At 44.8% G+C, this 144,179-nt stretch overlaps 1 protein-coding gene across 2 annotated transcripts; it reads left to right on the top strand.

The window, feature by feature from the left end:
• Nucleotides 1–24,657: 24,657 nt before the first annotated feature.
• SUFU (SUFU negative regulator of hedgehog signaling) lies at nt 24,658–85,438 on the top strand. 2 transcript variants are annotated; one of them, XM_073555751.1, is made up of 12 exons: nt 24,658–25,016; nt 44,093–44,227; nt 48,525–48,661; nt 59,175–59,317; nt 59,685–59,770; nt 59,926–59,998; nt 73,992–74,145; nt 74,254–74,365; nt 75,722–75,856; nt 76,351–76,489; nt 79,226–79,294; nt 84,312–85,438. In XM_073555751.1, exons 1-12 carry the CDS (start codon nt 24,868–24,870, stop codon nt 84,399–84,401), a joined length of 1,422 nt encoding a protein of 473 aa, XP_073411852.1. In that variant the 5' UTR covers nt 24,658–24,867; the 3' UTR covers nt 84,402–85,438. The 2 variants fall into 2 exon arrangements, with proteins under 2 accessions (XP_073411852.1, XP_073411851.1); XM_073555750.1 differs by having other exon boundaries at nt 24,659–25,016; nt 73,989–74,145.
• Nucleotides 85,439–144,179: the final 58,741 nt, after the last annotated feature.

The raw sequence follows: 144,179 nt of genomic DNA on the forward strand, positions 1-144,179 counted from the left end.
AGACAAACGCATGTACAACAACTTCAAACTGCCCCAAAAGCTGCCAATACACTTCAAATTAGGGGGACATACCAGGAAAGTGGCCTCAATTCACCCAACAGTTCAAATTGTAGCATGGTACGGCAGCAATCAGCCATCCATCCACTGAGACTGCCCTGACCATAATTACTAACGACCTACTTACAGCCAAATCAAATGGACAATACTCCTTCTTCTAGACCTGTCCTCTGCATTCGACACAGTTGACCACTGCCTCCTACTACAGATCCTCTCCTTCGGAATCAAAGACCTCGCCCTATCCTGGATCTCCTCATACCTTTCCAACCGCACATTCAGCGTCTCCCACTCCCACACCACCTCCTCATCCCACCCTCTCTCTGTTGGAGTCCCCCCTGTTTTAGGACCCCTACTCTTCTCAATCTATACACTTGGTCTGGGGCAACTCATAAAGTCCCATGGATTCCAGTACCACCTTTATGCTGATGACACTCAGATCTACCTCTCTGGCCCAGACGTCACCTCTCTGCTGTCCAGAATCCCAGAGTGTCTTCTTCTCCTCTCGCTTCCTCAAGGTCAATGTGGACAAATCTGAGCTCATCATCTTTCCTCCATCTCACAGATCTTCCTTTCCCGACCTAGCTATTACAATTAATGACATCACGCATAATAATAATAATAATAATAATAATCTTTATTTATATAGCGCCAACATATTCCGCAGCGCTTTACAGTTTAACAGTTTCAAAACACAAGTCATAAGTAACAACATTAACAATACAATAATTAAAGTAAAATAAGACGACCCTGCTCGTGAGAGCTTACAATTTACAATACGCTTTCCCTATAACCTGTCTCCCCCATATGTCTCTGAACTAATCTCCCGATACCTTCCCTCATGTAATCTGCGGTCCTCCCAAGACCTCGTTCTCTCCTCCACACTTATTCGCTCCTCATCCAACCGCCTCCAAGACTTCTCCCGAATTGCCCCTGTCCTCTGGAATTCTTTGCCCCAACAAGTCCGACTATCAACCACATTTGGATCCTTGAGACGGAACCTGAAAACCCACCTCTTCAAGAAAGCCTACAGCCTGCAATGACCCCGCTACCTCCTTCTCTCTCACCACTACCGGAGATATCACCTCAACCAACACCGGAACTGCTACAACCCACGAACCTACTGTCTCCTTCGCCACCATCCTGTAGCATGTAAGCCCGAAATTGCAGGGTCCTCTCTCCCCTCTGTATCAGTTAGTCATTGTTAGTTTGTTTAATGTAAGTGAAATCTGTAATTTGTATGTAACCCCTTCTCGTGTACAGCACCATGGAATCAATGGTGCTATATAAATAAATAATAATAATAATGCATGCGGTATCGGAGTCTGGGCCAGCATTTATAGCTTTCAATTGAACGTGAAAGTAAGACGAGCTGGGTGAGGGATCGGTGTAGGCCTCCTGAGCTGGGAGCCCTGATTCCACATGCAACAGCTCAACCTACTTTCATGCTCTGGCACACTCTGGTGGCACAAATATCAGTTTTGTAGACTACTATTGTCAGAAAACTCTAAGGATAGTAACACGGGTAGTTGACTCAAAGGAAGTGGAGGCCTGACAGTCTCGGAGGCCTACTACTACAGGCAACATTAAAGGTACTGTCACACTTAGCGATGTACCAGCGATCCCGACCAGCGATATGACGCGGTCAGGATCGCTGGTACATCGCTAAGTGGTCGCTAGTGAGCTGCCACACAGGTAGATCTCACCAGCGACATCGCTGGGGACGGGGATCGCTACTTACCTGTCACACCAGGCGATCCTGCGTCCTCCCGCCCGGCTCCACGCGTCGCTCGTCCTCACAGCAGGAAGCGCCACAGGAAGCTGACGACGAGAAACAGTCCTGAACGTTCTCGCGCGATCAGCGATAACCAGCGGGGGAGCCGGTCGTAGGTAAGTATCACACACAGAGATATCGCTAGCAATATCGCTGCTACGTCACTAGTTATAGCGATATTGCTAGCGATATCTCTTAGTGTGACATACCCTTAAGGAGACCCAACCAGGACTCTACACATTTACCAAAGTTATTGGCAGACACCACCAAAGTGGCATCAACTTCACACATTATAAATAGTATAATAGGGACTGACAGGACTTCCACTGCACCCAACCCAGCAGATGGACACCAAACCAGGAGTGTTCACATTTCCAAAAATTATTGCCCGACACCACCAAAGTGGTTGAAGGTTGAAAGTCTAGAGCTGCGATGCACACTGTGAGCCTCACTGCTGTCTTGGGGAAAACCTCTCTTAAGTTTTTGTAAAAGCGTGTTTTGATACTCCAGCATTGCTCGCCCATCACTCTTTCCTCCTCCATTTGTTCTTCGGCTCTTGAACCTTCACTAACAGTTTGTCTGTTATCACCAGACCCTCTCCATTGCGGTAATCCACCCTCCCTTGGCACCTACCTGTGTGACGACAGTCTGGAACTTTGAGACAATATTATCCCTTCCGTATCCTCCTCTGATTCCTCCTCTTTCTCTGGGACCACCACCTCCTGCCGCAGGCTATTCAAAGTCTGCTCTAGCATATAGATGACCAGATGTTTTGGACAGACCTGGTTTGAAGCAGTGGTATTGTAACCACTAGGGGCAGCAGTGGAAGGTAGCATAGTCAGGGATATCCAGAAGTCAGTACACAGGAACAGAAATGTAGTTTGAAGGATAATAATAATAATCTTTATTTATATAGCGCCAACATATTCCGCAGCGCTTTACAGTTTAACAGTTTCAAAACACAAGTCATAAGTAACAACGCTAACAATACAATAATTAAAGCAAAATAAGACGACCCTGCTTGTGAGAGCGTACAATCTACAATGAGGTGAGGGAGATACAGAGTACAGGTGTGTATTTACAATGGTGTATTTACAATGAAGGTCCAGCCATCTTGCAGGAGTGAAGGATGGATGGAGATAGTGAATGGGCTACGCACGCACACTTACACAGAGAATGACTTTGATTAGTGAATGTGATAGGCCGCTCTGAACAGGTGTGTTTTGAGGGAGCGCCTAAAACTATGCAAATTGTGGATAGTCCTGATTTCTTGGGGTAGAGCATTCCAGAGGATAGGAGCAGCACGGGAGAAGTCTTGGAGTCGGGAGTGGGAGGTACGGATTAGTGCAGAGGTTAGTCGAAAGTCGTTTGCAGAGCGCAGCGATCGGCTAGGCCGATAAGGATAAGCAGGAATCGTATTCAGGGATAACCAGAAGTCGGTACACAGGATCAGGGCTGCCACTAGGAATTTCGGGGCCCCATACTAGAAAAATTTTCAGGGCCCCCTTGAGACTCCGCCCAGGCTCCACCCCTCAAACTGTCCACAGTCCCACTGCTCTCTCTTGGAAAAACTCCACTTCTCACCTATCACACAGTAACAATTTCAATCACCGGATCACACATATAGCCAGCGGCTTTTGTTTTGGCCAAAAGATTTTTTAAGCTGCCACCACGACAAGGTAGACTCTTTTGGCCGAGCTCTACTCTACTCTATTCTATTAATCATTTGTTAAAATATCCAATACAAATTAGGTATATTTTTATTTATTTTTCAATTTTTAAACTGACCAATAATATCACTTACATGGAACAAATACCACTGCACCATGACCAGACACCATATCTCCAGCACATAGTGACCTATAATACCACATACAAGGGACAAATACCGCCACACCATGACTAGGCCACATATTACCACCACATGGTGACCGAATAATAGCACATACAAGGGACAAATACCACCATACCATGACCAGACCACATATTACCACCACACAGTGACCGAATAATAGCACATGCAAGGAACAAATACCGCACACCATTGCTGGACAACATATTACCACCACATACTAATATCACCATAAGTGCCATTATACACAGGAGATCTGTACTTAGTATTCAGTGTCTGTGTACAGGTAATACAGTGATCACTGGTGACATTATACAAAGGAGCTCTGTATATAGTGTCAGTGAACATTTTAATTCAGTGATCACTGGTGACATTGTACAGTACAGTGTAAAATCTCTCTCGTTACCGCCGCTTTAATTTTTACAATAGTATCCATCGTAGGATATTTACACATAGGGTCTTTTTACAATTTATTATAATATGTTTTAATAGTTATATGGATTCCTTTTCCTTTGGCTATTCTGGATAAGCAACTGTAAAGAACCGCTGTTTTTCATTTCCTAAGCGCATGATTTTATGGACGTGGACAGAATAGCCCCCAGGATTCTAGGTAATATGAAGCATCCATAATATCTGCTCAAATTATACAAATGAATTGGTACCTTTAATGTGCAATTATTTGGTCTTATTTTTGCATAGAATTAATTTAATATTTTACTAATTACCAGTGTCTCTTATCTGCTCTGGAATTTTGACAAGATTCTTTACTGGAACTATTACCCTAAACCTTTAGCACATCTGCACCTTATGAGAACATCCACTATCATATTTTAAGGTAAATTCTAACTTATTTATGCTTGAAAATTGTCTCATTTTATAAAAGGCACTATAATCCTACTTTTTGCGGTTACATTAACCAGTCTATTTGGCGGTATGATTTAATACAGGGTTCCCCAACTCCAGTCCTCAAGGCCCACCAACAGGCCATGTTTTCAGGATTTCCCTTGTATTGTACAGGTGATGCAATTATCACCTGGGCAATACTAAGGAAATCCTGAAAACATGACCTGTTGGTGGGCCTTGAAGACTGGAGTTGGGGAACCCTGATTTAATATATGAAAATTATAATCCATTTTACTAGATACCTGCGAAAAAATCCCTATTCTATTTTTGATTCTTTATAAATTGGTCTTGTTGGTTTAGACCCTTATTTTTGCTGCGGTCTCTAGTGGGTATTAATGCGCCACTAACATTAAATACATTTTTTTATATTATACAGTGTATAGTGTCAGTGTACAGATAATGCACTGACTCACCAATGACATCTCTAGGTGAAGCCCTTCATCTTCGCTTTTCATCTAGCACAGACCGCCGTCACTTCTTCCAGCCAGGGCTCGTCTCCGCATGAAATAACACAGTTATCTAGAGCACAGCTTGCAGAACACAGTACTTAATTTTTTCACAAATTCTAAATTACACCAGATGAAGAAAAAAAGGCGACATGGTGTCGCTCTGCACAGTAACAGGACCGCTTCCCCCATTTAAAACAGTATCCTCAAAAAATAAAATAAATACATCACTGCAGTAATAATATCCCTTAATTAGCCCCTATGGTAATAATATCCTGGCCCCCGTGTGTCTCATTCCTGACTTCAGCCATATGTTCTCCCATCCTGTCCTCATGATTATCCATTCTGCCCCCCAGTGATGTCTCATCCTGCCTCATATGATCTCCCCATCCTGTCCCATGATTCTGCCCCATCTGTCTCCATCTTGCCCCATGATCCTGCACCATGTGTCTCCCATCCTGCCCCCGTGTCGCCCATTCTGCCCCTTGTCTTCAATCCTGCTCCCGTGTCCTCATTCTGCCCGCGTCTCCATTCTGCTCCTGTGTCTCCATTGCTGCCCCCGTGTCTCCATTCTGTCCCGTGTCTCTATTCTGCCCCTGTGTGTCTCCATTCTGCCCCCATGTCTCCATTCTGCCCTCATGTCTCCAATCCTGCCCCGTGTCTCCAATCTGCCCCTTGTCACCAATCCTGCCCTTATGTCTCCATTCTGCCTGGCTCCATTCTTTTCATTTCTCCATTCTGCCCCATGTCTCCATTCTGCTCCGTGTCTCCATTCTGCGTCGTGTCTCAATTCTGCCCCATGTCTCCATTCTGCCCCTGTGTCTCCAATCTGCCCCTGTGTGTCTCTATTCTGCCCTGTCTCCAATCTACCCCTGTGTGTCTCCATTCTGCCCCTGTGTGTCTCCATTCTGCCCCTGTGTCTCCATTCTGCCCGTGTGTCTCCAATCTGCCCGTGTGTCTCTAATCTGCCCCTATGTGTCTCCATTCTGCCCCTACGTGTCTCCATTCTGCCCCTGCGTGTCTCCAATCTGCCCCTGCGTGTCTCCAATCTGCCCCTGCATGTCTCCAATCTGCCCCTGCATGTCTCCAATCTGCCCCGTGTGTCTCCAATCTGCCCCGTGTGTCTCCATTCTGCTCCTGTGTGTCTCCATTCTGCCCCCGTGTGCTCCAATCTGCCCCCCGTGTGCTCCAATCTGCCCCCGTGTGTCTCCAATCTGCCCCCGTGTGTCTCCAATCTGCCCCGGGAAAACATATTGCTGCTTTCAATAATAAAATAAATAGAAAAGAAAAAAACTTTCTTCTTACCTGGTCACGCTCCTGCGGCGAAGTTGCAGCTGCTGCTGTGTGAGCTGAAGGACCTGTGGTGATGTCATCGGCATGTGATCAGGGGGCGGAGCTGATCAATGGTGAAGGCCTGTGATAATGATGATGTCACCACAGGTCCTTCAGCTCTTCCACTTCTGTAGCTCTCTGATGTCGGCCGCTGTGGTCTGATGAGTGCGTCGGAGGCTCGGCCACAGCGCACAGCACTTGGGGTCCACCCGATGATGCACAGCACTTGGGGCCCGATGACTAGAAGCACAGGAGCAGGCTCCCTGACCTGCGGGCCCCCTTCTGTAGTACTGTTCACCGGGACCCATACAGCAGTAAGGGCAGTAATGCCCTGATGGCGGCCTTGCACAGGAACAGCAAAGTAGTTTGAAGGATAAGCAGGAATCGTAGTCAGAGATAGCCAAAAGTCGGTACATAGGAACAACAATGTAGTATCTTGTGGATAAGTAGCAGATGAAAGGAAGCTTAACTAAGGGCTGATATCGCAATAATCTTGCAAGGAAGGGAGTGCTATGCAAGGTTTTAATAGGGTTTTCAATCAGGATGGAACGAATCAGAAACACAGGGTGGTGACCAACAGGAACTCAGGGTGGAGACCATCAGAAACAACATAGGTACAAGTATTTGGGTTATCATGGAACTGTCCAGAGAGCTGAATAGCTCAGAGGGTAGAGCTGCCATCTAGTGCAAAGGAGCTGATGGGTTTGAATCCTGACACCGGAATAGTGATGCTGATAACAGCGGTGGCAGCGCTAACCATCTTAGTAGCCATTTCGAAAGTGTGCAGAAGGGTGCAGAGGTCCTTATACTGTTCCCATTCTGTAAACGTGATATGCGCCACGTCCGTACTTCGTTGGACCAGGCTATACGACATGACATACTGCGTCAGGGCTCGTTGCTGCTTCCACAGTCGCTGTCGGCACATCACATATCAACCTAACTGGCATGGACAAAGACCTCTGTATCGATGAAAGTCAATGGCCTGAGGAGTGCGAATGGCGGAAGTGAGCACACAGCTATCATTTTTTCTGCATCAGCTCAACCAGGCCAGGATAGTGGCGGAGAAAATGCTGTACCACCAGGTTCAGATTGTGAGCCATGCAAGGCACATGTGTGAGCTTGCCTTAGTATAGGGCCGCCACCAGATTTGCACTGTTATCGGACACGGCCTTCCCTGGATGCAGGTTCAGCGGGGACAGCCATTGCTCAAACTCAGCTTGGAGAGCTGTCTACAACTCTTCAGCTGTATGACTGCAACCTCCAAGGCATATCAATTTTAACACTGCCTGATTGCTGTGAGCCCTGGCTGAGCAGTATGGAGGTGGTGGGGATTCCTCTGATGGGTCTCCATCCCCTCCACCTCCAGTTTCTGTGGATGGGCAGATGAAGTATGAGGTGGAACGAATTGTGGATTTGTGTAGGGACCGCAGTTCTCTGCAGTATTTGGTCCATGAGGGGTTACGGTCCTAAGAATCGATCCTGGGTCCTGGTGCGATCAGTTCATGCCGATCGATTAGTTTGAGTGTTTCATACGCGGTATCCTGGAAAACCTGGGGGTCCAGTGGTACTGTCATGATCTAGACTTGGTTTTGAGTCCTGTTTTCCCTTTTTCCCGGTTTGGTCATTTCAAGAGGTAACCTTTCCCAGCCTCAGTCTTAGTTCAAGTTGGCTATTTATCGCCGCTGCTTCCTGCAGGCGATGTCAGTTATAGTTTTTGCCTAGGGCTGCTGTAGCTGACTCTGATTGCTCTGATTTGTCCTGATGGTTTGCTGTCTAAACCTGTGTCTCAGTTTTCCCTATTCCTGTCTTGACTCAGTGTTTCCCTTTAGTGTGCTGACTCCCTGGTTTTGACTTGACTTGTATCCTGATAGAGAAAAACACAGTGAGCACTACTGTGGAGGTGCCATGGTAGGTTCCCAAACCATGTGATAGATACAAAGAACCTGGTACTCAACTTAATGCTGTGAAGAGTATAACTTTTTATTGTAGTGCCAAAAATGTTTCGGTCACCCAGACCTTCATCAGTTACTACAGAAAATGAAAACAATATATACAAACTAAATATACAGAAAGTTGAGTGCCAGGTTCTTTGTATCTATCACTTGGCTTGTATCCTGACCTGCTTCTGTCTTTAGACTTATCCGCCCATGACCGTTACTTATCCCCTGGCTTGTCTCTGACGGTAAGTTTGCTTATTTCTTTGGTACTGCGATATAGTCTAGGATTTGACCCGGCTTGCTTGACTATTCTGCTGCCACCTGTGGTAGCCTCACTGCTGCACTACAGGCCAGCTCTGTTTAGGTGCAGTCCTGCTTCCACTCTATTGCCATCTAGTGGAGCCTGAACCTACCTGCATTGTGTAACGGTTACGTGTGACTGGACACACCGCCTCCAGCAGGGCGAATTTATAGGACACACGAGACCCTGGATACACCGCCTCCAGCAGGGCGAATTTAAATAATAAGGGGAAACACCAGGGAAACAATTGCAATGGTGGGCCCTGCGATAGGGAATGGGGATGTGGAGACCTCCTGCACTCCCCTGAGTCAGTGTCACTACACTCCTTCCGATCTCTAGGCCGGTTCCGCACCGGGGGCCACTCAGGATACTTTTAAACCCTAGCTCGCCCTGCACCTACCCCTTTCTAGTGAAATGGCCGGTGCAGAGACTAATCCCACCACTGCACTGAAACACACATAAAGGAAAGGCACAAACAGGGAAACACCACTTAGCTTTACTCTGTTGCCCTTGCTCCTGGCAACAGAGTCCACCACCAGAATGTAGCTCTCCTGCTGAAACACTGCCACCAAGCTCTGTCAGAGCTGCAAGGAAATCTTCTCTGACTCCTTCCACACCAGGGCTCTTACCGTGCTGCAAGGAGCTCTCTCCAGCTCCTTCCTCCACCAAGGATGGTTGGAAATGAATACTATCACCAACGCTGATTGCAACACCTGTGAATCTTTTATAGCAGAGCCAGCAATCACACCTGCATTATAAACATGTGCACTTAACTAAAGAAACAGAGTGCAATGACGCTCACCACCACCGGGGGGCAAACTTAGCACAAAGGACACCACAGTGCAATAATCCCAATGACCACCGGGGGCAAAAATCACACATAAGCACACAGCTTAAAGAAAAAAAAGGTTACATGTGCTTTTAACTGTTATCATCCAACCTGGATCATGACACATTGCAGCAGCGTGATAGTTTGCTCATGCACCTCCCCAGTGAGGAAGAAGCAATACATACAAAATGCCCCACAGCCATTGGCTGGAGAGGAAATAGCAAGCGCACACACTGGCCCTTTATGAGGGCGGGAGTGCGCATGCATGCTTTAACCCCTTCACCCCCAAGGGTGGTTTGCACGTTCATGACCGGGCCAATTTTTACAATTCTGACCACTGTACCTTTATGAGGTCATAACTCTGGAACGCTTCTATGGATCCCGGTGATTCTGACATTGTTTTCTCGTGACATATTGTACTTCATGATAGTGGTAAAATTTCATTAAAATAACTTGCTTTTATTTGTGAAAAAAGCAGAAATTTGGCAAAAATTTTGAAAATTTCGCAATTTTCCAACTTTGAATTTTTATGCCCTTAAATCACAGAGATACGGCACACAAAAAACTTGATAACTAACATTTCCCACATGTTTACTTTACATCAGCACAATTTTGGAACCAAAATTTTTTTTTGTTAGGAAGTTATAAGTGTTAAAAGTTGACCAGCGATTTCTCATTTTTACAACACCATTTTATTTTTAGGACCACATCACATTCGAAGCCACTTTGAGGGGTCTATATGATAGAAAATACCCAAAAGTGACCCAAAAGTGACACCATTCTAAAAACTGCACCCCTTAAGGTGCTCAAAACCACATTCAAGAAGTTTATTAACCCTTTAGGTGCGTCACAGGAATTTTTTTGAATATTTAAAAAAAAAATGAACATCTAACTTTTTTTTCACAAAAAAAATACTTCAGGTTCAATTTTTTTTATTTTACCAAGGGTAACAGGAGAAATTGGACTGCAAAAGTTATTGTGCAATTTGCCCTGAGTACGCTGATACCTGATTTGTGGGGGGAACGACTGTTTCGGCGCATGGCAGAGCTCAGAAGGGAAGGAGCGCCGTTTGACTTTTTCAATGCAAAATTGGCTGGAATTCAGATCGGACGCCATGTCACGTTTGGATAGTCCCTGATGTACCTAAACAGTGGAAACCCCCTACAAGTTACCCCATTTTGGAAACTAGACCCCCCAAGGAACTTATCTAGATATGTGGTGAGAACTTTGAACCCACAAGGGCTTTACAGAAGTTTATAACGTACAGCGGTACAATTAAAAAATCATATTTTTTCCACAAAAATGATCTTTTCACCCCAATTTTTATTTTCCCAAGGGTAACAGGACCCTAAAAGTTATTGTGCAATTTGTCCTGAGTATGCTGATACCCCACATGTGGGGGTAAACCACTATTTGGGCGCATGGCAGAGCTCGGAAGGGAAGCAGCGCCATTTGACGTTTTTGGCTGGAATTGAGATCGGACACCATGTCGCGATTGGAAAACCCCTGATGTACCTAAACAGTGGAAACCCCCCACAAATGACACCATTTTGGAAACTAGACCCCCTAAGGAACTTATCTAGATGTGTGGTGAGAACTTTGAACCCCCAAGGGCTTCACAGAAGTTTATAACATAAAGCCGTACAATTAAAAAATCATATTTTTTCCACAAAAGTGATCTTTTCACCCTCAATTCTTATTTTTCCAAGGGTAACAGCACCCAAAAAGTTGTTGTCCAATTTGTCCTGAGTAAGCTGACACCCCATATGTGGGAGAAAACTACTGTATGGACACACGTCAGGGCTCGGAAGGGAAGTAGTGACGTTTTGGAATGCAGACATTGATGGAATGGTCTGTGGGTGTCATGTTGCCTTTGGAGAGCCCCTAATGTACCTAAACAGTGGAAACCCCCCACAAATGACCCCATTTTGAAAACTAGACCCCCTAAGGAACTTATCTAGATGTGAGGTGAGCACTTTGAACCCCCAAGGGCTTCACAGAAGTTTATAATGCCAGGGCATAAAAATAAAAAAATCGTATTTTTTCCACAAACATGATCAATTATTCCCCAATTTTTTTATTTTCCCAAGGGTAACAGGAGAAATTGAACCCCAAAAGTTGTTGTCCAATTTGTCCTGAGTACGCTGACACCCCATATGTGGGAGAAAACTACTGTATGGACACACGTCAGGGCTCGGAAGGGAAGTAGTGACGTTTTGGAATGCAGACTTTGATGGAATGGTCTGCGGGTGTCATGTTGCCTTTGGAGAGCCCCTAATGTACCTAAACAGTGGAAACACCCACAAATGACCCCATTTTGGAAACGAGAACCCCTAAGGAACTTATCTAGATGTGTGGTGAGCACTTTGAACCCCCAAGGGCTTCACAGAAGTTTATAATGCCCGGGCATGAAAATAAAAAAATCGTATTTTTTCCACAAACATGATCAATTAGTCCCCAATTTTTTCATTTTCCCAAGGGTAACAGGAGAAATTGGACCGCAAAAGTTGTTGTCCAATTTGTCATGAGTACGCTGACACCCCATATGTGGGAGAAAACTACTGTATGGACACACGTCGGGGCTCGGAAGGGAAGCAGTGCCATTTTGGAATGCAGACTTTGATGGAATGGTCTGCGGGTGTCATGTGCGTTTGGAGAGCCCCTGATGTACCTAAACTATTGAAACTCCCCACAAGTGACCCCATTTTGGACACTAGACCCCCCACGGAACTTATCTAGATGTGTGGTGAGCACTTTGAACCCCCAAGTGCTTCACAGAAGTTTATAACGCTCGGACGTGAAAATAAAAAAATCATTTTTTTCCACAAAAATGATATTTTTGCCCCCAATTTTTTATTTTCCTAAGGGTAACAGGAGAAATTGGACCCCAAAGATTGTTTTGCAATTTGTCCTGAGTAGGCTGATACCCTACATGTGGGGGTAAAACACTGTTTGGGCGCATGGCAGAGCTTGGAAGGGAAGGAGCACCATATGACTTTTTCCACTCAGAATTGGCTGGAATTGAGATCAGACGCAATGTTGCATTTGGAGAGCACCTGATGTGCCCAAACAGTGGAAGGCTGAGTGCAGACGGGGTTTTGAGCCCTGCGGATTTTTCCGTGCAGAATGGAAGAAAACCGCAGGTCAAATGACCTGCATTTTTCCTGCTGATTTCTTCCATTTTTCACGCGGTTTTCATGCGGTTTTTGTGCGGTTTTCCATTGCGGTCTTCCCCCTGCGGATTTGGTAACAGGGGAGATAGAAAACCGCACAAAAGAAGCAACATGCTGCGGATTTTGTACCGCAGGAAAACCGCGCGGAAAAATCCGCAGCGTCTGCACAGCGTTTTTTTTTTTTCATTCATTTTAAAGGTACTGTACATCACAATGCGGATATGCAACGTTTCTGCGCGGTAAAATCTGCTGCGGAAACGCTGCAAATCTGCATCGTGTGCACATGGCCTAAACCCCCAATTCTAACTCCAACCCGAACCCCAACACACCCCTAACCCTAATCTCAGCCCTAACCCTAGCCCTATCCCTAACCCTAACCCTAGCCCTAACCCTAACGGAAAAATGGAAATAAATACTTTTTTTAATTTTATTATTTTTCCCTAACTAAGGGGGTGATAACGGGGGGTTTGATTTACTATTTATGGCGGTTTTTATATTTGGCAGCTGTCGCACGCTAAAAGACGCTTTTTATTGTAAAAATAGTTTTTGCAGCACCACATATTGAGAGCTATAATTTTTCCGTATTTTGACCCACGGAGCCATGTGAGGTCTTATTTTTTGCGGGACGAGTTGACGTTTTTATTGGTACCATTTTCGGGCACGTGACATTTTTGATCGCTTTTTATTCCGATTTTTGGGACGCAGAATGAACAAAAACCAGCGTTTCATGAATTTTTTGGGGGGGAGTGCGTTTACACCGTTCCGCGTGCGGTAAAATTGATAAAGCGGTTTTATTCTTCGGGTCAGTACGGTTACAGCGATGCCTCATTTAGGTCGTTTTTTTATGTTTTGTCGGTTTTTTGCAATGAAAACTATTTTATATAAAAAATTATTATTTTTGCATCGCTTTATTCTGCGAGCTATAACTTTTTTATTTTTTCGCTGATGATGCTGTGTGGTGGCTCATTTTTTGTGGGACAAGATGATGTTTTCAGCGGTACCATGGATATTTATATGCGTCTTTTTGATCGCGCGTTATTACACTTTTTGTTTGGCGGTATGATAATAAATCATTATTTTTTGCTTTGTTTTTTTATTTTTATTTTTTAAGGGGTTCACTAAAGGGGTTAACTAATGGGACAGTTTTAAAGGGCGGGTCGTTACGGACGCGGCGATACCTAATATGTGTACTTTTATTGTTTTGGGGTTTTTTTATTTTCAAAAAATGAATTTATTGGGGAATATTTTTTTTTTTTTTTACTAATTTATTTGGCGATTTTTTTAAAATTATTTTTACACTTTTTTTTTATTTTTTTTTACTTTATTACATAGTCCCAGGTGGGACATCACTGTCCTGTGACAGATCGCTGATCTGTCACATCACAGATCACTGTGACAGATCAGCAATCTGTCACAGGCATTGAAGAAGACTTCCTCTTGCCTGCGCTTTGCAGGCACTGAGGAAGCCAGCTTCCTCCAGGCCCCCGAAGGCCCCCGTCGCTATCTTGGATTCGGGGGCCTGGAGGAAAGGAGCCCCCCGCAGCAGCGCTGCACATTGCGCTGCCGTGGGGGGCTCAGGGAAGCACGGAGGGAGCCCCCTCCCTGCCGATGCTTCCCTTTAACTCCCGGTACACCGCGATCATATTTGATCGCGGTGTGCAAGGGGTTAATGTGTCGGGGGCAGTCCGTGACCGCCCCTGACACATTGTGCCGGGTGTCAGCTGTGATAATCAGCTGACACCCGGCCGCGATCAGCGGCGCTCACCACGTGGGCGCCGCTGATCGCGGTAGACGTACTATCCCGTCCATGGGCATAGGGGCCCGGGTCCCATGGACGGGATAGTACGTCGGATGTCAGGAAGGGGTTAAGGACATGGCTGGGAGCCTGGCTGGAAGCTCTGCTGGATGCATGCAGAGCATGGGGAAGGAAGGAGCTGACTGCAGAGTGGGTGAGTGAAGTGATTCGCCGGAGACCCTGCCTGTCAGAGCAGGGTTCCGGCGTGCTGCTAACAATTACCTGGCAAAGATTAACAGCAGAATCTTATATAGTCCACCCGCCCGCCACAACGCACGTTTCAGAACAGCTTCTTCTTGAGAGGGAATAGCTAGTGTCACCTGGGTCAAGTTTAAAAGCAGTAAGAACCGGAAGAGGGTTTAGGCCGAAAGCCGGAAGTCGCGATGCGCTGCCATGGCTATCGTAACGCCCGCCGGCACACGCATCACACAGCAGGTAGAAACACATGGGGCCCCACGTGATCCGGCGCCAGGTGCATTGCGAGTACGGAAGCCAGCGGGGGCAGTGGGGACAGGGCAGCACATGCCGTGGGCGGAAGCTCCAATCTGTCATTTTGAATGCTGGCAACGTTAGAACTGAATGGGCGGAACATATACCAAGGATTTGGGGATCCTCTGCAAGGAAGAATGGCAGAGGATGCCCAAATGCAGGTGTGAAAAACTTGTTGCATCATTTCCAAGAAGACTCATGGCTATGCTAGCTCAAAAGGGTGCTTCTACTCAATACTGAGCAAAGGGTCTGAATACTTATGACCATGTGATTTTCTTTTTTAATAAATTTACAAAAATTCTATAACCCTCACGGATCTCATTCTCAGATACGGCAGCCGAGACCCTGGAGAAAATCCAACACTGGGGGACACTATTCACTTTCTCCACAGCGCCGTGAATTAGCGGCGCTGTGGTTTTAGTACCCTTAATTACCGCCGTTAAAAGGTGTATCGGCGGTCGCTAAGGGGTTAACAATATAAAGTAATAAGCAACACTGTGCCCCCCATTAACTATAATCTCTGACTCCCAATAATATAAATTAGTCAGTCTCCCACCCTCCCCAATTAACTGTAAGGCTATGTGCACACGGAATATATGCAAGGTTTAAGGGTATGTTCCCACGGTGAGTAAACGCAGCGGGTTGGACGCTGCGTACATTTGCAGTTTGCAACCCGCAGCGGCCAGATGTTACAGCACAGTTCATGGGATTTCATGAAATCCCATGTCCAATATGCGTGCACGGCCGCCTCCGGCTTCCCTGCGTAGACGCACATGCGACGCGTCTTTCCAGACCACAGTTTGTCTATTTATCTTGCGGAAACGTGAGTCTCCAAAAGATAAATATCACCAGTGCAATGTATATGATGCGTTCAAAAGCCGGCCGGTTACTGTCCATGGGAACATATCCTTAGGCTACTTTCACACATCAGTTTTTTGCCGTCAGGCAGGATCCGGCTATTTTTAGAAAAAACTGATCCGGCGTAAATTTTGGAGAACTGTAGAAACGGATCCGGTTTTCTGCCGGATCCGTCTAGCAGGTTATATCTGTTTCCTGGGTGCTGGCCAATTGGATCTGAGCATGCGCAGACTTAAAAAATGGATCCGGTGGCTGGATCCGTCTTTTTCTGGATCTGGCGCATTCCAGCGCCCATAGACTTTCATTGTGGCAAAAAGCTGGAAGCGTCGGATCCGGCGCTTCCAGCTTTTTCGCCGGAGATAAAAAAAAGTTACAGTAACCGTTTTTTCCAGACGCCGGAATGAGACAAATAGCTGGATCTGGCAAAAAACGGACGAACCGCAATGCCATCCGGCGCGATCCGGCACTAATACAAGTCAATGCGGAAAAACCGGATCCGGCATTGCATTTCGCCGGATCCGGTTTTACAAAAAAAAGCCGGATCTCGCCTGACGGCGCAAAACGGATGTGTGAAAGAGGCCTTAGAGTACAGGAAAAGTGAATGAGATCCCTGAAGTCTCCTGCACACTCTGCTTATTTTTTCCTTGCAGATTTGCAGCAGATTAAAATCTGCATAATGTCAATTCTTGCTGCGTATTTCACCGGTACTAATGGGGAAAAGTACGTAACAAAAGCATGGCAAAAATGTGGAAAAAAAAATATTTTACGCAACTTTCTTCCTGCGGACACATTAGGAAATGCAGCAGAATTTTCTCCTGCAAATCCTGAATGTGTGCACATAGCCTCAGTCCCTGACCTGTGTCCCCGTCAGTCACTATGAGTACTTGATATCATCATAATGATTTTTGGGGTAGTAGAAGACACTGTCAGGTACTGAGCATCCTCAGTCACCTCCCTGACAGAGTCTTCTCCCACCTTTCAGTTCATTATAAAGGGTCCTATGCACCTTATCGCCTCCTCTCCCACTCCAATAAATTTTAAGTCCTCAATAGCATCACAATGAATTGTGAGATGGGGAAGGATCCTATCAGGGGCTTAGCACCCTCCTCCACCATCCGATTCATTTTACATCCATATCAAACGTCCTCTTTCCCGTTTGTAAGTCCATTATAAGTCCCCCTTCCTCCCATCCCAATCCCCCCACATCCATCATTGCCCTCTCCACCACCTCCACCATTGCGCTCTCCATTATACAGTATATACAGCGCTCAGCATAAGTCAGTACACCCCTGTAGTATTAGTGCATTATATACAGCGCTCAGTGTAAGTACAACTCCTTGTGAGGGGGACTATATGTGAGGGTCAATGTGTTCCCCAGGAGGCAGACAGAGTCCTATTAAACCTGCTGGATTGCCTTGTGTTCACAGCAGAACGCCTGTGAGTCACAAGGCAAAATAAAAGAAAGTGGATTGGGTTCAAGTAGTGGCTCTATGGCCATGATTCCATGAAAATCTGTCAGTTTTGCCTTGGGAGGGTCATTGTTGGAGTGTTGGACTTTGCAAGCTGCAGAGCGGGTGGCTCTGTGCAACCCAGGACTGGGTGGAGCTAACAGAGCCTGGGAACTCAAGGCGGCTGACGCACCCAAAAGACACGGCGGTGTCATTGTCCACGGCAACAGGTTTTGAGTTCTGGACTGTGTTTATGGAAACCCGGCTGCGATCCGAAGATACCACACCTATGTGTGAGTTCTGAAAATAAAGACACAATTTTTGTTGAACTTTCTGTGGTCCCTGCCTGTCGCACTGCACCAACCCCGCTGCACTACACCCTGTATTATCAGTCCATTATATATAGTACTTAGCATAAGTGAGTACACCCCCATATTATCAGTACATCTTATATTTGATGCTGATCTTTCTGCACTATGGCACCATGTTTTTAAGACAGTGTGTGTGCAAATTCACAGACAGTGTCTTCAACAAAATGGTACTGGATATTGCGGAATGCGCATGCATTGTCTCAGCACCATTTTATTGAAAAATTTTGCTGCAACGTAAACATATCATTGCGCACATGCCGGCCATAGAGATAATGGTGATGGTCAGAGCGTGCGCACTGCTATGTTGAAGTTGTAGTACATTACTTCAATAAAAGAGCACTGGAGTCAGTGCGTGCGCATACAGCGATCTCCACCTATTTTATTAATTATAACACAAGTGTTATCACATTATCATTATGATGCAATTAAGGTATTTTTTGCATTATATGCACAATACATGTGAACTGGCACAGAATAAAAATGAATTATGTAAGACAGCGCTTACTGTGTGTGTTGGGGAACACTCTCTTGGCAGCGGATTAAGGTAGACAGGCACGGTTTTTCACACAAAACAGTCCATGTGGTTTATTTAAAACGTCATAAACCGCACTGTAAGCCAGGTTGCACATCACCGGCTTACACATAGTCCACTACTTCATCACGTATGGCTTTACAATGCATTCACTAGTCACGCCTGACTCTCTCCATTCACCAGGTGTCTGCACAGTTCAGTAACTGATCTTTGTCAATGCACATAGTTCTTTCCCCATGCCCGGGGTTACCTCTCAGGAGCTCCTGCTCCACAGGCTGACTCCTCGTCAGTCCAAGGTCCTCAACAGGACAGCATCTTCCTCAATGCAGGGCTGTCCCAGGCTTTGCACACACATGTGGGCTGTCCGGGTGCTATTCAGGATGTTCATCCAACACCCAGGCCACCAGGTCCGAGTTCTCACCGCGTGCTCTTCAGGAAGTCCATCCCCACCTGGGACCTTCCAACACAGCCCTTCCAAGACCTAGCATTCTGAACCATTCAGGTCCATACACTCTTACCAAGTGACCAGACCTCAGTCACATTATATGATTGGTACATGTGTGGTTAGTCAATTCCCGCCCAGCTCTCTGACTAACCCTATAAGCCCCCCTTATAAGTAAACACAAACACTTGTTGAACTATAAGTCCCAGCATAACCATATCATTTTGGGCTTACAGCTTACAGGACCTCTGCGACACATACCGGCCATTTACAATAATGCCAGTCCCTAATTCACCATCATAATTATGCCTCCAAGAGCATCCTGAAGTGCACACATAGCGCCCCCTAGCTGTAACAGAGGTCACTGCCTCATAATTATTATATCATAATGACACATGAGCAGATTGATATTACTGCACTGTATACATATGCACTATGCTTTGCTGATGTATATTGATCACTGATTATGGAGTGTAACCTATATATACCTTATTTGTGCACTATAAATGTTCCTGAGATAGACTCACAGTGTGAAGAGCGGAAATGTCCCAGATACATGGGTGAATAAAGAGCACAGTGTCACATCACCGCAGGGGTCGCAATGTGACCCTACTCACTAGCGTCATCCAGAGTCTTATGGGCCCCAGTGTAAAATTTTGACCTGAGTCCCCACAACCTGTCCCAACATCTTGGTATACAAGTCCTCCATCTGCTTCTGCATAGAAAATGTTTTTTTCCTCCAAGCCCTCTACCACCTTCTTCCAATCCCACGAGGAGCTGTGTTCTCGTCTGTCTGGTTACATCAGCATGCTAGCTATGATGATGCATGATGTCACTGCCATGCGACGTCAATGCCTGGCACATAGACTTCAGCTGCTGGCCTATGAGTGTATCGCAGTGCTGGAACCCAGTGAGTCTTTGTGCTGCAAAACACTTCAGCTAATTGTGCATCCTCAGACACACATCCAGCTGAAGTAGGTGCTGGCATCAGAAGACCCGCACCAGCACAGTCACTGTTGCAGAGAGTGCGCTGTGCCCCTGGGTAATGTAGTGGACATGTGTTAGCTCTATCTCCATTGGTGGTGTAAAGTATAGTGTTTGGGGCTGCATCTGCCATAGTTAATAGCACAGGATCACTGTTTTCAGTACTAATGCTGGAATGAATGATAGCGGTAAGTTCTGGGGCAGTTACTAATCGCCAATGATTGTGTATAAGGTGGGCAGAGAGCAGGCTGGACACGTAGACCAGGCAGTACTAGCTCTGGCTGTGAGTTTATGACACAAGAGCACAAGTGAGTTGTCTAGTCTGTAGAGCAGCATGCAAACAAACTGGTTGCAGGCAATGAAAAGAGATTCTGTACAAACGAAAGTTAAGAACAAAACAAATTTATAGAGGCCAGATGCAATTTCATTGTCGTTGCCAGATGGAGTAAGGTGGTTGTTGTTGTTGCCAGATGAAATGAGGTGGCCGTGGTAGTTGTTGCCAAATGGAATAAGGTGATCGTTGTAGTTGTTGCCGGATGGAATAAGGTGGTCGTGGTAGTTGTTGCCGGATGGAATAAGGTGGTCATTGAAGTTGTTGCCAGATGGAATAAGGTGGTCATTGTTGTTCTTCTTGTTGTTAGATGGAATTTTGTTTTTGTTGCTGTGGTTGCCAGATGGAATAAGGTGGCTGTGGGTGCCAGATCGAATTTTAGTTGTTGGTCTTGTTAGATGGAATTATAGTTGTTGCTGCCAGATGAATTTGTAGTTGTTGTTGCCAGATTGAATTTTAGTTGATGTTGCCAGATGGAATTTTAGTTGTTGCCAGAGGGAATTTTGATTTGTCAGATGGAATTTTGATGTTGCCAGATTAATTTTTGATGTCGTTGCCAGGTGGAAAAAAGGTGGTAGTTGTTGCCAGGTGGAAAAAAGGTGGTAGATCTTGCCAGGTGGAAAAAAGGTGGTAGTTGTTGCCAGGTGGAAAAAAGGTGGTAGTTGTTGCCAGATGGAAAAAAGGTGGTAGTTGGTGACAGGTGGAAAAAAGGTGGTAGTTGGTGACAGGTGGAAAAAAGGCAGTAGTTGCTGCCAGGTGGAAAATAAGTGGTAGTTGGTGCCAGGTGGAAAAAAGGTGGTGATTGGTGCCAGGTGGAAAAAGGTGGTAGTTGTTGCCAGGTGGAAAAAAAGTGGTGGCCGTTTAAAAAGATGGTAACCGAAGCCGAGTGGTCAAAGGTGGCTGCGGTAGTCCTTGCTAGACGGAATTTTCTTTGCTATATAGGGTGGAGATACAACAAATAATAATGTTAAACCGTATTCCAATCATAAGATATTTATGAGCCAGCATCAGGACATATCCCCAAAAAACAGCTGTTGTAAGCGGTTCTAGGACCTGATCGGCATTGTCTGATGATGACCGCTAAACAGTGACTGAGACTACATACTGGAACTCTATTCAATGCGTTTATATTCAGCCAGAGCTTATAATAGCAGATCAGGTGGGGGTGCCATGTATTGGACTTCCCACTAATTTGATGTGACAAAACAACCAGCAGTAAAAAAAAAATTAATGTGAACACACCCTAAAGCTAAACATTGGTTCCAAAATGAAGAGTATGTGCAAATAAAATTTTTTCTTTTTTTAAGCAAATCCACTCCAAAATGCACCGGCGGATATTTTTTTAGCTTTTTTGTTTTTCTATGAATAGGTTTAGACAACCACCTGGTGGAAAGAAATACATTGCATGCCATTTCTTTGAAGCGGATCCAAAAGGAAAAATGTCCAAACATGGCACTGACCAATTAGAAAGCAACAAAGAACGCTTCAGGAAAAAAACCTCTTCCAAAACCTTTTAAAATCAGGTGTATAAGATGCACAACTCGTAACCAATAAATGGCAGCTATCTGTGCAGTCAGATATATACAGTAGTAAGGAGTCATATATATCAGGGATCTCAAACTCGGCTTGGTATATTGGCCGCATATAGAAAAATTTGAATTGGGGGGGTCGCATTTTTTGAAGGACAAAGTCACATTTTTATTGATGCCATCTTTTTTCTATACACCTTTTGAACATTTTTGCCATGTTTTTTAAACTGTTTTTTAGAACTTTTGTCTTTATGGATGTGGGGATATCAAAAGTACACTCATATTGTAGTTATGTTGCCATATTGTACTTATGTCCCTGAAAGGAGGAAGACCGGGCTGCGGGTACCTGCATCATACCGGGTTCGGATTTGTCGAGGCTGCGTCCAGTGTTGCCAAGGGGAAAGAATAAATCAACATCTTTTTCAGTGATTTAGATGAAAGAATTGAGGGTAAACTGATTAAATTTGCTGATGACACAAAGCTAGGAGGGATAGCTAATACTAGAGCAGAGAGAGAGAAGATTCAAAAATATATAAATAAACTGGAGCAGTGGGCAGCAACTAACAGAATGGTTTTTAACAGGGAAAAATGCAAAGTACTACATCGGGGCAATAAAAATTAAAAAATCATATACAGAATGGGAGGAATAGGACTAAGCAACAGCACATGTGAAAAAGACTTGGGTATACTAATAGATCATAAACTGAACAGGAGTTAACAGTGTGAAGCAGCAGAAAAAAGCCAAATGCAATTCTGGGATGTATTAACAGAAGCATACCGTCTAGATCACATTATTGCCCTCTACTTCTTGCCCTCTACTCCTCTTTGGTCAGACCTCATCTGGAATACTGTGTCCAGTTCTGGGCACCACATTTTAAAAAGACATCAACAAACTGGAGCAAGTAGACAATTATATATGTAAAGTTAATGATGTCCCTGTGCCAAGCAGCGCGGAGGATCAGAATACACTGAGGAGACCAGAGCAGCGGGGTTTGGGGAAAATTATATGGGTCCATTATACTGTATGAAGTAGTATATGGTGCCCATTATGCTGTATGAAGTAATATATGGGGCCCATTATACTGTATGAAGTAATATATGGTGCCCATTATGCAGTATGAATATATAGGGCCCAATATACTGTATGAAGTAATATATGGGGCCCATTATACTGTATGGAGCATTACATGTGGCCCAAAATACTGTATGCAGTAATATATGGGGCACATAATACTGTATGGAGCATTATGTGGGGATAGGGGATGACTTTCTGTTTGTTGTGGATCTGACCGCTGGGACACCCATGATCCTGGGAAACGTAGCTTTGAAGAGCACCATGTAAATGGAGCTGTGGTCAATCATACGCACTGTGATGCCATTCACATGTGGCTCTTCAAATATCTCCTATAAGAGAGTGATGAGGGGATGACAAAGTATAGCAAAAATTCTCTGATTGGGGCTGATGAGTGTTATAGTTTGTGGGCTGGTGGGATTTGTGTGGCAGGGCTGCATTTTTGTCCCAGTCCGGCCCTGTGCCAGACCTACCATTGCCATTAATGACCCTTGTTCTGGATACTTCTGTGTTGTTCTTGTATGTGCGTGTGATGGCGCTGACATCCTTGTGTTTGGACACCTTTTTTTTCTATTTATCTAAATCAAAATGTCCACTATTGTACTCCGTTTGTGTGTGTGGGGGTCATTTTGCTGTTCGCCTCAGGCAGCAGAGAGGCTAGGTTCACCCCTGAGCGTATCCAGTTCAAATTACTAATACTGAACTACAAGGCCATCTACAACCTGTCTCCTCCATACATCTCTGAACTAATCTCCTGATACCTTCCCTCACGTAATCTCCGATCCTCCCAAGACCTCCTCTCCCCTCACCCAACCGCCTCCAAGACTTCTCCCGAATATCCCCCATCCTCTGGAATTCCCTGCCCCAACACGTATGGCTATCAACCACACTTGGATCCTTCAGACGGAAACTGAAGTCCCATCTCTTCAGGAAAGCCTACAGCCTGCAATGATCCCTGCTGCCTCCTCACCACTACTGGAGCTACCGCCTCACCATCACTGGAGCTGCTGCAACCCCCCAACCTACTGTCTCCTTCCCCACCATCCTGTAGAATGTAAGCCTGCAAGGGCCGGGTCCTCTCCCCTCTGTATCAGTCTGTGATTGTTAGTTTGTTTACTGTAGGTGATATCTGTAATTTGCATGTAACCCCCTTCTCATGTACAGCACCATGGAATCAATGGTGCTATACAAATAAATAATATGGATTGCTCTGTTTGGCGACTTGCTGGCTATTTGAGCCTTCATTTATCTGTTGGCATTATCTCTATGGCAGGTTGCTTTTGTCTCTGCACTATAGGGAGACCTCCCTCTGCTTTAAGGGCCTGTCACACTAAGAGATATCGCTAGCAATATCGCTATAACTTGTGACGTAGCAGCGATATTGCTAGCGATATCTCTGTGTGATACTTACCTACGACCCGCTCCCCCGCTGGTTATTGCTGATCGCGCGAGAACAGGCTGGACTGCGGCGCTTCCTGTGGAGAGACGAGCATGGAGCCGGGCGGGAGGACGCAGGATCGCCTAGTGTGACAGGTAAGTAGCGACCCCCGTCCCCAGCGATGTCGCTGGTGACATCTGCCTGTGTGGCAGCTCACTAGCGACCACTTAGCGATGCACCAGCGATCCTGACCGCGTCATATCGCTGGTGCATCGCTAAGTGTGACAGTACCTTTAGGGACATCTTTCCAAACATATTTTTTTCTTTCCCATCGCACTCGGTGGGTTTTCTGACGCTTTATACAGGGTTCCTTTCTCACAGCCCCTCTTTTTGTCCACTAATAAAATTTCAATATCTCTATACACAGATTTGTATGTATGTCTACTTTTGGGTGTGCGCCTGTATGTGCATAGATCTTTTCCTCTTTTTCATTGCATGCCCTTAGGCTTTGTGCACACGAGTCGAGTTTTTGCAAGAGAAACTGAGAGGAAGCCCCAGATCTCTAAACTCCCGAGTTTCTGCTTCAACAAGAGTTCAGCAAAAAAAAGACTCCTGTGCACTGACTGCACAAAGCTGAAGGCGGGAATCATTCCCTTCCCTCAGATCCCTGACACACTGCGCAGACGCAGACGCACCGCACTGGCCTCCTGGCTCATGTCCCCTCCCATGCCAGGGACAGAAACGTAGCACGTGATCTGCGTTACTATTGGCTACGACGCTAGCCAATGGAGCGTAAGAAAAGTGCCGGAGCCTGACGTAATAACGTTGGTGATTGGCAGACTCAGCAGCCAATGGTAGTGTTCGCTCAGTAGAGAGGACCACAGACTATTCTCTACAGCAACAAGCTGTGGACGCTGCTCCGGAGACTTCTCCGGAGACCGGGGACAGCGCGGGACGGGGCCGCCCACACCGCAGACTGACGTCACTTTAAGTCCGAGGAGTCCGTGTTTCTTCCCGCTGCTGAGTGTTTGGAGAGGATGGAGGAGATGCGGCCTAGCGGCGGCCCCGCGTCCCAGCCCTTCCCGACTCTTTTCCCTCCTGGACTGCATGCTATCTATGGAGAGTGCCGGCGGCTGTACCCGGAGCAGCTCAACCCCCTGCAGGTCACCGCCATCGTCAAGTACTGGTGAGTACCCTGTGCGGGGTCAGAGGCTGCTGGGACCTGTAGTGCGCACAGGGAGTCCAGGAGACTGGTCACGTGATGAACTTGTGTCATTGGTGCCGCTGACCATAGAGGTCTATGGAGATGTGGGAGTGTGCCAGCAGTGCAGGAGCCCCTGTGTGGAGGGGAGAGCGCCCCTTCTATAAGTTGTGCGGTCATATCCTTGTGGCTGATGGGATGGTGGCTGAGGCTCATCCACAAGGATATAAAGCGGGTCCAGCTCCATTATTTGGTTCCCCTCATGAGCAGGCTGCTAGGAGCCGATGGGCCGCCGCTCTCCCCGCTCAGAGCCCTATATCTGGGCGTTAATATGGGGGGTATTCTGTCTCCGCTCTCCACCAACTGATAATTTCCAATAAACCATTAGCCTCTCCAACCACCCATTAATTTAGAGTTGCAGGGGGGTGTCCTTATAATGTGGTGGTGGTGGGGGGTATAGAAAAGAAAATGGCGTCTTACATCCAGAGACGGTTGCACAGTCCAGCAAGACGCTGTTGTCTTGGAGAATCTCCATCCCAATCCATACAACTGCGGTCTCGGGTGAATCCGTCATTCTATTTCGCCATCACAAGCTGTCACGTTTCCTCGGTCCTACAGATCAACTACAGCTGGGCCAATCTCTGGCAACGTAAATCCGTTATGACGCAGTAGTGAAGACTGCAGCCAATCAGAGGCTGCTGACTGACTGCAGTGGTCACGAGATGTGAATGAAACCAGGTTAGGAAGAAAGTGTGTGTGTTTGGGGAGGTGGCGGTGGTAAACAACCCCTTTAAATTTGCGGGTTTGGATCCTTTTCCTCTATGTAGTTGAATTACTGTAAGAAATGAGTGCAGCGGATCTATAGGTCTCCTCACTGCATACTTTTACACCCCCTCACTGCATATACCAAACACACTAGTGAACATTTTGGTTCATTACTCATGACCTGTGACTTGTCCTCTCGGTATCTGAGACGCCTGGTGAGAATTTTGCCCCAGGATACCTCTCATTATTCAGAGCCCATCAGGTGAAATCTGAGCTTATCCCCATTGGTGTTATTGGGACAAACTGCCCCCAGCCACTTTATTTTGTGCTTAAAGGACCAATGAATACATCATACAGACTGGTTTCTGCTGCTATCATCTACAGATGTGTATAGAGATGTACCTAGCGGCTCCGTACACTGGAGATGTGCTGGGTAAAGTAATGATAATTGGGGCAGAGGGTCTTCATGACAAACACTGTAGTCAAAATCTACACCCTGTAATGGCTGATAACAGGGAACAACAGTTTACTCAGCAGTAAGAAAAATAAAATCTAAGCTATCGCCGTCCACTATAAAGATGTGTTCAGGGACTTGTCGTGATTGTCTCAGGTAATTATGTAGATAGGACCTTTGATGGCAGGAGTGGAGGAATGTGCTCTAAATCTACATTTCTGAAATTCTGTTTTTTGCCATACAAAGTGTACGGAAACCTTAGGTCACGTACCAGCTACTAATTAAAATCACATCAAAGACCCCCATTTGGCTATGACTGTATACTGCACAATAACATCACCACATGAGGACTGACTGTACTCCCTGGGGTGCAGGTACCACCTGTTGGGAGTTTTTAATTTCAAACACACTTATGCTATCTTCACATGGTGTTTTTTTTTTTTTAAATCTTTAATTTTTTTCCCGGTTGAGTTTGAGAACGCCATTGGTTTTTTTTCCTTTTTTTTTTTTTTTTTTTCTTGGTAATCAACGGCATTTGAAAGGGGAACCTGTAATGTAAAATAATGTTATTGACCTGCATCCAGAGGGTTAATCAGCGGTTTTAATAGCGTTCTGACACCGTGCGGCATCAGCGCTAAGAACACCGCTGTCTGGAGGAAATTTAACTTTATTTCTCGCCCCTCAGGTTGCAGTCTTAAGGCCTGTTTCACACATCTGTTTTTGGCATCCGCATGGATCCGCCAAAGTGTGAAAAAACGGATCCGTTTCCGTTTTGCCGCAAACAGATCCGTTTTTTTGACGGATCCGCGGTAGCCACTAGTGGAAATCTATGGGACAAAAAAACGGATCCGCCAAAGAAATGGCGGATCCGTTTTTCAACGGATTTTGACGGATTTTAACCCCTTCACGACCAATGACGCCACATAGGCGTCATGAAACCTGGTTCAAATCTGAACAGTGACGCCTATGTGGCCCCCCTGCGGGTCGGGTGACCGGGGTCACTGAAAGGTCACCCGACCCGCAGATACAGGGGGCTTTGTAATTCACCACAGGGGGCGTGGCTTTGCCCCCACGTGGCTACGATCGCTCTGATTGGCTGTTAAAAGTGAAACAGCCAATCAGAGCGATAGTAATATTTCATCAATGAAAATTGATGAAATATTACAATCCAGCCATGTCCGACGCTGCTGTAGCATCGGACATGGCTGGAGACACCAATTCCACCCCCCCCCCACCGGCAATCGCCCCCCCGCAACTGAATGACAGCGGCGATCTGCCGCCGCTGTCATCATCTGCGCCCCTCCCATTCCCTCTGCTCCCCGCCAGCCTCCGATCCCCCCCTCACCCCCCCCCCCCGGTACCTCCGGTGTCCCCCCGTCCCTCCCGGTGTCCCTCGGGTCCGGATGATGGGCGCCGCCATCTTTGAAAATGGCGGGCGCATGCGCAGTGCGCCCGCCCGAATCTGCCGACTGCAGATTCCATTCTTTCATTTTGATCACTCTCACAGTGATCAAAATGAAAGAAAAAGTAAATAAACCCCCCGATTATCACCCCCATAGGTAGGCAGAACTAATAAAATAAAGATAATATTTTTATTTTTTTTTTTCCATTAGGGTTAGGGTTAGGGTTATGAAAAGAGGGTTAGGGTTAGGGTTGAAAAGAGGGTTAGGGTTGGAAAGAGGGTTAGGGTTAGGGTTGGAAAGAGGGTTAGGGTTGGAAAGAGGGTTAGGGTTGGAAAGAGGGTTAGGGTTGGAAAGAGGGTTAGGGTTGGAAAGAGGGTTAGGGTTGGAAAGAGGGTTAGGGTTGGAAAGAGGGTTAGGGTTGGAATTAGGGTTAGGCTTGTGGTTAGGGTTATGGTTAGGGTTGGGATTAGGGTTCGGGGTCTGTTGGGGTTAGGGTTATGGTTAGGGTTGGAATTTGGGTTAGGGATGTGTTGGGGTTAGGGCTGTGGTTAGGGGTGTGTTGGGGTTAGGGCTGGAGTTAGAATTGAGGGGTTTCCACTGTTTAGGCACATCAGGGGGTCACCAAACGCGACATGGTGCAACCATTGATTCCAGCCAATTTTGCGTTCAAAAAGTTAAACGGTGCTTCCTCCCTTCTAAGCCCCGACGTGTGCCCAAACAGTGGTTTACCCCAACATATGGGGTATCAGCGTACTCAGGAAAAATTGCACAACAACTTTGGAGGTCTAATTTCTCCTGGTACCCTTGGGAAAATAAAAAATTGGGGGCTAAAAAAATATTTTTGTGTAAAAAATTTTTTTTTTAATTTTCACGTCTCTGCGTTATAAACTTCTGTGAAGCACTTGGGGGTCCAAAGTGCTCACCAGGCATCTAGATAAGTTACTTGGGAGGTCTAGTTTCCAAAATGGGGTCACTTGTGGGGGGTTTCTATTGTTTAGGCACATCAGGGGCTCTGCAAACGTAATGACGACCGCAGACCATTCCATCAAAGTCTGCATTTCAAAACGCCACTACTTCCATTCCGAGCCCTTACGTGTGCCCAAACAATAGTTCCCCCCCATATATGGGGCACCAGCGTACTCAGGACAAACTGTACAACAACTTTTGGGGTCCAATTTATCCTGCTACCCTTGTGAAAAAAAAAATTGCTGGCTAAAAATCATTTTTTTGGGGGAAAAAAAAATATTTTTTATTTTCACGTCTCTGCGTTATAAACTTCTGTGAAGCACTTGGGGGTTCAAGGTGCTTACCACACATCTAGATAAGTTCCTTAGGGGGTCTAATTTCCAAAATGGGGTCACTTGTGGGGGGGTTCCACAGTTTAGGTACATCAGGGGTTCTGCAAATGAAACATGATGCCCGCAGACCATTCCATCAAAGTCAGCATTTCATAATGTCACTACTTCCCTTCCGAGCCCCGACGTGTACCCAAACAGTGGTCATCCCCCACATATGGGGTATCAGCGTACTCAGGACAAACTGGACAACAACTTTTGGGGTCCAATTTATCCTGCTACCCTTGTGAAAAAAAAAATTGCTAGCTAAAAATCATTTTTTTTGAGGAAAAAAAAATATTTTTTTATTTTCACTGCTCTGCGTTATAAACTTCTGTGAAGCACTTGGGGGTTCAAGGTGCTCACCACACATCTAGATAAGTTCCTTAGGGGGTCTAGTTTCCAAAATGGGGTCACTTGTGGGGGGTTCCACAGTTTAGGTACATCAGGGGTTCTGCAAATGTAACATGATGCCCGCAGACCATTCCATCAAAGTCAGCATTTCATAATGTCACTACTTCCCTTCCGAGCCCCAACGTGTACCCAAACAGTGGTCCCCACCCACATATGAGGTATCAGCGTACTCAGGACAAACTGGACAACAACTTTTGGGGCCAATTTATCCTGGTACCCCTGTGAAAAAAAAAATTGCTGGCTAAAAATCATTTTTTTTTTTTTTTGTGGAAAAAAAAATATTTTTTATTTTCACGGCTCTGCGTTATAAACTTCTGTGAAGCACTTGGGGGTTCAAGGTGCTCACCACACATCTAGATAAGTTCCTTGGGGGGTCTAGTCTCCAAAATGGGGTCACTTGTGGGGGGGTTCCACAGTTTAGGTACATCAGGGGCTCTGCAAATGTAACATGACACCCGCAGACCATTCCATCAAAGTCAGCATTTCAAAATGTCACTACTTCCCTTCCGAGCCCCGACGTGTGCCCAAACAGTGGTTCCCCCCCCACATGTGGGGTACCAGCGTACTCAGGACAAACTGGACAACAAATTTTGGGGTCTAATTTATCCTGGTACCCTTGTGAAAATAAAAAATTGCGCACTAAAAAATAATTTTTTGAGGGAAAAAATTTTTTTTTTATTTTCACGGCTCTGCGTCATAAACTTTTGTGAAGCACTTGAGGGTTCAAGGTGCTCACTACACATCTAGATAAGTTCCTTAGGGGGTCTAGTTTCCAAAATGGGGTCATTTGTGGGGGAGCTCCAATGTTTAGGCACACAGGGGCTCTCCAAACACAACATGGTGTCCGCTAACGATTGGAAGTAATTTGCATTTCAAAAAGTCAAATGGCGCTCCTTCCCTTCTGAGCCCTGCCGTGTGCCCAAACAGTGGTTCCCCCCCACATATGGGGTACCAGCGTACTCAGGACAAACTGGACAACAAGATTTGTGGTCCAATTTCTCCTGTTAGCCTTGTGAAAATTAAAAATAGTGTGCTAAAAATCATTTTTGAGGAAAAAATATTATTTTTTATTTTCACTGCTCTGTGTTATAAACTTTTGTGAAGCACTTGGGGGTTCAAAGTGCTCCCTACACGTCTAGATAAGTTCCTTAGGGGGTCTAGTTTCCAAAATGGGGTCACTTGTGGGGGAGCTCCAATGTTTAGGTGCACAGGGGCTCTCCAAATGCGACATGGTGTCCGATAACGATTGGAGCTAACTTTCCATTCAAAAAGTCAAATGGTGCTCCTTGCCTTCCGGGCCATGCCGTGCACCCAAACAGTGGTTTATGACCACATATGAGGTATCTGTGCACTCAGGAGAAATTGCTCAACAAATTTTAGGATCCATTTTATCCTGTTGCCCATGTGAAAATGAAAAAACTGAGGCTAAAAGAAAATTTTTGTGAAAAAAAAAGTATTTTTTTTTTTTTTTTACAGATCAATTTGTGAAGTACCTGGGGGTTCAAAGTGATCACTATGCATCTAGATAAGTTCCTTGGGGGGTCTAGTTTCCAAAATGGGGTCACTTGTGGAGGAGCTCCAATGTTTATGCACACAGGGGCTCTCCAAACACGACATGGCAACCGCTAAATATTCCAGCATATTTTCCATTCAAAAAGTCAAATGGCGCTCCTTCCCTTCTGAGCCGTGCCGTGCGCCCAAACAGTGGTTTATGACCACATATGAGGTATCGTTGTACTCCGGAGAAATTGCCCAACAAATTTTAGCATCCATTTTATCCTGTTTCCCATGTGAAAATGAAAAAATTGATGCTAAAAGAAAATTTTTGTTGGAAAAATTAAAATGTCCATTTTTTCTTTCCACATTGCTTTAGTTCCTGTGAAACACCTGAAGGGTTAATAATCTTCTTGAATGTAGTTTTGAGTAGCTTGAGGGGTGCAGTTTTTAGAATGGTGTAACTTTTGGGTATTTTCTGCCATATAGACCCCTCAAAGTGACTTCAAATGTGAGGTGGTCCCTAAAAAAATGGTTTTGTAAATTTTATTGTAAAAATGAGAAATCGCTGGTCAACTTTTAACCCTTATAACTTCCTAACAAAAAAATATTTTGTTTCCAAAATTGTGCTGATGTAAAGTAGACATATGGGAAATGTTATTTATTAACTATTTTGTGTCACATAACTCTCTGGTTTAACAGAATAAAAATTCAAAATTTGAAAATCGCAAAATTTTCTAAATTTTCACCAAATTTCTGATTTTTTGACAAATAAACGCAAAAATTATCAACCTAAATTTACCACTAACATGAAGCCCAATATGTCACGAAAAAACAATCTCAGAATCGCTAGGATCCGTTGAAGCGTTCCTGAGTTATTACCTCATAAAGGGACACTGGTCAGAATTGCAAAAAATGGCCTTGTCATTAAGGTCAAAATAGGCTTGGTCATGAAGGGGTTAAAAACTGAGGTGTGATCCAGGCCTTAGGTGCAGCGTGGGCACTGTTTCAGTCACCGCTCTGTGTATAGAGCGAGAGCAGTGACTAACTGCGTTTCCTGCATTGACTAACGGCCAGCTTTCGGTCAGTGCCAGCAGCGTGGTTACAGCCACTGCTCTCTATACACAGAGCCGTGACTGAAAGAGTCAGCCTGGCTGGGGGGAATAAAGTTGGTTTCCTCTTGGCAGCGGTGCTTTCAATGCCGGCGCCACACAGTTTCAAAACAATTATTAATTTGCAGATTAACCCTATATGAGCAGGTTTATTATTTTTACTCATTTATATAGCGCTATTAATTCCACAGCGCTTTAGAAACCTTATCGGCACTGTCACCAGTGGGGCTCACAACAAAGATTTCCTATCAGTATGTCTTTGGAGTGTGGGAGGAACCCGGAGGAAATCCACGCAAACACGGGGAGAACATACAAACAAACTCCTTGCAGATGTTGTCCTTGGTGGGATTTGAACCCAAGACCCCAGTGCTACAAGGTTCCCTTTAATTTTTACACCCGAAGGAAGTACAAAAAACGAAGCAATTGGATAGACAAATCACGTATGTAATCCGCAACTAAAAATGTCTTCCCTTGGCGGCAGAAAAATTTTTACGAAAGATTGCAATGCAGGATAGTCCGGATGGTGGTTGAGCAGCACCAATTTAAGTTCGAAAGAAATTCAAGCTGTTCTGCAGGCTCAGGGTGCATCAGTGTCAGCAGGAACTACCGTATCTGTCATCTGAATGAAACAAAACACTATGGCCAGAGACCCAGGAGGACCAATCTGCTGACAGAAACAAAGCAAAGCTAGCCTGAAGTTTGTCAAAATGTATGTGAATAAGCCAAAATCCTTCTGGAAAAGCGTCTAATGGACAGATGAGACCAGGATGGAGCTTTTTGGTAAAGCACATCATTATACTGTTTACCGAAAACTGAACAAGGCCTACAAGGAAAAGGACACTGTACCTTTAGTGAAATATGGTGAAGGTTCAAAGATGTTTTTCGGTTGATTTGCTGCCTCTGGCACTGGGTGCCTTGACTGTGTGCAAGGCATCATGAAATCTGAAGATTACCAACAGATTTGGGGTCGCAATGTGATGGCCAGTGTCGTAAAGCTGGGTTTGTGTCCTAGGTCATGGGTTGGGTATTCCAACAGGACAATAAGAATGACCCCAAACGTACTTCAAGAAGCCCCCAGAAATGGGTGGAAATAAAGTGCTGGAGAGTTGTGAAGTGGCCAGCAGTGTGTCCAGATATAATCCTGTTGAACACCTCTGGAGAGATCTTAAAATTGCTGTTGGGAGAAGGCGTCCTTCAAATCTGAGAGACCTGGAGAAGCTTGTAAAAAGAGTAGTGCAAAATTCCAGTTGCGAGGTGTAAGAAGGTTGTTGATGGTTATAGGAGACAAATGATTGCAGGTATTTATTCCAAAGGACATGCAAACAAATATTAAGTTGAGGGTGCCAACAATTTTGTCCAGTAATGTTCTTGCAGAAATATTAATTTTCTGGAACAATTTCAAGAGTGCCAAGACACTCGGCCATGACTGCGTCATTACTGGAGCTGCATTTTAGTGACTGTGTTTGTAGCACATGTCAATGGTTGTGGCAGCCATCTGAGACCTGATCTTGTGTTGTGCAGTTAGTACAATTCAGTAGATGTTTGCTGTGCTAGTGATCAGGACCCTGGATCAGGCAATAACTTTTAGTTGCTATGATCATTTTACTTGTATAGGCGCCATCATATTCTGCAGTGTCTTACAGACATTATCATCACTGTACACATTGGGGCTCAAGATCTAAATTCTTTACTAGGTGTACCCACACAAAAGCAAGGAGAACATACAAACTCCTTGTCCCGAATTCAAACTTCTTACCTCAGTGCTGCAATGTTACCCACTGAGCCACAATGCTTCCATGCATATTAACAAGAAACTGAATGGTTTTAATGCTGAAACTATTAGTGTGACTATAGATCCTAGTATCACAATAAAAATGCTAGCTGTTCTATCGTAATTGAGTGTACCAGTACAGGGAATGAAGCTTTGATGCCTCATGCTAATTAACCCGGAAATGCGCTGCGGGGTGTCTTATCTTCTCCAATTGCATAAACATGACCTCAGTACACTTCCAGGCTAATTTTGCATGTGGCTTCAAAACTTCATTCGTCAGAGCTAGGACATGTGATTACTGCAAAAATTACAGTAATTTTTCTTGTCGTACCACCCTCTATACAACCATAGCATTAGTTTTAGTGGTAAAATGGACTTGACAGGTTCTCTTAAATCCTTCCCAAATCTTTGCATCCAGGCCAAAAAAGCACCTGTTTTGCTGTTCATTCAGATGTGACCAGTCTGAAAGCTCTTCGTCTGGCGCAATCATCAGTTTGTGTTGTGTGACAACCGTCGTTAAGGCTGATTGTGTAGCTCCTCGCTGGGATATTATTGCAATAGATTAATGTGATATGTTTGCTTTGCTGAGTAACATGTATAATTAAACTTGATGGTCTCAAGTGTTGGAGAACCTGCAGTCTCCATAATAAATGTTGTAGTCAAGCATGGAGCTTTCCTACACTGCTACATAGCAGCAGGTTCTGTAAGAGAGCTCAATGGGTGGACTGGTGGCGGCTCTCCCAATCCGAGCGTGACCGCTTCATAGAAACAGATGAAGCAATCATGCTCAGGTCGGAGAGCCGCCGCCAGTCCACACATTTATGCGTGATCTTAGACCAATTTGCACAGGCGTCTGAATGAGCCCTGAAAGTGACTACATTGGTGCTTCGATCTTAAGGAGGTAACGATTACTGTACTTATCTACTTTTCCTGTCTAGTTTTTTGTTTGTGTTTTCAGCTTTTCCGCTCACTGAATTTTATACACATCAGATTTTCCAGCAACGTGTCTAAGGCTGTATGCACACATTGAGTAAATGCATCCATTGAAGAAAAATGTGCGTTTTTGCACTGATTTGAGTGAGGTCAATGATAAAAAAACGCAACGAGAATTGACACGCTGCAGATAATTTTATGGACCAAATTTGCAAATCAAAAATACTCAACTTGTGCATGACACTTCAGGTTTCTTCGCTTTGCTAGCATCAGGATTGCTTCAGGTTTTGCTAGCAAATCTGCTTGGCAAAAACGCACTAAATCAGCGTTAAAGGTTTACAAAACTCCATCAACATTCTGCAAATTTCACAGTTGATAGTACCAAGGGTCAAAGGATTGTGCCCAGTAACCTACAGACACTGTCAGGTTGGCTCCATTATCCAGACTTAAAATGATACCTGGGGTGATGAAATCCGTCTTGTGGTTGCTGTTTAATCTTTATTTGTAGTTTTCAGTTAATGAGATTCTCGAGCTGCGGGGCGGCCTGTAGGGGGGGGTCTTTATGTAGTGCTGTGCTTTCACATTCATCCTTATGGGCTTATGACAGGATACTGATGCTCCAGTGACCTGCCCCCTATTTAACATGCTGCATTCAACCTTCATCACGCAGGCGCCTTCACTGTCGCTTGATACAAAGGGTGATTATGCCTATATTTAGTCATATAATATTTTGGGGATAAAAATGTATTTTCAGCAAAATAGTGCTGACATCATTTCTCTGGGGGGGGGGGGGGATTTGCTCAATCAAAATGGCGGCATTTTCATCAGTATAACGGCGCCGACCTGACACTGTCTGTAGGTTACTCTGCACAAACCTGCTGACGGCTTCCCTTTAAGGAAAGTCGGCAGCAACGATTTACTACCAGCAAATAAGTTCCGTGTACATGTGCCAGCATGAAATACAGCTCCTACCGTACAAGAAAATATGGCGAGAATTCATCAAGCCTATTTCGTGACAAAACTGGCTAAAAAGGTCACAATTATTACGCAATATACAGTTATGCAAATATCTTCCAACTTTTGCCACAAAAACTGACGTGGCCAGAAGGATTCGTAATTTACTCTACAAAGTGGCTTTAATTATAGCAGATGTGTATGCCAATCTGCAACTGGAGTACGTTTGTGATTCTGAAAGATGTACCTAATTCATTAAGGAGCATGCATCTATCCAGAGACACCATAGTATAAAATGCTGGTCTTTGTGCATTTTCTCTGTGTTGCTCTGAAACGCTGCTGCGTTGAATGTAGCCGGGTAGGGCGCTTTGGAAGTGTCCACTGGATGGTCTCCCGGCAGCTTCTCACCACTGGACTTGCCCTGGTTGAGAAACCTTTTGTCAAACACAAATTGGGAGAGTGCTCCCAATGGAGTTAATCCGGGCTGCGAACCATTCTCCCTGTGCATATACTTTATATATAGTACAGCCCAAAAGTTTGGATTCACCTTCTCATTCAAAGAGTTTTCTTTATTTTCATGACTGAAAATTGTAGATTCACTCTGAAGGCATCAAAACTATGAGTTAACACATGTGGAATTATATAATTAACAAAAAAGTGTGAAACAACTGAAAATATGTCTTATATTCTAGGTTCCTCAAAGTAGCCACCTTTTGCTTTGATTACTGCTTTGCACACTCTTGGCATTCTCTTGATGAGCTTCAAGAGGTAGTCACCAGAAATGGTCTTCCAACAGTCTTGAAGGAGTTCCCAGAGATGCTTAGCACTTGTTGACCCTTTTTGCCTTCACTCTGCGGTCCAGCTCACCCCAAACCCTCTCGATTGGGTTCAGGTCTGGTGACTGTGGAGGCCAGGTCATCTGGCGTAGCACCCCATCACTCTCCTTCTTGGTCAAATAGCCCTTAGGCTACTTTCACACATCAGGTTTTCGCTGTCAGGCGCGTTCCGGCGTCGTGCCGGAGCGCCGGATCCGGCAAATGTTTTGTAAAACCGGATGTCACGGATCCGGTTTTCTGCCGGATCCGTCTTGCGCATGACAGCCAAAACCGGATCCGTCTCATCCGGTTTTCGATCCGTTTTTCGACGGATTACGTCGGATCCGGTTTTTAAAAACTCCACTTGTGGCCTTATGAACGGGATTGGCTACTGAAAAACTATATATACCGTGTTCCTACAGCCCTTCTTTGACAGGTTGTAGAGGAGAAAGTGCAGGTTGGAGAGAAGAGCAAGTTACTGGCGAAGATGGATGTTGTGATTGGAAATATTCTGAAGAATTTGGCGGATTTTACAGCGGAGGCGAATCGTTTGAGGGCGATTGTTCTGGAGAAGGAGAGAGCGAGACAGCAGCGCATCAGGCATCGTAGACGACGTTTGTGGATCCACCCCATCACAGCCAAGAGAATGACGCGTGGGGTCTATTCTACACTCTGCATGGATCTTAGACGAAACCCAGAGAAATTATTTTTGGATATGTTCGGATGAAAATGGAGAATTGTGATTACTTGGTGGAAAGCATTGCACACCTCATAAGAAAATCGGACACCTATTGCCGCTTCTCTGTTTCACCCGCAGAGCGTCTGATGGTGACTTTAAGGTAAGCCACATTTATTGGATGTGATCGCATCAGAGCACACTTTCACTGCAATCTTGTTGGTGGTAGTTTGCATCTCCAAGTGTTATAGCTGAGTTTTGGTATGTAATGCTGTTAGTTTAAACTAATTGATTGTTTTTTAATTCCCCACAGATTTCTTGCAACTGGAGAATCCCTTTCGTCACTGCATTTCCAGTACAGACTCGGGATTTCCACCATATCTGGAATAGTGAAGCACACATGCCGTGCACTGTGGGACTCCTTAGCTGAAGAGTTTTTACCAGAGCCCACAACAGAGAGGTGGATTGAAATTTCAGAAAAGTTTCAACAGATATGTCAGTTTCCGAACTGCTTGGGCGCTGTGGACGGGAAACATATCCGCATTGTAAAGCCAGCCGGATCGGAATATTTCAATTACAAGAAATATTTTTCAATTGTCCTCATGGCCATCGCTGACGCGGAATACAAATTTATTGCTGTTGATATTGGGGCCTATGGTCGCTCAAATGACTCTCAAGTTTTCAAACTGTCTGCCATAGGGCGTGAACTGTATGGAAACACCTTCCAGTTCCCATCCCCTAGACCACTGCCGCAAACATCTGGTCCACCTATGCCATTTGTCTGTGTAGGGGATGAAGCATTCCAGCTGTCAGAACACCTTTTGAAACCGTACGGTAGCAGAGGATTGTCAAGAACAAAACGCATTTTTAATTACCGCCTCACAAGAGCAAGAAGAATGGTTGAATGTACCTTTGGTATTCTGACAGCCAAATGGCGGGTCCTATTGACTGCGATCAACTTCAAGACAGAAACTATGGACGAGGTGATAAACGCTTGCGTGGTACTCCACAATTTTGTTATCCGCAAGGAACCCATTTCCATTGCGGACACCTCTGAAGAAACCACCTTGCAAGATTACCATGACATTACCACTAGAAGTTCTGTGACGGTTTCAGTAATGAGGGACAATTTTGCACTATACTTTGTCACCTCAAGGCAGAGTACACTGGCAGGATGACAGAGTGTGAAAGATTTGTGCCCTTAACCAAACTTGTGTACCTTCTGTACCAACAGTATATACCTTTGCCAACCAAAGTTGGCTATCTTGTCATGGTCTTACTACTTTTACCTTTAGGCCACAGGTGTGTACCTGGTTGTGTTTTATGCAAAGTATTTCACCTTTTAACAAAAGTTGTGTACATTGTTAGGAAATCACCAACAATAAACACAACTTTTTAGGTGAAATACTTTGCTTCAAACACAACCAGGAACACAACTGTGGCAAAAAGCTAAAATTTACCCACAGTTATATACCTGGTTTTGAATACCTTTTTACCTTTTAAATACCCTGTATTTATCCTTTTTTTTTAAACATATTTCGCCGCAGAAAGAAATGACAGACAACCATTGTAAACAATAATTTAACTTTTATTTAAAATTTTTTTTTTTTAGTAAACTGTTTTTAAATTTAAATAAACTTTTTTAATAAAGCTTTGAAACCATAAAACTGGTCATTTTTATTAAAATACACACATATTATAAATTTGTGTAGTGTGGGGTGGAAATACTGCTGGAGGGGCTGCGGGACACTTCGACACTGGGAGTGTGGAGAGAGGACTGGGATCGTGGTGGGGAAGGAACAGTTAGAGGTGAAGGTGTGGAAAAAGCTACAGAATGGGTGGACATGTGGGAGGCAGAAGAGGTGGTGGGTGGTGGAGGGTTGGGCAGGGACTGTAGGAGCAGATGATGTTGATGGAAAGTTGTATGGGGAAGGAGTTTGGTACGGGGAAGGAGTTTGGTACGGGGCAGGTTGCTGGCAGTGGGGAGGTTGCTGGCAGTGGGGAGGTTGCTGGCAGTGGGGAGGTTGCTGGCAGTGGGGAGGTTGCTGGTACTGGGGAGGTTGCTGGTACTGGGGAGGTTGCTGGTACTGATATTTAATAGGAGGGGGAGGATGGAAAGTGGCTGGAGGGGGTGCAGGTGGAGGAACTACTGGGGTGGGAGGAGGGTGGGACGAGGAGGTTGGGAGGTACGAATACATTACATGCATCTGCTGGCTAGGAGAGAGCGTTTCCATGCGCTCCACAACAGACCTGAAAAAGGTGTGGTTTGGCGAAGATCTTGCTTCTGAATGCATGGTTTGCAGAAGTGTCTTCACCTCCAGAATGCTGGAGTTGATCTGCTGAAAGCCTGCGGAGATTTGCTCTGACAAGACTTTTAGACAGGTCTGGAAAGATGCATTCAGATGCAAGAACTCTGGCGCATAACTCTTTTCCTGACCCCTCTGCCGCTGCCGCCCAGTACCCGCAGGTGTACTAGAGGTGGCGGGCAGAAGGGTGGGGTAAAGGGAAAGCGATCTCCTCACCAGCAGCTTCATGTAATGTTGTCGGCCACGATGCTCCTGCGCTGGTGGATGGGACAGATGGCTGTAATGTGTGGGAAGGTGCAGATGTACCAGGGCGGTCGAATTGTCCCTCGGTGCCGGTCTCCTCAGGGATCGCCTCAGAAGGGTCCAATCATGCAGGCTCCCAAGTGCTGCTCACCGTGCTGTGGAATAAAGAGAAAAAAAAACAAATAAAATAGTGACATGGCATAGGCCTGGCCGAAAATTTTTTTTTTACATCTAAACATTTTTTTTTTTTTTTTACATGTGGTGTGTAATATTTACCTTCTGGTGACCATTGTATCCCGGAGGAACGACAGGGCTCGTGCGTACTTGTACTTGCTCCTGCGTCCTCCAGATCCACTCGGTGCCCGCATCTCTTTATTGAACTCCTTCTTGAAACGATCCCTCACAGACCGCCACCACTTCACAATTCTCTCCCCTGAAACGACAAAGTGGTTAGTATACAACATCAGTGTTTCCCAAACTCCAGTCCTCATGGTCCCCAGGGGTCATGTTTACAGGATTTCCATAGTAAATAGAAATCCTGAACACATGATCCGTGGGGACCACGAGGACTGGAGTTCGGGAAACACTGGTTTGCATCAAGCAACCGGTACTGTATATACTTACGCTCTTTAATCTGGGCCCAAGCATCGAGGTCCTCCCAGCGGTCCACAAGGAGCGAACAGATTTCCTCCCAGAGCCGTCGGGTAACTATCAGGTCATCATGGCGGTGGTCAGCCATATTCCATAGCGGCTCCCTTTCTCTGACGAGATCGATGAGGTGGTCCACATCTATTCCTCCATCCTCGCCGTCAGAGTCGGGAGCACGCTGTGAAGGCTGTTAAAGTAAAAGAGAAAAATAGCAAAATTAGTCACCACACTTTAAGACATGAAATAAAAAGTGTACCAAAATTTAACTTAAATATTATACTTACACGCTGGTGACCGCCGCGTTGCTGTCGCCGACGACCCTGGGAGGCACTGCGAGGACCTCTTGGCCGAGCACCAGATTGGGAAGACTAGAGAAGAAAAGAAAAAAAATGTATGTGTTTGTTGGCATATTTGTTTTCTGTGTGATGTCTGCGGTACATTGTTTTCGTTGTGTGTAGTGTGATGTTGTGTTTCTGCGTTTGATGAAAAAATCTTACCAATTGTGAGCCCACTCCAGGTGTCTGTCCACCCCTTCCTTCTTCTGGGAGCTCCTCTTCAGCTTGTGATTCCTGTTTTGAAATAAAAGGCAATGAATAGACATATATTACAGAGATGATGGATTTTGGAAATAAAAACTTACCATCAAACGCTGACGATGCGAGGGAGGGCTCCCAGAAGATGATGTGGTGTCCTCTTGCTGGCCAGACTCTATGGCTGTGGGTGGTGCTGCTGCCAGTGCTGCTGCTGCTGCATCTCTTGGGCGGCTGTTGAATAAAGAGAAACAAAGGGCCAATGAATATCTTGATATTCCATGGCCCTAGTTTTGAGGAATGGGGGATTTGATAATTACCGTCTTTCATCTGCTGGTGGACTCCCCTCCCGTTGTTCAGCATGTTCCCTTTGCTACTCCATTTGCGGTGGTGGTGGTGCTGATGGTGCTGCAGTGGTCTCCTGCTTTCAACTGCGCCTGGTTCCTGTCTTGGGTGGCATGTTGACAGTGGGACCCTCAGCCACACCCATGTTTTTATATATGTGTGCTGTGGGCAGAGCTACTGAGCATGCTCAGACCCAAAAAACCGGATCCGGAGGGTCCGGCTTTTTCGCCGGAGACAAACGTTACAGTTGCCGTTTTTTCCAGACGCCGGATTGCGACACATTGCCGGATCTTGCGATAACCGGACAAAACACATGGCCATCCGGCGCAAATGCAAGTCAATGGGGGGGAAACCGGATCTGGCATTGCAATTCGCCGGATCCGGTTTTTGTCAAAAGAGCCGGATCGCGCCTGACGGCGAAAATCTGATGTGTGAAAGAGGCCTTACACAGCCTGGAGGTGTGTTTGGGGTCATTGTCTTGTTGAAAAATAAATGATGGTCCAACTAAATGCAAACTGGATGGAATAGCATGCCGCTGCAAGATGCTGTGGTAGCCTTGCTGGTTCAGTATGCCTTCAATTTTGAATAAATCCCCAACAGTGTCACCAGCAAAGCACCATCACACCACCTCCTCCATGCTTCACGGTGGGAACCAGGCATGTAGAGTCCATCCGTTCACCTTTTCTGCGTCGCACAAAGACACGGTGGCTGGAACCAAAGATCTCAAATTTGGACTCATCAGACCAAAGCACAGACTTCACTGGTCTAATGTCCATTCCTTGTGTTCTTTAGCCCAAAAAAGTCTCTTCTGCTTGTTGCCTGTCTTTAGCAGTGGTTTCCTAGCAGCTATTTTACCATGAAGGCCTGCTGCACAAAGTCTCCTCTTAACAGTTGTTGTAGAGATGTGTCTGCTGCTAGAACTCTGTGTGGCAGTGACCTGGTCTCTAATCTGAGCTGCTGTTAACCTGTGATTTCTGAGGCTGGTGACTCGGATGAACTTATCCTCCGCAGCAGAGGTGACTCTTGGTCTTCCTTTCCTGGGGCGGTCCTCATGTGAGCCAGTTTCTTTGTGGCGCTTTGATGGTTAGGACTATCAGCTGTGTATCCACCAGACTTCTGCACAACACAACTGATGGTCCCAACCCCATTTATAAGGCAAGAAATCCCACTTATTAAACATGATAGGGCACACCTGTGAAGTGAAAACCATTTCCGGTTGCTACCTCTTGAAGCTCATCAAGAGAATGCCAAGAGTGTACAAAGCAGTAATAAAAGCAAAAGGTGGCTACTTTGAAGAACCTAGAATATAACCACCCTACATCTCCTCCCTTGTTTCAGTATACCATCCTACCCGCGCCCTCCGTTCTGCTGATAACCTGAGGTTAGCATCCTCAATAATCAGAACCTCCCACTCCCGTCTTCAAGACTATACACGTGCTGCGCTAATTCTTTGGAATGCACATCCCAGGTCAATACGATTAGTCCCCAATCCCCACAATTTTAAGCGTGCCCAGAAAACTCATTTATTCAGACTGGCCTACCGCCTCAACACATTAACCTAATCTATCCCTATGTGGCACAGCCAAAAGTTTTTTACCACAACCAGGTTTCCCGCATCATGTTCCCACATGCTTTATGCATCCATTAGCCCTCTGCGTCTGTACTGTTACACACTTAACATTATGGCTGGTCCATACAATCAGGGCAACTGTTACCACCCACCTTTCGTGTCTCCCCTTTTTTCCTCATAGATTGTAAGCTTGCGAGCAGGGCCCTCATTCCTCTTGGTATTTGTTATGATCTATGTGATTATTGTTATGCTGTAATGTCTATTGTCTGTACAAATCCCCTCCGAAATGTAAAGTGCTGCGGAATATATCGGCGCTATAGAAATAAATTTTATTAATATAAAACGTGATTTCAGTTGTTTCACACTTTTTTGTTAATTATATAATTCCACATGTGTAAATTCATAGTTTTGATGCTTTCAGAGTGAATCTACAATTTTCATAGTCATGAAAATAAAGAAAACTCTTTGAATGAGGCGTGTCCAAACTTTTGGTGTGTACTGTGTGTATGTGTGTGTGTGTGTATATATATATATATATATATATATATATATATATATATTGTTTGAATAATATATATAATATTTTTTTTTTTTTTTTTTTTAATTTTTTTGTTTTTGAAAATACAAATGAAACTGTCCTGTCTGAAACGTCAGAAGTAAAAAGTCGTTCTTTTGATCCTGGCTGCCTCATTTCTTAAAACTGTAACCTAAACGTAAGATCAGAACGCCGAGCTACCGCATTACCTGAGCTATCTGCCTCATATATGGCCTATAAGGGTGTGTGCACACGCTGCGGATTCTGCTGCGGATCCGCAGCGGTTTTGGTCCTGCGGATCCGCAGCAGTTTTTGCCGCGGTGTACAGTACCATTAAAATCAATGAAAAATGAAAACCGCTGTGCAGATTTTTCCGCACTGACTTGCTGCGGTTTCAAAACCGCAGCATATCAATTCTTTGTGCGAATTCCACTGCGGTTTGGCACCTGCTCCATGGCAGGTGTCAAACCGCAGAAAAACTGCAGATAAACCGCAGGTCTTTTGACCTGCGGATTTACCTGCAGTTTTTGACAAATCCACGCAGAAAAATCCGCAGGACAATCCGCAGCGTGTGCACACACCCTAAAGCCGTCCGGTCGGGAGACCCTGTAGTCAAGTCCTGGTGTTGTGATCTAAGCATGGGCCGTGTTTCAGATATATGAAACCAGACTAATTGTTTAGGTTTTTAAAAACTTCTGCTATTGTTTCTTCAAATAGGATTATTAAAGTGACTTTTTTTTTTTCCTTCCTACTTTGCAGGTTGGGTGGACCTGATCCACTGGACTATGTCAGCATGTACCGTAATCTGGGCAATCCCACCCTTAATGTTCCTGAGCACTGGCATTATGTCAGTTTTGGACTAAGTGATTTGTATGGAGATAACAGAGTACATGAGTAAGTGATTAATGTTACAAATGGATTTTCTTCTTGCATTGCTATAGAAGTACTAAAAAAACCCAAAAACCTTGTATGTTACAACTTTGCTATCTTTTCTGAGCAGATGGCTTTTCCCGAAATGGCAGGCTCAGAGCAGGGCCAAATGAAGAGCGGATCAGACTGTCCTTGTATTTGTATACAAGAATGGGTTATGCTTGCAAGGAAAATGTATGACCAACCACCACTGATCAGTGGGGTTTTTAGAAAACAGATTTGACATTCACTAGGGTGGCTTCGGTTTTAAAAGATTTATTTGAGAAACCCTCCAACTGCTTGTGGGCCTTTCAATAATTGCAGACATTATGCCAATAGGTATATAACTCATTGATGTTTTAGAACATCAGCAACTGCAGAGATGGAGTAATGGCTAAACTCCCCACAGAGAAGGCAGACCAGGATCAGGAAGGTAGATATGGCAGTGCTGTGTATATACAGTGGCATGTAAAACTTTGGACACCCCTGGACAAAATTACTGTTATTGCGAACAGTTAAGCAAGTTGAAGGTGAACTGATCTCTAAAAGGCCTAAAATTAAAGATGATTTGTTTATTTTGTGTTTTAGGCAAAAAAAATATATTTTCATCTTTTACAAGTTAAAAAATTTCCAAAAAGGGAAATGGTTGGATGCTAAAGTTTGTACACCCTGCATGGTTCCTACCTACTAGCAGTGTAGCACCCCCTTTTTTCAAGTAGCACAGCATGTAAAATGCTTTTTGTAGCCACCCAAGAGTCTGTCAGTTCTTGTTTGAGGGATTTTCCTCTATTCTTCCTTGGAAAATTTCTTCTGTTCTGCGAGATCCCTGTGTCGTCTTGCATACACTGCTCTTTTGAGGTCTAGGCAAATATATTCAATGATGTTCAGATCAGGGGACCGTGAGGGCCATTGTAGGGGTACATTCCCTGGCAGCTTTTGAACGCGGGTGATTCCGCATGTGTTCATTGAACCGTGTGGAATCACTGCGTCCAATACATTGTGTGGGTGAGATTTATCTTGTGGAGATGTCGCATGTCCGTATCCACAGGTAAGCCGCAGGCTTCGGTGCATGCATAGACTTAGGATTTCTTGAAATCCCATCCACTATGCTGTAACATCTGGATGCTGCAGATGTATGCAGTGTCCAACCCGCAGCATTTACTGACCTTGGGAACGTACCCTAAGACATTCAGCTTGTACCTTTTTGAGGTCGTCTGTTGTGGATTTTGATGTGTTTTAGGATCATTATCCATTTATAGAGGCCATCTACTTTTCAACTTCAGCTTTTTTTTACATGTGAAGTTATGTTTGCACCAAGAATTTTGTTGCTATTTTATTGAATCCATTCTTTCTCCACCCATGAAATGTTCCCTGTGCCATGTGCTTCAACACAAGACCCCCCCCCCCCCCCCAAGCATGATTAGTCTGTTTTTGTTTTGTTTTTTCCACTCACACCTTTTGAGCATTGTGGCCAAAGAGTTCTGTTTTCACCTCACCTGTCCACAAGACTTGTTTCCAAAATGCATCAGGCTTGTTTAGATATTCACAGGAGAGGTTTTCTTCTGATGACTCTTCCATGAAGACCATGTTTGTTCAAGTGTCTCTGAACAGTAGAACAATGTACCACAACTCCAGAGTCTGCTAAACCTTTCTGAATGTCTTTTGCAGTCAAGTGGGGTTTCTGATTTGCCTCTCCTGCTCATAGAATTGCTACTCTCTCTGAAATTTTGCTTGGTCTTCCAGACCTTAACTTAACCTCCACTGTTCTTGTTAACTGCCATTTCACCATTACATTTCGAACTGAGGAAAGGGCAACTTGAAAACTCTTTGCTATCTTCTTATAGCAGGGGTCCCCAACCTGCAGATAAGGAGCCACATGGGCTTGCAAGTCTACTATGTGTGGCACGCGGCTGTCTGCTGGCTTAGTGCATTATTACCAGGTGTAGCAAACTGCTTTAAAGAGTAGATCTCTAGATGGTGACTTTTGTGTGTAGCCTTGCACAGAAGCTCAGATCTGAATGGGGGTAAGATGGGAAGCCCTTGTGTGATTTGAGTGGAAAAGATTTGGCTGTCATTATGCTGGTAGTAGTGGGCTGTGGGTGTCACTGCTGTGAGTGGGGCAGGAGCTCAGTGTGGCTCTCAAGGTCTGAGAGGTTGGGGACCTCTGTCTTATAGCCTTCCCCTGCTTTGTTGGCCTCCACCGCTTTCAGATGACCCCCTTCATCCTGGTAGTCTATCGTATCGTTGATGCTGATTATCACTGCCTTAGTTTTGTGTATTTTTCCTGTTTGTTCTCTATATGTGACATGTCCTCCAGGTTCCCTGCAGATGTGGTTTTAGCATTCAGCCATCCCAGAAGTTGCAGCTGAGGCTGCCAGGATGTGTATATTGTGTGAGGCTCCGGAGGGAGCTGTATGTGGGGGGGCTGCTGTCTTCTCTGGGGTCTTTGTGAACAGCTGAGATCATACAAGTAGTAGGCTTTCCAGGAAACCTGGCACTTCTCTGCTGCCACACAAAGCTTCAGTGTCTCCTTCATGCGAATGTGATAAGATACAGGAAACTTTACTTGCTGCCAATAGTCAAAATGCAAAACTAGTAAAATGAGAGAATGCTTTGGCTTCTCTTTTGTCCCTTGTACACAGTCCTAGCTGGGACTAAATGATTAGTGATTGTTGTAATTTAGCATAACGGACTTTCATATGATCATATGTCTTTCTTGTCTTCACATACATCATTGGCAGTCCTTTCGCTTGCTTTTTTGACCCTTTTTTAAGACCATATTATATTGTGCAAAATTTTGCGCAGTTCACTGTATACTTTACATCAAAAGGCGGCGTCCGTGGTATTTCCGTAAAAAAATGTCATGGTAAAACCTGCGTGCGTTTTCTACTGGATCTGCATCCTGATAAATTCGAGTAGAAATAAGTGGTGCTGGTGCTTCTCTGCGGCAACTTCTTCATTTGTTTTCTTGTCCTATGGAAAGAAGGATTGGACTTGTTCAATTTCAACAAGGACCAATTTTTGTTCTCCAGGGAGATGAGGTTCCTTCAGAAATGTCTGGCTATGGTGTGGTCTTCTCTCCAGCTTTTAAAAATGCATGCAAGTGTGCGTGTGTACAGGGAAGTCAGCTAGGCTTCATGCTACCTATAAAGACTGTCAGATATCCTAAATTACACAGCTGGGGTGTGTAAAAGGGACCAACAATGTGCTGTGGGAGTTGAGTAATAAACTGAGGCTTGTCTTCAGTTATCTATTTGTCAGATCCCAGATTATGTTATGTACTGGATACAAATACCCGACCTCATTTTTGGGTTCCCCCAGTGTCAGATGAAATAACTTTCAGTAGAATTAATCAGTTTGCCGGTATAAGAGCTGGACTGTGTGTGGCTTCCTTTCTGTGACCTACTCGATCACGTATTGTGCGTAAATGTTTAGACGTTCTGTTGAGGGTGTCAGGAGGTGCAGGTCTGCCACCGTGTCGGCCTTGCATCAATGAGCCCTCCCTGTTAAATGAAGGCTTTATCTGAGTGCGGGAGGTCGACCTCCCCTGGAGAAATGCCTAACATATGGAAGCCTTTTCCTACAGTGTATTTGGTTTCAGATTGAGATTTGTTTGCGCTGGTTAACGCCATCAATAATGAGCAGCGCAGGGGCCACCAACAGAGCGGGGATGGCGTTTATTCAACAGCACGCTCTAATCTCACAGGATGAGACCTCACAGATTCAGTTTACCTCTCCCCCTGACAAAACCTAACATTGGCATGAGTTTCTGAAAATCGTCTTAATCTTAAAATATAATCATTAGTGGCATGTGCTATGTGGTGTAGCATGTTATACCATTCTGTGACTTCTGCAGTGACACGGGTCTAGGATTGGGGCGGATTCAGCTGGTTACAAAACTGCAGGAAGCTTGTGGCCTCTGCTCCTTTTGTAGATTAGGATTGACGTATTTACTTATTGTAGTATATGGTGGCCTATACAAGTGATTGGGGTTTAACTGATATATCCAGACACTAGTGATACTGTTTCTGAAGGGGGCTTGCAGAAGCCAAACCCACCCCTCCTTAATTTGCAGATGATATAGCCTCTGTGCAATAAACAGGTGTCCTGTACATTTCGCGGACAGGGAGAGCGGAGCCCCCATATACAGAATGCCAGCGTGTTATATTGCAATTATTCCTCAGGAATGAAAGCAGTTATATTTTAAAAACTAAATGAATACCTGAACTCCTTTTTTAAAGAATCCCTTTTGGTCTTAATATTTATATTTTTCATATTCTAGATACACAGGACCCGATGGATCGAGTGGTTTTGGTTTTGAACTTTCCTTTCGGCTAAAAAGAGAACAAGAGGAATCCGCGCCTCCGACGTGGCCAGCAGAGTTGATGCAGGGCCTTGCAAGATACGTCTTTCAGTCTGGTAAATATCAATTATCCTCTGTGTTTTGAATCAATTTTGATAAAAATGCAATACAAATGCCAGTGGTTGTTGCGGTCTAGTACATGTGCAATGGGAGTACCCAGAGGTTTGTGGAGGTCAGAACTGTTTTTGGGTCACTTTCACAGTAATACATTCCATTTTTTTTTTTTTTAATTTTTTTTTTTTTATTGCTTTTAACCCTTAAGGTACTGTCACACTTAGCGATGCACCAGCAATCCCGACCAGCGATATGACGCGGTCAGGATGCGCTGGTGCATCGCTAAACGCCCCGTCACACTAAGCGACTTACCAGCCATCCCGACACCGATATCAAGGTGTCAGGATCGCTAGTAAGTCGCTATGTGATCGCTGGTGAGCTGTCACACAGACAGCTTCACCAGCGATCAGCACAGCGACGCCCAGCGCGCGGCATCGCTGGCCATCGCTGTAAAAAATAGAATCAAAATAAAAAATATAGTTATTCTCACCTTCCGACGTCCCGTTCAGCCAGCCATCCTGCCTCTCTCCACGCTCCGGTCCCAGTGATCCTTTGCACGAATGACCGCGAGATGTCACGGTCTCGGAGGATAACAAAGTCTCGCGGTCATTCGTGCAAAGGATCACTGGGACCGGAGCGTGGAGAGAGGCAGGATGGCTGAACGGGACGTCGGAAGGTGAGAATAACTATTTTTTTTTTTTTTTTACACCTGATCGCTGGTCTCCCGCCTGTCACACAAAGCGATGCGTGCTGGCCAGCAGGAGACCAGCGACCAAAGAAATGTCCAGAGGTTTCTTCCAGCGATCAGCGATACCGGCAGGGGGGGGCCGCTCGCTGTCACATACAGCGATCTCGCTGGTGAGAGTGCTGTTACGTCACAAAAGTTGTGACTCAGCAGCGATCTCGCTACCGAGATCGCTTAGTGAGACTGGGCCTTAAGTGGTCGCTAGTGAGCTGCCACACAGGCAGATCTCACCAGCGACATAGCAGGGGTCGGGGGTCGCTACTTATCTGTCAGACGAGGCGATCTTGACGTCCTACCGCCCGTGTCCACGTGTCGCTCGTCGGCACCACAGAAAGCTGACGACGAGAAACGGCCCAGCACGTTCTCGCGCGATCAGCGATAGCCAGCGGCGGGAGCCGGTCGGAGGTAAGTATCAGACATAGCGATATCGCTATAACGTCACAAAACCAGTGACGTTATAGCGATATTGCTAGCGATATCGCTTAGTGTGACAGGCCCTTTACATCCTGAAGCCTGTTTCCACCTTCCTGACCAGGCCAATTTTTTACACTTCTGACCACTGTCACTTTATGAGGTAATAACTCTGGAGCGCTTCAAAGGATCCCACCGATGCTGAGACTTTTTTTTTTTTTCGTGAATTATTGTACTTCATAATAGTGGTAAAATTTCTTTGATATGGCTTGCGTTTATTTGTAAAACTGGAAATTTTGGCTAAAATTTAGAAAATGTTGCCATTTTCAAACTTTTAATTTTTATAAACCTTAAATCAGAGAGTCATGTCACACGCATACATCAGCACAATTTTTGAAACATTTTTTTTTTTTTTTTCTATTAGGAAGCTATAAGGGTTAAAAGTTTACCAGTGATTTCACATTTTTACAACCAAATTTACAAAACCATTTTTTTAGGGACCACCTCACATTTGAAGTGACTTTGAGGGATCTATGACAGAAAATACCCAAAAACTGCACCCCTCAAGGTGCCCAAAACCACATTCAAGAAGTTTATCCCTTCAGGTGCTTTACAGGAATTAATGGAATTTTGGAAAGAAAAAATAAACCTCTTTAACTTTTTTCTCAAAAATTTTCCCATAGACCCATTTTTTTTTTTTTTTTTTTTTTACTTGGGACAAGCACGTTGAGCTGTATAGAAATACATGAAGCCGCACACTCCGGTCCCGAGTGCCTGCGGAAGTGCCGGGTATTTAGACGAGAGACTCGTGCGGGTTTCTTGCATTGCACTCGTAAGTGTGACCCCCGGGCTTACTCTGAACTACATCTAGCCTCTGTTCAGCGTTGTCCTTTTCAGAAGTGCATAAAACTGTGGTTGACCGCGCTTTTAGGCAATCCTAAAAAGACGAACAGCGCCGGATCACAGATCCTATTGTGTCCACAGTGCCTCCATCTGCCCCATTATAGGGAATCGTCCGCCGGGACTTTTGCATGAATCACGTATTTCAGAGATTTGCACAAAAACCCAGATGTGTAAGCGCTCAACGTAGAGCACAGGATAATTGTGAGCCATGCCTTTCTGCAAGTGAATAAATAAATCAACAGCAAGTAAAGGATTGGTTTTACTTTATTTATTACGCCGTTCTTCGTGCAGTATATGATCAGGAGAATTTATTCTTCTGGTCGGTGCTATTACTGCGATACCAGATGTCAAATGAGTTTTTGCTTGGCTTCTGTCACACACTAATTTTTATTGCAAAAGCTATTTTTTGCATCCCCATAGCAAAAAAGCTATAATTATGGAAAAATTATAGCTATAATTTTTCCATATTTCGGACGACAGTCATTTCACAGCTTCCTTTTTTTGGGACGAGTTGACTTATTTATTGGTACAGTTTCCAGGCACGTGTGTGGGTTTTTTTTTTTTTTTATATCTCTCTATTCTGATTTTTGGGAAGTAGAATGACCAAAAACCAGCAATTCGGGAATTTTTTTTTTATTTAACATTTTTGTTGTTATATACCGCTCAGAGTTTGGTCAAATTTTTTTTTTTTTTTAAGTTTTGGCTCTTACAAAATAAACTCTTTATGGAAAAAATAGTTTCTTTATTGCCTTATTGGGGGACACAGATTACCATGGGTGTATGCTGCTGCTGCTAGGAGGCTGACACTATGCAAAACAAGAAAATTAGCTCCTCCCTGGCAGTATACACCCACAGACAGGCACCAAGCACCTCAGTTTGTGCTTAGTGTCTGTAGGAGGCGGACCGGGATCTCCCCAGATCCGCATTTTTAATCCAATTTTCCTTTCAGGTTTAGTTTGAACTTATTAATTTTCTCCCTCTTTTTTGTCTTTTAGGTTTTTTCCATTGGGAAACAGGGTATAGTTATCACCCTGATTTCCTATATCATGCGGCTGAGCGAGCAGTGTGGTGTCACCCACATCGCAACTCTCAGTACCGCAGGCAGGACTTTTCCCTATCACCTTCCGGTGATAAGAGTTGCGGACAGGTGGCTGGTCCTTGCCGAATCCCCCTCCTCACCCCTTTCTCGGGACAGGGCTGAGAGGAAGACTGCGATCGTAGGTGTTCCAAGCCGTCTTCTGCAGGATGCGGGTACAGAGGACTCCTTCCCCTCCCAGCGGCCTGCCGTTTCCCCGTGGGCCCCTGTGGTCATCCTCTTCAGGGACGTCAGGTAAGTGCCTGTACGTTCCCTCCGGCCCCGCATAAGCTTCAGTGACATGGGAGAAGAAGGGACCTTGTTGGTTTCAGGTCCACAGATTTGAATCTCCCGCCCTTTCTGCCTGCAGCGCGCTCACACGGCCGCTTGCGTTCCTCCACTTTCCCTGCTCTAGTCAGGGAGTCTCGGGGGATCTCCTCACTCACCGCAGCGTCGCAAGCGGCAGGACCGGGTCAGATTGCCATCCTTAGCGCGGTATGTCGGGCATGGGGCTGCAGCGCCGTCAGGGTGGGAGGCACTTTCACTTTCCCCTCAGCGCGGGGAAGTCCTCTGCTCTCCCTCCTCCCTTCCTGAGCGCGCTCCTTTCAGCGCGCCTTTTCTAGCCCATCACAGGGCTTCTTTCTCTTTTGGATGCCAGCCCCCCCTCTTCTGCCATGCCCTCTCTGTCGCTATTAACCAGTCACTGCGCAGCCGCTAAGCTCCGACTCCATCTTCCAGCACAAGGATTTCCTGATGCCTGAATCACTCTTTCCTGCGCTGTTTGGGGGACACTTCGACGTTTCTTCTGCTGCTCGCACAGAATCTCTGTAGGCTCTGCGGCAAGGATTAGCTCTCCTCGGCAGTTATTCCCAAATTTCTGCGGCCATTCAGTGCAGTTTACTTATGCCCAACCCTTCAGGGGATCTCTGCTTCAGGCCCACCGCTACCTTTTACGCCTGTGCGCGCTGTAAAAAGAAGTGGGCATCGGGTCGGTCGTCCCCATTCTGCAGTCCTTCAGATATGTCAGCATCTCAGGAACGCACAGAGTCCCGGGCGGAGGGCGCTCTTCCCTCCTCTCTCCCCCCGGAGTGGGCCGTTACAATGTCACAGTCTGTTTCTGACTTGACAAAAGTATCACAGTCGCTGGTCCACATCTTAGAACGATTGCCTCAGCTATCCTCAGCCACCTCTGCCCCGGCCACCTCTCGGGGTGAGTCGTCCACACCTGACCGCGACCTTCAAAGAGACAGACAGGGAAGGACTTCTAGGAAGCGGGCTCTGTCCACATCGTCCTCGAGCTCGCAGGGCCCTTCTGCTCCCAGGCCTCCTTCTCCTTCCTCGGATGACAACCTTCAGTCAGGCGATGATTCTCAATCGGAAGCTAGTTCAGAGGGGGACAGTGTTTCTAAAACGCGGGACGTGGTCCCGACGTGGTCGATAGTCTTCTTGCAGCTATCTTCCAAACACTAAAAATTAAACAGGATGAGGCTCCACCTCAGGAATGCTCGGTTCTCCTTAAACGAGCCAGACCTCCGTCTCGAACCTTTCCCAATCACAACGATTTCGATACTACCTTATCCAAACACTGGGAGCGCCCTGAGCAACGTTTCTCAGGCCGCAAGTACTTGGACGTTGTGTACCCCTTTGACGCAGAACTGCTCTCAAAGTGGTCCAAGGCTCCCGAGGTGGATCCTCCAGTTTCCCGGATAGCCTCAAAAACGGTGCTCTCTCTACCAGATGGGGCATCGCTCAAAGATCCTACTGACAGGCAGATTGAATCTCTGGCTAAGTCTATCTTTGAGGCATCTGGCGCCTCTCTCTGCCCTATTTTCGCATCCGCCTGGGTGGCGAAAGTCATTTCCGCTTGGGCAAAAATACTTCGCAGAGGCATCTTGGCGTCAGCTCCTCAAGACGAGTTGGCGGATCTTGCAGATCAGATTAACCATGCAGGTAAATACCTTTTGGCCTCCTTGGACGCGGCCGGCTGCGTAGCAAGGGCTAACAGCAACATAGTAGCTGTACGCCGAGTCCTCTGGCTAAAGTCATGGAATGCGGACACTACTTCAAAAAAGTCGCTTACCAATCTGCCATTCCATGGCTCTAGACTCTTTGGAGCAAAGCTGGACCAGATAATTTCCGATGCCACTGGAGGTAAAAGTACTTCGCTTCCCCAATCTCGATCAAAACGTTTTTTGAACAGAAAGGGTTTTCGACCATTCAGGCCCTTTCGCCCCTTCTCTGCCACGGAGAGAGCCACTCAACAGGATCGGCCGCCCGCCACCAGGGAGCGGGATCAGAGGAAACCTTCCTACAAACCCGCTCCTCGCTGGAGATCTAGAGGACAATATTCCAGATCTGCAGGCGCCAATTCCGGCAGATTTTCGTCTAAGTGACGGGTCACCCCCACCTGGAATTTCTTCCAGGGTGGGAGGCAGACTTTCCTCTTTCGCGGATGCTTGGCTGTCCGTTGTCGACGACGCTTGGGTCAGAGAACTCGTCGCATCCGGATACAAGATCGAATTTGCTTCACTCCCGAACAGACGGTTTTTCCGGTCTCGGCCTCCGCAACAGCGGGCCCAGATTCCGGGTTTTCTGCAGGCCATTTCCTCCCTTCTTTCCGCCGGAGTCATTGTTCCCGTTCCCTCAAACGAACGGTTTTCCGGGTTCTACTCCAATCTCTTTGTAGTCCCGAAGAAAGACGGCTCTCTTCGTCCTATTCTGGACCTCAAATTGCTCAATCGCCACGTGAAGATTCTTCATTTCAAAATGGAGTCTCTTCGGTCGGTGATTGCTTCCATGGAACCCGGGGAATTCCTCTGCTCGGTGGACATTCGGGATGCCTATCTGCACATTCCAATTTGTGCGCAGCATCAGAAGTATCTTCGATTTGCGTTTCAGGGAGACCACTTTCAGTTCACAGCTCTTCCTTTCGGCCTAGCTTCAGCGCCCCGTGTTTTCACGAAGGTTATGGCGACCGTCATGGCCATCCTTCGCTCCAGAGGGATCCTCATCATCCCTTATCTGGACGATCTTTTGATCAAGGGTTCGTCTCGCCAGGACTGTCTCCAGAGCCTTCAGATAACTCTGGACACTCTCAGCTGCCTAGGTTGGCTAGTCAACAAGGAGAAGTCCATTCTGATTTCCCACCCAGCGTCTGACCTTTCTGGGCATGGAATTCGATACGAAGCTAGCCCGTGTTTTTCTTCCAAGGGAAAAATTTACAACTCTTTCCAAGGGCATCAGGACTCTCAAGAGGCCTGCTCCCATTCCCATTCGGTTCTGCATGAAGGTCCTGGGGAAGATGGTGGCTTCATGGAAGCAGTACCCTTTGCGCAGTTTCATCTTCGGCCCCTCCAGCTGTCTCTGCTTTCAGCCTGGGACAAGACCACGATGTCCTTGGACCGTCCTATTCGGCTTCCTCTCAGAGTGAGGCAGTCTCTCACTTGGTGGCTACGGCCAGCGTCAGTTCTCCAAGGGAGGTCCTTCCTTCCGCCTCAGTGGCAAGTTATCACCACCGATGCGAGCCTTCTAGGATGGGGGGCCGTGTTCCATCAGAAAGCGGCCCAAGGACGCTGGAAGCCACAGGAGTCTCTCCTCCCAATCAATCTTCTGGAGATCAGAGCAATCTTCCTGGCCCTTCTTCATTGGCAGCCCCTCCTGTCCGGCAAGCCGGTCCGTATTCAGTCGGACAACGCCACGGCCGTGGCGTACATAAACCATCAGGGGGGCACGCGCAGCAAGCAAGTAATGTCAGAAGTGGCCAGGATATTCCGCTGGGCAGAACGTTATGTTCCGACAATCTCCGCTGTCCATATTCCAGGGGTGGAAAATTGGGCAGCCGACTTTGAGTCGCCAGGGCCTAGCGTCCGGCGAATGGTCCCTGCACCCCGCAGTCTTCTCTCAGATATGCGACCGTTGGGGCACCCCGGATGTCGATCTCATGGCATCTCGGATGAACCACAAGGTGCCGCAGTTCGTAGCCAGGTCCAGGGACCCTCTAGCCGTCGCATGCGACGCACTGGTGACTCCGTGGTCCCAGTTTCAACTTCCTTATCTGTTCCCGCCTCTGGCCTTGATCCCTCGAGTGGTCAAAAAGATAAAATCGGAAGGCGTACCAGTGATTCTAGTCGCTCCAGATTGGCCAAGACGGCCTTGGTACGCGGAACTGGTCAACATGCTCGCGGACGTCCCCTGGAGGCTTCCAGATTGTCCAGACCTTCTCTCGCAAGGCCCCCTTTACCACGAGAATTCTCAGTCTCTGAGTTTGACGGCATGGCCGTTGAGACCGCAATTCTGAAGGAATCAGGTCTGTCCAGTCAGGTTATTCAAACTACGATCAGAGCCAGGAAACCAGCCTCTTCCCGCATTTACTATAGGTACTGGAAGGCTTTTTTCCGTTGGTGTGATGATAAAAGTGTCTTCCCAATGTCCTTTTCTATCCCATCTATCCTTGGGTTTCTTCAGTCTGGGTTAGACGTGGGTCTGTCCCTCAGTACGCTCAAGGGCCAGGTTTCTGCTCTCTCTATCCTCTTCCAAAGAGAGCTAGCTTCTTTTCCACAGGTCAAAACCTTTCTGCAAGGGGTTTCCCACGTGGCTCCTCCTCATCATTCGCCAATAGACCCGTGGGATCTCAACCTCGTTCTTGGCGCTCTCCAGAAGGCGCCGTTCGAGCCTCTCCAGGACATCCCTTTGTCCCTTCTCTCTTGGAAGGTCACCTTTTTGATCGCCATTTCATCCATCAGAAGAGTTTCTGAATTGGCGGCCTTGTCTTGTCGTTCCCCTTACCTGATTCTCCATCAGGACAAAGCCGTTCTCAGGCCCGTTCCTTCTTTTCTTCCAAAGGTGGTTTCCGCTTTCCATATCAATGAGGATATCGTCCTTCCTTCTTTTTGTCCGGCTCCATCTCATCCTCTTGAGAAGTCTCTCCACAAACTGGACGTAGTTAGAGCCCTGCGTGTCTATCTCGCCAGGACTTGTTCCTTTCGTCGGTCCGATTCCTTGCTGATCATCTCTGAAGGTCGCCAGAAGGGCCTTCCGGCTTCCAAATCCACGATCGCTCGCTGGATTCGTTCTACCATTCTGGAGGCGTATCATCTTCAGGAAAAGCGACCCCCCCCCCCCCCCCCTCCGGGAGTAAGAGCTCATTCCACCGGGCTGTGGCGGCTTCGTGGGCTGCTCGTCACCAGGCCTCGGCCATGCAAATTTGCAAGGCCGCAACCTGGTCATCTTTGCACACTTTCACGAGGTTCTACAGGGTTCATACCCAGGCCTCGTCTGATGCTGTTGTTGGTAGGAAGGTTCTGCAGGCGGCAGTGGCTCACCGGCCGACCTAAGCCTTTCCGTTACTTTCGTTCCTTATTGCTGTTCCCACCCTTGGGGACTGCTTTGGAATGTCCCATGGTAATCTGTGTCCCCCAATAAGGCGATAAAGAAAGATGGATTTTTGGTTCTTACCGTAAAATCTTTCTTGGAGCCTTCATTGGGGGACACAGCACCCTCCCTATTTAAGTTGTACCGTGTTGGGTCTTGGAATCCCTTGTTGGGTTGGTACATATGTTTAGAGTTTTCTTGTTGCTTCTCCTACTGCTTTTCACCAACTGAGGTGCTTGGTGCCTGTCGGTGGGTGTATACTGCCGGGGAGGAGCTAATTTTCTTGTTTTGCATAGTGTCAGCCTCCTAGCAGCAGCAGCATACACCCATGGTAATCTGTGTCCCCCAATGAAGGCTCCAAGAAAGAGATTTTACGGTAAGAACCAAAAATCCATCTTTTACATCGTTTTATTGCCAAAGCTATAACTTTATTTTTTTTATTCTGCTGGTTGAGCTGTATTATGGCTTGTTTTTTTGCGGGACAAGATAACATTTGCAGTGATGCAATTTTTATTTACACTTTTTTATCACGATTTATTGCGCTTTTTGTTCAGTGGGATGGTGATAAAGCATAGTGTGTGGGTTTTTTTTTTTTTTTTTTTTATAGTGTTCACTGAAGGGGTTAACTAGTGGGACATTTATAGGTTGGATCATTCCGGACGCAGCGATATTAAATGTGTACTTTTATTTTTTTCTTTTAACCTTGTCCCAGGATGGGACCTCTGTATAGTAACAGATCGTTGATCTGATACTCTGTAATGCTTCTTCACTGCGGGGCATCAGAGCAGCATCTGACAGGCAGGCACATTGTGCGATGCTCCTCTGTCACTATTGACAGCGGCATCAGAGGGGTTAAACGCCCGCGATCTGTGCTAGTGCCAATTCTGGCTGTTGCTACAGGGTGTCAGCTCTCACCTGTAGCTGACTTCCGCACGGTTGCGGCGCCGTACATATACTTCTCTTTGCAGGAACACAGCTCGTGCAGAGCAGCGTATGTACGGCACATGTTGGGAAGGGGTTAAGGCGTTGACACATCTTGGGTTGTGGAGTTCTTACCTGCTAGAGGACGGGATTTAGGTTCAGCCCAGAGGGCAAGAGGGGAGTAACCCAAAGGGGTTAAATGCTTGTGTAAAGCATGGCCTATTGCTTTTTCTCTGGGGAGGTCGCAACGATGTTGTGTGTGGGGAAAAGTTAAGGAATAGAGGGGACCACAAGTCTCCCATGTGGCAGCCCCTCCGCCCGGTAGTCAGGACATTCATCTACTGATAGCGGTCCCATATATTCTGCTTATAGATTTTGCCCTACCACTATCTGTCTTTGCATATCTGACCATTGTGTATGTGTAACCATCGTGTATATAGTGTATTGTCTAGTGTGTCCTTAAGGCGAATGAATATGTAATTTAACCTTTGGCTGCTCTTTTATACTGATCCACGAATCTACACGTCTTTTTCTTGGCTTCACTGTCCATGCTACCGGGGCTGATTTGTGGCCCGATATAATCACGTTAACGGACCGGGCTTATATCTAACGAGGAACTGTTGGCAGTATTACCGGGTTGGTTCTGTTTCACTGGTGGTTGTGAAAGGGACTTCTCAGCCTGTCAGGGTTGTGAGCGAGTGTGGTGCCATGTCAGTGACTGTGTGGGCCACATCCTCTCACTCCTCGTGCCTCCCTGGGGGGCCCTCTGTGTAAAACTACCAAGCTGACTTTGCTTGTCCCCAGGGGGTGCGGAACCTCTCTTTGGGGAGATCGCATTACGTGATCCGTCTGACATAATGTCTCAGATAGGCGGGGTGGCGAGGTACGGTTTCATCACAGCCCTACATTATACTGCTCTCAGATGAGATGGTGAAAACATTGTGACAGATTTTCCTTTAAATAGGTGGATGATCAGGGAAATTCCAGTTATGACCTGGCTATAGCAAAAGTTTTATCTTCGTTTTATTTATTAGTAGAACTTATTACATTTCATTGGCAACTGGATACATTGTGTTTTTTGTCTCTTTAGAAAACACTTTCTGCAGTGGAGATCATGTATCGTGGCACAGTCCACTGGACAACAGCGAGTCTCGAATTCAGCACATGCTTCTAACGGAGGACCCTCAGATGCGACCAGTGCAGACGCCATTCGGCTTTGTGTCCTTTCTACAGGTGAGCCGTCACAGAAATAGGCGGTGGGATCTTTTTGTGGGGATCTGACAGCTGAAAAGGCTACTAAAGCTTTGAATGAATGATACTTCTTGCATAAGAATATATCACTATTTTAAATTTATATAGATGAGATGCCCTCCTTTTTTTTTTTTTTTTTTTTTTTTTTTTTTTTTTTTGCGGAGGGGGTGGTAAGGGGAAACGGCAACATAAATAGTTCCTAGAATTTGCTTATGGCACTGTTCTTTTTCATCAGGTATGATAAATCTTCTTTTCAATAGTATCTGTAGCGTCTGTTCTGATGCAGTTGAGATATATCCATAATATGATGTATGTGATCTATAATGACATGCTTTGGTTTCTCTGGTAGATAGTTGGTGTTTGCACTGAAGAGCTACATGCAGCCCAGCAGTGGAATGGACAAGGAATCCTAGAACTTCTTCGCACCGTGCCAGTGTGAGTATTTTTTTTTTTTTCTCCTTTTTTTTCCAGTTCACGATGCAAATGTATAACTTATTGCACAGCTTGTTGAGCTATTCATAGAGAGGAATTGGCTCTTTATTTTGTTTTTTTAGTTAGGATGCTTAATATTGTAATATTTCTCTCTCCAGAGCCGGTGGACCATGGTTAATTACTGATATGCGAAGAGGGGAGACTATTTTTGAGATTGATCCTCATTTGCAAGTATGTCTACCTCATGATACCGAAAAAGGACTTTATAAGTATCGAAAGATTGAGAAATGCTGAGCCTAAAAATCTATTCATTGTAGCAATTGGTCATTTAATTTGTAATTGCGTAGAGCTGTATTTGTGCACTATGCATAGATATATAGGCAGTGTCCCTGCGGTGCCAAACTGCATAGCTCGGTCCAAAAAGTGACAGGTACTGCAGATTCATTCACACATTGTAGGTTTACTGTAATTTTAATTTAATTTTTTTTCATACTTTTAAATAGTTTCATTGTCTTTTAACAACATTAATATGAAAACAGAACATTCCAATAATGTTCAATAATAATTACCCTCCAAGGCTGTTTTTACACCTTCATGACCAGACTAAATTTTCCAATTCTAACCAGAGTCACTTTGAGGTAATAAATCTGGAATGCTTCAACTTATCCCACTGAGTTTTTACTTGACATATTGTACCTCATGATAGTGGTAAAATTTCTTCCATATGACTTGGGTGTATTTGTGAAAAAATCAGATATTTGGTGAAAATTAAAAAAAAAAAAAAAATAATAATTTGCAAGTTTCAAACTTCAATTTTATGCTCTTGAATCAGAAAGTGATGTCACACAAACTAGTTACTAAGTAACATTTCCCACATATTCTCTTTTAGATCCGCACAATTTTTGAGACCACTTTTTTTTTTTTCTTCAAAATTTCCCCACAAAATGTACAAAACCATTTTTCTAGGGACCACATCACACTTGAATTAACATGGAGGGGCCTATATGGCAGAAATAACACCATTCTAAAAATTGCTCCCCCTCAAGGTGGTCAAAATCACATTCAAAAAGTTTATTAACCCTTCAGGCATTAATGGAATGTGGAAGGGAAAAATTAATGTTTAAATTTACCTTTTTTTTTCTCACAAAAATGAGCTTTTAGTCCCATTTTTCCCCACCCTTTCTGAGCAGCTGCCCTATTAGCATCTTAAGGAGGCCTCTCTGGTTTCTGTGCACAGTGCCTCATGCTTCGGTAGCTCTGGAAGAGAGGGATTTAAAGTGCGGGATGCTGGTGTAGAAGTTCTCCACAAAGAGGTGATAACACTTATCCAGCAGTGGGTGTACTAATTCCCACACCATTTTCCCACTTACTCGCAGGACAGGGGAACATTCAGGGCGTTGTTTCCAGGTGTTCTTCCCTTCATAAACTCTAAATCTGTGGGTGTACCCCAAGGTGCTCTTGCATAGCTTATAGTGGAATTTGATCCTCCCCTTGAAATGTATTATCAATGACCTGCCTAAAGGGCCCGTCACACATAGCGAGATCGCTGATTTTGTGACGCATCAGCGACCGGCCCCTCCGCCGGGTATCGCTGATCGTGCAGGAACGTCCTGGGACATTTTTTGATCGTTGGTCTCCCGCTGGCCAGCGTGCATCGCTGCGTGTGGCAGCGGGAGAGCAACGATCAGCGAGCTCCCAGCGCTGTAAGCAGACGATGGGAGCTGGTATCCAAGGTAAATATCGGGTAACTAGGCGCACGTAGCTTAGTTACCCGCTGTGTACCTTGGTTACCAGCGTGCTCGCTCTGGGAGCTGGTATCCAAGGTAAACAGCGGATAACTAAGTGCCTCGCGCGCTTAGTTACCCGATGTTTACCTTGGATACCAGCTCTCAGTGCGAGCACGCTGGTAACCAAGGTACACAGCGGGTAACTAAGCTACGTGCGCGCTTAGTTACCTGATATTTACCTTTGGATACCAGCGTCATCGCTGGTCCTGATCGCTGGTGTGTCTGCTTGTTTGGCAGCTCACCAGCGATCATGTAGCGATGCACCAGTGATCCTGACCAGGTCGTATCGTTGTCGGGATCGCTGGTGCATCGTTTGGTGTAATGGGACTCTAACTTTGAAAAGTCGGTCAAAGTTGGGATCATTTGAGGAGGACACTGCATTATCGTTGTAATGTAAACATTTGTGGATGGCCTCAAAACGTGTCTTGGGTATGGCCATGCGGAACAGTGGAGTGTTTTATAAAATGTTAACACTCCAATATTGCAGAATTTCTGCCTTCATTAACCTCATGTGAAGAACAAAACCCCAAAACTTCATTTCTATGACCTCCTATAGGTTTCCAGTTGGCAAATGATGAAGTGGGGTTTTGGGATAAAACTTGTTGGGCATACAAATTTGTCTGAGAAACCATGAGGTCTACAAAATTGGCAGAGAAAAAGACTCTGAAAAAGTCGATTTTCAGTGAGGCCGGTAGTGTCAAATTGGATTCCTGGTTGCGTCACAAAATCGGGAATCTGTGGCTCATTATCTTCCGGGGGTGAGGTTCCTATGGGATCACTAACTGTGGGCGCTGGCTCATTTGCTGTGATCTGCCCTGGAAAGGAAACCTACAGAAATAAAAGGGCGGCACCTCCCCCCCCCCGCATCATTTGGTTTCCTGTCCTTGATGGGAACTTTGTGCTCAAATCCGCAATGAACGGTAAAGTAAGCTTTTTACCCAGCCCAGCTGGCTTCATGTCTGTGACGCCAGCCTTCAGGGTCCTGGAAATGCCGTTCACTGGTCCAAAGGGGGGGGGGGCTCTGAATTTGCCTCGGCGCCCACCCCCCACCATCCCTCAATTGCTGTGTGCTGCATGCTGAGGCCGGGACGCAATGCTGACATCGGCGCGCTCCACTGACGTCACGGGCACAAGGCACCCTGGGAATCTGATTACTCAAGTGACGTCACAGTGGGGCGCATTGGAAGAAATTGGCGTCGCCCTGTATGAGTATAGCTGTCTGGGGCGTGTGGGAAAATGTTGCATCCTAGTTGGTTCTCACAGGGGGGGTGTCAGTCTTTTGAGGATACTGACCTAAATGCATCGATGTCGGTCCCATATAAGAATAGGGACAGACCACAAGAAAAGCTGGCGCACAAGCATTTAAGCTTTCCTCCCTGAGTACCATGGAAGATCCAAGACAGCAGCAGCTATAACAGCTCACTATCAGCAGCGTAGACACTGTGATAGGAGCAGATGCACAAGTGGCAGGAGCCGCAGGGGGAGGATCTCAGGACTCCTTAGTGTACAGACAGGATGCTTTATGTATCCCAGAGCAGCTTCTGTATCCGAAACCCTAAAAGTGACAGCGGGTGGTTAGTGATCTTCGTGAATGTCACCATTGAAATGAGCTCCTTGTTTTTTGTTTAAATCACTTGGACAGACCTAAAAAGGCTTGTGCTATGCAAAACCCTGCTAGCAGTGGACTGGCAGAAAAAGCTCTGCTCAGACTACATGCACAAAACAATTAGTGAAGAGCCCCTAGACTTTGCCGTGCACCTTAGATCTGTCATCAGGGCAGAAGTGGAAGCTTCCTTAATAACGCTGTTAAAAATATAAAAAAGGCAAAAAATCTAGGGGAGTCTACTGATTCTGTTTTCAGTTATCAAAGGGAGAATACCACACTGAGTCTTCATCCTCCTCCTCGGACAGTGACATGGTGCAGACCATACTTTTCGGTGGAGTATACAGACAGGCTAGTTAAAGCTGTTAGGTCAACTATGGGCTTAAAATAGAAGATGGCTAAATCATTAGAATACGTGATGTTCGGAGGGTTAAAATGGAGGCAGACACTTTTTTGGTTAATTGTAATATCTAGGCACTCACTCACTGACTGAGTGGAGAAAACAGGTGCCTTGCCCTCATCTTCAAAAAGGAGATTATCCTCTTGAGGAAAAAGGACTCTGATTTGTGATATGGTCCCTAGGATTGATGGGGCGGTATTAAAATCCTCAGAGGTTAGCCTTACACTTTGAAGACTCGAGTGTTTGGAGCAGGGTTCCCCAACTCCAGTCCTCAAGGCCCACCAACAGGTCATGTTTTCAGGATTTCCTTAGTATTGCTCAGGTGATTATTGCTTCACCTGTGCAATACAAAGGAAATCCTGAAAACATGATCTGTTGGTGGGCCTTGAGGACTGGAGTTGGGGAACTCTGGTTTAGAGATCCTTTTAGATTAAAAAAAAAAAAATTGTAAGCGGCAGCAGGAGGTCTGAAGCTAGCGATTGCCTGAACCTCTACTGCACATTCCCTTATGACCTGGCTGAAACAAGTGGAGGATCAGCTCGGCGATAAAACCCCAAGGGATAAAATTTTGGGCAATCTGCCTCTGTTAGAGTGACCCAGCATGTCTTCTGCAGACTCGGTGAGGTTAGCGGCTAGGTGTGCTGGATTGTCGAATGCAGCAAGACTAGCCTTGTAGTTCAAAGGCTGTCCAAGAGATCTGCAATCTAAAAGCAAACTGCTTTATACCGTGTGAGGGCCAATTTTTGTTCGGGAAGAAATTGGACAACATTTTAGAAAAGGCCGGTGACAAGAAGGGATATTTTCCCTGGTTTACAAGCGATACGAGGAAGACTTCCTTTCAGAGGAAAATGTAATGGGGGGACGTCCTCTGGGTTAGAGAAGTGGGAGTTTAAAAGTGTGAAAGAGCCCTTATTTATGTTCGGAGATCCTGCTTCAGCATCAAAAATCCTCTTAATGACCCCAGGCAACAAGTAAGGGGGGAAGACTCTTCATCCAGGCCTGGAGAATATCCCTTCCAGCGGCTGGATTCTGGACATGGTAACAGAAGGCTTGAAAATAGCTGAATTTTGGAAGCGGCAGATAAAATTCAAAGGATCTTACCCTTAAAACTACCATACTGGTAGCACTGATGATATTGTCCCACAGGAGTCCAGGCCAAAAGCGATCAGAAACGCTGATCAGTGGCTCAGCTGCTAGAGGGTGCATGTATGGAGGCAGTGTGAGGTGAGAGAAGGGACAATAAATGGACAGAGGGGAGAAAAAAAATGAAGTCCTGGGGAAAAAAGTGAGCACGGGTGCTAATCAGTGCTGTGCGTTACTGAACTGACCAGTGCGCGGTGGCTGCAGGATGCACGCACAAGATAAAACTACTAAAAATCGAGTTATCAAGTGCTGATCAGAGCTAGGGGGCCTGGGGAAGGGGTTAACGAGAAGGAGATTGGGGCGTTTTAGTAAGAAGCAGGGGACAGGAATGGATCAGGAACAGTTTCTTTCAGCAGCAGTGATGGTACCGTCTTCAAAAAGACTGTGGACCACAAGATCTGCAGCAGAACGTCAGTGACTGCTCTACAACGTTTACAAGCCAGAGTGAGGTCATACCGCGTCTTTGCTCACTGATTTTTGCGATTGGCGTGATCGGACGATGAAGCCAATCAGTGCTGGTGGCTGCTGACTCTGTGGTCTCCTAGCACCAGCCTATGATCAGTGCCTGAATCACTGAAATAGCTGTGATTGGCTGTTAAATTGTGAACAGTTCATCACAGCGACCATAGCTACGGGGGCAGTTCCACCTGTGGTGACGAGTCCCAGTTCCCTGCTTTCAAACAGCCGACATCCTAATGTGGTCACCGCGCACTTAGTCACGGTGGTCGCATGAGCAGCATGATGTATATACTTTATTGGTCGGGACCTCCTTCCCTTCCATGACTCTTAGATGTGACATGTCATGAAGGGGTTAAAGAAAAAAGTAAACATCTGCAAACTCTCTCATCAAAGAAGACTAGCGCATTTTTCGGACTATCAGATGCACTTCTTTCCTGCCAAATTTGTGAGGGAGATGGAGGGGGGAAGCATTATAGTCAGAATGTATCTTAGTGGGGGTGAGGGGTGGCGGAGGTGGAGCGGGATCACGGGAGGCAGGGTCCCTTCCTTTTGTAAGCCGGCGGCAACAGAAGTGGGGCGATGATGCTGACCCGGTGTCGGCAGTGAGCAGGGTGCATTGCTTTCCTGGTGGCCATTTTTCCTGAAGCCATGGGCCTACCTAGGCGGTGCTTACGCAGCAGAGATCGCAGTCTGCACGTACACAGCCTCTGGCAGCTAGCGATCTTCCTGAAACCCTGGAAAGCAATGCACTTCGCTCTGTCTCATTGCCGACACCGGACCCACAGCATCGCACTGCTGGGACGCCCCCTCCTCCCACCCAGGGCCCACAGCATTGTCCCACCTTTCCCGCTGCTGGCTTCCTGCAGCAGGGACCATGCCTCCTGTGACCCCCGATTCAACGTTCCACGCTGAGGTGAGGCAGTAATGGCGCTGTCTGCTGCTTGGGAGAAGGAGCCCTCCAATAAAATATGCTGCACATCAGAGGTGGAGGACTTGAGATTAACCTCTTGTCTCATGTCGCTTTCCCATAATGGAGGACATATGGGATGCAATAGATTGCTTATAATTCCCCTAGGCCATATCCAGGTTTGTACACAGATAATCCGCAGCAGTGTGGATAATGGTTTTTAAAAATCTAATCCATGTTCTTCAGATAATTTCCATGTTGTAATGTATCTGAGATGTAGATTTTTAAATTTGCAGCTTGACAATGGTTTCCGCAATCATTTCATTTTGGATTTGACTAATATAAAATATCAAGCACACACTTACTGCTAGTATTAACCAAAAAAATGGAGGGGGGCAGACTATTTTTATTTAACCTAAAAAATGTTGCTGGGAGGAAAAAAAAATAGGAAACCAAATACTTAAACTGTCTGGTTAATATACAGCTACGGTGACTCCTATAAAGCCACCCATAAGATGCACATGAATTCACAGGTTTGGCTCCATGCACGAGAACTTGGTAGGAGGGGGCATCAAACATTTGGTAGGAATCTGAAGTATAAGAAATGCAACAGGCCGTCCAAACAAGTGAATTACTAACGTGAAATGCCTCAGAGGCCAAAAACTGATTAACTAGTGTCAATACAGCCTTAACGTTGGAGCACAATTGACCAGGCAGCGGCTGCTGGGGTGGGTGCACTGCTGCTTAGCAGCCACATACTTGAGCACCAGCATTACGTTAATTGCTGAGAGACAAGTGCAATAGCTTATCTTATGCAAGTGGCCAGGACTATTGAGAAACATATCTATTCATTTCCTAGTTAGATTATTTATTTGCAATGGATGTAATGTTTTACCCTAGTGATTATCCTTCCCATTGTGTCACGGTTGGATTAGAGAACAATATAGGCTGTGCGTTGGCATGTGAGACCTGGTTACAGTTAAAGGAACCTGTGCACAATTGACTTTTTTTTTTTTTCTTCCTTAACCCCTTCCTGACATCCGACGTACTATCCCGTCCACGGGACCCGGGCCCGTATGACCGTGGACGGGATAGTACGTCTACCGCGATCAGCGGCGCCCCCGCTGATCGCGGCCGGGTGTCAGCTGATTATCACAGCTGACACCCGGCACAATGTGTCAGGGGCGGTCACGGACCGCCCCCGACACGTTAACCCCTTGCACACCGCGATCAAACATGATCGCGGTGTACCCGGGGTTAAAGGGAAGCATCGGCAGGGAGGGGGCTCCCTCCGTGCTTCCCTGAGCCCCCCACGGCAGCGCAATGTGCAGCGCTGCTGCGGGGGGCTCCTTTCCTCCAGGCCCCCGAATCCAAGATGGCGACGGGGGCCTGAGGAAGCTGGCTTCCTCAGTGCCTGCAAAGCGCAGGCATGAGGAAGCCTTCTGCACTGCCTGTGACAGATCGCTGATCTGTCACAGTGATCTGTGATGTGACAGATCAGCGATCTGTCACAGGACAGTGATGTCCCACCTGGGACTATTTAATAAAGTAAAAAAAAAATTAAAAAAAGTGTTAAAATAATAAAAAAAAAAATCGCCAAATAGAAAGAAAAAAAAAAAATATTCCCCCAATAAATCCATTTTTTGGAAATAATAAAAAAAACAATAAAAGTACACATATTAGGTATCGCCACGTCCGTAATGACCCGCCCTATAAAACTGTCCCATTAGTTAACCCCTTTAGCGAACCCCTTAAAAAATAAAAATAAAAAACGAAGCAAAAAATGACTTATCATACCGCCAAACAAAAAGTGTAATAACGCGCGATCAAAAAGACGCATATAAATATCCATGGTATCGCTGAAAACGTCATCTTGTCCCGCAAAAAACGAGCCGCCACACAGCATCATCAGCGAAAAAATAAAAAAGTTATAGCTCGCAGAATAAAGCGATGCAAAAATAATTATTTTTTATATAAAATAGTTTTCATTGCATAAAACCGACAAAACATAAAAAAACGACCTAAATGAGGTATCGCTGTAACCGTACTGACCCGAAGAATAAAACCGCTTTATCAATTTTACCGCACGCGGAACGGTGTAAAAAGAAATTCATGAAACGCTGGTTTTTGTTCATTCTGCGTCCCAAAAATAGGAATAAAAAGCGATCAAAAAATGTCACGTGCCCGAAAATGGTACCAATAAAAACGTCAACTCGTCCCGCAAAAAATAAGACCTCACATGACTCGGTGGGTCAAAATACGGAAAAATTATAGCTCTCAATATGTGGTGATGCAAAAACTATTTTTACAATAAAAAGCGTCTTTTAGGCTGGTTTCACATTTGCGTTTTTTAGCGCTGGAAAAAAACGCATATGTGCGCATGCGTTTTTTCCCCTATATTTAACATGGGTGCGCATACCTGCGCGCTTGTAAGCGCATGTATGCGATTTTCATACGCTGCGTTTTTTTGGGGTGTGCGTTTGTATTTTCCAGAAGCAGCATGTTGCATTTTTTGGCCCTGCAAAAAAGCGCATGCGCACATATGCGCACGTTTTGCGCTAAAAATGGCCATTATAGCCTATGGATGCGCATATGTGCGCACTGGCATGCTCATGTATGCGTTTTTTTGCATATGCGTTTTTTTTTTTTTTAACCATGGAATTTAGGGGTTTGGGTTAGAGTTAGGGTTAAAGGGGGTTTAGGGTTAGGGTCAGGGTCAGGGTTAGGGTTGGGGTTTGGGTTAGGGTTAAGTATGGTTTGGTTAAGGGTTAGGGTCAGGGTTAGGGTCAGGATTAGGGTTAAGTATGGTTTGGTTAAGGGTTAGGGTCAGGGTTAGGGTCAGGGTTAGGGTCAGGGTTAGGGTCAGGGTTAGGGTCAGGGTTAGGGTCAGGGTTAGGGTTAAGTATGGTTTTGTTAAGGATTAGGGTCAGGGTTAGGGTCAGGATTAGGGTTAAGTATGGTTTTGTTAAGGGTTAGGGTCAGGGTTAGGGTCAGGATTAGGGTTAAGTATGGTTTGGTTAAGGGTTAGGGTCAGGGTTAGGGTCAGGGTTAGGGTCAGGATTAGGGTTAAGTATGGTTTGGTTAAGGGTTAGGGTCAGGGTTAGGGTTAGGGTCAGGGTTAGGGTTAAGTATGGTTTTGTTAAGGGTTAGGGTCAGGGTCAGGGTTAGGGTTAGGGTTAGTTAGGGTTTAGGGTTTGGGTTAGGGTTAAGTATGATTTGGTTAGGGTCAGGGTCAGGGTTAGGGTTAGGGTCAGGGTTAGGGTTAGTAAAGTCATGGTTTGGGTTAGTGTGAGGGGCCACCTAAAAATGTTGGAAAAAAACGCAAACGCGGTAAAAACGCACTAAAAACGCATACAAACGCATAAAAACGCTGCGTTTTTTTCATGCATGCTCATAAAAATGCTTGAAAAAAACGCAGCAGTTGTATGCTTTTGTATGCGTTTTTTCAATGCGTTTTTTTGCGGGAAAAACGCGCTGCAAAAAAAAGCAAGTGTGAAACTAGCCTTAGCGTGTGACAGCTGCCAAATATAAAAACCGCCATAAATAGTAAATCAAACCCCCCGTTATCACCCCCTTAGTTAGGGAAAAATAATAAAATTAAAAAAGTATTTATCTCCATTTTCCCATTAGGGTTAGGGTAAGGCTGTGTGCACACGCTGCGGATTGTGGTGCGGATTCATCCGCGCGGATTTTGTAAAATCCGCAGGTGAAACCGCAGGTCAAAAGACCTGCGGTTTTACCTGCGGATTGCTCTGCGGTTTTGTCCTGCGGTTTTTCATCTCCTCAATAGAGGAGATGGCAAACCGCAGGAGAATCCGCAGAAAGAATTGACATGTCAATTCTTTCTGCGGATTGAAAACCGCAGATAATCCGCGCGGAAAAATCTGCACAGTCTGCACTGCGGTTTTTGATTCCCATAGGGAATCATGGTACTGTACACCGCAGCAGTTTTCTGCTGCGGGTCCGCAGCGGCCAAAACCGCTGCGGAACCGCAGCAAAATCCGCAGCGTGTGCACACAGCCTTAGGGTTAGGGCTAGGGCTCAGATTAGGGTTAGGGGTGTGTTGGGGTTAGGGTTGGAGTTATAATTGGGGGGTTTCCACTGTTTGGGCACATCAGGGGCTCTCCAAATGCAACATGGCGCCTGATCTCAATTCCAGCCAATTCTGAGTTGAAAAAGTCAAATGGTGCTCCTTCCCTTCCAAGCTCTGCCATGCGCCCAAACAGTGTTTTACCCCCACATGTAGGGTATCAGCCTACTCAGGACAAATTGCAAAACAATTTTTGGGGTCCAATTTCTCCTGTTACCCTTAGGAAAATAAAAAATTGGGGGCAAAAATATCATTTTTGTGGAAAAAAATGATTTTTTTATTTTCACGTCCGAGTGTTATAAACTTCTGTGAAGCACTTGGGGGTTCAAAGTGCTCACCACACATCTAGATAAGTTCCGTGGGGGGTCTAGTGTCCAAAATGGGGTCACTTGTGGGGAGTTTCAATAGTTTAGGTACATCAGGGGCTCTCCAAACGCACATGACACCCGCAGACCATTCCATCAAAGTCTGCATTCCAAAACGTCACTGCTTCCCTTCCGAGCCCCGAAGTGTGTCCATACAGTAGTTTTCTCCCACATATGGGGTGTCAGCGTACTCAGGCCAAATTGGACAACAACTTTTGGGGGTCCAATTTCTCCTGTTACCCTTGGGAAAATGAAAAAATTGGGGACTAATTGATCATGTTTCTGGAAAAAATACGATTTTTTTATTTTCATGCCCTGGCATTATAAACTTCTGTGAAGCCCTTGGGGGTTCAAAGTGCTCACCTCACATCTAGATAAGTTCCTTAGGGGGTCTAGTTTTCAAAATGGGGTCATTTGTGGGGGGTTTCTACTGTTTAGGTACATTAGGGGCTCTCCAAAGGCAACATGACACCCGCAGACCATTCCATCAAAGTCTGCATTCCAAAACGTCACTACTTCCCTTCCGAGCCCCGACGTGTGCCCATACAGTAGTTTTCTCCCACATATGGGATATCAGCATACTCAGGACAAATTGGACAACAACTTTTGGGGTCCAATTTCTCCTGGTACCCTTGGGAAAATAAAAAAATGGTGACTAAATGGTGGAAAAAATACGAATTTTTTATTTTCACGCCCGGGCATTATAAACTTCTGTGAAGCACTGGGGGGGTCAAAGTGCTCACCACACATCTAGATAAGTTCCTTAGGGGGTCTAGTTTCCAAAATGGTGTCATTTGTGGGGGGTTTCCACTGTTTTGGTACATCAGGAGTTTTCCAAACGCGACATGGTGTCCGATCTCAATTCCAGCCAAAAACGTCAAATGGCGCTGCTTCCCTTCTGTGCTCTGCCATGCGCCCAAATAGTGGTTTACCCCCACATGTGGGGTATCAGCGTACTCAGGACAAATTGCACAATAACTTTTAGGGTCCTGTTACCCTTGGGAAAATAAAAATTGGGGTGAAAAGATCATTTTTGTGGAAAAAATATGATTTTTTAATTGTACCGCTGTACGTTATAAACTTCTGTAAAGCCCTTGTGGGTTCAAAGTTCTCACCACATATCTAGATAAGTTCCTTGGGGGGTCTAGTTTCCAAAATGGGGTCACTTGTAGGGGGTTTCCACTGTTTAGGTACATCAGGGACTCTCCAAACGTGACATGGCGTCCGATCTGAATTCCAGCCAGTTTTGCATTGAAAAAGTCAAACGGCGCTCCTTCCATTCTGAGCTCTGCCATGCACCGAAACAGTGGTTCCCCCCAACATATCAGGTATCTGCGTACTCAGGACAAATTGCACAATAACTTTTGCAGTCAAATTTCTCCTGTTACCCTTGGTAAAATAAAAAAAAATGAACCTGAAGTGTTTTTTTTATGAAAAAAAGTTAGATGTTCATTTTTTTTTTAAATATTCAAAAAAATTCCTGTGACGCACCTCAAGGGTTAATAAACTTCTTGAATGTGGTTTTGAGCACTTTAAGGGGTGCAGTTTTTAGAATGGTGTCACATTTGGGTATTTTCTATCATATAGACCCCTCAAAGTGGCTTCAAATGTGATGTGGTCCTAAAAATAAAATGGTGTTGTAAAAATGAGAAATCGCTGGTCAACTTTTAACCCTTATAACTTCCTAACAAAAAAAAATTTTGGTTCCAAAATTGTGCTGATGTAAAGTAAACATGTGGGAAATGTTAGTTATCAAGTTTTTTGTGTGCCGTATCTCTGTGATTTAAGGGCATAAAAATTCAAAGTTGGAAAATTGCGAAATTTTCAAAATTTTCGCCAAATTTCCGTTTTTCTCACAAATAAACGCAAGTTATTTTAATGAAATTTTACCACTAACATGAAGTACAATATGTCACGAGAAAACAATGTCAGAATCACCGGGATCCATGGAAGCGTTCCAGAGTTATGACCTCATAAAGGTACAGTGGTCAGAATTGTAAAAATTGGCCCGGTTATGAACGTGCAAACCACCCTTGGGGGTGAAGGGGTTAAATGGGCTATGAGCAAAATAATAAAATGGCACTTCAGTCCCCTACGACATTGCATCACTAATGCTCCCTGCCAGTCCTCCAGTGACGACGTAATGTCCATCATTCACTTGGTGATTTATTGGTCACAGTGGTGCTGCATGCATGTACTGCACATGACTGCTGAACCATTCCCAATCCAATTTTTTAGAAACACCTCCCAGGGTATCAAGGGGCAATAATACCATATTTTTCTGACTATAAGATGCACCTAGGTTTTAAAGGAGGAAATTAGGAAAAAAATAAATTGAAGCAAAAAAATGTGGTCAATTTTGTACGTAATATCCCCTATCCTGGTATGCATGATTCCCTCATCCCTATCCTGGTGTGCAGGGCCCCCATCTCGTCCAACTATGCAGGGCCCCCCTATTCTGGTGTGCATGGCCCCATCAGACAAAAAAAAGACTTGCCTACCCCGTGCTCCCTTGCAGCGTCCTGCATCGGTGCAAGCAGCTGCTTTATGCTTGCAAGCAGTGCATAGCAGGGACACCATGTGCTGCTCACAAGCAGAGCACAGTGCAGACAGCCGCGACTATTCGTTGCTCTTCAGTAGCGTGCAGTGTCAGCCAGAGCTTTCCTGCTGCGGCCAGCGGTCACGTGTGCCGATACTTAAGATAAATACCCAGAATATTCATTTCTCAAGTATCGGCGCACGTGACCGCTGGCAGCAGCAGGAAAGCTCCGGCTGACACTGCGCACTACTGAAGAGCAACGAATAGTCGCTGCTCTCTGTGCTGTGCTCTGCTTGTGAGCATAAAGCAATTACTTGCACCGGAGCAGGATGCTGCAAGGGAGCGACGGGGTAGGTAAGTTTAATGGTTTGGGTTTTTTTTATGTTTTCTGATGGGGCCATGCATACCAGGATGGGGTTGGGGGCCAATCAAACCAAGATACCATTATAAAGAGAAATGAATAATTGCTCTCCACCCATAGGTGTGGAATGCAGTGAATATTCCTTTCTCTTTAGCAGCGGGCACAGGAGTTAGCCGCAGCCGCAGGCTCCTGCCTCTGTGACCCGATGGCGCTCCCCCATCTCCTCACCAGAGCCACATTTTTGGAGGAAAAATAACCTCTTGTGCCCCGGGAGATCCCGGTTTGTGATGGTAAAGCATGTGGCCCGTTAAGCAGGGGGAACATTGAGGCGATTCGTCCCCCACTACTGCTGACTTCACCTTGCTGTCTTGATATGATCGTAGTGCAGGGCTTGGCTGCTTATCATAGTACCGAAAAGTGTATATATGACCCTTAATAACCAATGCAATGTTTGTCACAATGTGCTTCTTAGGAAGTGCTGCTATGCCCATGGCGTCTTCTGTGGAGGAGTTTGCCATGACTGGATTCTCTTATAAAGTTGTGCTTTTTGTCACATTCATTTTTAAGCAGGAAAGAGTTGATAAAGGAATTGAGACAGAAGGCTCCAACCTCAGCGGTGTCAGCGCCAAATGTGCTTGGGACGATTTAAGCCGCCCACCAGATGACGAGGACGACAGCAGAAGTATTTGTATAGGAAACCAACCACGCAAGTTGTCCGGAAAAGGTTTGTCTGGACGAGATACCAAAAAAAACTGACTACCTTGACATATTTGCCCTATTGCTCATTACATTTACTGTTATCCTTTTAAATCTGTGCTCCTGTAAATTTCAGATACAGAACAGATCAGGGAGGCGTTGCGAAGAGGCCTAGAAATTAAAAGTAAACCTATCCTACCTCCAATAAGCTCACAGAGACATAATGGCATGAACCACGACCGAGCGCCGTAAGTAGACAGCAGTGAACTGACTGCCTCAATAGCATTATCACCATTGACCATGTCTGGTCAGGGTGAAGCTTGCAAACCCCGCTCTGTACTAGGTATACGTTTCCACGTCGCATATCCGCTTTGGAACTCGTGCAGCAAAGATTCCACAGCAGATATCGAGGTGCAGGTGAACTGGTCATTTCACCCCTGCATTGCATGATGGTGAAATATGCAAAGATGTATGCATGATAAAATGGCATGCTGTGGCTCTGTGCTCTGCAGTAGTAGGGACGTTATGCCGTGGATGCAACTTGTGCGTCTCATGCACAATGCTGGTACTTAAAAATACATTGACTTGTCAAAAAGCAAATAATACAACATGACAATGTACCATGAATGGTGATGCGAACATGGTATAGGTGCAGCCCGGCCAATAGAGTAGAGCTGTCAGTTCTTTACAGAATTAAAAGGGGAAATGGTGATGATCGAGCGTGCTCGGATAAGGTGTTATCCAAGAATGCTGGAGTGCTAATCAAGTATCACTGCGTGCTCAAAAAATATGCTAGAGTCCCCGCGGCTGCATGTCCCGCAGCTGTTTGACATCTGCAACACATGCAGGGATTGCCTGCTAGGCAATTCCTGCATGTGTTGCGGCTGTTAAACAGTCGCAAGACATGCAACTGCGGCGACCAGAATATTTTTCAATCGCGTCGAAAATACTCGATTAAGACACGAGCGTGCTTGGATAACACCTTATCCGAGCATACTCGATCATCACTAGAGATATTAACTCTTTTATACTGGTCTCCTAATTGTTGATGGAGCCGAGCGAATATTATGGAACACATTCGAATGAGTTGGTCATGGCTTTGTTTCTGGGCTACATACCACCACTGGTTATCGAGCATAATCCTGTGACAACTTGTAAGCTTTAAAGAGGTGCAGTCAACTAATACATGCTTTCAGATGTGTAGGTCATGCAGATTCCCAGGGATTCAGAACAGCCGTGCTAGACAAGATTATTACATCGGTTTCTTCAGCTGTATCACCCCTAGAAGACCCATGGAAAATAGTTGAATGATCCTCCTGAAAAGGATGACCAAGGTTTAGGATCCTGCCCCTATGGTGAAACTATCCTAATGTTTCCTGCCAACATGGGATTCACCTTAGGATCCTTAATTGTATTGAAGCCACTGTGAGCCATGCCTGGCAGGACCTATGTTGTGGCCACCTATCTTGGGAAAACCTGGAGAAAAAAAAACAACAAAAAACAATGTAACACTTTATCTTAATCTCCAATTAGTCCTTCCTAACGAGACATAAAGAAATGGGTGAGATCTGTGCACTATTTATTGGTTATTTCTGTTTTCCAAGGAGCCGAAAAGATAGCCTGGAAAGCGAAAGTTCCTCAGCCATAATCCCTCATGAATTGATTCGCACACGTCAACTGGAAAGCATCCATCTCAAATTTAATCAAGAGTCCGGCGCTCTTATTCCGCTTTGTCTAAGGTGACCATTCATTTGCTGCGTATGTATTTTATATTTTAGCTTCAAAGGAAAAAACTTCAGTTGAAATTAATAGCATGTAATAAAGTTGCATGAAACGGATGCTAAAAAAGTTTGATGGGTGCAACTCCAAGAGGTGGATCCTGGTTTCCAGAGCTGGATTCCCTTGATCTCCCATCCTTCTTGGTAAGGTTGTTGCAGGCCCCATGCAGATGGAAGGTGAATGTAGAGATGGCTGCTCCTTGTTTGCTGTTCTTATAGATGGCAATGTAAATGCTCAGCCACCTCTCCATACAACCTCACCATCAGTGCAGCAACAGCCTCTCCAGATGGGCTGAGATTTGGGAGACCCCACTCCCATGATTAGATGTATAGAGATCTGTTCCTGTCTGACACCTATGGCATATAGTGTGAATACATGAAATGTTTACACTGAAAATACGTCTATTTATACCAATGTTTAGCTTGTCATTGATCCCATTCTGTTCCCCTTCTAGGGGTAGACTGTTACATGGACGACACTTTACATATAAAAGTATTTCTGGAGACACAGCCATCACGTTTGTGTCCACAGGCGTTGAAGGAGCCTTTGCTACAGAGGAGCATCCCTATGCAGCACATGGTCCTTGGTTACAGGTAAGTCCACTTCTGTGTGTGTAGATATAACCACTAGTGTCTTGATGTGGCGCGCCTGGTGGCTCTGATTATTCCTGCAAAAGTACACGTATAATATCAAATTTGTAAAGTGTATTTTATATATAAAAGAGGGACAAAGATGAAATTGTGAGAAAAATGAATAAACAAATACAATTCCACCATTATTTTTGGGGTTTTGTTTTTACAGCACTTATTCTTCTGTAAAAACTTCCAATATTGTAGCATGCGTAAATCCAATCCCTTTTTAAAGAGGGCTGGATTATTTCCTCAGTACACATAACATTGTAGGTTATGGATAATTTGGTGACAAAATGTACAATTGGTGGAGAAAGGTTGCACTTGATGGACCTGAGTATTTTTCAGCCTATAACTGTATAACCATAAATCGAGAAAAAAAGCAATAGAAAAAGATCAATGTCAGATGTATGGTATTAATAAAAAAAAAAAAAAAAAGTTACAAAGAAAAAGCATTTTACTGATTGTGATGCGGGATGCTTACGGGAGCTGATGTGTGAGCATTAGAGCACGGTCCGATTAAATGCCGCTATCACAGATTGACAAAGGCATCTAAGGCTGATCCAGCCTCAGCGGTTAGAGATGCCGGCATTAGTTACAAGTGGAATGAGCTTCTGAACTCCCTCCGTGTATTCATACCTCTTTCCAGGTTGTTAAATGGTGAAGGGGAGTGGGGTTTTTGGATTGTCAGTTTTCTTACCCACAAAGTTTTCACTTTACCATCAATAGACATGTATGGGCTTTTTTTTTGTGTGGAATTGCAGTGATCGACTAACTGCAATTTGGTTGTTTTGTGCTTTTTTTTTTTTTTTTTTTTTTTTTTTGTTCCGACTGTTCCCCCCCCCCCCCCCCTTATAGGTTAATTTTGCATTTTATCTTTTAAACCTCACTATTTTATGCTTGTGCAGATACCACATGTTCAATTTTTATATTTTAACCCCTTTCCGTGTAATAGTATGTCGGACACCCTCCCTTTGATGTGGGCTCCGGCGGTGCCCGCATCGAAGGGCAATCCAAAGATACCGTATATACTCGAGTATAAGCCGAGACCCCCTAATTTTGCCACAAAAAACTGGGAAAACTTTTTGACTCAAGTATAAGCTGAGGGTGGTGCTGCACAAGGGTTAATGGTGGTCCAAAAAGATGCTCCATAGATAAATACCCCCATAAAATGCTGAACAAGGGTTAATGATGGCCCAAGAAGATGTTCCATAGATAAATACAGCCCATATATTTCTGCTGCTGCAATTAAAAAGAAAAATGACCTACTTACTCTCGTCACTGGGGGCCAGGTGCCGGTGTCCTGAGCAGGCGGGGACACCGGCGCGCTGTGTGGGCCAGGTGCCGGTGTTGCCGCTGGCTCAGGCCCCCGGCACTGGCGATATTCACTTGTCCCCGTTCCATCGCTGCGCGCCGCTCTGTCTCTCGGGTCTCTGCACTGACGTTCAGCAGAGGGTGGGCACTCACTACGTCATCGCGCCCTCTGTCCTGAGCGTCAGTCAGAGGATGCGGAGGACAGAGTGGCGTGCGGTGGTGGAACGGGGACAGGTGAATATTGCACTGCTCCCCGTCTTCACCCCCTCCTGGCGCACGGTCTCTGTGCATAGTCAAGACTTTAATGAGCGGTACCACGTGACCGCTGAACGCAGGAATAGCTGGGGCGCCGAGACCATGGAAGAAGCAGGGGGCTGCAGATACCATGCGCCAGGAGGGCATGAGTATGATCTCTGACACCCGCGCTCCCCCGCCGACCTCTGATATGACTCGAGTACAAGCCGAGAGGGGCACTTTCAGCCTTAAAAAATGGGCTGAAAATCTCGGCTTATACTTCGAGTATATACGGTAGTAATAACGAGCGATCAAAAGATCATATTTGCACCAAAACGGTGTCATTAACAACGTCTGCTCGGCGCACAAAAGCTAAGCCCTCACCCAACCTTAGATCACGAAAAATGGAGACGTATCCGAAAATGGCTCAATTCTTTTTTTTTTTTTTTAATTTTTTTGCAATTTCACCACACTTTGAGATTTTTTTTTTCCCTTTCTCCAGTACACTGTATGTTAAAACCAATGGTGTCGTTCAAAAGTACAACTCGTCCCGCAAAAAATAAGCCCTCACATGGCCATATTGACGGAAAAATAAAGTTATGGCTCTGGGAAGAAAGAAAGCAAAAATCTAAAACGTAAAACCAAAAATACATCCGGTCATTAAGGGGTTAAAATAATAATATTTAAAGAGTGAAAGCTCTCATCTCTGCTGTCACCGGCATCTGCTGGTTATGATGCAGGCTCAACTCCTGAGCCTGCGCCATACAAGGGGCTCTGACATTGAATGTACCAGTGGATCCAGCGTCTGTGACTGCTTGAAAAGATTTATGCACTTCCATCATTACCACGGTGTTTCTGTAGCATCAGACCACCAGTTTTGTATTTTACTAGTGACCAACAATTTTCACTTTGGGCTAGTGGTCTGATTGTGGATAAACTATGCATAGTATTTGTCCGCTCCCCCCCCCCCCCCCCCAGTTAAAAGTGCTGACAGTAACTACAAGAACAAAATTACCACTGGCATAAAAATAAAAAAAAACTTACTGGGACACTCCCGCTAAAGTCGTCTTTTGCTTCAGAAGGCAAGATCAAATGCTTTTCCAATTACATAGAAAAGCAGAATAAAAGGCTCAAACCATTTTATCTTCTTAGATTTTGTTGACAGAGGAGTTGGTGGAAAGGATGCTGGAAGACTTAGAAGATTTAAGCTCTCCAGAGGAAGTAAGTTCTCTTTTTAGCTGCTGGAGGAGGGGGAGTGAAGGCTCCTGTAACATGCCAAGAGTTGGTTCTGCAGCCCTAGATTTCTACTTCAAACATGGGAACTGGCTGGAGTGTGCGACTCCCTGCGTCCTGCAGCAGGGTTGTGCGTTCACACTGATTCATTTATTAACTCCAGGCTTGTAATCTAGCGCAGGGGTCCCCAACCACCCGTCCGGGCCGTTGGGGTTCTTTTGCCGGTCCGCGGAGCTGCCTCAGACCAGCAGTAAACACTGACAGTGTGCTCTGTGGCAGCTCAGAGCACACTGCAGATGCCTGCCCTGGCTGTTGATTATCACCGGGTGTAGAGGCATGCAGCGCTCCTCACATGTGAACACTGCAACACGTGTGGCTATGTGCAGGCGGGAACACGCTAAGGCTAGTTTCACACTAGCGTTTGTGAGCGCAGCAACGGCCTGCGCACGGCCGCCGCTAAGCCCCGCCCCCTGCCGCACCTCCGCCGGTAGCTCCGCCTATCGGCGCATGACGCTGCATGCGCCCTGCGTCCCCTATCTTTATCACTGGGGGCGCAGGCCATGCGCAGTATGCGTTTGGCGGCGCATGCGCCTTTTTGACGGTGCGCCGGCGCAACCAAACTGCAGCAGGTTGCGTTTGGCGCAGGTCGGCGCACCATCAAAAGGACGCATGCGCCGCCAAACGCATACTGCGCACGGCCTGCGCCCCCAGTGATAAAGAGGGGGCGCATGCAGCGTCATGCGCCGGTAGGAGGAGCTACCGGCGGAGGTGCGGCAGGGGGCGGGGCTTAGCTACGGCCGTGCGCAGGCCGTCGCTGCGCTCACAAACGCTAGTGTGAAACTAGCCTTACCTTGTTATGTCAGCGGCAGCGCTGTCTGTGGGCAGGGAGCAAGCCCTCTGCGTTCCCGCCCGTGGCTATAGTAACACTCACTGCAACCGTGGCCCGACGGAAGCAGCAGGGAATGAAGAGAGGTATTTTTTTTTTCTTTTTTTTTTGTATTTGTGTGTGCCTGTGTGTATATGTTTGTATCTGTGTGTGTATCATATGTGTAATATATATATATATATATATATATATATATATATATATATATATATATATATATATATATATATATATATATATATATATATATATGCACGCGTGCGCGCGCACACACACATATACACTCACTGGCCACTTTATTAGGTACACCATGCTAGTAAGGGGTTGGACCCCCTTTTGCCTTCAGAACTGCCTCAATTCTTCGTGGCAGAGATTCAACAAGGTGCTGGAAGCATTCCTCAGAGATTTTGGACCATATTGACATGATGGCATCACACAGTTGGCGCAGATTTGTCGGCTGCACATCCTTGATGCGAATCTCCCGTTCCACCACATCCCAAAGATGCTCTATTGGATTGAGATCTGGTGACTGAGGAGGCCATTTGAGTACAGTAAACTCATTGTCATGTTCAAGAAACCAATCTGAGATGATTCGAGCTTTATGACATGGCGCATTATCCTGCTGAAAATAGCCATCAGATGTTGGGTACATTGTGGTCATAAAGGGATGGACATGGTCAGCAACAATACTCAGGTAGGCTGTGGCATTGCAACGATGCTCAATTGGTACCAAGGGGCCCAAAGAGTGCCCAGAAAAAATTCCCCACACCATGACACCACCACCACCAGCCTGAACCGTTGATACAAGGCAGGATGGATCCATGCTTTCATGTTTACGCCAAATTCTGACCCTACCATCCGAATGTCGCAGCAGAAATCGAGACTCATCAGACCAGGCAACGTTTTTCCAATCTTCTACTGTCCAATTTCGATGAGCTTGTGCAAATTGTAGCCTCAGTTTCCTGTTCTTAGCTGAGAGGAGTGGTACCCAGTGTGGTCTTCTGCTGCTGTAGCCCATCTGCCTCAAAGTTCGACGCACTGTGCGTTCAGAGATGCTCTTCTGCCTACCTTGGTTGTAACGGGTGGCAATTTGAGTCACTGTTGCCTTTCTATCAGCTCGAACCAGTCTGCCCATTCTCCTCTGACCTCTGGCATCAACATAGCATTTCCGGCCACAGAACTGCCGCTCACTGGATTTTTTTTCTTTTTCGGACCATTCTCTGTAAACCCTAGAGATGGTTGTGCGTGAAAATCCCAGTAGATCAGCAGTTTCTGAAATTCTCAGACCAGCCCTTCTGGCACCAACAATCATGCCACGTTCAAAGGCACTCAAATCACCTTTCTTCCCCATACTGATGCTCGGTTTGAACTGCAGGAGATTGTCTTGACCATGTCTACATGCCTAAATGCACTGAGTTACCGCCATGTGATTGGCTGATTAGAAATTAAGTCTTAACACACAGTTGGACAGGTGTACCTAATAAAGTGGCCAGTGAGTGTATATACACGCGCGCACACATATATATATATCCCCTCACATGTAAAGCGCCATGGAATAAATGGCGCTATAACAATAAATAATAATTATATATATATATATATATATATATATATATATATATATATATATATATATATATATATATATATATATATATATATACACACACACTCACTCACTTGTGGCCAAAAGTATTGACACCCCTGCAATTCTGTCAGATAATACTCAGTTTCTTCGTGAAAATGATTGCAAACACAAATTCTTTGGTATTATTATCTTCATTTAATTTGTCTTAAATGAAAAAACAAAAAGAATTGTCCTAAAGCCAAATTGGATATAATTCCACACCAAACATAAAAAAGAGGGTGGACAAAAGTATTGGCACTGTTCGAAAAATCATGTGATGCTTCTCTAATTTGTGTAATTAACAGCACCTGTAACTTACCTGTGGCACCTAACAGGTGTTGGCAATAACTAAATCACACTTGCAGCCAGTTGACATGGATTAAAGTTGACTGAACCTGTGTCCTTGTGTGTACCACATTGAGCATGGAGAAAAGAAAGAAGACCAAAGAACTGTCTGAGTACTTGAGAAACCAAATTGTGAGGAAGCATGAGCAATCTCAAGCCTACAAGTCCATCTCCAAAGACCAGAATGTTCCTGTGTCTACCGTGCACAGTGTCATCAAGAAGTTTAAAGCCCATGTCACTGTGACTAACCTCTCTAGATGTGGACGGAAAAGAAAAATTGACAAGAGATTTCAACGCAAGATTGTGCGGATGTTGGATGAAGAACCTCGACTAACATCCAAACAAATTCAAGCTGCCCTGCAGTCCGAGGGTACAACAGTGTCATCCCATACTATCCGTCGGCCTCTGAATGAAAAGGGACTGTATGGTAGGAGACCCAGGAAGACCCCACTTCTTACCCCGAGACATAAAAAAGCGAGGCTGTAGTTTGCCAAAACTTACCTGAAAAAGCCTAAAACGTTTTGGAAGAATGTTCTCTGGTCAGATGAGACAAAAGTAGAGCTTTTTGGGCAAAGGCATCAACATAGAGTTTACAGGAGGGAAAAAGAGGCATTCAAAGAAAAGAACACGGTCCCTACAGCCAAACATGGCGGAGGTTCCCTGATGTTTGGGGTCGCTTTGCTGCCTCTGGCACTGGACTGCTTGACCGTGTGCATGGCATTATGAAATCAGAAGACTACCAACAAATTTTGCAGCATAATGTAGGGCCCAGTGTGAGAAAGCTGGGTCTTCCTCAGAGGTCATGGTTCTTCCAGCAGGACAATGACCCAAAGCACACTTCAAAAAGCACTAGAAAATGGTTTGAGAGAAAGCACTGGAGACTTCTAAGGTGGCTAGCAATGAGTCCAGACCTGAATCCCATAGAACACCTGTGGAGAGATCTAAAAATGGCAGTTTGGAGAAGGCACCCTTCAAATATCAGGGACCTGGAGCAGTTTGCCAAAGAAGAATGGTCTAAAATTCCAGCAGAGCATTGTAAGAAACTCATTGATGGTTACCGGAAGCAGTTGGTCGCAGTTATTTTGGCTAAAGGTTGTGCAACCAAGTATTAGGCTGAGGGTGCCAATACTTTTGTCTGGCCCATTTTTGGAGTTTTGTCTGAAATGATCAATGTTTTGCTTTTTGCTTAATTCTCTTTTGTGTTTTTTCATTTAAGACAAATTAAATGAAGATAATACCAAAGAATTTGTGTTTGCAATCATTTTCAGGAAGAAACTGAGTATTATCTGACAGAATTGCAGGGGTGTCAATACTTTGGCTACAAGTGTGTGTGTGTGTGTGTGTGTGTGTATGTATGTATGTATATATAATATTACGTCCACCCCGCTGGGCCATGGAAGAATGGTCTTGCTGGAAGCCGGTCCCTGGTGCAAAAAGGGTTGGGGACCACTGATCTAGCGAACATTAGATTGCAGTGCACATGGAAAACACACAGACTTATAGTGTTGCGCATTTCTTAATCTCACAGAATTGATGTTGTGTTTGTGTATCTATGTAAAGGAATCCGTTTACAATTTCTGCTAAATAAACCGAAGCTAAATAGGCCAGGACAGTTTAAGGAGACTCTCCCAGCAGCTTTATGGTGGCCGATACACGGGCAGCATGAATGAGATCCGTGTAGTATTACTGCAGCCTTGTAGGATTTGTTTCTGAAATGCTGTGGCTTTTTATAGAGAACCTACTTTTTAAAAACTGTCTTGGTATGCTGTGACTTATATTACTAGATAGGGGAAAGTCCACTCCCCTAGCCTGCCACAGGTCTCTTATAATTGTGTGCCTGGTGAGATCTGGGACAGTCTAGGAGAGCGGGGGCAGGGTAAAGCTGGTGCGGACCTACCTCTGGCTAGTCATCTGAGATGAATAGTCCCCACCTGGCATTTCAAAGTGTGTTTTCTCTGAAACGACATGTAAAACGCACAACTGCAAAGTGGGATTTATGCTGCCCGTGCCTCGGCAGCATGAATCTGCTGTCAGGTTCACTTCATGGGAATGTTCACAATGACTTAGTTTTAATGAGAACTCCCACATCTGAAATCCTTACATCGATCTTGACAATTTTTGCATTTTTTTTTTCCCTCTGTATCTAGATGAAGTTGCCAAAGGAATATAGCTGGCCAGAAAAGAAGCTAAAGATCTCCATCCTCCCAGACACAGTGTTTGATAATCCACTACCTTGAGAAAGAGTCAAGATTACAATGTACTCTCCAACGTTCAGCACAGTCTATTGCTGTAAACCAAAGGAAAGCAATTACTGCACAACCGTGGTATTAGACGACCGACACAGATGCTTGTGGGAATTTAAAATTTTTTTTTTTTTCCCTTCTCCCCTTTTAAATCCATAAAGAACGTTCCAATGCATTACACCAGATTTGTCATCCTACCAGCAGGCAATCAACTGTTCTGATAAAAGATGTCGTCACACTGGGGTTTCTGTTAGTTTCCATCTCATTATGGGCTTAGACATAGCACTGTAGCAAAATTAAGAATACAGTAAATACAAGCAGTAGCGCTAAAAACGATATTGGATCCTCCGGTTAAATCGAGGGGTCACTTTTGACTTTTCTGTAAGGGCTAATGTAATATTGAGAATGGATCTGTTTTTGTCACATATTTAATAGACAAAGACAAACATGTCAGTGCCCGGGGCATCCTAAACATGGCATTTGGCCCAAACACCATATTTTTCAGAAGACTGAAATGAAAGCTACATTTACATTTCACTTTTAATTTTTACATTCTTAGTTCTCTTCAGTGACGAGTGAACTTTCAATAAGGTGTTATCTGAGCATGCTCGGGTGCTAACGGAGTGTCTTCATCGTGCTCAAAAAAATATGTTCGAGTCCACACAGCTGCATGTATCATGGCTGTTCGATAGCTGCAACACATGCAGAGATTACCTGTGTTGTCTCAGCTTCTCACAATTATCTACAACATCTGGTATAGACAGAAGAATCTTTCGTATTCTTTCAATAATGTCTAATTTCCGGACGTCTGCCTCTGAATTTGACTGACTGGCTTCCAGTTGCCATGTGTTGTGGCTGGCAAACAGCCGCGGGGACTCGAACATATTTTTTTGAGCACACCGAAGACACTCGGTTAGCACATGAGCATGCTCGGATAACACTGCACTGCATTTTCGCTCATCGCTAGTTCTCTTGTGTTGTCCACTTTTGCCTATGTTGCCCTAATGTAATTAAAAATTGAAGCAGGTCGACTTTCAGAACTTCATCTATTGACTCTTTAACAATAGATTAGTTAAAAATGGATGAAACACAGATGGATCGCTGAAGTAATAAGTGTCTTCCATTTTTAATCTCCATATACAGGTGCTTCTCACAAAATGAGGCTAGTTTCACACTAGCACACGCTGGCTGTGCGCTAGTAGGATTTTAGCGTGCGCTGCGCACTTTTGAAGTGCGCCCAACGCAGCACTAGTGCACGATATGCGCACCCTATGCTAAAGATAGGGTGCGCAGATCGCATGCGTCCATGTGCGATAGTAGGCGGCGATGACCGGATGGGGCGGGCAGGGAGTCGGCGGGGGCGGGGCTTAGTGGCGCCGTGCGCTGCATGGAATAAACGCTAGTGTGAAACTAGCCTTAGAATATCATCAAAATGTTTATTTTAGTTCTCCAATACAAAAAGTGAAACTCGTATATTATAGTCATTACAAACAGAGTGATCTATTTCACGTGTTTATTTCTGTTAATGTTGATGATTATGGCTTACAGCCAATGAAAACCCAAAAGTCATTATCTCAGTAAGTTAGAATACTTTATAAAATTATTTTAAAATCTGAAATGTTGGCCTACTAAAATGTATGTTCAGTAAATGCACTCAATACTTGGTCAGGGCTCCTTTTGCATCAATTACTGCATCAATGCGGCGTGGCATGGAGGCGATCAGACTGTGGCACTGCTGAGGTGTTATGGAAGCCCAGGTTGCTTTGATAGCAGCCTTCAGCTTGTCTGCATTGTTGGGTCTGGTGTCTGTCATCTTCCTCTTGACAATGCCCCATAGATTCTCTATGGAGTTAAGGTCAGGCGAGTTTGCTGACCAATCAGGCACAGTGATCCTGTTTGTAAGCCAGATATTGGTACTTTTGGCAGTGTGGACAGGTGCCAAGTCCTGCTGGAAAATGGAATTTCCATCTCCAAAAAGCTTGTCGGCAGAGGGAAGCATGAAGTGCTCTAAAATTAATTCCCTGGTAGATGACTGCGCTGAGTTTGGTCTTGATAAAACACAGTGGACCTACACCAGCAGATGACATGGCTCCTCAAACCATCACTGATTGTGGAAACTTCACACTAGACCTCCAGCAGCTTGGATTGTGGCCTCTCCACTCTTCCTCCAGACTCTGGGACCTTGATTTCCAAATGAAATGCAAAATTTACTTTCATCTGAAAACAACACCTTGGATACTGAGCAACAGTCCAGTTCTTTTTCTCCTTGGCCCAGGTGAGACGCTTCTGGCTTTGTCTATTGGTTATGAGTGGCTTGACACAAGGAAAGCGACACTTGTAGCCCATGTCCTGGATACGTCTGTGTGCTGGCTCTTGAAGCAATGTCTCTAGCAGCAGTCCACTCCTTGAATCTCCCCCCAAAGTTTTGAATAGCCTTTTCTTAACAATCCTTTCAAGGCTGCCGTTATCCCGGTTGCTTGTGCACCTTTTTCTACCACTTTCCTTCCACTCAACTTTCCATTGATATGCTTGGATACAGTACTCTGTGAACAGCCAGCTTCTTTAGCAATGACCTTTTGTGGCTTACCCCCCCCCCCCCCCCGTGGAGTGTGTCAGTGACTGCCTTCTGGACATGTCACGTCAGCAGTCTTCCCCATGATTGTGGAGTCTACTTTAAACACTTAGGAAGCCTTTGCAGGTGTTTTTTTGTTAATTATTCTAATTTACTGAGATCATGACTTTTGGGTTTTCATTGGCTGTAACTCATAATCGTAAACATTAACAGAAATAAACACTTGAAATAGATCACTCTGTTTGTAATGACTTTATAATGAGTTTCACTTTGCGTTGAAGACCTCAAACTTTTTGATGATGATCTAATTTTGTGAGAAGCACCCGTGCTTAATGGGTCAATCCTGATCTGAAAAGTGGATGAGAATAAGACCTGCTTGGAGTCTTGCTGATCAGACACTGATCTGTTTTTAAAACTGATGCAACTCTTTGGCTGCGTGTGCTGTGAATACAGCACTCGGATGTCTTAGCTCAGGCTTGTATTGATAAATCATGTCCAGTGATCTCCATCATCCTTGCTTCTCTTCACATTGTAGAGGAGGATCTGTCTGTAGCAACCACTAGATGGAGCTCGGTGATATGTGATGGCAAACATTAAAAGTCTCTATACAATGAGTGCAATCTAGTGACAGCTGCAGCAAAGCTTTACTGTCAGAGGACACCAGTTATCACATTAGTAATGACACTGGAACTCACTGGTAGTTAAACTATTAACTATATTAATGTTCCTTCGGTTCTTCGTTCACAAGTGCAGTGCTAAATAACAATGGTTAGAATTGGGTTATCACTTAGAAGGAGCAGCAGAGGAGACCTTTATGTAGTATTCCTCCATTGCTTTCCTTTATTCCTCCCTTTTATTTAGGATAAATTTGATATCATACGACTGAACCTTTTATATTGCTCCTGACACATTGTATAATTAGTATTACTCTATGCAGATTCCAGACTATTTTTTTTCCTTTATTTATAAATCGCACTTTACTTCTTGTCTGGATGGCCATATACAGTTAGGTTAACTTTTTGTACAAGACAGTCAATGACTGAGACCCCTAATTCAGGATTCTCACTTGAATTTCATGGCACATATGAAAGTCTTACTGGTAGCATGAAGTTTAACCTCCACCCATGAGACTTGTATAGATGTCCAATGTTGTTCAGTGAGGTAGTGTACATTTCTGAAATAAATCTCAACATGCACTCGGATTTTCTTTTTTAGTTCTCCACATCTGAGGACTGCGGATCCCACTCTGATTTCCTCTGATGGAGAAAATACGGTCGTCTGATCCCAGCCATAGTGTTAAAGGTCCATTCAGCAGTGGTGATTTAGGCCAACTTTTGACCTGATCGACTGTACACATGTCCATTAGACACTTGTGTTGTTGATCAGAACATCTAAATGCACCTTTTAGTCTTTGCTATTCACAAAATGCAAATAATTTTGGAATCTACTTCTGTGAGTTAGAAGAAAGCAGTTAGTGGCGCAGCAATACGCAAACAAAGGTTGAGGTGCTGATTTACCATTCTACATTACCTGGTGAGGTGCGATCTCAGATTATAGATTATAGCACCTTATGCAGGATAGTGGATGCAGCTTAGTCATCTGGCTCTGTTTAGAGCAGGGTTCCCCAACTCCAGTCCTCAAGGCCTACCAACAGATCATGTTTTCAGGATTTCCTTAGTATTGCTCAGGTGATCATTTCATCACTTGTGCAATACAAGTGAAATCCTGAAAACATGATCTGTTGGTGGGCCTTGAGGACTGGAGTTGGGGAACACTGGTTTAGATGCTCTACATTGAATACTGCAAGAAAGGGCAGCAGTATTATCACCAATTAAAAATGACAAAGCTCCCTGCAGCTTGCTAGTGTGGACCAGGGAACCGAGGAAAAGGTTGGGACTTTCAATACTGTATGCTAAGAATATTGCTTTTTCTGAATCATTGTCTATTCCTGATGGCCTTTAATGCTTTGCTATTTGAGAATGGAGAGGATGTATGTGCCCCTGACTTGCCAACCCAAGGGAGTGCTACCCGCTTCTTACTTGGCTCTAAGTGGAGTTCACATTTGGAGCAGAACAGAACGGATATCACAGTACTAATAATTGGGTCCATTGGTTTCCATCAGTTTAATAGAAACTACTACTCTATCTGATCTCGTCGTCAAATATGACGAGCTCCGTTCACATTGGTGTCGGAGGTTTTGTCCTAAACCTTATTTGCAGACTTCAAAATTGAAGGAGGATTCAATTACACCGTGCCGGCTGCCTGCAGTTACTAGGTGAAAGTTGCCTCATTGCAAAAGCAGAAAATTTAAAAATTTTTTTTACTCGTTAGGAAAACCGGACTGGATGTGGTGACAGAAGGAGCCTCTCTCTAACGCATTAGATGCTGCATATAAAGGGTTAAATGGATGGGAACAGAGCTTTAAAATTACTTCCAATCTGGTGCCAGCTGTGCAACACAGCTGCCACTCCTGATGGTATAAACACTCTGTCCTCACCATCATTGCAACCCCTGGGACACTGCTCCCATGATCTTCTTTGCAGTTAAATGGGATGCAGCACGCTCTCCCCAGTAGTCGCTGCAGGCAGCCACTTTTTTGTCACCTATATGCAGGGAATTTGGAGCTCTCTGTGTCTGTTCAAGAAGTTCTAAGAAGCAATTTATGGAAGAATGCAAAGGAAAAAAAGGTTTGATGTAAGTGATGTACAAGCTGCAGCCGTGTAGGCTAATCAGAAGTAATATCCTCGTACTATGTGAGACTTCATGTCGGTGAGCACCATGGACAAAAACTCCAGTAGACCCATCCTGTTTTTTTTAATTTTTTTTATTTGAGATAGAAAAGTATCCATTAACATTACTGATTCAAGTTTATAACGTTTCTTCTGAATGCTCTGTACACTCCAGATAATGAATATTGGGATATCGTGTGACATGCAGTCTATGCATCAATGTAATGTCCACTTACCTGACACTAATGCATTACCCTGGTCTTCTGACAGGACGATGGACATCAAGTGGTTGTGCTGTAGCAATCTCTGAATTGTTTTCCATATAACATAATTTTGTAACTTATCTTTGTGTTTGTATCTTTATTACTATAGTTTTGTATTGTAAATTCTCACCGGTTTAGACTGCAGGAAGATTGAGTTTATAAATTACTTTTTGTAATTTGCAGATCACCAAATTTATTATCCGGGTTTCTAAACTAAATGCATTAAAATGTATTTGTATGAAAGACTCGTGTTATGTATGCATGTTCATTTATAAAATAGCTGGACTGCTGTCACCGTCCCAGGCTTGTGATGGCTATGATCCTGTGTACATTAACTGACATTACATGTCATCTGCATATATAAGATATTACGGAGATTATTTGATGTGTAGTAATGCACCAGATGACTAAAACCAGAGGTAATAACAAAGACATGCAGGATGAATGATTGATTAATCCTGGAATTGGATTACTTGTAAAGGGGGTTTTACACTAAGCAATATCGCTAGCAATATCGCTAAAACGTCACTGGTTTTGTGACGTTATAGCGATATTGCTAGCGATATCGCTATGTGTGATACTTACCAGCGACCGGCTCCCCCGCTGCTCATCGCTGATCGCGCGAGAATGTCCGGCTCCATTTCTCGTCGGGCGCTTCCTGCTGAGACTTCCTGCTGTGACGTCCAGCGACGCGTGGAGGCGGGCGGGAGGACGCAGGATCGCTGTGTGTGAAAGGTGAGTATCGTGCGCTGCGTCGCTGCTGCATCGCTGTGAGATCTTTCTGTATGAAAGCTCACTAGCGATCATTTAGCGATGCACCAGCGATCCTGACCGGGTCGGATCGCTGGTTGGATCGCTGGTGCATCGCTAAATGTAAAAGGGCCTTTAATACTGTTAACATGCTCTTGCGTGAGTGCTTTTTTGCATATCTTTAGTCTTCTGTGCATGCTAGCTTGCTTTACCATTCCCTCTTCTTTTTTTTTTTTTTTTTTCTTTTTTTCTTATGACTTTACTTCTAGAGATGATGATATGTTCCTTGAATCACATCCTAACATCAGGACTTATTAAAGTCCCTTCCATCTTTCACAGTGGTAGTAGCGGCTACACTATTATAACCTATCAACGTATGATTTGCCCAACAAGTCTAATATAACTATAAAAGACACCACCAGGTGTGGAGCCTGTAGCTTCAAGAGTTTCTCCAAGAATGTAATAAAATGACATCACATTCAAATGGCAGCCTGTTCTAGTCATATGTCAGGATGTGCTGCAATCTGTAGAAACCTGCTCCCGAGTCCTGTGCCTTAACTGACAGAGGAGCTATATCGTAAACAGACATGCCTCCCTGAAACAAAGGGCTGTGATATCAGAAGAAATTGATCTCCCCTTCTGACTGAGCATGAAGGACTGAGGCTAGAGAAAAAGAAAGTCCTGTGTGCTCAGTCAGCCAGTGTGAAGATTTCTTCTCCTGTCTCAGCACGTCTGCAGCTCACCCGTGTGTGGGCTTACAATACAGCTCCTTTTTTGGAATTGTGGTTGTATTCTAGTCGTTGAAATCCCCTTCTCATTCTGAGCTCAATGGGGCCAAATATTTTCCCATCAAATGATGGATCAATCTGTTTGGCTTCTCCTACTTTACAACCTGATCCTGGAAAATCAAAGCTGTTCAGTGTGTTGTGGTTTAATCTGAACAAATGAGAAATTACCTGTCTTGCACCTTGTGGCGCATGGTTACCTTATTTAGCTAACAGCCTGTTACATGACCTTTGTAGTATTCAACCACACTAGATACTAAAGTAATATCTTGCCCGACCATGACGTCCAAACGAAATACAGCTTGTATGAAGAGGTGCAAGCTGCTATGACTGCTTAGTATACAAACTAAAGAATACAGCAGGCTGTGTAAGTGCTAAGATGTATGCAAATATTGAATATATGAAATTTGAACTGCATTACTGCTATATTTAATATACTTATAAAAATGAAGGTACTTGGCGCATAAATTGGCAAATTCATGAGAGCCCATCAGCCATGACAAGGCGACTTTTCTTTGGTACCCTAATATTTATCAAACGTCTCTCCCTGGCCAAAAGCCTACAAATTTAAAGTAATATTTTACCCTGTGATATAAGCTGACACCTTTTTGCCTATGAATTATAGGTATGATATATTCTGTGATGCTCCTTTTTCTTCCAAATGATGCCCGGTAAGCTTCATCTGTCAATCAAATGACTGCATCCTGTCCCTGTAACCCTGGAGTCTCCTCTAACAGACACCTAAAGTTGTCCGTATAATAACATAGCTGTCAGTCGAAAGCTGGTTCATCCAAAGGCTCTCTCCTGACTTCCCCATACCTGTGAATGCTCGAATTAGTCAAGTGTTCAGAGTGGAGAAAAAAAGATTGGGCATTTAAAATCTGGTTCGGAGGCTTCCATATACGTTATCAGACTTTGATCCAATGTGTTTAGGAGCCTTAAGGGGAAGTTCCACTTTGATATAAACATTTTTTTTTTTTTTTTTTTACCCTGTGCTGACTCTGCTGTCGTTACCTGGTCTTTGTTGACCGGATGGCAATAGTGAAGTGGTGTGACCGCTGTAGAAAATCACTGAGCTCAGAGATCATACCAAGGAAGGTGGTACAAGACTGAAATTAGTGATTGGCTACACGTATTTCGGTCTTACCAACAAGGATCGACATGCAGCAGCATTGGGTATGTAATGATGATTCTGTTACTTTTGTACAGATCATGTTATTGTTCAATTGAAGTTTGAAAGTGGAATGTTCCAATAAGTATTGTGGCCACATAGTCTCTTAGGAGAGAATGGGGTAGAGAGGCTTCAGAAGTGGGAATTAAATAAGTACTGGAATAAGATATGAGGACCTGTGCCTCACCTAGGGGATGAAAGGCAGATAAGAAGTAAAATAGTCACGCATAGGGGAATGTTATGGAATATTATGTTTTTGCATGAATACAAAATACGTTTATCAGCAAATAACTGATTTACTGGCTACCCGTATATTAGTTGAGGGTGACCCAAGAGGCATCATGTAATCTCTGTCCTTTAACATTTTCTTGGTGGTTATTGCCAATTTAAAGAACTTTTTAACCAACAATCAAAAAGTCAGTAAAAGGCATGTTTTGGGTAATACATGCTGATTACAGTCGCAGCCCTTCATTAGCTGTGCTGGAATGTGCATTCCTTCTCTGAACCTGCATACTGATGACACACAGCTCATTTCCCTTTAGATTTTGCCAAAAAAGGGGGTTAAAAAATGGCCCCCTCCAGTGCTTGGCTGCAATTTGAACCTCTAATGATGATGTCACTTATGGTAAATGGTATGAAAATGTATCCTGAAAAAATAACTACGACATTCCATTAGCGAATCAGGAGACACAGCAGATGAACTGGCTCTCCTGTGATACAGAGGCATGGTATGTAAACAGGCTGCAAATTCCTCTGTAGGTCAATGAGGGCCTTTCATTAACACCGCCCTATCCAGTGCTTGGCATGTGGCTGTTGCCGCCAGGGCATCGGTACAGAACAGCCTGTATTCTGCTCATGGACTCACTGGACAGTGGCTTAGATTCGGTGGTTTTAAGAAGAACTCGGACTGCTGTTCTGAATGTCCCTGCACCTCTCCATTCCTGATATGACTCTCTTCCCTTTAAAACTATATATTTTTTATTTTTGTCTAAGTGTAATGGACTTCGACTTCTCCATGGGAGCCTTCTTGAGGAGCATGCCCAATTAACTATAAAGATGGTCAATTAATCAAGACTGACGTAGCGCAAGTTCAAGCTACACCACTCTTGATGGAGTCCAGGATGGGCTGAACTCATGAAGAGGTGCACACCAGTTAACAAATTTTGCACTGCTGCTGAGACGTGTGCCACGCCGGAAATGCTACTCCAGTGTGAGATTTCTAGTGTGTAAAACGATAGCATTTTTCATGAGTCTGACGGGAGGACGACATCTAGTCCGGCGGAGCTGATAAAAACTACTCAAAGTTTTGCACAAAACACTTGCAAATTTTGAAAGCTTTTATGCCACTTTTGTGGCTTAAAAGCTTTGGTGGATGATGAACTGGACCCTAGATTTATGTACTTGGAAGTGGATGTCATAGCTCAGCAACAGAGAGGCACAGGAACAGAAAAAGAACACGAGATACAGGAGAACATTTCTGCCTGGTGAGAATTTTTTAATATATGGCAATTGGCAGGTCCTCTTTAATAGTTTAGCATAGAGCAAAATTGGCCACAAAGGGTACAAAATTTGAACAAAAACTTAGAACTTGTTGCCCTTTTCTGAAAAATAAGGGGCTTACCACAGCCCAGTAAATTTGCTATATGCCTAAGCCTAAACAAAAGCTTTCCTTGCAACACTGGTCACTCTGCCATAGTTCGTTATGTGTAGCTGCTACATTGCAGTGTAATACAAATGAGAAGGGTAGTGTTGCGATCCTTATAAGAAAGTTGCTAAAAGTCTAATGCAATTGGATTTTTTTGCGACTTTCTTGTTGCGGTATCCTAGGGGGTGCAAAGCGTCCTCATTTACTTGTATTGTGCTGCTATGTAGCAGCTACACATAGCGATTAAAGTCGCCATGCCGGCCTAGCCTTCTGTACAGCAGAAATTGGAATTCATTGCAGCCGAGATCTGTGCTGGCTCGGACAGTCCAGGGATGTGCCAAATTTATTAAAGTGAGGCTATTAACAAAAAACAATTATTGTTCAGATAAAGTTTTCTCCTATGCCTCATTGGGGACAAAGTGGGTGTTATGCTGTGTGCCACTAGGAGGAAATTAAGTAAACAGAAAAAAAGTTAGCTCCTCCCCTGCAGTATACACCCTTTCGTTGGATGAGATTTCTCCAGTTCTTGCTTAGTGTCTGCAGGAGGCACTTGGGTCTGGTTTCAGACCCCACTGTTTTTATTTTATTTTTGAATTTTCTGTACATTTTTATTAACGGAGTGAGGGGGCGAAGGTTCCTTTCTACGGCCCGCTCTCCTCTGAACCAACAACAGGCAAGCACGCAGAGTATACCTCCCCGTACTGGTATGAGAGCAAGCGCAGCATGGAGTGCATGTAGATCGGCGGAGGACCTTACCTACAGCGCTCCCAAATGCCCTGAATCAGCCCCATAGCTCTCCATCCCCCTACCTATATGGTGGATCAATTGAGCATACCCCTTTAAGAACTCCAGCTCTGCTACATCAGCCCAGGAGGATGAGAAGACCTTCATGGATGGCCCCGGACAGCGACGGCAGGCCTGAGCACTGGAGTAGAGGTATGGGGTCTGGTCCCCGGGAGAGGCGCTGACTTTGTTTCAGCAGTGGTGCTCCGGCACCCCATCGCGGGTCCCCTCCCTGCTCTCAGCGCTTACTGCGGGTAGGCCAAAAATTTAGTCCCTGGCTTTTCCGGCCTACTAGGCCGCAATTTGAATAGCGCCGCCCACGCTAGCACCGCCTCCCCCCCCCCCCCCCCCTCCTAGACTCGGGGGGCCATTGAATTTTACCTCAGCCTGCTCTGGAAATGGGCTGTGAGGCGCGCACTCTGCCGGATACCGGGTGACACCACAGGGCCACCGCTATTCCTCCCGGGGACATAGCACAGGACCGGGGTAAGCTGCATCTGCCCTCAGAACAAAGCTTAACCCCTTCCCGGCACATTCCCTGCAGACCAGATCTGCCTTTAACCCTTGCTGGAGCGCTATGTCTCAATCTAAGGAGGCTAAATGGGCTGCTAAGAAGCACTGCGTTTTTTACTGTGTGTACCACTTGCAAGACAGCTTTGCCCAGACTAATCCGTTATGCACGGACTGCAACCCGGCCTGCGCTCAAACGCCCCTCACCGTTGCTGCTGTGGAGCTTCCTGCGTTTAGACCCCCTGAGTGGGCTGCGTCCCTGTCACGGTCGGTGGAGTCACTGACCCAGGCCATAGACTCCCTCTGGGAAGCCTCTTTAAGTCAGAAAGCGTCTTTACCGCCCGAGCAGGGCTCTGTGGACGGCGGGGAACCGTCCACCAGCAGGGGCCGTACTCAAGGGATGGTCAGGCTAGAAAGCGGACCTATGACGCGTCCCCTAGTCACGCTTGCGCTTCTGCACCGGCGAATTGTCTCGCTCTCCCTCTCCTATTGTTTGCAGCGAGCATGACTCTGAATTCGAATCTTACACATCAGCCCCTCAGAATGCTCCAACTGATCAAGAGTCGCTTGATTCTCTTATAGAATCAGTCAACAGGATTCTGGAGTTGGATGACGAAAATATTCCCGCTCCAGCACACGCTATCTCATTTAAGAGGACCAAACGTGTATACAGGTTATTTGCCAGCCATCTGGAGTTTAAGGACATTGTCCAGAAACAGGGATCGGACACATAAGCGTTTCACAGGGCAAAAGTCTACTGAGGCTAAGTACCCTTTTGCTCCAGACCTAATAAAGGATTGGTTACAGTCCCCTTCGGTGGACCCTCCGGTATTGTCTTGCTTCTAAAATGCTCCTATCCGTCTCTGAGGGCTCCTCAGTTAGAAACCCCTCCGATCGTCAAATTGACTACCCGCTCAGTTTTTGAAGCTTCAGGAGCGGTGCTTTTTCCATCTTTCGCAGCGACTTGGGTCACTAAGGCAATGGCCGCTTGGGCAGAAGTCTTAATTACTGCCTTCCAGTGTACCAATCTTCCTCCGGAGGCAACCAAGGTTGCCAGGCAGATAATTCACGCCGCGAACTTTGTAGTGGACGCTTCTTTAGATGCTGCCAATTGTGCTGCTCAAACTGCCGCTAATGCAATCTCAATAATAAGAGCCCTATGGCTCCGCGACTGGCGGGCGGATGCCACATCTAAAAGATCGTTGACTTCTTTCCCCTTTCAAACCGGTTGTCTTTTTGGCGAGAAACTGGACCAGCTCCATTCTGATACTACCTGGGGAAAGAGTAAATTCCTTCCTCAACAAAAGGCTGTTTGGCCGTTTCGGAGCCAACAGCCGATGCGTTTTTGACTTTTTAGCAACAATTCCGGTTGGACCTCCACTACCTTCTCTTCCGGATCAAGTCTGTCCTCTCGCGGAGACAGAGGATCCCAGGTCTCATACAGACCTTACCCTTTGCCTGGGCTTCCAAGAGCGGTATCTGGATTTAGGGGAACAAGACCCCATAGATCTTCTACACAATGACTTGTTGAGGTATCCGGCCGACACTGACAAAGTAGGCGGTCGTCTACTTTCCTTCAGTCACATTCCGGAGTCATCATTCCTGTCCCTCATCACGAAAAGTTCAGGGGTTTTTATCCAAACCTTTTTGTGGTTCCAAAGAAGGATGGGACGATGCGGCCCATACTGGATCTCAAACTGTTAAATCAGTTTGTCAAGGTACGGTGATTCCGAATGGAATCTCCGATCAGTTGTCACTTCCATGGAAAAAGGAGCGTTCCTAGCATCCATCAACATCAAGGATGCTTACCTTCACATTCCGATCTGCCCAACCCACCAGCAGTTCCTGCGTTTTGCAATTCACGAGGAACACTTCCAGTTCGTTGCCTTGCCCTTCGGACTCGCCACCGCCCCCAGGGTCTTTACCAAGGTCATGGTGGCTGTCATGGCCATTCTCCACTCTCGGGGAGTGGTGGTGTTACCGTATCCGGACGACCTGTTCATCAAGGGTCCGTCCCTTCCAGCCTGCGAGGAGTCCGTGGATATAACAGTAAATATCTTCCAGCCCAGGCGAGAAAGTGTAAACTTCGAAAAGTCTTTCCCAAAACCGGTCCAGCAGATTTCCTTTTTAGGAATGACCTTGGACACTTCCCGCAGGTTGGTCAGTCTCCCTCCAGAAAAGACCCAAGCCTTACAACAGGCAGCACGGACTCTTTACTGAACCGGTTTCTCACTCCATTCGTTTCAGCATGAGAGTTCTCGGAAAGATGGCGGCAGCGATGGAAGCAGTTCCATTCGCACAGTTCCATCTCCGTCCCTTACAATACACGTTGCTGTTAGCTTGGGACACGAACCTGTTCTCCCTAGACGGTCGGTTCCTTCTGTCCCTGCGGGTCAGACAAGCCCTCAAGTGGTGGACACTGAAGTCCTCCCTGAGTCAAAGGAGGTCTTTTCTCCCAGTTACATGGTTGGTAGTAACCACCGATGCAAGTCTTCTGGGCTGGGGTGCGGTCTTTCGTCACTACACGGCACAGGGTCGCTGGTCGACTCGAGAGTCACGTCTCCCCATCAACATCTTGGAAATTCGTGCGATCAGACTAGCTCTATGGAATTACCACCATCTCCTCGCAGGTCACCCCATCAGGATCCAATCCGACAACACTATGGCTGTAGCGTATATCAACTGCCAGGGAGGTACTCGGAGCAGGATGGCCTTGTACGAAGTGAGTCACATCCTCCATTGGGCCGAGACCAACCATTCACCCATCTCAGCAATCCACATCCCGGGCGTAGAGAATTGAGCGGCAGATTTTCTCAGTCGCCAGGGCCTTGCCTCGGGAGAGTGGTCCCTTCATCCAGAAGTCTTTCAGCAGATTTGTCATCGTTGGGGGACTCTGGATGTGGATCTCATGGCCCCAAGACTAAACAACAAGGTTCCTCGATTCATTGCGCCATCGGAGCGGACTCCCTAGTTCTGTCGTGGCACCGGTTCCGCCTCCCGTACAACTCCCCCCTCTTCCCTTGCTTCCGAGGGTCATCAAGAAGACCAGAACAGAGGGAGCACCAGTGATCCTAGTCGCGCCAGATTGGCCGTGCCGGGCATGGTACGCAGAACTGATACAACTGGTTGCCGATGTCCCCTGGCGTCTTCCAGATCGCATGGATCTACTCTCTCAGTGCCCGATTTACCACCAGAACTCCGGGGCCCTGTCTTTGACGGCTTGGCCATTGAATCCTGGATTTTAGCACAGGCTGGGTTCTCACAACGTGATTTCCACCATGATTAGTGATAAGAAGCCTGTGTCCATGCGTATCACTGCACCTTGTAAACCTTTTCATGGTGCAAGGATCATGGTCGATCCCCTCTGGTGTTCTCCATTCCGGCCATATTGGAATTCCTTCAATCCGGATTAAAGTCAGGCCTCGCGCTTAACTCGCTCAAGGGCCAGATTTCGGCCTTGTCGGTGCTATTCCAACGCAAAATTGCCACCAAACTTCAGATCAAGACAATCATTCAGGGAGTCTCCCATGTGGCGCCTCCTTATAGAAGGCCATTGGAGTCATGGGACCTTAACCGGTTTCTCGGGGCTTTACAGGAGGCTCCTTTCAAACCGCTGCAGGATGTGCCACTGACCATCCTCTCTTGGAAGGTGGTCTTTCTAGTGGCAATTACGTCAACCAGCCGAGTTTCGGAATTAGCGGCCCTGTCCTGCCGCCCTCCATTCTTGAACTTTCATCAGGACAAGGCAGTTCTCAGGACGTCCCCGTCCTTCCTGCCTAAAGTCGTATCCTCTTTCCATCTCAATGAGGAAATGGTTTTGCCTTCCTTTTGTCCGGCACCAGTCCATCGCATTGAGAAGGCCCTCCACACCCTGGATGTTGTTAGGGCTTTGAGACGTTATGTCTCGCGGACGACTCACTTCCGCAAGTCAGATGCCCTGTTCATACTTCCAGAGGGGCATAGGAAGGGTCTATCCACTTCAAAAGCAATGTTAGCCAGGTAGATTCGCTTGGCGATTCAGGAATACTACCGTGTCATGAACGCGCCTGTCCCAGTTGGGATTAAGGTGCACTCTACCCGCTCAAGGCTACGACTTGGTCCAGTCTGCATACTTTTACAAAACATTACTAAATTCATTTCTCAGGCCTCTGCGGATGCAGCTCTCTGCAGACGCATCATGCAATCGGCAGTACCACAGTGTTAAGTCAGTGGTACATGGGGTATTAGCAGATGTAAGCTCCCCACCCAGGGACTGCTTTAGGACATCCCAGTGTCTGTCTCCCCTAATGAGGCATAGGAGTAATAGGGATTTTTGTGTACTCACCGTAAGATCCTTTTCTCAGAGCCAATCATTGGGGGACACAGCACCCACCATGTTTAGCCTATTGGTTCACTGTAGCATTCTTAGGTTTTGACATAGTTATGGTTATTGTTGACTTTATGCTCCTACTGCTTTTTTCACCGAAGTTGAAATCTCATCCAGCGAGAGGGTGTATACTGCAGGGGAGGAATTCACTTTTTTTCTGGTTTACTTAGTGTCGTCCTAGTGGCAAGCAGCATAACACCCACTGTCCGGGTGTCCCCCCCCAATGATTGGCTCGGAGAGAAGGATTTTACGGTGAGTACACAAATCCCTATTTTCTACCAAAGTGGTTTTTTTTTTGTGTATAATTGGGATTCAACAAGTGAAATAGTCTTATCCTGTAGAAAAAAATTATAGGAGATCACCCCTTCTGGGGTTGTGAATCCCACAACTGACGCATCAACGCAAATTCAACTGCTGCAGCGACTCCAGGACCGAGGATAAACATAGTAAAATATTAACATGGTTATGGTTGAAGGAAGACTTTAAGTCTATCTAGTTCAACCCATATCCTATCCTAACTTGCCCTAACATGTTGATCCAGAGGATGGCAAAAAAACCCCATGTGACAAACAGCTTCATATTGGGGAAAAAAATTCCTTCCCGACTCCACATACGGCAATCAGACTAGCTCCCTGGATCAACGCAATATCAAGGAAACTAGTGTATATACCCTGTAACATTATACTTTTCAAGAAAGGCATCCAGTCCCTTCTTAAATTTTAGTAGGGAATCACTCATTACAACATCATATGGCAGAGAGTTCCATAGTCTCACTGCTTTTACAGTAAAGAATCTGCATCTGTGATTATGCTTAAACCTTCTTTCCTCCAGACTTAGAGGATGCCCCCTTGTCCCTGTCACAGGTCTAAAGCCCCCGTTACACATAGCGATATCGCTAGCAATATCGCTGTAACGTCACCGATTTTGTGACGTAGCAGCGATATCGCTATGTCTGATACCTCCGACCGGCTCCCCCGCTGCTCATTGCTGGTCGCGCGAGAACGTCCTGTATCATTTCTCGTCGGGCGCTTCCTGCTGAGCTTCCTGTGGCGCCGACGAGCGACGCGTGGACGACGTCGGGATCGCCGCGTCTGGCAGGTAAGTAGCGACCCCCGACCCCTGCTATGTCGCTGGTGAGATCTGCCTGTGTGGCAGCTCACTAGCGACCACTTAGCGATGCACCAGCGATCCATATCGTCGGGATCGCTGGTGCATCGCTAAGTGTAACGGTACCCTAAGAGTAAAAAGATCATTAGAAAGGTCCTTGTACTGTCCCTGCATATATTTATACATTGTAAGAAGATCACCCCTAAGCCTTCGATTTTCCAAACTAAATAACCCCAAGTGTAATAACCAGTCTTGGTATTGCAGACCCCACAGTTCCCTAATAACCTTGGTCGCTCTTCTCTGCACCCGCTCCAGTTCAGCTTTGTCTTTCTTATACACCGGAGACCAGAACTGTACACAGTATTCTAAGTGTGGTCACACTAGTGACTTATATAGAGGTAAAATTATGTTCTCCTCATGAGCATCTATGCCTCTTTTAATGCATCCCGTTATTTTATTTGCCTTTGCAGCAGCTGCCTGACACTGGCCACTAAATGTGAGTTTGTCGTCCACCCATACACCCAGGTCTTTTTCAGTGACAGTTTTGCCCATTGTTTTACAATTAAGCACATAATTATACATCTTGTTTGTTCTACCCAAGTGCATGACCTTACATTTATCCCGATTAAATCTCATTTTCCATTTATCAGCCCAAGCTTCTAGGTTACATAAATCCTCCTGTAATATAAAATTGTCCTCCTCTGTATTGATTACCCTGCAGAGTTTAGTGTCCTCTGCAAATATTGAAATTCTACTCTTTATGCCCCCTACAAGGTCATTAATGTTAAAAAGAAGCGGGCCCAATACTGACACCTGTGGTACGTCACTGCTAACCATGACCCAGTCCGAGTGTGCTCCATTAATAACCACCCTTTGGTTCCTATCCCTGAGCCAGTTCTTAACCCACTTACACATATTTTCCCCTATCCCCATTGTTCTCATTTTATATATCAACCTTTTGTGTGGCACCGTATCAAAAGCTTTTGAAAAGTCCATGTACACCACGTCCACTGCATTCCATTGGTCCAGTCTGGAACTTACCTCTTCATAAAAGCTTATCAGATTAGTCTGACAGGAACGGTCCCTTGTAAACGCATGTTGATATTGGGTCATGAGGTTATTCGTCTCCAGATATTCCAGTATAGTATCTCTTAGAAAACACTCCAGGATTTTACCCACAGATGAGGTTAAACTTACTGGCCGATAATTTCCAAGTTCAGTTTTTGTCCCCTTTTTGAATATTGGCACCACATTTGCTATACGCCAGTCCTGTGGTACAGACCCTGTTATTATGGAATCTTTAACCCCTTCACCCCCAAGGGTGGTTTGCACGTTCATGACCGGGCCAATTTTTACAATTCTGACCACTGTCCCTTTATGAGGTCATAACTCTGGAATGCTTCCATGGATCCCGGTGATTCTGACATTGTTTTCTCGTGACATATTGTACGTCATGATAGTGGTAAAATTTCATTCAAATAACTTGCTTTTATTTGTGAAAACGGAAATTTGGCGAAAATTTTGAAAATTTCGCAATTTTCCAACTTTGAATTTTCATGCCCTTAAATCACAGAGATACGGCACACAAAAAACTTTAAATAAAATTTCCCACATGTTTACTTTACATCAGCACAATTTTGGAACCAACATTTTTTTTGGTTAGGAAGTTATGAGGGTTAAAAATTGACCAGCGATTTCTCATTTTTGCAACACCATTTTATTTTTACGGACCCCATCACATTTGAAGCCACTTTGAGGGGTCTATATGATAGAAAATACCCAAATGTGACACCATTCTAAAAACTGCACCTCTTAAGGTGCACAAAACCACATTCAAGAAGTTTATTAACCCTTTAGGTTCGTCACAGGAATTTTTTTTGAATATTTAAAAAAAAAAAAAAAAACATAACTTTTTTTCAGGTTGAATAATTTTTTATTTTACCAAGGGTAACAGGAGAAATTGGACTGCAAAAGTTATTGTGCAATTTGTCCTGAGTACGCTGATACCTGATATGTGGGGGGGGAACCACTGTTTCGGCGCATGGCAGAGCTCAGAAGGGAAGGAGCGCCGTTTGACCTTTTTCAATGCAAAATTGGCTGGAATTCAGATCGGACGCCAAGTCACTTTTGGAGAGCCCCTGATGTACCTAAACAGTGGAAACCCCCCACAAGTGACCCCATTTTGGAAACTAGACCCCCCGCCCCAAGGAACTTATCTAGATATGTGGTGAGAACTTTGAACCCACAAGGGCTTCACAGAAGTTTATAACGTACAGCGGTACAATTAAAAAATCATATTTTTTCCACAAAAATGATCTTTTCACCCCCAATTTTTATTTTCGCAACGGTAACAGGACCCTAAAAGTTATTGTGCAATTTGTCCTGAGTACGCTGATACCCCACATGTGGGGGTAAACCACTATTTGGGTGCATGGCAGAGCTCGGAAGGGAAGCAGCGCCATTTTGACGTTTTTGTATGGAATTGAGATCGGACACCATGTCGCGATTGGAAAACCCCTGATGTACCAAAACAGAGGAAACCCCCACAAATGACACCATTTTGGAAACAAGACCCCCCAAGGAACTTATCTAGATGCGTGGTGAGCACTTTGAACCCCCCAGTGCTTCACAGAAGTTTATAACGCCCGGGCGTGAAAATAAAAAATTCGTATTTTTTCCACATACACGATCTTTTAGTCACCAATTTTTTTTATTTTCCCAAGGGTACCAGGAGAAATTGGACCCCAAAAGTTGTCCAATTTGTCCTGAGTACGCTGATACCCCATATGTGGGAGAAAACTACTGTATGGGCACATGTTGGGGCTCGGAAGGGAAGTAGTGCGCGTTTTGGAATGCAGACTTTGATGGAATGGTCTGCGGGTGTCATGTTGCCTTTGGAGAGCCCCTAATGTACCTAAACTATTGAAACTCCCCACAAGTGTCCCCATTTTGGACACTAGACCCCCCACGGAACTTATCTACATGTGTGGTGAGCACTTTGAACCTCCAAGTGCTTCACAGAAGTTTATAACGTCTGGGCGTGAAAATAAAAAAATCATTTTTTTTTCCACAAAAATGATATTTTTGCCCCCAATTTTTTATTTTCCTAAGGGTACCAGGAGAAATTAGACCCCAAAAGTTGTTTTGCAATTTGTCCTGAGTAGGCTGATACCCTACATGTGGGGGTAAAACACTGTTTGGGCGCATGGCAGAGCTTGGAAGGGAAGGAGCACCATTTGACTATTTCAACTCAGAATTGGCTGGAATTGAGATCAGACGCCATGTTGCATTTGGAGAGCACCTGATGTGCCCAAACAGTGGAAACCCCCAATTCTAACTCCAACCCTAACCCCAACACACCCCTAGCCCTAATCTCAGCCCTAACCCTGGCCCTAGCAGTAACCCTAGCCCTAACCCTAGTCCTAACCCTAATGGGGAAAATGGAAATAAATACATTTTTATTTTATTATTTTTCCCTAACTAAGGGGGTGATAACGGGGGGTTTGATTTACTATTTATAGCGGGGTTTTTGTGTTTGGCAGCTGTCATACGCTAAAAGACGCTTTTTATTGTAAAAAGTTTTTGCATCACCACATATTGAGAGATATAATTTTTCCGTATTTTGACCCACCGAGTCATGTGAGGTCTTATTTTTTGCGGGACGAGTTGACGTTTTTATTGGTACCATTTTCGGGCACGTGACATTTTTTGATCGCTTTTAATTCCGATTTTTGGGACACAATGAACAAAAACCAGCGTTTCATGAATTTCTTTTGGGGGGGAATGGATTTATTGGGGGAATTTTTTTTTTCTAATTTATTTGGCGATTTTTTTTTTTTAAAATTATTTTAACTTTTTTTTTTTTTTTTTTCTTTATTACATTGTCCCAGGTGGGACATCGCTGATCTGTCACATCACAGATCACTGTGACAGATCAGTGATCTGTCACAGGCACTGCTGCAGACTTCCTCATGCATGCGCTTTGCAGGCACTGAGGAAGACAGCTCCCTGCAGGCCCCCGAAGGCCCCGTCGCCATCTTGAATTCGGGGGCCTGCAGGGAAGGACCCCCCCCCCACAGCAGCACTGCACATTGCACTGCTGTGGGGGGCTCAGGGAAGCACGGAGGGAGCCCCCTCCCTGCCGATGCTTCCCTTTAACCCCCGGTACACCGCGATCATGTTTGATTGCGGTATGCAAGGGGTTAACATGTCGGGGGCGGTCCGTGACCGCCCCTGACACATTGTGCCAGGTGTCAGCTGTGATAATCGGCTTATACCCGGCCGCGATCAGCGGCGCTCGCCACGTGGGCGCCGCTGATCGCGCTAGAAGTACTATCCCGTCCATGGGCATAGGGGCCTGGGTCCCATGGGCGAGATAGTATGGGTCGAGGCACACCCAGGGCAGCGAGGTACTCGGGACCGGGCCGGTGTCAAGGTGGGAATGTGTCACAGCAGCGGTGACCTGGTCCGTGGCCCTGGGCGCCCAATATCAATGGCGGTGATGTTAATGGTGTTAAAGTTTATTAGAATAGTTCGTGACGCCACCCGTGGTGTTTGGCAAGTAAGATGTTGAGCCAACGCTGCATGCAGATCCGCTGGGACTGATGGTGTGGTGCAGCAAAGATGGTGTAGCTCCCCACAGGTGGAGCTGTAGTCCCAGGGCAGTGTAGGTGCAATGGATGAGGAGAGGCGCAGAATGGTATGGAGGCTGGTACCCAGGTGTAGTGGTGTGGGAATAACTGGAGGACACCCGAGTATGTGGTTCCAAAGCTTTACTCACGGTTTGCAGTTCACTCAACTGCCTGCCTCTGTACTGTGTTCTTCCAGGTCAGGGCTCCAGCCAACCTCCAGGCAGGATAGGATTCTCCCTTCCACACTCCGCCAACATGTACCTTACTGAATGACTCCTCCAATGCGCCTTTAGGTGTGAAGCACTCCAGTACTTAGTTACCCTGGAATGCCTCTCTAGGTGTTCCTAGTCTTTACTTGTATGACACAGCTGTAGCCTGCTTCGGGGACTCCTCACTGCGTCCCGACTCTATTCAGTTGCTGTTGTGTCCCAAGTCTATGATGGGAGCAAGGTGTTAGCGGCTCACTACTCCTCCGGTGTCTGTTGCCGGACATAAAGATCCAATCAACCTCGGGGACCGGGCCCCGGCCTTTGCGCTCTCTGGACTGGAAAGGTTCTCTATCTTTCTTCAACCAGCTTCCCACCGTCCTCCTATTCTCCTTCGTTCTGATCTGTTCTCTCTCTCTCTCTTATGGAAGGTTAGGTTATCAATCTTATCAGTCTCTTTCTCGTGCCAGCAGCCCAGATCACTGGGACCTGCTGCAGCACGTCCTTCAGACACCCATCTTCTCTCTTCTCTCTCCAACTAACCAACTACTCCCTAACTCACTCTTCCCACTCTTTTATATCATCTCACTCCACCCGCCTCCCAGCACATCTCGTGTTACGAAGCAGGGTTCCACGAGGGGTGCTCTGCTAACCCCCAGCCTGAAGCTGTTAGGTGGCCCCACTGAACTATCCTGTGTGTGGAATGCAGGTGTGGAGCGTGGTCAAGAGTTCCCACCTTACCTGGATGGTGGGGCACTACACCTTAGGAGAAGGTGCAGTACCTCTGTGGCGACTGAAGTCTAGGGGTTCCACAAGTACCTCTGATGTCAGAAAGGGGTTAAAGATTAAAAATAATGGTCTATGACTGTACTAATTCCTGCAGTACACGGGGGTGTATCCCATCCGGGCCCGGGGATTTGTCAATTTTAGTGATTTTTAGACGTCACCGTACTTCCTGCTGGGTTAAGCAGGTGACATTTAATGGAGAATTTTTATCACTGATCATGTTTTCAGTCATGGGATTTTCTTGTGTAAATACTGTAGAAAAGTCATTTAGCATATTGGCTTTTTCCTCATCCACCATTTCACACAGACTATATTTAAGAGGGCCAACACTATCATTTTTTTAGTTTCTTACTATTTATGTAGTTAAAGAATATTTTGGGATTACTTTTACTTTCTCTGGCAATGAGTCTCTCTGTCTCAATCTTTGCTGTCTTGATTTGCTTTTTACAGAATTTATTTAATCTTCTGCATTTATTTAATGCCTCATCACTACCTACTTGTTTTAATTCTCTAAATGTTTTCTTTTTGTCACTTATTGCTCCCCTTACAGCTCTATTTAGCCATAGTGGTCTCCTCCTATTTCTAGCATGTTTATTCCCATACGGTATATTTTGTGCACAGGTCCTAATCAGGATGCTAATAAACGTCTCCCAATTTCTTTGTGTATTTTTATGTCTCAGGATATCGTCCCAGTTAATTGCACCAAGATCATCTCTCATCTGTTGGAAATTTGCTTTCCTGAAGTTTAGTGTCCTTGTAACCCCTCTACTACACATCTTATTAAAGGATACATGAAAACTTATTAATTTGTGATCACTATTACCCAAGTGACCCCCAACCCTTACATTTGATATGCGGTCTGGCCTGTTGGTTAATATTAGGTCTAGCAGTGCCCCCCCTCTTGTTGGGTCCTGAACCAGTTGTGAAAGGTAATTGTCTCTCATAGTTGTCAGAAACCTATTACCTTTGCTGGAACTGCAGGTTTCGGTTCCCCAATGTATTTCAGGGTAGTTGAAGTCCCCCATAATAATGACTTCTCCTTGAGTCGCAGCTTCATCTATTTGCTTTGAGGATATTCTCTGTTGCTTCCATTATTTTTGGAGACTTATAACAAACCCCTATCAGTAATTTATTATTTTTCCTCCCTCCCCTTATCTCTACCCACAGGGACTCTACATTTTCATTAGATTCATATATATTATCACGAAGGATGGGTTTTATGGTTGAGTTTACATATAAACACACGCCTCCCCCTCGCTTATTTGTACGGTTATTTCTGAACAGACTATAGCCCTGTAAATTAACCGCCCAGTCATGGCTCTCGTCCAGCCATGTCTCAGATATCCCCACCATGTCATAATTTTGTTCCAACAAAATTCTAATTCCTCCATTTTGTTGGTGAGGCTTCTGGCATTAGTATACATGCACTTTATATATCTCTCTGTACCTTTATTCTTTCTTAAATTATTAACTGTTCTAACCCCACCTCCCCATGCCACCCCCACCCCCAATTTCATTATTTGTGCCCAGGTCTCTATCTGCACTGTCTTCCCCTCCTATAAAAGGAATACCCTCCCCCCCAGTCCCTAGTTTAAACACTTCTCCAACCTTCTAGCCATTTTCTCCCCAGCACAGCTGCACCCTCCTCTTTGAGGTGCAGCCCGTCCCTAGCGTAGAACCTGTAGCTAACTGAGAAGTCGGCCCAGTTCTCCAGGAACCCAAACCCCTCCTTCCTACATCAATTCCTGAGCCACTTATTAACCTCCCTAATCTCCCGTTGCCTCTCTGGTGTGGTACAAGAAGTATTTCCGAAAATACCACCTTGCAGGTCCTTGCTTTAAGCTTGCAGCCTAATTCTCTGACATCATCTTTAAGGACCTTCCACCTACCTCTAACTTTGTCATTTGTGCCAATGTGCACCATGACCGCTGGATCCTCACCAGGCCCTCCCAGTAATCTGTCAACCTGATCAGCGATGTGTCGGGGTCGAGCGCCAGGTAGGCAGCACACCGTTCGAGGATCCCTGTCTTTGTGACAGATTGCCCTATTTGTTCCCCTAATAATTGAGTCTCCCACTACCAGCACCTGTCTGGACTGCCCTGCTCTCCTCTTTCCCCCCTTACTGGAGCAGACACTCCTCCGGCTTTCAGAGGATATGCTACTCTTGCACTGACACTCCCCTCATCTGCCAACTTAGCAAACTTATTGGGGTGTGCCAGATCAGGACTAGCCTCCTTGGCACTCTTCCTTCTAACGGTCACCCAGCTTGCTGCTTCACTGTCCTGCAGCTCTAACCTAGCATTTCCCCCTCTCATCTATCCCATTGAGCGTCTGCTCAATGAGCAGAAGACTCCTTTCCATATTGTCTATGGATCTCCGTGTTGCCAGCTGCACATTTAGATCCAGTATCTGGGCTTCCAAATGCACAACGTGCTCGCATCTCGCACAGAAGTATGCACCCTAGACCGGCTGTTCAAGGATTTCTTGCATGCGTCAAGACATACACTGGACGGCATTGGCAATAGTGGAGCACATCCTAATGGGGATTGCACCAGTCAGAAAAGATAAGCAAAATAGAGTATTAATAAAATATATAACAGTAATTCAGTAATACCTCCCTTGGAAACTCCCTGAATCCAAAGTCACTGAATCACAAGTCACACACTTACCACAGTTCGCACTTACGCTCAGGTCACGCTCAGCTCGTTCACACTCGCTCAGGCAGATTTAAGAGATTTTTTTTTTTTCTTTTACCAGCAAACCACCCTGCTGCTCAATGCACTTCCAAAAGGGTCATGTAAATCAATGCTTGGAGAATGGGAGTGGTAACTATTGCCAGTGAATTCTACTGACACCTATTTTCTCATAGTAATTTAATTGTTTGTTATTTTACAGACATGTTTTTAGTTATTTAAAAAAAAAATTTGGTCATAAAGGTGCGGCTTTAGTCACTGTTCAGTACAAAGTGAGTGGCGGCTGTAACGACAGCTGTCTCTGTACTGATGCACTGCTGAGCCGGCTGTTAGACGGTGTCGGGGTGTTGAATACAGCTGTCGCTCACTATATGCTAAGGGGTAACTGAAGCCACTCTGGCTGCGCCTCTATGGCCACGTTCACATGGTCAGTATTTGGTGAGTTTTTTACCTCGGTATTTGTAAGCCAAAACCAGGAGTGGGTGATAAATCCAGAAACAGTGACGTGTTTCTATTATACTTTTCCTCTCCTGGTTTTGGCTTACAAATACTGAGGTAAAAAACTCATCAAATGCTCACTGTGTGAATGTGGCGTATGCCTGAAAGGGCCCATCATACTGTGTATAGGAGAGCTATGGGAACGTCCTACTGTGTATAGGCGAGCAGAGGGCGCCATCATATTGTGTATAGGGGAGCAGTGGGCTACAAGGAGGCTCGGGACATTATTAAATGTTATAAGGACAATCTGGTATAATGGTCAAAGGGGCACACAGTGGGCATTATTACTTTATAAAGGCCAAAATGTGGTCACTTTTCTAGTGCACTTAGGGCATTAAAATTTTCTATGGGGCAATTTTACCATCTAATGGGCAAAAATGATTCATTTTCCTATGTAAGGAGACACAGTTGTGGCATTACTATGTGGGGCACTATAAGGAACACTGATTTGGTGCCACATAGCAGATGAAGTAATAGGTTCACATGTGGAAGTGGCCTAAGAGTTGGGGTGACAGCAAGAGGAAGAGTTTGTGTAGGTTGGGAATAGATGATGGAAATGTGAGACGTCAAATGTGTCTTTGTTGTAATCTCTGCTGACGATTCTTGGCTGGAAGAAGTTGTCGTGTCGGTCTGGGCCAGATGGAAAAGTCGTGGAAAGTGAATGATTCCATCAGAAAGAACGTCCTCTGTAAGTCACCATACGTAACTGTTTTGTAATCCCTTGCATGTTCTGCAGGACTGGAATCTACCACTATACGTCACCATATGACGGTAATATTTGTCTTTGTGTAAAGATTTATTTCCAGTAACCGCCTGGTCATCTGGTGAGGTTCTCCTTTACCCACTTTTAGGCTGTGCCACCATAGTTGTAAACCTGGTTAGGAACCCACTCAGAAGTTCCCCCACTTCCTCCCATGCTGAACCCCTATCTACATCTCTGATTGAACAGTATGGTAAGTTCTGATGCGGCAAAATACTTGATCTTGCCAGATTTTGTTGTCGACTGATCTGCTTGTATTGCAAAGATTGAAATTAACAGTGAAAATCTGCTGCATATAGTATGATATCCGTGAGGATTTATTCCATTGTGTGGATGATATTTTGAAAACCTTGTCCACTTGTATTGTACTGAGGTTGCTACAGATTTCTGGTGCTGTATACACAGCATAAAACCGCCACTTCTGAATATAGTCTTAGTTAAGAAAAAATAAAATCTTACCATTTATTTTTTTTACATAGTTTCTGTGCAGATCCAAGTGTCTGTAAACAAAGTCTGTATATTTTGAGCCTGCAGTTATTTCTTAACTTCCATTGCCTCCTCTTTTTAGTAAACTGCAAATGTGTGGAGAATGAAAGGGAAAGAACGGCTGACTATTGTGGTAACAAAGCACAGGGGTTTTTTGGGGAGGCTCGGGCGTTTGTGCTAGTTGTACTGCTGTGGTGTATAGGATGAGAGGCAGTGAAGGGAACATATACAAGGTAGTTATTAGGGAAAAGCAAACACACTTGGTTATCACTCAAGTATCCTGGTGCTCGGATATGCTCATTACTCAGCAAGTATTGTGCGGTGCTCTATGTAAAATTTGAATCCCAACTCTGCATTTTTTGGCGCCTGTTACACAGCCAATAAGCATGCGGGGGATTGCCTGTGCGTAACTAATTCCGTAGCCCTCTTGGTTGTAGCATTACTGCGATTGGCTGGCTGTGTGACCTCATCAGGGGTTATAAAAGAACAGGCGCCCTAAATTCCCCTAAACTGGTCTCGTGGACTAGCGGTGTCGCTTCTATCAGGTGCTAAGGGCTGGGACATGTGGCTTCCAATTGAACCCTGACTGCTGAACTCATGAACCTCAGGTTTACTCACTGGGTATCAATGTATACAAAGACCATCGCACTGCGGATGCCATTGCCCCAGCTGGGGAACTCCATCTGTGTCAGGTGTGTGTCAACGGACACTTGGCGCAGGCTCTCTTGGACTTAGGGAGCCTAGTAATATTCATCCATGGGTCACTGGCCTTTGGGTTAAGTCCCACTGGGGGGAAAGTCGGGGTCGTTTGTATATAAGGTGAACACCGGGAATATCAGACGGTGACTTCCGTGAGGGGAGGTTAAACGTGGTGGGAGTAGTATAAACCCTTTATGGGACTGTTTTGGGAAGAAACTTGCCCCTGTTCTCGTCATCTATGGTAGAGTAAAATTTTAAACCTCCCAGGGTAAAGGTCATTCTGGGCGTGGAACCCTAAGATCCCGAATCTGTCTTACCTGCCATAGGGGTCACCCTCATCGGCAAAGAGTGTAAACCTGATGGGTTTTAACCTAGAGGTGTTGGTTGGAGAGGTCGATGAGACCACATCAATACCGGAGACGGAAGTATCCCGGGGGACTTTTGGGGCAGCTCAGCTCCAGGTTCCCAAACAGGCACGGGAAAGGGTGGCAGAGATGAATGGGGTGGCTCTGCAACCTTGGGCAGAGGCGGTTTTCTACATATGGCAGTCAACTAGGAGTTGCTGTATCGAGTAGACAAAATCTGTGATGAAGTAGTGGAAGAACTACTAGCGACCTAATTGTACCACATGGCAGTACTCGAGATGTTTTCTTCCCTGCAGTACTCGTGATGGCCCAACGGTTATTTAGGCCTTGGATTTATGCTGAGTTTCAGAGGTTTAGTGAGTCTTGCCCAGAGTGTCAGCTGATCACACCCACTGCAAGTTTCCATAGTCCATTTGTTCCTCTGCCTATTATAGAGGCCCATGGCCACCAACACATATTAGTGGTAGTAGACTATGCTACTTGTTACCCAGAGGCATTTCTGCTTCATCACACCTTGGCTAAACTTATTGCCTGTAAGTTGTTTGCCATGTTCTGTCGCCTTGGTCTACCTAAAGAGAGCCTTAAGGATCAGGGGACTACTTTTATGTGCAATGTAAGCAAGGAATTGTATAAACTACACCAGATAAAATAATTGTGCACGTCAGTCTACCACCCACAAACAGTGTAGTGGAAACCCATATCAAAACACTTAAATCTATGCTAAAAAAAAAGTGGTCTCCAAAGATGGAAAGGTTTGGAATAAATTACTGCCCAATTTAATGTTTGCCATCCGAGAGGTACCACAGTCCTCAACAGGGTTCTCTCCATTCGAGCTATTATATGGTAGATGACCCAGGGGCCTGCTGGACATGGCCAAAGAGACTTGGTAAAAGGAGCCTACTCCCATAAAGGGGTAATGGAGCACGTTGCGAGTTTGCAGGACCAGATCGCGGCTGTGATGCCGATTGTAAAGAAACATTTTGTGGATGCCCAGGCAGAGCAGAGCCCAGCGTACAATACAAAGGACCCAGTCAGGTCCTTTAAAAAAGGGGATCATGTATTGGTTTTGATGCCCACTGCAGAAAGTAAGCTCATGGCCAAGTGGCAAAGGCCATATGAAGTCCAGGGTAAGGTTGGGGAGGTGAATTACATGGTATATCAGCCTGGGAAGAGGAAACATGACCAACTATAACATGTAAATCTGATAATGGCGGGAAAAGATTGGGAATGTATAGTCACAGACGCGAATACGGTCATATCAACACTGGACCCTTAGACAGTTGCCTGGGAGGAGACCAGAAGAGAGGTAAAGATAAGTGATGCTCTCTCTAAACAGCAGCAAAGGGAGGCTCGGAAATTGGTACAGCAGAATATGGATTCATTCTCAGAACTACCCGACCGTACATCTGTGATCCACCATGACATTGTCACCAAGCCTCAGGTAAGGGTACGAACGAAAACACTATGTCCTGGAGGCAAGGCATCGTGCCTGAGATGACACATATGCTCCAGCTAGGAGTTATTGAGGAGTCCAGGAGTGAGTATGCTAGTCCCACTGTACTGTTTCCAAAGCTGGACGAATCTTTACAATTTAGTAACTTTTTTCGGGAATTGTGTCAAATTTTGATCTTTATCCAGTGCCCTGTACTTCACGGCTCTTGATCTGACCAAGGGCTACTGGTAGATGCCTCTGACAGTTGGCGAAAGAAAAGACCGACTTCATTACTCTGGAGGATCTCTATCACTGTTGTCTTGCCTTTTGGGTTACATGGAGGCTCGGCCATGTTTCAGAGGCTGATGGACATAGATTTAGAGCCCGTTCAGAAGTATGCGTTGGCATACTTGGATATTATCACTTTTAGCACTGACTGGCATACCCACTTGTCACAGGTGCAAGCGGTAGTGGACTCTCTGAGCCGCTGGCTTGATGGCGAGCCCCCAAAAATGTGCAATAGGTCTTGCGGAAGCCTATTACTTGGGTACGTGATTGGCCATGGGGTTATCAAGCCCCAAGTAAACAAAATCGATTGAATTCAAAACTGGCCCCAGCCTTCTACTACAAAATGGGTAAGAGCATTCCGCGGCATCATCGGGTATGACAGACCATTCATATTTAATTATGTGGACAGATCAGCACCTTTGACCGATCTCTTTAAAGGGAAGAAAATGAGTCATGATTTGGTGGAACCTTCAGGTGGAGGAAGCATTCCAATACATGAAGTTGGCATTTTGAAGACAGCCCATCCTCATCAGCCCCATCTTTAAGAACAGTTTTATTGTCAAGCTGATGCCTCTGAAGTAGGCTTATGAGTGTTTCTGTCACAGGAGCTGCACGGATAGGAACATCCAGTCACCTTCTTGAGTAGGAAATTTACCCTGGCAGAAGAAAATTATAATGTAGTTGAGAAGATTGCTTGGCCATTAAGTGGGCCTTGGGAGTACCTACGCTATTACTCAGATGACAGTTCCACTTGGTAACGAACCATGCACTCTTGATCTGGATGAGAAATGACAAGGAGAGGAATACTCAGGTCACCAGATGGTTTGTTTTTATAAAATTTTACTTTTTAGGTGGAACATCGAGCTGGGAAGTTGCAAGGAAATGCGGATGCCCTGTCAAAGGAACCCTGTACAGTAACAGGTGTTCATCCCCAAAACTTTGAACAGAGGGGGGAATGTGCGGGGAATCGTATACGAGGGTAGTTGTGTCCTTCAGGATGTGCATAGAAACATTCTGAAGCAGCTGGGGAGAATTGTAATTACAGCCACAGCTGTGGTTACAATGCAAAGCAAAAGAGAATGTGGACTTGTTCAAGGTATTTGACCAAGTCAGATTTGGTGAAAACCTGAAAAGGGCTTTTATTTTTGTAAAAACCTGTAGGAAGATAGTGGGATGGATCTCTACCTCCAGTCTGAGTCTTCGAAGTGGCCAATGTCCATGATTTGCATTTAAGCTTTCAGGCAAGGGTTGGGTGTGTCAGTTGTTGGTTTGCAAGTAGTCGAGCAGGAGGTTTCTGTTTATGCTTGTATTTTGTCTGAGATTAACCCCTTAACGACCGTCGATACGCCTTTTAACGGTGGCAGTTAAAGGGAATCTGTCACCCCTTTTTTGAGATCGTATAATGATATCATTCAATTGTGTGTCACATAAGGATTCTTAGTACTTTTGCTTCCCCCTGACCCCGCACCTTTCATGCATACATCCGAACTGATATAAAAAAGGTATTTATGTAAACTGCTGCTGTCCGGTCCGCTGGGCGTGGCTTATTCAACTGCTCCCCCCCTCCCTTTCTTGCTCTACACAAGAAGACATGTGTAGAGCAAGACATGGAGGGGGGGAGCAGGTGAATAAGCCCCGCCCAGCGGACCGCACAGCGGCAGTTTACATACATCTGAACCGATATGAAAAAGGTATTTATGCATGAAAGGTGCAGGGTCAGGGGGAAGCAAAAGTACTAAGAGAATCCTTATGTGACACACAATTGAATGATATCACTATATGATATCTCAAAAAAGGGGTGACAGATTCCCTTTAAGGGTACTTATTCCTCAGTGCCACCTTTTAACGGGGTATAAGGGTATAGCGCCGCCCAGCGTCGGAAAATCTCTGGGATCTCCGCTATTGTGGTATCTGAGACTCCGGAGACCATGATTCGGATAGTTTTTTTTTTTTTACCATCCCTTGTCATGAGATTGCTGTTATTCACTGAATAACAGCGATCACAAAAAGTCTGTTTTTTTTTTTTCCATTAACTTCTCTCTACTCTATATGATCTAGCACCTCAGAGGAGAGAGAAATGGGGTACCTCCGCCATCCCCGGATCCTCCTGCTCTGTCCCCCGGTACTCCACGTCATCTTCCTGCCGAGAACTTCCAGCTGGTACCCGGCAACAATAGCAAACTTTTACTATTGGTTCATTTTGATCACTGTGATAGGGTCTATCACAGTGCTCAAAATAAAGTAAATCAACACCCCTTTGGGGTTAGGGTTGTGTTGGGGTTATGGTTGGAGTTAGAATTGCAGGATTTCCACTGTTTAGGCACATCAGGGGGTATCCAAACGCAACATGGTGCCTGACATCTGTTCCAGCCAATTTTGCGTTAAAGTCAAACGATGCTCCTTCCCTTCTGAGCACTGCTAAGTGCGCAAATAGTAGATTTCCCCAACATTTGGGGTATCTGTGTACTCAGGAGAAATTGTACAACAAATGTTGTGGTCCACTTTCTCCTGATACCCTTGTAAAAATAAAAAAAAATTGGGTCTAAAGTAAATTTTTTGTGAAAACAGCTTCAATGTTAATTTTTTTTCCTTCCACATTGCTTTAGTTCTCGAGAAGCACCAGAAGGGTTAATAAACTTGTTCTTTAATGTGGTTTTGTGCACCTTGAGCAGTGCAGTTTTTAGAATGGTGTCACTTTTGGGTATTTAACCCCTTTGCCCTAAATGTTGCACGTTATGACCGAGCCCCTTTTTACAATTCTGACCACTGTCCCTTTATGAGATAACTCTGAAACGCTTCCCTGGATCCTGGTGATTCTGACATTGTTTTCTCGTGCCATATTGTACTTCATGATAGTAGTAAAATTTATTTGATATGACTTGGATTTATTTGTGAAAAAAACGGAAATTTGGCAAATTTTGAAAATTTTGCAATTTTCCAACTTTGAATTGTCATCCCCTTAAATCACAGAGATGTCACACAAAATACTTAATAAGTAACATTTCCCACATGTCTGCTTTACATCAGTACAATTTTGGAACCAATTTGTTTTTTTTTTTTTTGTTAGGAAGTTATAAGGGTTAAAAGTTAAACAGCAATTTCTCATTTTTTTTTACAACACCATTTTTTTTGAGGGGGATCACATCACATTTGAAGTCTCTTCGAGGGGTCTATATGATAGAAAATACCCCTGTGTGCGCTGCCGATCGCGATGACGTACTATCCCGTCCATGGTCAGAGTCACGGGTTTCATGGATGGGATAGAGCATCTAATGTCAGAAAGGGGTTAAAAAAACTTTAAATAAAGTTTGAAAATTGCTAAATTTCCTATATTTTTGCCAAATTTCCATTTTTTTTTCATAAATAAACGCAAGTCAAAGAAATGTTACCACTAACATGAAGTACAATACGTCACTAGAAAACATTCTCAGAATCAGTGGGATACGTTGAAGTGTTCCAGAGCTTATAACCTCATAAAGTGACTGGTCAGAATTGTAAAAATTGTCTTGGTTATTAAGGTCCAAATTGGCCCGGTCACTAAGCGGTCAAGCAGAGACTTGGGCAAAGCCATTACCGCACCTACCTGTTATATGGTGTCAACGGTCTAATACGGACGACCTGGCTACGAAACGGAGGATACCCTCTATTCCATCATCCATCGAGAACTAATACTATATGTTGGGAAGTCAACTTTTAATCATTCTTCATTTTTACAAGTGTTTTAATGTTCAACATGAAAACGTTTCTCATTATGTTATATACAGTAAAATCAATCTGGCATGGATGGTACTTTACATGGCTTCAGATTGACAAATATTCTGCATTTAGATGCCCCTAGAAAAGTCTAAAAGTTTATAGAGACATCTACGAGAAGCAGAAATAAAATTCTAATGGAAAAATCTACTATTATCCTTTTTTTTCGGCAGAGAAAACCCATCTCTGATTTAGCAAAGTTATGCAGTTCAAGTGCTTGATTATCAGATTTTCTATTAGTGGAAACTAAAGTCATTTTTACTGCGCTTTAAAGTAGCCATAAATCTGAATCGGCAATGGAGATAATGCAACTGTGCTGTAACCTAGGAGCTAAAAATAGTCACTTTTGACCTGAATTGTCCTCTTGCTGTGCGCCTGCTTCCTACAGATAACTATAGTGAATTAATAACATATAATGCCCTGCTGTACTACCACCCCCATTGTGGCCAATTACAGAAGACAGAACTTTCTGTCCTTTGTCTGATCTATTGATCTATCTGACAGATCCATGCCAATGACCTAATTCTGCATTTGGAATGGAGGCTGAAAAGATAAAAGAATTAGCCATAACTTATGGAGTATGGTATAGTGGGAGGAACAGATGGTGGATCGATCGATCTATCTATCTATCTATCTATCTATCATCTATCCTTCTGCAGTATCGCTTATGGCCACTGGATGGCAGTGTCCATCTAACTACAAATTCTGGGTTGTTTCTTCCTTGTGGCCTTTACATATATATTTAGATTCTTTTCTAAACTTCTATGATAGTGTGACGTTGCTGTACTTGAATTACATATTGTAAATTTATAAAAAGATGAATATTAAAGTGGTATACCATATTGGACAAAGTGTATTGTTTAAGCCCATTTTCGGGTTTTATTTTTGTCTTGTAGACAATGGATTGGAAACACATAACAAAATAAGAAGTGTGCGAGTGGATACACTAAGAAATTAGACTTATTTATTTATGCAGGAATGACTCCCAAACAACTATCCAGATGTTTGAATGTACAAAATATTAAATAAAAGTAAGGCAACACTCCACAATAAATGCAAAAAAAAAAAAGGTGTGGACTTTATTAAGCCCAAATGGCAATGTTTCGATTTTCACGCGTACACAACCTTATTCTAGATGACACTGACCTGCAATATTAGTCTGTGCACGCGCACAACAGTGGCGCTGTTTCTTGTTTTTGTTTTTTTTGGGGGGGAGAGGGAGGATAGCCTTTTCTTTTTCAGTTTATGACCAACCCCTTTTTTTGCATTCCTAAGGCTAGTTTCACACTAACGTTTTGAGGTGCAGCGCACGCTCGCTGTGAAGCTCTGCTCCCTACCGCGCCTCCTCCGGTCAGCTCCGCCTATGGGCGCATGAAGCTGCAAGCGACCTGCATACCCTGTCATTAGCATTGGGTACGCAAGCCGTGTGCAGGTATGCTTTTGACGGTGCACCGGCCGCACCAAAATGCAACACAATGCATTTGGCGCAGGTCAGCGCACCGTCAAAAGGACGCATGCGCCGGCAAAAGCATATCTGCGCATGGACTGCATACCCAATGATAAAGATAGGGTGCGCAGGTCGCTTGCAGCGTCATGCGCCCATAGGCGAAGCTGACCGGAGGAGGTGTGACAGGGGGCGGAGCTTCACGGCGAGCGTGCGCTACGCCTCAAAACGCTAGTGTGAAACTAGCCTAAGGCACTGTTGATGCCTTAAGTCCAGGGCCAGCGTTAACTCCTGGTAAACCTGTTAGTCGGCCCAACTTAGTGACATACGCCACACACGTATAGCAGATGTGCGCACTGCATGTACGGAGCCGTGCCTGATACACGCAGTGAGGGTGACAGTTGCGTTATACAGCCGGCACTGAGTCTTACTGCTGCGATCAGAGCCAACGCCGACTGATCGCAGCAGTTTGAACCCCATAAACGCTGCTATCAATTTTGACAGCGGCATTTAAGAGGTTGGATGTAAGAGAGGCGTTCCTTCCACTTCCCATCCTCCCCTTTACCCAAAACAATGCAATTATGGGGTGTCCATAGCATTGTCCTGGCTACCAGTGATGTTACAGCCATGTTTATACACCGTCATAAGAGATCACTGATCTTACAATGCACTGCAATATTACAGTAAAAAAATAAAATAGTAAAATGAAAATGTAAAAAAAATGTTCACATAGCTTCTCTTTTCCTGGAACTTTAAAAACTATTTTTTTTTTTTTTTTTGCATATTTCATATGCCATGTATGTAACAGTCTGAGCTAATGAAATAATAATAATTCCAAATGTTGAACCCCTGGAAATGGAAAAAAAAAAGTTTACAAATGGCAGAATTGCTGTTTGGTCACTTTGCCTCCCCCAAATATGGAATCAAAAGAGATCAGAAAGTCGTGTGAACCCCGTAATGGTGCCAACAAAAACGACATCTCGGACTGCAAAAATCAAGTCCTTATTTAACTCTTCGCCAAAAAAAAAATATTAGTCATTGTTCTTAAATATGAAGAGGAAAAATTGAAAGCAAAGTGGGGCTCATGGGGACTATGTTCCTCAAGGGTCCACAACACGTAGACCTATAGCCGGCCCTGCTCAATCCATGTAGATTTTCAGAAATAATAAAAAAAAAAAATTTTCAGTTTTTACTGGCAGATTTTTAGAAATCCTAAAAGCCATTGTTATCTCAATATCTCAGTTTTACTGCACTGTTGTTGCGGGTCCTGAATTTACCGTATCCTGCAGCCTTCCTGAAATGATGTCTGGAAATAAAGAATACAGAAGCACATACTGTAGATTATTGACGTGTAAATTCAATTGAGATGGCAAGGAATTGCTCTTTGAGGAGTTTCCTAAAAATCTTTTTATGACCAACTTCCTTCCGCAGTAAATGGCAATGTATACAGCGCTGTGCCGGCATTTGTGGGTCTTTCCCAATCACTGCAGCAGAGCCTACTAGTGAGTTACAGACTGCGGATACGTTCTGCCGGCCCGGTGCCCAATGTACTTCCCAACTGGCAGCCACAAATACACAGATAACACCATAGACGTCAGAGCATTTACTGCAGCTTGGCACCAGCATAAGAACCAAATCACTAGCGCCGGGTCAGGATCATATTACTCATCCATGGCCCTACAGTCAGAGCTGTATAAACGGACTGTGAACGGCATAATATCATCGCAGCGCGGCCTTTTTGTCTGTTGGAATTTTATCTGATCATCGTACATTGAATATTTAGTTTAGATTCTATAATGTAACTACAATAATAAGGATCTTTCCATAGCACTGACATATTTTACGCACTTTACAAGTCGAGATGGGTCTGAGACTTTCATCTCGAGCTCCAAAAAGTGGGATTCAGACGTGCACCTTACAGAGCCGATTTGGCAGTCGGAGACCAGAACATGAATCTTTGGATTAAGTTTGGCCTTTATTTGTCCCATCTTTTTAGCTCTAGCAGTGTGGTTGACTATTAGGGTAATACACTATTGTGTCCGACTAAAAATATGGACAATGACATAGTGAAAAATATGAATGAAATGACCCTATAAAGTTCTACTAGATATAAGCCCTTCTCAGACAGGCCAATAAAACTTAGATTAAATGCTATTTTATTTCAATCAATTCATTTTGGTGGGCTAACCAGTTAAAACAGTCCATATTTTCCAATATTATTAAGCATATTATAAGTAGCAATTGCTTATTTTCGTATATTATAAGATGGCACCCTGGGGTACCAACAGGATGTAATGGGTAGGTAAACTCTGGATATATTTATCAAACACACAGCACATGTTCATGTCGATGTAATGGTGCCGCCTGTATTGCCTTGTTCCTGAACCCGAATACAGCAATCTCATATATGCAGTGTGTGTGTGTGTGTGTGTGTGTATATATATATATATATATATATATATATATATATATATATATATATATATATATATATATATATAATTTTTTTTATTTTTTTTTCTTAAGGAAATAAGTATTTGATCCCTTGCTGATTTTGTAAGTTTGCCCACTGACAATGACATGAACAATCTATAATTTTAAGGGTAGGTTACTTTTGACATCAAGAGAGAGAATTCACATTGTATAAATTTATTTGCATTTTTCAGTGAGAAATAAGTATTTGATCCCTTACCAACCATTAAGAGTTCTGGCTCCTACAGACCAGTTAGATGCTCCTAATCAACTCGTTATCTGCATTAAAGACAACTGTCTTACATAGTCACCTTTATAAAAGACTCCTGTCCACAGACTCAATTAATCGTTCAAAATCTAACCTGTACAACATGGGCAAGACCAAAGAGCTATCTAAGGATGTCAGGGACAAGATCATAGACCTGCACAAAGCTGGAATGGGTGACAAAACCATAAGTAAGAGGCTGGGTGAGAAGGAGACAACTGTTGGTGCAATAGTAAGAAAATGGAAGAAATACAAAATGGACTGTCAATCGACATCGATCTGGGGCACCATGCAAAATCTCACCTTGTAGAGTATCCTTGGTCATGAGGAAGGTGAGAGATCAGCCTAAAACTACACGGGAGAAAATTGTTAATGATCCCAAGGCAGCAGGGTCCATAGTCACCAAGAAAACCATTGGTAACACATTACACCATAAAGGTTTAACATCCTGCAGTGCCTGCAAAGTCCCCCTGCTCAAGAAGACACAAGTGCAGGCCTGTCTGAAGTTTGCCAATGAACACCTGGTTGATTCCGTGAGTGATTGGGAGAAGGTACTGTGGTCAGATGAGACAGAAATTGTGGGCTTTGGCATTAACTCAACTCACCATGTTTGGAGGAAGAGAAATGCTGCCTATGACCCAAAGAACACCATCCCCACTGTCAAGCATGGAGGTGGAAACATATTGAGAGTGTTTCTCAGCTAAGGGCACAGGACTACTTCACCGCATCAATGGGAGAATGGATGGAGCCATGTACCATAGAAATCCTGAGTGACAACCTCCTTTCCTCATTAAAAATGGGTCGTGGCTGGGTCTTCCATCAAGACAATGACCCAAAACATACTGCCAAGGCAACAAAGGAGTAGCTCAAAAAGAAGCACATTAAGGTCATGGAGAGGCCTATCCAGTCTCCAGACCTTAATCCCTTAGTGACTAAGCCAATTTGGTACTTAATGACCAAGCCAATTTTTACAATTCTGACCACTGTCACTTTATGAGGTTATAGCCCTGGAATGCTTCAACGGATCCTGATGATTCTAAGACTGTTTCTTCATGACATTTTGTACTTCTTGATAGTGGCAAAATTTCTTCAATATGTCTTTATTTCGGAAAAAATGGAAATTTGGCAAAAATTTTGAACATCTTGCAATTTTCAAACTTGTAATTTTTGTACTCTTAAATAAGAGAGCTATGTCACATAAAATAGTTAATAAATAACATTTCCCACATGTCAACTTTACATCAGCACAATTTTGGAAACATAATTTTTTTGCTAGGCTGTTATAAGGGATAAAATTTGACCAGTGATTTCTCATTTTTCCAACAAAATTTACAAAACCCATTTTTTTTAGGGACCACCTCATATTTGAAGTGAGTTTTGGGGGTCATTATGACAGAAAATACCCAAAAGTGACACCATTCTCAAAACTGCACCCCTCTAGGTGCGCAAAACCACATTCAAACCACATTTTCCTATTGTTGTTGGGTGCCGGCCGGCAGATCTCGTCGGGCACATGCGCCTGACATTTTCTTCCTAGAAGAAGATGCCGACGGCCGGGCACATCACTGGGGAATGCAGGAGGGTCCAGGGACACCGGAGGTACCGGGGAGGCTCGGGGGACCCATTTCTCTCTCCTCTGATGTGCTAGATCACATCAGAGGTGAGAGAAATTAAATGGGAAATCTGACTTTTTGTGGTCGTCGGTATTCCGTAAATAACGGTGATTGCAACACTGGGGTCAGTAAAAATCAACCCAAATCATGTTCTCTGGGGTCTCGGCTACCTCCAGTAGCCGAGACCCCAGAAAATTTCCGATCCTGGGGGGCGCTATACACTTATTTCTCAGCACCATTACAAAGCGGCTGTTGTGAGTTCATTTTCCCCTTCGTCACTGAGGTCTGGTGAACTCCCTATTCTGGTGAAGGAAGGTAATGAGCCTGATTATCAGGCACCTGAACCTGATGAGGATGACTGGCTGAGTGGAGTCACGGACTGGATATAAGGCTGCCGACGCCCTTCTGCCCTGCGGGTGATTTCTCTGTGGACTTCTAGGACACCAGTCTGATTCCTGCTCCTCTAGCTAAGTTTTTCTGCTTTGCCTGTTTGCATTAGTGTTTTGTTTTTGTTTTCCTTGCTTTTCTGGATTCTGCCATTCCCTGCTGGGGTGAGCTGAATCTCCTTTTGCCTATAGCTCTGTCATCAGAATATTCCTGAGTACTGACATAGCTTTTTGAAGCCTAGCGTCTTCAGGGCCTTTTTCACTGTCAGTCTGTTGGCTCTTATTTTCATAGGGTTTTTCACAGATTGCAGACAGCAGCCTTCCTGTCCTTTTCTATCTAGCTAGATTGGGCCCCGTCTTTGCTCAGTCTATCTTTCTGCCTGTGTTAGTGTTTTTATCTTGCTTCACCGTCATTATATGTTGGGGGCTGCCTATTGCTTTGGGGTCTGCTCTGGGGCAGTTTAGTTTTCTCCTTTCTTTCTTTAGGCCTAGCTATTTCTCCGGCTGTGATCGAGGGGTCTAGGGCATCGTAGGAACCCCCCACGGCTACTGCTAGTTGTGTTGATAGGTTCAGGGGTCTGCAATCTGATAGCTGCCAACTTCTCTGGTTTTCTGGACTTAGCTAGCATTTCTGTTTTTGCCTCCTACGGTGACTCAATTATAACAGCGGCACTGAGGAATAAGTACCCTTAACTGCTGAAGCTCCGAGTTGCCAAGCGACAGCCTCAAATGTTGATGATCTGCAAAGAGGAGTGGACCAAAATTCCTCCTGACATGTGCGCAAAACCCCTCATCAACTACAAAAACCATCTGACCGCTGTCCTTGCCAACAAGGGTTTTGCCACCAAGTATTAAGTCTTGTTTGCCAGAGGGATCAAATACTTATTTCACACTGCAAAATGCAAATAAATTTATATGATTTATACAATGTGATTTTCTGGATTTTATTTTTGATATTCTATCTCTCAATGTTAAAATTAGCCTACCCTTAAAATTTTAGACTCTTCATGTCTTTGTCAGTGGGCAAACTTAAAAAATCAGCAAGGGATCAACTACTTATTTCCTTCACTGTGTGTGTATGTGTATGTGTATGTGTATGTATGTATGTATATATGTATATATAAATAATATGTAAGAGACAAAAAACTGACTGGCACATCCAGTGTATATTTGTATATATATTTATGCATGTGTCATATGAAATGTGAACTATGTACTGTGACATGGGGTAGTGTAAGTACTGTTAAAATAATAATGTGAAGTATGATATGCATAGTTTGTGGCAGTGGTATAGGACATGGTGATTGGACACAGTATAATGTACACTACTATACTGCTGTATGGTATCGAGGTTTGGGGCCCAGAGACTTACCCAGACCAGACAAAGTGGGATTCCAGCCCAAGCAAAGTCTTCCACCTGGAGTTCTGCAAATATCTCCTCCAAGTACATCGCAGCACCTCAAACATAGCCTGTCGGACAGAGTGGGGCCGATTCCCCTTATGGCTAACTATAAACAAAAGGGCGCTATCACACCAGGCGCACATACAGAGCAGAAACCCCAGCTCCTACCATCATAAAGCTGTATTGAGCCAAAGCCCAGAGCAAGCCACGAACCCCAGCAGCCAGTCCCGCCAAAGTCAAAAACACACACTGACAAAAGCCGAAATAAAAAAGATCTCAGAGAGCTGCAAGATGCAATATATAGAGGGTTGGCAGAGTGAATTAGTGAGTTTCTGAGAGTTCTCCATCTACCGGTCACGGTGGAGTGACTACAACCCTTGTCAAAAATTATGTAATCACCGGCCTTGGAGGATGTTCATTTAGTTGTTTAGTTTTGGGCCATGTCTGTGATCTGCTTTTTTCTACAAAATTAAAGTCATTTAAAATGGCAACTTTGTGGCTTTAAGAAACACTTAAAGAAATCAAGATAAAAAAACGTGTGCAGTCAGTAATGGTTACTTTTTTAGACCAAGCAGAGGGGAAAAATTATGGAGTCACTCAATTCTGTGAGAAAAAAATTATGAAATCACCCTGTACATTTTCATTCCCAAAACTAACACCTGCATCAAAGTAGATCTGCTCGTTAGTCTGCATCTAAAAAGGAGTGATCATACCTAGGAGAGCTGTTGCACCAAGTGGACTGACATGAATCATGGCTCCAACATGAGAGATGTCAATTGAAACAAAGGAGAGGATTATCAGTCTCTTAAAAGAGCGTAAATCACGCAATGTTGCAAAAGATGTTGGTGGTTCACAGTCAGCTGTGTCTAAAATCTGGACCAAATACAAACAACATGGGAAGGTTGTTAACCCTGCTGTTCTGTTCGGTCAAAAAATGACCGTTTTTGAACTTTGATATTTTTTTAAAAATTCATCATGCGGTTCTGAAACTTGTGGTTACTTCTATTTTCCTAATTTGAGTGGTTCTTGATAAGGGTACTTTTTCTTTTTTGGTTTAGTTTTTGCGCCACATTTTTTTTTTTACACTTGTACTGTCCCGGTCAAAAATGACCGAATAGCATTTTTTTGAGTAAAACAAATAAGTTATAATTTCTTTTGAGACTACTTCATAAACAATAGTAGATGCAATAAGTAAACAGTTGCTTTAGTACAGTTCTGTGCAATTTTTTTTCTCTGTATGTTATTTACCCTGCTTTTCCTCCAAAAATAATTTAAAAAAAATGATTTTTTATTTTAATTTTTTTAATTATTTTTACTATTTTTTTCAAAATGTTTGCACGCATTTTATACTATAGCTAATTTTAGTTATGGTTAGTTAGTTATAGTTGTTATAGTAGTAGTAGTAGTTGTTGTTTTAGTTAAGCTCAAATTTGTAATTTCTGTGCAGAATTTAATAAACCCTTGTTACCTTTATAAACACAAAATAAATAAAATTGAGTTTTTTACGTATTTTTTTTTTTTTTTTTTATAATGACCAACCATGTTCACATACAGTATAATAATGCAACAGGTATTCAAAAATTTGCTAAAACAGCATTTTAATAGGTCCGGTTAAAAATGACCGGAGCAGTACAAGTGTATAGTGGAAACGGACAGAATAGCAGGGTTATAGGCAAAAATACTGGTAGACCAAGGAAGACATCAAAGCGTCGAGACCGGAAACTTAAAGCAATATGTCTCCAAAACAGGAAATGCACAACAAAACAAATGAGGAACTAATTGGAGGAAACTGGAGTCAATGTCTGTGACCGAACTGTAAGAAACTAAGAAATGGGATTTACATACAGAAAAGGTAAACAAAAGCCATCATTAACACCTAAACAGAAAAAAACAAGGTTACAATGGGCTAAGGAAAAGCAATCATGGACTGTGGATGACTGGATGAAAGTCATATTCAGTGATGAATTGCGAATCTGCATTGGGCATGGTGATGATGCTGGAACTTTTGTTTGGTGCCATTCCAATGAGATTTATAAAGATGACTGAAGAGAACATGCAAATTTCCACAGTCATTGATGATATGGGGTTGCATGTCAGGTAAAGGCACTGGGGAAATGGCTGTCATTACATCTTCAATAAATGCACAAGTTTATCATTCTGTGGTGAATTCTGTTGTGAAAATTATAAAATTCATCCTCACCCACAATTACTTTGAATTTGACAACAAGATATATCTACAGGAGACTGGCACAGCTATGGAAAGTAAAATGGCTCCACAGTATGCAAATCTTTTCATGGCCAAGCTTGAAAGCAACTTTTTGTCCTCATGTCCCATCAGGCCTCTGGCCTACTACCGCTACATTGATGATATTTTAATCATCTGGACGGGGTCTGAACCACAGCTAAAGACGTTCCACGAACAGTTTAATCAATTTCATCCCACCAGAATGAACCTGAGTAGTCTCGAAAGCTTGCAATGTGTTACCATCTTTCCGTTAGCCATTAAACGGTATCAACCACTGAGGACACTCAATTCTGAATATTTTTGTAACTACTGGCTAACATGGTACAAAGATATACATCTTTCCTGTTGATATTTTGGACACTTTTCTTTTCCCATCAATTGAAAGGATGTTTGGGGATGATGAAATCATTTTTCAAGATGATAATGCATCCTGCCATAGAGCAAAAACTGTGCAAACATTCCTTGAAAAAAGACACATAAGGTAAATGTCCTGGCCTGCAAATAGTCCGGATCTCAATCCAACTGAAAATCTTTCGTGGAAGTTGAAGAAAATGGTCCATGACAAGGCTCCAACCTGCAAAGCTGATATGGCAACAGCAATTAGAGAAAGTTGGAGCCAGATTGATGAAGAGTACTGTTTGTCACTCATTAAATCCATGACCCAGAGACTGCAAGCTGTTATAAAAGTCAGAGGTGGTGCAACAAAATGCTGGTGATGTGTTGGAGTGTTTTTGTGTTTTTCATGATTCCATAATTTTTTTCCCACAGAATTCAGTGACTCCATAATTTTTCCCCTCTGCTTGGTCTAAAAAAGTAACCATTTCTGACTACCACATTTTTTGTTCTTGATTTCTTTGTGTTTCTTAACCCCTTTCTGACATCAGACGTACTATCTCATCCATCTAAGTGATCAGCGGTGCTCCGGGGTGGGGCGCTGCTGATCACGGTCGGGTGTCAGCTGATTATCACAGCTGACACCCGGCACTGTGTCAGGGGCAGTCACGGATCGCCCCCGGCACATTAACCCCTGGCACACTGCAATGCAAACATGATCGCAGTGTACCGGGGGATTAGGGAAGCATCGGCAGGGAGGGGGCTCCCTCCGTGCTTCCCTGAGACCCCCGGAGCAGCGCGCTGTGCTGCTCTGAGGGCCTCCTTCCTTGCAAGCCCCCGTATCCAATATGGCTGTGGGGGCCTGCAGGGAAGCGGCTTCCTCAGTGCCTGCAGAGAGCAGGTAGTGAGGAAGCCTCTGCAGCGCCTGTCAGATCGCTGATCTGAAAGAGTGCTGTGCAAATTGTCAGATCAGCGATCTAACACATTACAGTGATGTCCCCCCCGGAACAATGTAATAAAGTTAAAAGAAAAAAAGTGTAAAAATAATTTATAAAAAATCGCTAAATTAAAAAAAAAATACCCTAATATTTTTTTTGAAAAAAAAAAAAAGGTACACATAGTTAGTATTGCCGCATCCGTAATAATGTGCCCTATGAAACTGTCCCACTAATTAACCCCTTTAGTGAACCCCTTTAAAAAATAAAAATAAAAAACGAAGCAAAAAACAATGCTTTACCATCATACCGCCGAACAAAAAGTGCAATAACGCGCGATCAAAAAGAAGTATATAAATAACCATGGCACCCCTGAAAACGTCATCTTGTCCTGCAAAAAATGAGCTGCCATACAGCGTCATCGGCGAAAAAATAAAAAAGTTATATCTCGCAGAATAAAGTGATGCAAAAATAATAATTTTTTATATAAAAGTTTTCATTGCATAAAATCGCCAAAACATAAAAAAGACATAAATAAGGTATCGCTGTAACCGTACTGACCTGAAGAATAAAACCGTTTTATCAATTTTACCACACGCGGAACGGTGTAAACGCACCCCCCAAAAGAATTTGTTAATTCTGTGTCCCAAAAATCGGAATAAAAAGGGATCAAAAGATGTCACATGCCCGAAAATGGTACCAATAAAAATGTCAACTCGTCCTCCAAAAAATAAGACCTTGCATGACTCAGTGGGTCAAAATACGGAAAAATTATAGCTCTCAAAATGTGGTGATGCAAAAACTATGTTTACAATAAAAAGCGTCTTTTAGCATATGACAGCTGCCAAACATAAAAACCGCCATAAATGGTAAATCAAACCCCCCGTTATCACCCCCTTAGTTATGGAAAAATAATAAAATAAAAAAAAGTATTTCCGTTAGGGTTAGGGCTGAGATTAGGGGTGTGTTGGGGTTAGGGCTGGAGTTAGAATTGGGGAGTTTCCTTTGTTTAGGCACATCAGGTGCTCTCCGAATGCAACATGGCGTCTGATCTCAATTCCAGCCAATTCTGTGTTGAAAAAGTCAAACGGTGCTCCTTCCCTTCTAAGCTCTGCCATGTGCCTAAACAGTGGTTTACCTCCACATATGGGGTATCAGCCTACTCAGGACAAATTGCACAACAACTTTTGGGGTCCAATTTCTCCTGTTACCCTTGGGAAAATAAAAAATTGGGGCAAAAATATCATTTTTGTGGAAAAAAAATGATTTTTTTTTTATTTTTATGGCTCTACGTTATAAACTTCTGTGAAGCACCTGGGGGTTCAAAGTTCTCACCACACATCTAGATAAGTTCCTTGGAGGGTTTAGTTTCCAAAATGGGGTAACTTGTGTGGGGTTTCAACAGTTTAGGCACATCAGGGACTCTCCAAACACGACATGACACCCGCAGACCATTCCATCAAAGTCTGCATTCCAAAACGTCACTACTTCTCTTCCAAGCCCCGACGTGTGCCCATACAGTAGTTTTCTCCCACATATGGGGTATCAGCGTACTCAGGACAAATTAAACAACAACTTTTGGGGTCCAATTTCTCCTGTTACCCTTGGGAAAATAAAAAATTAGAGACTAAAGATCATGTTTGTGGAAAAAATATGATTTTTTTATTTTCATGCCCGGGCTCTATAAACTTCTGTGAGGCCCTTGGGGGGTTCAAAGTTCTCACCACACATCTAGATAAGTTCCTTGGGGGGTATAGTTTCCAAAATGGTGTCATTTGTGGGTGGGTTTCTACTGTTTTGGCATATCAGGGGCTTTCCAAATTCGACATGGCGTCCGATCTCAATTCCAGCCAAAAAAGTCAAATGGCGCTGCTTCCCTTCTGAGCTCTGCCATGCGCCCAAATAGTCATTTACCCCCACATATGGGGTATCAGCGTACTCTGGACATTTTCACAATAACTTTTGGGGTCCTGTTAGCCTTGAGAAAATAAAAATTGGGGGTCAAAAGATCATTTTTGTGGAAAAAATATGATTTTTTAATTGTACCGCTGTACGTTATAAATCTCTGTGAAGCCCTTGGGGGTTCAAAGTTCTCACCACATATCTAGATAAGTTCTTTGGGGGGGTCTGGTTTCCAAAATGGGGTCATTTGTGGGTGGTTTCCACTGTTTTGGCACATCAGGGGCTCTCCAAAAGTGACATGGCGTCCGATCTGAATTCTAGCCAATTTTGCAATGAAAAAGTCAAAACGGCGCTCGTTCCCTTACAAGCTCTGCCATGCACCGAAACAGTGGTTCCCCCCAGATATCAGGTATCAACGTACTCAGGACAAATTGCACAATAACTTTTGCAGTCCAATTTCTCCTGTTACCCTTGTTAAAATAAAAAAATTGGACCTGAAGTAATTTTTTTGTGAAAAAAGTTAAATGTTCATTTTTTAACATTCAAAAAATTCCTGTGAAGCACCTGAAGTGTTAATAAACTTCTTGAATGTGGTTTTGAGCACCTTGAGGGGTGCAGTTTTTAGAATATGTCACGAGAAAACAATGTCAGAATCACCAGGATCCATGGAAGCGTTCCAGAGTTATTACCTCATAAAGGGACAGTGGTCAGAATTGTAAAAATTGGCTCGATCCTTAACGTGCAAACCACCCTCGGGGGTAAAGGGGTTAAAGCCAGAAATTTGCCACTTGAAATGTCTTTAGTTTTGTGCCATGTCTGTGATCTGCTTTTTTACTACAAAATTAAATAACTGAATGAACAACCTCCAAGGCCAGTGCTTACATAATTTTTTGCCAGGGGTTGTATACTCTGGCCCCATATCTGGAGAGGTTACATCACCCCAAAGACAGGCAGACCCTGAGTCTATACAGACTGAGTGCCCACAGTCTAGAGGTGGAAACAAGATGGCACCGTCAGACATACAAGCCACGTGAGAACAGACTGTGCCAGAACTGCCAGCAGGGGGCACTGGAGCACGAGGTGCACTTCCTGCTTCACTGCAATAAATACTCAGCAGTGAGGGCCTCCCATTTCCAGAGACTTTCCATTCACAACCCGGACTTCCCATCCATGGACTAGGAGAGGAAACTGTATCCTACAGGGGGAAGAGGAATGAACAGTGGAGATCGACGCCCAATACATCACCATATGTCAAGCAGAAAGGAACTTAAAACCCCCAAATGGACTATTTCACAAATTGTGCCCCCAACACCCCATTCCCATAATCCCTGATCCCCTCCCCTGTCACATCTATTTTCCTTGCTTTGGCAACACTATATGTATTTTGGTCCTGCCAATAAAGCCTGTTTGAGTTAATGATAGGACATAAGGTAAAAGTAGATTTAGTACATACTGTTGTAGGATAGTGACTATAATTAGCTTCAGTTCCAGGTATAAGATATAGTTAATGTTTGGGAATAGCCCACAGTGGGAGGTTAGAATGGTTAGAAAAGGGAGTCATTTCCTGATGCGTGTCAGATAGGTAAGTGCAGTCGTAAGGTTAAGTTCAAGTTCCGTGGGCTGTTATGGCCATCATGTACCTACTGTTCAAGGCAGTAGGAGGCTATACCCGAATCCCGTATGAACATTACGGCTACATCAGGAGCTCTAGGCCTGGATTGGGGCCAAAGGGCTTATTGTGTCCTCTAGTGCACAGTGTGAAGGGAAGACAGTGGATCCAGGGTGCACTGCAGAACTGTATAGGAAATCCCTGGGGCTGACAGAGCCAGTGGGCATAGGGCTAGTCCAGGAGGAACGAATGGTAGAGCTGAAGATGTGTTGGGCTAAGGAAGTAAGAAGTGTGGTGCCCTATCTCATATGGTACAATCTGAAGAACTTGAACTGTTCAGTAAACTTCTGTTGGTTGAAATGAAATTGATGTCCACTGAGGTGTGTGGCTGCTCCTGATGATGGAGGCCTGGAGACAGTGGAGGCCTATGGCCTACAAGTGAGTGTGATGCACCCCACACCTAACAGCAAACTGGGCCTGGTGCACGGTTTTCCTGTAAAATGCAAAATCGTAATGGCACAGCAGTTCGGTCATGACTACTGCTTTCCGCCACTTAACATCCCTCCAACATGTTTCACCGAATCATCGGTGTCATCAGGGGATAGGACATTTGCTTATTTCCTTTTATATCATTCATAAGAGGGAACAAACTTTCACGTTTTGAACTCTGATTGCCTTATTGAAATCTATGGTATTGCCAGGTAGAAGTCTGAATCCCGTTTTTCAGCAATTCATATGGAAGGTAATGGTAATAATGGACATATCAACAGGAAGTGAAACATGATGTGAACTTGGCTGCAAAGTTCAAGTACTAACAAAATCTAACATTACAGTGGAAGAAATTGGTAAAGAAGTCGATGAACATAGGAGTGAGAGTCCTGCTGGAAAGAGCTTAAAATCTAGTCACTGAACCAGTATCTATATATGCAAACGAGATACCAGGTGCAGCACGGTGGTTCAGTGGTTAGCACCATAGTGTTGCAGCCCTGAGTTCAAATCCTACCAAGGACAACTTTTGCATGTTCTACCTGTGTTCTCTGGTTTCGTCTCACACTCCAAAGACATACTGATATGGAATTTAGATTGTGAGCCCCATTGGGGACAGCGATGATCATATATGTAACACACTGTGTAAATTAAGGCCACTATAGAAGCGAGTAAAATAAAAATAAATAAGGAGTGTGGCATACTGCTGAATAGAAGGATGAGGCTCTGAAAAATTGTGTAGAAGTTAATGTGGAGGTAAAAGAGGAGTCCAAATAAAGTATGTGAAAAGGGCCCATAGGTCACCTCTAAAACTGTAGTTGTAGTCAGAGCATTCCAGAGAACTGGTAAAGCATGAGAAATGTCCTTGGCATTAGAGTGGGAGGTTAAGCTACTTTCACACATCAGGTTTTCGGCGTCAGGCGCGATCCGGCGTCGTGCCGGAATGCCGGATCCGGCAAATGTTTTGTAAAACCTGATGTGCCGGATCCGGTTTTCTGCCGGATCCGTCTTGTTCTTGACAGACAAAACCGGATCCGTCTCATCCGGTTCATCCGTTTTTCTATCCGTTTTTCGACGGATTACGCCGGATCCGGTTTTTAAAATTGACCCTTGTGGCCTTCCGAACGGGATTGGCTACTGGAAAACTATATATAGCATGTTCCTACAGCCCTTCTTTGACAGGTTGTAGAGGAGAAAGTGCAGGTTGGAGAGAAGAGCAAGTTACTGGCGAAGATGGATGTTGTCATTGGAAATATTTTGAAGAATTTGGCGGATTTTATAGCGGAGGCGAATCGTTTGAGGGTGATTGTTCTGGAGAAGGAGAGAGCGAGACAGCAGCGCATCAGGCATCGTAGATGACGTTTGTGGATCCACCCCATCACAGCCAAGAGAATGACGCGTGGGGTCTATTCTACACTCTGCATGGACCTTCGACGAAACCCGGATAAATTTTTTGGATATGTTCGGATGAAAATGGAGAATTTTGATTACTTGGTGGAGCGCATTGCACACCTCATAAGAAAAGCGGACACCTATTGCCGCTTCTCTGTTTCACCAGCAGAGCGTCTGATGGTGACTTTAAGGTAAGCCACATTTATTGGATGTGATCGCGTCAGAGCACACTTTCACTGCAATCTTGTTGGTGGTAGTTTGTATCTCCAAGTGTTATAGCTCAGTTTTGGTATGTAATGCTGTGATTTAAAACTATTTATTGTTTTTTAATTCCCCACAGATTTCTTGCAACTGGAGAATCCCTTTCGTCACTGCATTTCCAGTACAGACTCGGGATTTCCACCATATCTGGAATTGTGAAGTACACATGCCGTGCACTGTGGGACTCCTTAGCTGAAGAGTTTTTACCAGAGCCCACAACAGAGAGGTGGATTGAAATTGCTGACAAGTTTCAACAGATATGTCAGTTTCCCAACTGCTTGGGCGCTGTGGACGGGAAACATATCCGCATTGTAAAGCCAGCTGGATCGGGATCGGAAAATTTCAATTACAAGAAATATTTTTCAATTGTCCTCATGGCCATCGCTGACGCGGAATACAAATTTATTGCGGTTGATATTGGGGCCGATGGCCGCTCCAATGACTCTCAAGTTTTCAAACTGTCTGCCATGGGGCGTAAACTGTATGGAAACACCTTCCAGTTCCCACCACCTAGACCGCTGCCGCAAACATCTGGTCCACCTATGCCATTTGTCTGTGTAGGGGATGAAGCCTTCCAGCTGTCAGAACACCTTTTGAAACCGTACTCTAGCAGAGGATTGACAAGACCAAAACGCATTTTTAATTACCGCCTCACAAGAGCAAGAAGAATGGTTGAATGTACCTTTGGTATTCTGACAGCCAAATGGCGGGTCCTATTGACTGCGATCAACCTCAAGACAGAAACTGTGGACGAGGTGATCAAAGCTTGCATGGTACTCCACAATTTTGTTATCTGCAAGGAACCCATTTCCATTGAGGACACCTCTGAAGAAACCACCTTGCAAGATTACCATGACATTACCACTAGAAGTTCTGTGACGGTTTCAGTAATGAGGGACAATTTTGCACTATACTTTATGTCACCTCAAGGCAGAGTACACTGGCAGGATGACAGAGTGTGAAAGATTTGTGCCCTAACCAAACTTGTGTACCTTCTGTACCAACAGTATATACCTTTGCCAACCAAAGTTGGCTATCTTGTCATGGTCTCTATTTTTAGCTTTAGGCCACAGGTGTGTACCTGGTTGTGTTTTATGCAAAGTATTTCACCTTTTAACAAAAGTTGTGTACATTGTTAGGAAATCACCAACAATAAACACAACTTTTCAGGTGAAATACTTTGCTTCAAACACAACCAGGAACACAACTGTGGCAAAAAGCTAAAATTTACCCACAGTTATATATCTGGTTTTGAATACCTTTTTACCTTTTAAATACCCTGTATTTAACCTTTTTTGTAAACATATTTCGCCGCAGAAAGAAATGACAGACAACCAGTGTAAACAATAATTTAACTTTTATTTAAAATATTTTTTTTTTGTAAACTGTTTTTAAAGTTAAAAAAAACTTTTTTAATAAAGGTTTGAAACCAACCAAATGGGCATTTTTATTACAAAAAAAACATTATAACTCGGTGTAGTGTGGGGTGGAAATACTGCTGGAGGGGCTGCGGGACACTTCGACAATGGGAGTGTGGAGAGAGGACTGGGATCGTGGTGGGGAAGGAACAGTTAGAGGTGATGGTGTGGAAAAAGCTACAGAATGGGTGGACATGTGGGAGGCAGAAGAGGTGGTGGGCGGTGGAGTGGAGGGTTGGGCAGGGACTGTAGGAGCAGATGATGTTGATGGAAAGTTGTATGGGGAAGGCGTTTGGTACGGGGAAGGAGTTTGGTACGGGGCAGGTTGCTGGAAGTGGGGAGATGTCTGGTACTGGGGAGGTTGCTGGTACTGGTGAGGTTGCTGGTATGTAATAGGAGGGGGAGGATGGAAAGTGGCTGGAGGGGGTGCAGATGTAATAGGAGGGGGAGGATGGAAAGTGGCTGGAGGGGGTGTAGGTGGAGGAACTACAGTGGTGGGAGGAGGAGGTTGGGAGGTAACTTGCTGTAGAGCACCGTGGCACGAATGCATTACATGCATCTGCTGGGTAGGAGATAGTGTTGCCATGCGCTCCACAACAGACCTGAAAAAGGTGTGGTTTGGCGAAGATCTTGCTTCTGAATGCATGGTTTGCAGAAGTGTCTTCACCTCCAGAATGCTGGAGTTGATCTGCTGAAAGCCTGTGGAGATTTGCTCTGACAAGACTTTTAGACAGTTCTGGAAAGATGCATTCAGATGCAAGAACTCTGGCGCATAACTCTTTTCCTGACCCCTCTGCCGCTGCCGCCCAGTACCCGCAGGTGTACTAGAGGTGGCAGGGGCAGAAGGGTGGGGTAAAGGGAAAGCGATCTCCTCACCAGCAGCTTCATGTAATGTAGGCGGGAACGATGCTCCTGTGCTGGTGGATGGGACAGATGGGTCGAATGTGTGGGAAGGCTGGGAAGGTGCAGATGTACCGGGGCGGTCGAAGTGTCCCTCGGTGCCGGTCTCCTCAGGGATCGCCTCAGAAGGGTCCAATTGTGCAGGCTCCCGAGTGCTGCTCACCGTGCTGTGGAATAAAGAGAAAAAAAAACAATTAAAATAGTGACATGGTATGGCCCTGGCTGAAAAAAAAAAGTTACATCTAAACATTTTTTTGTCACATGTGGTGTGTAATATTTACCTTCTGGTGAGCATTGTTTCCCGGAGGAATGACAGGGCTCGTGCGTACTTGTACTTGCTCCTGCGTCCTCCAGATCCACTCGGGGCCCGCATCTCTTTATTGAACTCCTTCTTTAAACGATCCCTCACAGACCGCCACCGCTTCACAATTCTCTCCCCTGAAACGAGAAAGGACAAAGTGGTTAGTATACAACATCAGTGTTTCCCAAACTCCAGTCCTCATGGTCCCCAGGGGTCATGTTTTCAGGATTTCCAAAGTAACTAGAAATCCTGAACACATGATCCGTGGGGACCACGATGACTGGAGTTCGGGAAACACTGGTTTAAATCAAGCAACCGGTACTGTATATACTTACGCTCTTTAATCTGGGCCCGAGCTTCGAGGTCCTCCCAGCGGTCCACAAGGAGCGAACAGATTTCCTCCCAGAGTCGTCGGGTAACGATAAGGTCAGCATGGCGGCGGTCAGCCATATTCCAGAGCGGCTCCCTTTCTCTGACGAGATCGATGAGGTGGTCCACATCGAGTCCTCCATCCTCACCGTCAGAGTCGGGAGCACGCTGTGAAGGCTGTTAAAGAAAAAGACAAAAATAACATAATTAGCCTCCACAATAGAAATGAAATAAAAAGTGCAAAAAAACAAAGCAAAAATATTTATACTTACACGCTGGTGACCGCCGCGTTGCTGTCGCCGACGACCCTGGGAGGCACTGCGAGGACCTCTTGGCCGAGCACCAGATTGGGAAGACTAGAGAAGAAAACAAAAAATGTTATGTCTTTGGATGTAGGCATTTGTTTGCTGTGTGTGGTCTGCAGAACATTGTTTTCTATGTGTTGTGTGTAGTGTGATGTTGTGTTTCTGCGTTTGATGCCAAAAACTTACCAATTGTGAGCCCACTCCAAGTGTCTGTCCACCCCTTCCTTCTTCTTCTGGGAGCTCCTCTTCATCTTGTGATTCCTGTTTTGAAATAAAAGGCAATGAATAGACATATATTACAGAGATGATGGATTTTGGAAATAAAAACTTACCGTCAAACGCTGACGATGCGAGGGAGGGCTCCCAGAAGATGATGTGCTGTCTTCCTGGTGGCCAGACTCCATGGCTGTGGGTGGTGTTCCTGCTGCTGCCATTGCTGCTGCTGCTGCTGCATCTATTGGGCGGCTGTTGAATAAAGAGAAACAAAGGGCCAATGAATATCTTGATATTCAATAGCCCTAGTTTGGAGGAATGGGGGATTTGATAATTACCGTCTCTCATCTGCTGCTGGACTCCCCTCCCGTTGTTCAGCATGCTGCTCCATTTGGGTTGGTGCTGATGGTGCTGCTGCAGATGTCTGCTGCCTTCTCCTGCTCCTGGTTCTTGGCTTGGGTGGCATGTTGGGTGTGGCTGAGGGTCCCACTGTCTTGCTTTTATATATGTCTTGTGGGCAGAGCTACTGAGCATGCTCAGACCAAAAAAACCGGATCCGGCTGTCGCCGGATCAGGCGCATTGCGGCGCTCATAGGCTTTTTCGCCGGAGACAAAAAACGTTACAGTAGCCGTTTTTTCCAGACGCCGGATCGCGTCACATTGCTGGATCCGGCGAAAATCGGATGAAACGCATGGCCATCCGGCTCGATCCGGCTCTAATGCAAGTCAATGGGGGGGAAACCGGATCCGGCATTGCATTTCGCCGGATCCGGTTTCTGTCAAAAGCGCCGGATCGCGCCTGACGGCGAAAACCTGATGTGTGAAAGAGGCCTTACAAAGACATCTTTGTTGGCAACATCAGAAAATGAATGTAGACTAAGAAAAAGTAAAATTATTTTTTGACTTACTGACAATCTCTTTAAGTGTGCATGTTTAAAAAAAAACCAAAAAAAAACCTGTAGCTTCACATACAGCTTTCATGCTTTTATATGCAGCACTTGACTCCCCAACCATTTAGGCTCTCCTAGATTTGCTGATCAACCCCTGGCCTCTTCATATCATATGAGAAGGACATCTATAGTGTGAACAACACCTAAATGTTCACACAGGTTGGATGCAGCAATTTTCCACATGGATACGCACATGTTTTCTAGATATAAAATTCACGGTGTTTTACAGTACCGGCACTAAAAATTAAGATTTTACACTCCAGAGTGTAGATTTTATATCAGTAGTCTTCCACATCCTGTCAATTATTTTGCAATTCTTCACCACTGGTAAATCTGCGGCAGTTGGTGCCGATTTTGTGTGTATATATACAGTGGGTATGGAAAGTATTCAGAACCCTTTAAATTTTTTCACTCTTTGTTTCACTGCAACCATTTGGTAAATTCAAAAAAGTTCAATTTTTTTTCTCATTAGTGTACACTCGGACGGAAGAAAACAGAAATTTTTGCAAATTTATTTAAAAAGAAAAACCAAAATATTACTTTGTCATAAGTATTCAGACCCTTTGCTCAGACACTCATATTTAAGTCACATGCTGTCCATTTCCTTGTGATCCTCCTTGAGATAGTTCTACTCCTTCATTGGAGTCCAGCTGTGTTTAATTAAACTGTTAGGACTTGATTTGTAAAGGCGCACACCTGTCTATATAAGACCTCACAGCTCACAGTTCATGTCAGACCAAATGAGAATCATGAATAAGTGGAAGAATTTCGGGACCACCAGAAGTCTTCCTAGACCTGGCTGTCAAGCCAAACTGAGCAATCATGGGAGAAGAACCTTGGTGCGAGAGGTAAAGAAAAAGCCCAAGATCACTGTGGCTGAGCTCCACAGATGCAGTAGGGAGATGGGATAAAGTTCCACAAAGTCAACTATCACTGCAGCCCTCCACCAGTCGGGCCATTATGGCAGAGCGGCCCGACGGAAGCCTCTCCTCAGTGCAAGACATATGAAATCTCGCATAGAGTTTGCTAAGGAACACATGAAGGACTCCCAGACTATGAGAAATAAGATTCTCTGGTATGATGAGACGAAGATAGACTTTTTTGGTGATAATTCTAAGCGGGATGTGTGGAGAAAACCAGGCACTGCTCATCACCTGCCCAATACAATCCCAACAGTGAAACATGGTGGTGGCAGCATCATGCTATGGGGGTGTTTTTCAGCTGCTGGGACAGGACGACTGGTTGCCATTGAAGGAAATATAAATGCGGCCAAGTACAGAGATATCCTGGATGAAAACCTCTTCCAGAGTGCTCTGGACCTCAGACTTGGCTGACGGTTCACCTTCCAACAAGACAATAACCCTAAGCACACAGCTAAAATAACAAAGGAGTGGCTTCAGAACAACACTGTGACCATTCTTGACTGCCCAGCCAGAGCCCTGACCTAAACCCAATTGAGCATCTCTGGAGAGACCTGAAAATGGCTGTCCTCCAAAGTTCACCATCCAACCTGACGGAAATGGAGAGGATCTGCAAGGAAGAATGGCAGAGGATCCCCAAATCCAGGTGTGAAAAAATTGTTGCATCATTCCCAAGAAGACTCATGGCTGTACTACCTCAAAAGGTGCTTCTACCCAATACTAAGCAAAGGGTCTGAATACGTATGACCATGTAATTTTCTTTTTTAAATAAATTTGTAAAAATTTCTACATTTCTATTTTTTTCAGTCAAGATGGGGTGCAGAGTGTACATTAAGGAGAAAAAAAGTGAACACTTTTGAATTTACAAAATGGCTGCAATGAAACCAAGAATGAAAAATTTAAAGGGGTCTGAATACTTTCCGTACCCACTGTATAGTGGACATGTCCCATATCAACTAATAGAAGAGTCCAATGGCAGAGTACTTCGTACGAGGATTACAACACAATGCTCAGACTGGCCGACGGCTCTCCCGGCCTGTGCGTAACATCATGTATTACTATGCAGCTGTCATGTTCGGGTCGGGAGAGTCGAAGGCCAGTCCGAATATTGCGTTGCGATCCTCGACCAAATAATTTGGCCATCTGACTCTTCCCTATCCCTTATATACTTAGCTTAGCAAGTGTGAAAAACAATGCCTAGATTTTATTCTGAGATAACTATGTTTCTTATGTAACTGAAGCATGACCACGATTGAAATGAAAACATATGACATGCCCGAATAGCTTCATGTTAATCATAAAATCATAGAATCGCAGAGTTGGAAGGGACCTCCTGGGCCATCTAGTCCAACCCCCTGCTCAAAGCAGGATTCGCTAAATCATCCCAGTCAGATATCTGTCCAGCCTCTGTTTGAAGACTTCCATTGAAGGAGAACTCACCACTTCTCGTGGCAGCCTGTTCCACTCATTGATCACTCCAACTGTCAAAAAGTTTTTTCTAATATCTAATCTGTGTCTCCTCCCATTCAGTTTCATCCCTTTGCTTCTAGTCTTTCCTTGTGTAAATGAGAATAAAGTTGATCCTTCTACAATGTGACAGCCCTTTAGATATTTGTAGACAGCTATGAGAAAATCGCATCACAAGTGTGTAGAAGATGGAGAATTTAATTTCTCCATCGTCTCCATTGTCTCTGTTCAAGTACATCGGATTGTACTGAGCATTGAGTGCAGTCCAATGTTTCGACACACACCCACCGACAGATTTGTATGGTGCGCGTGAACTGATTATTGGATGCATTTGCAGCATCTTGCCATTGTTTTCTCATGCCAAATCGGCATGACAAAGTGATCGCAAATCTGCACTGCCCCATAGTGTAAACTTGAGCCGAGTTCTATGTGATAAAACATCGGATAGCACTCGGCCGTGTTATATGGTAGTATGAATGTAGCGGTGCCTAAACGACACCGCTGGGCAGAACTCAAATACAATACAGTAGACGAGGAGGTAGAAGCCAAATACCAGCTTTATTGAAAAACAAAGTATTATATGCCGGAAAATAAAACTATCGGTTATTGTAATTATAGCAGCAATAGTTAGAAGAAAAGATAGCTGGAGCGTGTCACACAAGCTACGCTCCAACTATGGCAATGCAAAGTTCAATACAAACAGTATAAACAAGTTTCATAAACTTCTCTCTTCTAACTTACTACATAACTTCAAATAATTGGGCCACGCTGCTACAGCGTCTTAGCTGAAGAACCTTGCTCTACACCCTAACACAGATAACACTGTTGTCTCACTCACAGTTCTACAGCGCTTAGAAAGTCTGGTAGCTGCTGCTTGGTCCTGATGTAGTTGTGCTGAGTTTGTTGTGTTGAGCTCTTCCCTCAGGTTAACTGGTCTCTCTTCTTCCAGATTCGGGCAAGTCTCATTCCCACTTTCAATGTTGAGAGATGACTGGTACCACAGTGTTATTTTCTCTCTCAGGTTATAGAAATAGGTGTTTGGGGAGAACTACCCTGGCTGTGTGATGTGACTATTTCCTTTTGGACACGGTCCTGTTATTCAAGTCTGCAGTAGCTGAGCATTATTTACTCCCTTGAAGCCGTTAGGTCATTTGTCAATCTCTCATTGTTAGGACACAGGAAACAGTCCTCCCAGTCTCCCTCAGACACAAGGCTTCCCGCAACTCCTGCTTCTTGTGCAAAACCAACACACAGCAAATGGCAGGGGAGAAAGGACTAGTCCAAGTGTTCACAAATCAGAGGAGAGCTTTAAAGTCACAGTGTCATTCAGTGCCTAGCAAGGGCTGATCTCCTACATTCCTCCCCACTTAGAGGTGTCCTCAGCCTTGCTTTATAGTCCAGAGAGAAGGATAAAAGACTCTATGCAACGGTTTACACAGCAGTCTCATGTTGCCTACAATATATACAGGTGGACCAAATAAACTGATCAGCATTATATCTATTTGTTGGAACCCCTACTGGATCTCCAAACATCTTCACTGTCCTCAATGGGAACAGTAACAGTAGCACTGTCCACTTCAAATGAAGGATCGAACGGAGCCTGGGTTCCTCTCCTCTGCAAGCTGGCAATGGTTCTGTGTTGGTAATGTCAGCATCCACGGACTGAAGACCTTCCGTAGTCTCAGGAACGGTCCACCAGTCTTCATTAGAGTCACTGTCAGGGAAAGCCAGCCTTGATGAAGGAACAGGAGCTGTAGCTCTCAGGACAGGTGTGGGATCTTCAGACTGGCATGGCCATAACAAATTCCTGTGTAGAGATCAGATTCCTCATTTTCAGCTTGTACTTCTTACACCGGACCGTTGGGGTACACTCTCTTGATCACTTTGTATGTGTTAGGAGTCAGGTTCCTGCGTCAGCCCTGCAGGAATCCAGACCCTTACATTCTGCGGTCTTTTGCTCTTTATCTACCACAGAAGAGATTGCCTTGCAGCAAATCTCTCCAGGAGCTAAGTCCCTCTGTCCTCCTACTGAGCATGCTCATGAGACGGTTTCCCATTGGAGATCGGGAGTCGTGCTTAGGTCCTGCTCCAGATCTCATTGGTCCATCTCGGAGATCTGGAGTTTCCGGAAGGTCCCGGCTGCTATAAAAAGCGCGCATGGCCGTTCCGCCATGCGCTAGTATAGACTATACTGCTATGTGTGAATGGTGACAGATGTATGATTCTGGTGACTGACTTATTATGAAACCCCTTCCCTCTGATATTACGCATGTGGTTAGGGAATTAGGTCAATAGTCGGCGCCAGTCTGTGGCAAGCCTTAGGCCACCGTGCACACCGCACCTCTGTGCTAGCGTCCGACATAGCGCCTGCTTTGTAGCTGTGTCGTCCAGCGGCAGTGTCGCTGCAGTTGCAGCCCTTCTTGGCGTTCGCAGTAGCGACGCCGCACACACGGTAGGTCTAGACAGATGCAGCCCCTCTGTCTTAGTTCCTGCTCCTGTGACCTTATGCCATGTGTGCATTTGCCTGAGGCCTGTGACTCTAACAGGCTCAGCCTTTTTGTATGTTTTTGTTGCGGCGCCTCTGTGTGTGAACAGAGCCCGCTCTGCGCACTTCGGGTGAAGTTGAACCCGTGCGCATTATATCGCCATATTGCTCATCTGCCATTACTCAGCAGCGGTTGTAACACCTACTGCACGGTGGACCGCGAGCGGAGAACGCACTTTATTATTATTTTTATTTAGTGCGTTCCGCCGTTCCTAACAGTATGGTTGCACCTCCCAAGGTTCACTCACCTTGCCTTTGGGACGTTTTTACTGTACCAGCATCCAGGCTGGAGTGGAACTTCCTGATTTGGAGGTCGGCTATTATATGTCTTCTCTTGGCTATGGCAATATGGCTTCCCCCT

Source organism: Dendrobates tinctorius, unplaced genomic scaffold (assembly GCF_039654945.1).
Source record: "Dendrobates tinctorius isolate UK_male_01 unplaced genomic scaffold, ASM3965494v1 ptg000230l, whole genome shotgun sequence".
In the NCBI taxonomy this organism is placed as follows: Eukaryota; Metazoa; Chordata; class Amphibia; order Anura; family Dendrobatidae; genus Dendrobates; species Dendrobates tinctorius.

Bases quoted from the DNA above. Each gene is read 5' to 3' on its own strand.
- SUFU (XM_073555750.1), top strand. From the start codon at position 24,868: ATGGAGGAGATGCGGCCTAGCGGCGGCCCCGCGTCCCAGCCCTTCCCG. The intron at 48,662-59,174 runs GTAAATATCAAT...TTGTCTCTTTAG, and splicing joins AAGATACGTCTTTCAGTCTG to AAAACACTTTCTGCAGTGGA. The intron at 76,490-79,225 runs GTAAGTCCACTT...TTATCTTCTTAG, and splicing joins CACATGGTCCTTGGTTACAG to ATTTTGTTGACAGAGGAGTT.